The 120,356-nt window shown below is 33.9% G+C and overlaps 3 protein-coding genes, 1 non-coding gene and 2 pseudogenes across 22 annotated transcripts; 5 read left to right on the top strand and 1 right to left on the bottom strand.

Moving 5' to 3' along the window:
* The first annotated feature begins 25,508 nt into the window (after positions 1-25,508).
* Positions 25,509-42,052, top strand: PLK4 (polo like kinase 4). The gene is made up of 16 exons (XM_006212223.3): positions 25,509-25,781; positions 26,418-26,513; positions 27,354-27,449; positions 27,531-27,645; positions 29,955-30,969; positions 31,686-31,786; positions 33,544-33,911; positions 34,762-34,866; positions 35,250-35,352; positions 36,308-36,457; positions 37,780-37,913; positions 38,006-38,097; positions 38,241-38,385; positions 39,180-39,320; positions 40,593-40,699; positions 41,894-42,052. Exons 1-16 carry the CDS (start codon positions 25,752-25,754, stop codon positions 41,994-41,996), a joined length of 2,901 nt encoding a protein of 966 aa, XP_006212285.1. The 5' UTR covers positions 25,509-25,751; the 3' UTR covers positions 41,997-42,052.
* Positions 31,656-81,106, bottom strand: MFSD8 (major facilitator superfamily domain containing 8). 15 transcript variants are annotated; one of them, XR_012058970.1, is made up of 17 exons: positions 80,229-80,440; positions 74,878-74,969; positions 70,319-70,362; positions 65,534-65,774; positions 64,456-64,569; positions 62,462-62,606; positions 61,704-61,759; positions 58,368-58,476; positions 55,935-56,069; positions 53,144-53,247; positions 52,808-53,055; positions 50,354-50,637; positions 48,800-48,855; positions 48,226-48,290; positions 46,942-47,107; positions 44,739-44,851; positions 31,656-31,773 (listed from the first exon to the last, which is right to left on the bottom strand). XR_012058970.1 is itself a non-coding variant. In XM_072937677.1 (13 exons), exons 2-13 carry the CDS (start codon positions 80,291-80,293, stop codon positions 50,431-50,433), a joined length of 1,560 nt encoding a protein of 519 aa, XP_072793778.1. In that variant the 5' UTR covers positions 80,294-80,523; positions 80,984-81,106; the 3' UTR covers positions 49,195-50,430. The 15 variants fall into 15 exon arrangements, 4 of the variants coding, with proteins under 4 accessions (XP_072793778.1, XP_072793789.1, XP_072793810.1 ...); XR_012058981.1 differs by having other exon boundaries at positions 48,800-48,858; positions 50,408-50,637; XR_012058994.1 differs by having other exon boundaries at positions 48,800-48,858; positions 50,543-50,637.
* LOC102539518 (large ribosomal subunit protein P1 pseudogene) lies at positions 37,159-37,610 on the top strand (annotated as a pseudogene).
* Positions 80,623-116,535, top strand: ABHD18 (abhydrolase domain containing 18). Of its 5 annotated transcripts, none has more exons than XM_072937720.1 (13): positions 80,623-80,760; positions 93,026-93,134; positions 93,789-93,873; positions 96,935-97,035; positions 100,710-100,788; positions 100,892-100,978; positions 102,597-102,622; positions 105,623-105,761; positions 107,924-108,013; positions 108,678-108,779; positions 111,866-112,244; positions 112,694-112,856; positions 115,435-116,535. In XM_072937720.1, the coding sequence occupies exons 2-13, from the start codon at positions 93,043-93,045 to the stop codon at positions 115,484-115,486; spliced, it is 1,395 nt and encodes a 464-aa protein (XP_072793821.1). In that variant the 5' UTR covers positions 80,623-80,760; positions 93,026-93,042; the 3' UTR covers positions 115,487-116,535. The 5 variants fall into 5 exon arrangements, with proteins under 5 accessions (XP_072793821.1, XP_072793832.1, XP_072793828.1 ...); XM_072937727.1 differs by lacking the exon at positions 80,623-80,760 and adding an exon at positions 92,279-92,376; XM_072937731.1 differs by lacking the exons at positions 93,789-93,873; positions 96,935-97,035.
* Positions 105,820-105,955, top strand: LOC116276758 (small nucleolar RNA SNORA42/SNORA80 family). The gene has a single exon (XR_004186257.1). It is a non-coding gene; the product is annotated as a small nucleolar RNA SNORA42/SNORA80 family (small nucleolar RNA).
* Positions 116,536-118,796: 2,261 nt separating the features above from the next.
* LOC102542814 (uncharacterized) lies at positions 118,797-119,463 on the top strand (annotated as a pseudogene).
* The last annotated feature ends 893 nt before the right edge of the window (positions 119,464-120,356 follow it).

The following is a 120,356-nucleotide window of genomic DNA, read 5'->3' as shown; positions in this document are numbered from 1 at the left end:
GTATTGGTTACTTTTCATTTGTATGTTGAATATATAGGTTCACTTCAGTAAGAGCATCAAAGTTACGAAAGGGAATATATTAACAGTCAGTACACATAGGAGTTTATAGCTTTTTTTGAGTTAAAATCTCAACCCACTTTGTTAGGAGCCATACCTCCAAAACTAATTGGGCATAAATGTGGCAACAACTCTTTTTGCATCTGAACTGTCTAGTAAATCCTGACATTTTCAGTTCCTTAAGCCAGTTTATGCAGTTCAGTGTTTTGGTCAAAAATGTAACATTCCAGTTCCTACAGTTATGTAACACTTCATTTAATAAGTTAGATACATCCAAAGATAATGTGTATACTTTTCCTGCCCATTTATTTAACTTAAATTTTCAAAAGCTCTTAACATACTTAATGAATATATTAATAAAAAAGAAAATGTTCTCCTTAATACAGTCTTAGGTAGAAGGTAGGGTTCAGTTTATTTTTAATCTGCATGAAATACGCAGTGCTAGACAAAAAAATTAAAGGTTTTTTTCAAAATAAAAAGCTGTAATTTTAGAAGTTAAGAAATACACAGAAAAACAGGATGTTTTCCTGTAGTAAACAAATAAGAACTAACTAGGCAATACCTAGGATGATTAATAAATATAGAGTAATACACTTCGACTCTATGGAAAAGTATAAATTACTTGGTTTCAGGAATCAATGCCTGATAGCCAATTATACTGTGACTTTAAAAACAAAGATTGCTAAATAATATAACAAAAGAAAGTTTTTGATGTTTTAATTCCTTAGCAATGTACAGAATTCTTAAGTTTTAAAACAACTAGAAACAGTACACCAGAGAATTGGGCTACTGGAATAACCATCTCAATTTCAAAAAGGTAATTAAATTAGACTTATTAAGAAGAAATAGATTTCTCAAGACTCTTTGGGGGTCAACTTTTAGTATGTCCATGATTATATTTCTTAGCTAGAAATCTGTTTAAAGTGAATTTGGGGGATTAATTATCAGTATAAAATGATAATGTTAAAACATTTTATCCAAATTAGCAAAAATTACCCATATTGACAGACAGCAACCATTTGAATACAGTGCTCAATTGACCCAAAATAAATATAACCATCCCTCCATTTTCATAAATTTGAATTGTAATAGTAAGCCTACAAACAGTCCCATTAGGAATTTGTTTCGTTCTTAAGAGCTGGTATTTGGTAGTCCACAAAAATTAAAGCCTTGGCATTAATTCTGCATATCATGGGTTTAGAAGAAACAGAAAAGTATAACTTCATCTTTCTTACCTTTTAGAATTTTACAACAAAAAACTTCAATTCTAGGAGAATGGATGTTTGGGTAAGCAAAAAAAAAAACAAAAACAAAAAAAACCCAACACCTTCAATCCTAAAGTAAATGTTATTTTGTGGTTAGACTTTGGACCTTTGAGTTTTAAGTGGAATTTGGTTCTGTGATATTTAATTCCGTAAAACTTAATGAGAAACACATCTTACTGCATTGATATATCAGTATTTAAAATCTGATGGCATTGACTAAAGTTAGCCACTGTTGACTTTTTAGATGACCTAGGGGTAGGGATGCTTGTAACGTCTGATACTAATGTTGTATTATCCTCTTACACAGTGTTTTATAACCATCAGTAATTATCTTTCTTTTTGTCAAGGTTTAATTTAGTCCAAAGTAATTCCCAGGAAGCACGTTATTTTTTTCTTTTGATAAAAAGTACTAAAATTGAATGCAGATCAAGACCAAGTCTTTAACTAAAACAAGTAAACAAAATGAAAACTTTATTTTACTTTCACATCTCAATTTTCAATGAATCAAAAATAATATCCTTCCATACACTCATGTTTCCTAACCAAACAGCTCTGTGTTTATAATATAGCCAGGTATCTTTCTTGCTAAATCCAAGGGTAAATGTTTCATACAATAACATGGCATCTGGAATCTTTAGACTGTTAACAAACTGCTTAGAAGAAAAGAAAAAAACTTACATGTCTGTGGCCAGTTCCTGTAGGTGGTCATGGCTCTTTCACCTTCTGGATCCCTAAGAGTACCTCTAGCATATTGTTAGAGTAATCGTTTTTTTTTAAAAGCATATCTTTTAAAATACATTATTAAATAACTTGGAGCCTTCAAGTCAAAGAAACAAAACTAATAATTGAATCATGAACATATGATTCAGTCTGTCAAGCAGGTAAAAGTCCGTAACAAGAAATATTTAATAGTATGATCTTTGCTTTGGAATCTCTAATTTACTATCATGTCCTAAGTCACAGGATGAATATTAGGGAAATGTATCGATACCTAAAAATTACCCATTCTGTAAAGAGATTAGTCAACTTCAACATGTTTTAGTTTAATTGCATTATAATACATGAACTATAAATGGAAATGGTCTTAGTCTTTCCTGTTATCTTGTTTCATTTTTCTTATTTACTACTAGACTCTTAAATAATCATTATATTTTTCTCATATTTTGCTTTTTTATTTGGATTATTCTTTAGGTCTTTTATTTCACGGATTTAAAAAAAATAGTTCCACTGCTTTATTACCCGTCTTCTTTTTACTTTAAACCAAATCTTACTGTTAAGAATTTTTTGACTCTTAAATTCATACCCGAAAAGTCATGTCATAAGTTTCCATATGTAATATGTCTAAACTTTAATAGTGACTTAACAGACTTTTCATATCCTGGCCTTTGAATAAGTTTTGGATCAAAAGAGGTCAATTTTGTTAATATTGTGTAGTCAGTAACCATGTTCCTCATTTTTAATCCAAATATGAATGTGACAAGGGTCAGAATTGAAAATAGGTGTTAAAGATTAGACAGACACCTTCAGTTTTTTGCTGCCTTCTTATTACATGTGTGTTGGGGTTTTTTTGTGTTTTTTAGAATTTCTTGAATTTTTTGCTTCCAGACATTGAGTTAAATTAAATGCTTTTGAAATCATATGGGCCCACCCAGAATGTAGATGTAAAAATGTAATTAGAAATTGAGATCTAGGTTAAGGAAGCTTTAAAGTGTTGTAGGTTTTTTATCCCCTGAAATAATATTTCTATGGCTTTGTGTCTTGGAAAGAGACTCACATTAAAAGTAAAAAATTTTATATTTGGTAGGATGAAGCCACTGTTTAATATCACAGTATATAGAAGCAGTTTTTTAAAATGAAGTTACGAATTGTTTAGTACTAATATGACATCCGTCATTTTTTTCTCCAATCATTAAAATAATTTATATACAGTGACTTCAACTCCAGTCTTAGTGCAAATTACTTTCTGCCAGTTTTATTAATTCCTACCAGTTAAACTGTTTTAAGGAAACTACTACATTTGATTTCTTAATTTCCTAGTTTGTTTTCAGCACAAAGGGTGACCAGTGCAATGCAGAAAGTAGTAAGCCTGATGTGCCTATAAAAATAATTAACTGAATTTTGCATGTAACAGACCCTTAGTTTCAATGAGCAGATGTGAGAATGGGTTGTGATGTTAAGCTGATAATGTTCTAGGATCTACAGTTCTGGTTCATGAACATATCCATAAAATGTTTACATATGGCAGAATCGAAGTATATAAAACATTTTCTATGTATGTAAAATGGCATCTTCATACTAGTTAACAATTAGCAACTGATAAATGCATTTCACTTTTGGATAGCAAGTGCACACTGTCAAGAAGTTACGTAATTATAATAAATATGTATCTACTACTTGAACCATGAGTTTTGCACACCTGAGGCTTAATTTTCACATATTGAACTTCATTGACTTGATAGTGGTTTGTGGACAGGTCATTAAAGTTATTTACATAAATTTGCTTGGCAATGTGAGGGCTTAGAGAAAACTGGCAAACTTTAAACCTTCAAATGCTATTGATTCTGAAAACTAAAGTAGTAGTTTGCTAATAATGCAAGTGGTGTCAAAGAATAACAGTTTTCCATTGGAAGAGAAAACCTAGGAATAAATGAACCCGAAGACTTAAGAAATTTTCAATATGCAAAGATGAGCTTCCTGCCCCAGAGTTTCTCCTAACCTCTTTTTGAGAATTGCTATTCCAGATGAAAATGTGTCAAACAGCTTAGCATGTTGGGATCAGAAAAGAACTGAGATCCCCAGTCTAGATTACAGCATTTGGTGCTGCATCTTCTAGTGGTTGAACAACTTGTGAGAATAAGAAAGATAATCCTCAATTCAGAAAAATGTTTATACCCCATACACTTTATAAACTTTCCAGTGAAATTCAAATAAATACTTTCAAAGTCTAGAAGACGAAACAGTTGACAGTTCTTTCCTGTTCATCTTATCCTGAGTCTGAGAAAACTAGAGATGATATTTGCTCTCTTCTTTTTTTTTTTTTAAAGAAACTCCTCAATCCCTAGTTATTAAACAAGAGTTAGTTGATAACCTTCAGAGGTGAACAAGGGTTGTCTGTTAACTGTAAGTTCCTCCTAATAGTTTATCCTCAAACTACCTCCCCCTCTTTAAACGTAAAGAAATAGGTTCAGGATGTTCATGTAGTCTGCAAATACCAGAAGGCCATTAGAACCAGCTGTGTTGAGCACAATTACATTTGGTCTCCTGTTTAACCTCACTGAAAAGGATTTGTGTATTGGTTTTAGAGATAATAAGGATCAGGTTCAATTAAGAGCAAATAACTAGGAAAGAAACCATTCGTAGTAAAGAAAACCTTGAAGGCAAAGAGAAGCAAAAAACAAGGAGAAATCATAAAATAACAAGTATAGGTATCAGTAGTTATAGTAATATAATTCAAATACCATAAACTTCCCAGTTTAAGAACTATACTTAATATTTACAAGACACTTAATAAACAATGATGTAGTAGTTGAAAGTAAGTTAATGAAAAATATTAGAAAATGCCAATCAAAAGAAAAACTGTTAAGTCACTCATCAGGTAAAACTGACTTCAAGGTGGAAAGAAAAGGGAGTGTTGGGATGCACAGTGAGTTTTAATAATGACGACAGAGTAATTCAACAGAAACCTAACAATCTGAAACAACAGCCTCTAAATATATAAAGCAATTGACAATAACATACAAGTTTAGGCCCACAAAAACAGTGATAACTGGTAGTATGCAATAAGTATAAAAAAGAATTGAATAGAATTTTAAAACCTAGGTATAATAGAATTACACAATCTGTACTACATAACCTGTACACATGGAGTATTTATAAAAAGTTATACTGTAACCCAAAAGAAATTCCATATGCTAGAACTGAAAAAATGAACTTCTAGAAAAATCAAATCATGCTGAAAATTAGAAAATACTTCTAACTGAATGACAATTTAAACCTATTTTAAGTTGCATCTCCTCTTTCTTTCATTGCAGTACACAAAAATGAAAATAAGCACTCAGCAGCCTTTAAATAAATCTGAATATAACATGCAACTTGGTAACATGCAACTGAAGCACTAATTCAAAAGTTTATACAAGCGTACCTCACTTTATTTGCTTTATAGATACTCCATTTTTTAAAATTGAGGGTTTACGTAACCATGCATTGTCAGATGAGGGTGTTTTTAGCAATAAAGCATTTTTTACTTAAGGCATGTACATGTTTTTTAGACGTGCAAATGCTATTGCACACTTAATAGACTACAGTGTAACATGAATTTAACTTTTATATGCACTGGAAAATCTAAAACTTGGTGCAACTCACTTTATTGTGATACTCACTTTATTACAGTGGTCTGGAACCTGCAGTCGCTCTGAGGTATGCCTGTATGCTTTAATGCATATATTTAAAATGAGGTTGAAAATATAATGACCTGAGAATATCACAAAAAAGGCAGAAAGACAATAGCAAAAAAAAAAAACCTAAATAAATCAGAGGTAAAGAAAGAAGGAAACAAGAGCATAAATCAATAGCAAATGGCATAAAGAATCAACATTGAAACCTCTATCTGAAAAAATATATATATTTTAAAACAGACAAGCCTCTAGCAAAGTTAATTAAGGAAAACAAACATAAGCATTAAAAGAAACTGATTTTGAGTTAACAATCTGTTCATAATTCCATTTATGGCCCATCAAAAAGAATAAAATACCTAGGAATAAAACTAAGGAGGTAAAAATACCTGAACTCAAAACTAAGACCCTGATGATACAAACTGAACACAGCACAAACAGATGGAAAGACCATACTATGCAATCCCTAGATAAATACCAATGGCAATTTTCACAGAACTAGAACAAATAATTTTAAAATTTACATGGAAATACAAAAGACTTCAAATAGTGAAAACAATTTTCAGAAAGAAAAAGCTGGAAAAATGATTCCTGACTTTGGACTATACTACAGAGTTACAATCAAAACAGTATGTTACTAGCACACAAAAAGGACACAGGTCAGTGGAAAAGGACAGACAGCTCAGAAATATAACCCAGACATGTATGGTCAGTCTACAACAAAGAAGGCAAGAATATACAATGGAAAAAAGACAGTCTCTTCAATAAATAGTGGTGGGAAAACTGGACAGCTACATGGGAAAGAGTGAAATTAGAACATTCTCTAATACCATGTACAAAAGTAAATTCAAAATGTATTAAAGATCCAAAACAATAAAACTAGACGAAAACAGGCAAAAGACTCTTTGACAAATCATACCAATATATTTTTGGATCTTTCTCCTAAAGCAAAGGAAAAAAAACAAAAATAAACAAATGGGACCTAAATAAACGTAAGAGCTTCTGCACAGCAAAGGAAACCATCAACAAAATGAAAAGACAACCTATGGAATGTGAAAAAATACTTGCAAGTGATATGACCAATAAGGGGTTAACATCCAAACTATATGAACTCACACAACTCAAAAAACACGTCCGATCAAAAAATGGGCAGAAGATCTGAATGGGTGTCCTTCCAAAGAAGACATATAGATGGCCAACAGGCACATGAAAAGATGCCCAACAGTGCTAATCAGAGAAATGTAAATCAAAACCATCATGAGTTACCACTTAATACCTATCAGAATGTCTATGATCAAAAAGACAAATGTTAGAGATGATGTGCAGAAAGGGAACCCCCTGCACTGTTGGTGGGAACATAAATTGGTGCAGCCACTGTGGAAAACAGTATGAGGTTCCTCAAAAACTAAAAGTAGAACTACCATTATGACCCAACAACTCCACTCCTGAGTATATACCTGAAGAAAATGAAAACAGTAACTCAAAAAGATATGCACCTCAATGTTCATAGCAGATTTACAGTAGCCAAGATACAGAAGAAACCTAAGTGTCCACTGAATGGATAAAGAAGATGTGGGGGGGTGTGTGTATGTTTGGGGGGGGGTGTGTGTATAAAATGAAATATTACTCAACCATAAAAAAGAATGAAATAATGCCATTTGTAGCAACATGGATGGACCTAGAGATTATCATATTAAGTGAAGTCAAGTAAGATAAATACAATATCACTTATATGTGGAATATTAAAAAAATCTTACTTATAAACCAAACATAGATGCACAGACATTAAAAACAAACTATGGTTATTGAAGGGGAAATGGCAGGGGAGTGATAAATTAGGAGTTTGGAAGTAATAGATACACATTACTATACATGAAAAGGGACATTGTATAACAGAGAGAACTATATTCAATTTCTTTTAAATTCTGTTTCTATGTAATAACACAATAGAACAGAAACTGAAAACAATATATATATATATATATATATATATATATATATATATATATATATATATATAAAAAAGTATATGCATAACAATCACTTTTCTGTATACCTGAAGCTAACATTGTAAATCAACTACACTTTAATAAAAAATAATCAATCATTAAAAGATGTGGCACATACATAAAATGGAATACTACTAAGCCATAAAAAATGAAAACTTGCCATTTGCCACAACATGGATGGACTTGTATATTACTTAGTGAAATAAGTCAGACTGAGAAAGATATTGTATGATATAACTTATACGTGGTACCTAAAAAATAAACTAGTAAATATATCAAAAAAAAAAACCACACTCACATAGAATGTTCAAAAATGAAGGCAAAATACTCATACAAAAGCTAACTTTCTCTTAGCAAATTTGCACCAGAAGTAATACCAACAGGGAATTCTTCATGAAAAAAAAAAGCATGGAAAAGAATGCACCAGAAAATATAAGTATGGGGGGGTGGTAACATCAAGAAGCAGACATGGAACTCACTTCCTCCCACAGACACATCAAAAATACATAACAGGTGGAACAATTCTCATGGAAAACTAAGAAACTGGCAGAACTGCTATACAATCAACACTGCAAGAGAGATTTCCAAGTAAATGAGTGGGAAGGAAAAAAAGGCATCAGGTAGGGACCTGCGCCCCTGGGAGGGATCTGAAAGGAAGAGAAGGTCCAACAGGAAGAACCTTGCTGATCAAGCTACAAACTAGGCATTCCAGTCCTGGGGTCCTATGCTGAGGAGTCAAGCCCCTTTGACTCCAGGGAAAAGCAGTGGGAAAGAAAGAAGGACTGGAGAAGCCTAGACTACACTTGCAAGCAACGCCTGGGTGCTAGCTTGCCAAAAGACAGGAATGAGGAGGGCTCTGCACTGGTGGCTGCTGCTCACCACAGTCCCCAACTTGAGCTGGACAAACACTCCAGCCCCAACTCATTCCACACCACAGCTGGGTTCAGGATCTGGGCCAGCTGGCTCCTGGAAAAAGAATCAATCTAGCTAGGCAGAGACAGCCTAAGGGCATGCGTGTGGTCCAGATGGCGTGATGGTGGCCATTGTTGGCACTTAAATGGTGCAACAAGAAACACAGCAGCCAGCACGCCAGGGTCCCCACCGAGCCTAGCAAGCATTCCAGCACTGCCCACTTCCATGCACTAAATCTAGGACAACCATAATGGAAAGCGACCCAACTTTGGGCTGCATCTGAGTGGAGTCACAGAGGCCTACAAAGGCAGTACATCAGACCTCTGTGAGCACACAAGGCTCAATTAATTCAGCACTCCTCTCCTCTGAAACAAAACATGCACTCAAGGGGAACAGAGTCTGCTGAAGCCCGACCCTCAGGGTTTATGTTCCAGCAACTGGGGAGCAAATCCTGCCCCTTAAAACAGTGCAGCAACAACTATAGAGCAGAGAGGAATTACTGCCTCAGACCCTGTTCAGGCATAAGATTCTTCAAGACCAACCACACACACTGTCAAAGTGGTAATGGGCAGGACACCCTGAGAAAAGACATAGCTAGCATCTACATCGAATTCAGCACACTCACAGAAGACACTGGGCACGAGCGGTCAACATAGGAATGCTTCCACATAAAAACACCTTTTTAAGACTACAATAGATAACTGTTTCTCCTAAATTCAGAGAGACAGAAAAAGTTAAGATAAATCCTGTAAGACCCACACCAACACATGCCATAATTAAAATGGCAAAAGTTAAGGAGAGAATTCAAAAGGCAGTAAAAGAAAAACAATGGGAATCCCTATAAGACCATCAGCTGATTTCTCTGCAGAAACTTTGCAGAAAGAAGGGAATGGCATAATATATTCAAAGCCCTGAAAGGGCAAAACCTGCAACCTAAGATACTCTAACTAGCAAGATTATCATTTAGAATAGAAGGACAAATAAGAAATTAATCAGACAAGCAAAAACAAAAAGTATTCAGCAATATTAAATCTACCCTAAAAGAAATGAAGGGTCTTCTCTAAATGGAAAAGAAGCAACATCTAAAACAAAGGGAAAATCCCAAAAGACAAATATATAGTAAGAATTGAAGATCACTTAAATGAGCAAGTACACAGATTAAAAAAACAAAAATTAGTGAAAGTGACTATAAATACAAAAAAAACAGTAATAAAAGAATAAACACAAAGACATAAAATAGGACAGCAAAAATATGAAATGTGGAGAAAGGGAGTAAAAACATAGATCTTTTAGAATAAATCATGAAGATGTCAAAATAGGACATAAAAATCACAAAATCTGGGGTCGAGAGTCAAAAATACCGATCTCAGAAAAGTTTGAACTTGAATAATTATCAGTTTAAAACAAGTAGATATAGTTATGGGTCAACATACTTGAAATCCAGAGTAATCACTAATAAAAATCTTGTAATAGATTCACAAAAAACCAAAAGGAAAGGAACTCAAGCATACTAAAAAAAAAAGAAAAAAAAACACAAAAGGAAAAACAAAAAGAAATGAATTAAAAAAACAACTGGAAAACAAAATTTTAAACAGTAATAAGTACATACCTATCAATAATTACTTTAAATATCAATGGACTAATCAATCAAAAGACACAGAATGGCAGATTGGATAAAAAATGAGAACCTACGATATGCTGCCTACAAGAGACTCACTTCAGGGTGAAAGATACATGCAGACTGAAAGTGAGGGGATGGGAAAAGTTATTTCATTCAAATGGAAATGACAAGAAAGTGGTGGTAACAATACTAATATCAGACGAAATAGACTTTAAAACAAAGTCCATAAAAAAGGCAAAGAATGACATTATATAATGATAAAGGGACCAATGCAAGAAGAGGATATTATACTTGTTAACTTACATGTACCCAATATAGGAGCACCTAAACATATGAAAGAAATACTAGCAGACATAATGGGAGAAACTGACAGGAATACAGTAATAGTAAGAGGCTTTAACACCCCACAGACATCAATGGACAGATCTTCCAGAGAGAAAATCAAGAAGGCAACAAAGGTCCTAAATGACACAATAGACTATCTGGAATTAACTGATATCTTCAGAACACTATAACCAAAAAAAACAAACAAAAACACAAAAAACAAAAAACAAATCAGAATACACATTCTTTTCAAGCACTCACAGAACATTCTCTAGGACAGACCACATAATGAGTCATGAAAGAAGCCTGAAGTTTGTAAGAGAACAAAAAAATATTTCAAGCATCTTTTTTGATCACAATGGTAAGAAAATAAAAATCAACCACAGAAAGAAAAATGAGGAAAGAATGAACCTGTAGATACTAAACAACATGCTACTAAAAAAACAATGGGTCAAAGATGAAATCAAAGAAGGAATCAGAAAATACCTCAACACAAACAAAAATGAAAACAGATGAAATCTATGAGATGCAGCAAAAGCAGTCCTAAGAAGATAGTTCATAGTAATACAGGCCAGCCTCAAGAAACAAGAAAAATCTCGAATAAACTGCCTAACCTACCACCTAAAAGAATCAGAAAAAGGAGAACACATAAAACTCAAAGTCAACAAATAGAAGGAAATAATAAATATCAGAGAGGAAATTACAGATATCAAAACAAAAAGGAAAGATCAATGAAACCAAGAGCTTATTTTTTGAAAAGATAAACAAAACTGACATACCTTTAACTAGGCTCAAGAAGAAGAAAAAGGACTCAAATAAACACAATAAGAAATGGAAGAGGAGAAATAATAACTGATAACACAGAAATATAAGAACTCCTAAGAGAATACTATTAACAGTTATATGCCAATAAATCAGACAACCTAGAAGAAACAGACAAATTTCTAGAAATATACAACCTGTCAATACTGAGTTCAAGAAGAAACCAAAAATTTGAACAGACTGATCACTAGAAGTGAAATAGAATCTGTAATTTAAAAAAAACAAAAACAAAAAATGTCCTAAAAACAAAAGTCCAGGACTGGATGGCTTCACTGGGGGATTCCACCAAACAAAGTAGAACTTATACTTCCACTTCTCAAACTATTCCAAAAAACTAAAGGGGAAGAAACACTCCCAAATTCATGCTTATGGGACCACCATTACCCTGATAGCAAAACCAAACAAAGGCACTACAAAAACAAAAACAAAAAACAAACAAACCCAACCAAGCCAATATCCTTAATGAATATATATGCTATATGTGCAAAATTCCACAACAAAATAGTAGCAAACTGAATTCAACAATACATAAAAAGGATCATACACCATGATCAAGTTGGATTTATTCCAGGATCATGAGGATGTGTTCAACATAAGCAAATCAATCATTGTGATACACCACACTATCAAAAGAAAAGACAAAAACCACATGATCAGCTCAGAAAATGCAAAAAAAGCATTTGACAAAATTCAACATCCATTCATGATAAAAATGCTCATCAAAGTGGGCATACAGGAAGCATCTCTACATAATAAAGGCCATTTATGACAATGACACAGGCAACATAAACTCAACTTTAAAAGCTAGAGCCTTCCTACTAAATTTAGGAATAAGACAAGGATGCCTACTATCACCGCTTCTATTTAACACAGTATTGGAATTCCTAGCCACAGCAATCAGACAAGGAGAAGAAATAAAAGGCATCAAAAATGGAAGAGAAGAGCTAAAACTGTCACTTTCTACAGATGACATGAAACACTAGGTAGAGAACCCTAACGTCTCCACCCAAAAACTATTAGAACTAATAAATGAAGTTGCAGAATACAAGATTAATATACAGAAATCTGCTGTGTTTTATACAGCAATAATGAAATGTCTGAGAAGAAAAAAAATCCTATTTAAAATAGCATTTAAAAAAATAAACTACCTAGGGATACACTTAACCAAGGAAGTGAAAGATCTATTCCCTTTAAACTATAAAACACTGATAAAGGAATTTGAAGATGAGTCAAAGAAATGGAAAAATATCCCATGCTCTTGAAATGCAAGAATCAATACCAACATGGCCATACTATCCAAAGCAATCTACAGTTTTAGTGCAATCCCAATCAAATTACTCAGGACATTTTTCACAGAACTAGAAGAAATAATGCTAAAATGTATATGAAACCAGAAAAGACCCATAACTGCTAAAGCAATCTGGAGACCAAAGAACAAAGCTGGAGGTATAACCCTTCCAAATTTCACCCTATACTACAAAGCTACAGTAATCAACACAGCGTGGTACTGGCACAAAAACAGACATAGAGATCAAGGGAACAGAACAGAGATCCCAGGAATAAACCCATGTATCTGTGATCAATATAGAAAAAAAGAGGCAAGAATACACAAGGGAGAAAATACAGTCTCTTCAAGTGGTGCTGGGAACATTGGAAAGCCGTAAGTAAAACAATGAAATTAGAACATTCTGTAATGCCATACACAAAAATAAACTCAAAATGGTTTAAAGATCTAAATGTAAGACATGATACCATAAAATTCCTAGAAGAGAACATAGGGGAAACACTCTTTGACATAAATCATAGTATTTTGTTAGATTAGTCTCCCAAGGCAAAAGAAATAAAAGCAAAAATAAACAAATGGGACCTAGTTAAATGTAAAAGCTTTTGTACAGAAAAGGAAACCATCAACAAAACAAAAAGACAACCTGTGGACTGTGAGAAAATATTTGCAAATGAGGCAACTAACAAGGAGTTAATATCCAAAATATACAAATAACTCATACAAATTAATATAAAAAAAAGAAACAGATCAAAACAAATTTTAAAAATGGGCAGAAGACCTAAATGGACAATTCTCCAAAGAAAACATACAAATGACCAGTAAGCACATAAAAAGATGCCTAACATCACTAATTATTAGAGAAATGCAAATCAAAACCACTTGAAAAATCACCTTACACCTGTCAGAATGGCTATTATCAAAAAACCAATGCTGGAGAGGATGTGGAGAAAAGAGAACACCTTTATATTGTTGGTGGGAATGTATAATGGTGCAGTCATTACATGGTAAACAGTATGTAGGTTCCTTTAAAAACTGAAAATCAAACTACCATATAATCCAGCTATTCTACTGCCGAGTATATATGTGGGGAAAAAAAATGAAAACATCAATTTGAAATGATATATGTAACCCAATGTTCCTAGCAGTACTATTTACAATATTTATAATAGTAGTAACCCATGTGACCATCAACAGATGAGTGGATTAAGAAGACATGGTGTATTTTGATATATACACACAATGGAATATTACTCAGTCATAAAAAAGAATGAAATATTGCCATTTGTAGCAATGTGAATGGACCTAGAGAATATATATTACGCTTAGTGAAATAAGTCAGACAGAGAAAGACAAATACTATATGTTTTCATTTATATGTGGACTCTAAAAAATAATACAAATGAATGTATATACAAAACAGGAACAGACTCAGAGAGGAAACAAACTTATGGTAACCAAAGAGGAAAGGAAAGTGGGGAGGAGTGAATTAGGGGTATGGGATTAACAGATACAAATCACTACACTTAAAATAGATAAGCAACAAGAATTTACTATGTAGTATATGGAATTATACCCAACACATTCTAATAACCTATAATGGAATATAATCTGCAAAAATACTGAATCACTATTCTGTATACCTGAAAATAACAAAATACTGTAATTTACCTATACTTCAATAAAAAAACATAAATATATGGGTAAATCTAAATATTAAATGTATTAAACAACACTATCTTGATCATTATATGAGTTATGATGTGTGAAAACAGGAATTAGTATTATTAAAAAATACATAACTAAACCAGATTCTAAGTTGAGAATCTTATTTTGTCTCAGAAGCTCTTCTTCCTTGGCAGTAACAAAAATAAAATGCATCTAAGTTTATATTAGACAGCTGCTAAGTGAACTTACATATAGACACAGACATACAGATGCACATGTCTAAAATCAGCTTCCTAGATGTCTAATACATTTGTGTATTTATTTTTTGATACATAGGGGTTTATAACATCTTTTTAATCACCTGTGACATATCCTATAGATCCTTCTTTATGCCCATTATTCCTTTTAACATTAAATTCCTCTTATCTGATAATGAAGAGTCTGGTTCCAGGTTAAAATCCTACGTGTGACCCCTCAGGTTCAACAGGCAATTACATAGGTTTTGCCTAGACAGCCTCATGGGGCCAAACTGCATTCCCCCCATCAGACTTGGAGCACAGCCAGATCACTGCATTCTCTAGGGGAGTGGAAATCAAGGCCTCTGATACCCATTCCCACCCTAGGCCATCATCATTTCTAGCCCAATCACCTCCATTCAGAGGCCCCTTTATAGAGGAACCTCCATCAAGACTTCTTTATCAGGGAACCTTGACTAAGACACTTTCTCCTCTGACAGAGAACTTTTCCACTTCTAGCCATCATGCCTTTTCCTCCTCCCAAACCCCAAGTCCATAAATGATAGTAGCCTTTTGATTGGTGCTCTTCAGCAGTAAGACATTTCCACCTGTCTGCACTGCCTGTCATCTGATGACCCACACCCACTGCCATTCCATGGAGAAAAACCAGAACACTGAGAAGCTAGCACTTTTTTTTCTTTACCTCTCGTGTATAGTAGCACAAAAAATGAATAAAATATTATTACTTTTAGTTTGGCTCATTGTCCTAATTGACCACATTGACACATGACAGCTTAACAGTTAATTCTTCACTTTCCTCTTTTTTGATTTTCACTGACCTGGTATTTCGATTTTTTTTTAATTAAAGTATTATATCCACATTCCAGACAGAAAAAAAGGACAAAAGGGGAAGGGCAAATGAGGTCTACCCATTTGGCAAATTAAATGAAAAAAAAAAAATGGAACCTTTTCTGGAACCCGCACTCAGCAATTTTCACCAAAATGCCATTCACCAGAACTTAATTTTAAGGATACTCCATCACCTTGGTAACCTAGGAAATTTAGTTTTGCAGATTGTACCTTGCTATCTCCAACAAAATTGGAAATCCATTAATAAGGAAGTGAGAACGTATATGGCATGGGCAAAATTAGACGTAGTAAGGACATAGAAGAACAGCACTGTTAACGTGATTCAATTATTCCATCCCTCAAACAGAATTTAGATCTACTTCCACATGTTCATGGGATGTTTACCAAAAAATGATTATATATATATATATATATATATGTATATATATGGCCAAGAGAAGAAAATTTTGGGCCACATCCTCTAATCATAAGCCAATAAATAATCTCAAAATTTGGAAATTCAGAATGAAAGCAGAATATGTATGTACCAGAGAAGAAAATATATAGGAAATTACTGTCCAGAAACCCATGAAAAGGAGAATACATCATACAAAGACCAACAGGATAAATGAAAACAGTACTGAGGAAAATTCACACCTGTATTATTAAAACCTCAGTTTTTCCTCCTATGTCTTTCTTTCCTTTGTGTCTCCTTTATTCTCACACTCACAACAGTTCTGATACCAAATGTATAGGGATTTCCCCCACAAACAAGCAATTCTCCACAACAGCTGGATGTCCTACCATTTAATTCAACTCTGAGACTACATACTTGGACACAGAATCAGATTCCACAGGTTAAGGGCTTACTCTCACAGGGCTACTCCCCACTTCAGATGCCAATCGCAAGTCACAGGTCCCCAGGTTACCAACAACTTCTGTCTGACCTAGTTACGATTGGGAGGTTCCCATGATTAATTTGCTAGAATGGTTCACTGAACTCATGGAAACACTTACATGTGTTTGTCAGTCTATTAAATGATATGATAAAAGATGTAGATGAACAGCCAGATGAGATAAATGGGGCAAAGCCTGGGAGGGTCCAGAGCACAGGAACTTTTGTCCCAGCGGAGCTGGGTGTAATACTCTCCTCATGTGGACGCTTTCACCAACACAAAAGTTCTCCAGAGCCCCTATAACTGGGATTTTATAGAGGCTTCCTCACGTAGTCATGATCAACTATTAACCCCATTTCCAGCGCTTCTCCTCTCTCTTGAGGAAGAGGGAGTGGGACTGAAAGTTCTGAGCTTCTAATCATGGCTGGGTCTTTCTGTCGACCAGCCCACAGCCAGGAGCCATCCAGAAGCCCAACCAGAGTCACCTCAGTAAAACACATAATGCTCCTCGTGCTTTTATCATATAGGAACTTACAAGGGTTTTAGGAGCCTTGTGGCAGGATAGGGGTAAAAGACAAATATTAGAACAAGAGATGCTCTTGTAACATAGGAAATTAAAAGGGTTTGGGGAACTCTGTGCCAGGAACCAGGGGCAGAGACTAATATATACATATATCTTTTTCTATTATCTCACAATAGCCTTAAACAATTTTGTTTTTAGAGGGAAAAAAATGAAAAAAGGCATAAGCACTCATCATTAAAAATAGAAAAAAATGAATCAGGAAGATAAAAAACTAAAAAAGGTAAAACTGAACTTAATAACAATAGCAAAGATAAATTTAAAGCTTTATTACATAAACTAATAAAATAAATACACTCCTTAGTAGACAAAACAAGAAATGAAAAAGGGGACAAATACAGATTTAAGAGAAATTTTAAAAGACAAATTGTTCTAATCAGTAATTGCAAATTTGAAAATCTAAAGAAAAGGAATTCTGGCAAAACATGAACTACTAACACTGACCAAAAAAGAAATGGAAATTTTGAGACACAGGTGACTGAGGCCAAGATGGTGGAATAGGAAGACACTGAGCTCACCTCCCCCCACAGGCACACCAAAATTACAACCATTTATAGAGCAACCAGTGATGAGAATGACCTAAAGCCTAGCATAAAAGACATGCTACAAGTAAAGATATAAAGAAGGAACCCCAATGAGACAGATAGGAGGGGCAGAAATGGATATATTTAAGATCCACAATGGGAGAATAAGTACAATTGCAGAGGTCCTCACCAAGAAGCAAAGGGTAACACGCCCACTGTGGGCTCTGTAGCCCGGGGGACTTGTACTGGAAGATGATCTTTCAGAACACTTAGCTTAGAAGGCCAGTGGGGCCCACTTTTAGTAGAGCCAGAGGGCTGTGGGAAATAGTCTCCACTCTTAAAAGGTATACCCAAAATCTAACACGGTCCAAGATGCAGAAAAGAAGCAGTAATTTGAAAGGAGACTGGGTCAGATCCACTTGAAGATCTTGGCCTCCTGGAGAGACAGAAGGCATTGGGACTCACCCTGAGAACACAGGAGGAAGCAGCCACTCTGGGGAGCTCATCCTATGACAAGGACACTGGTGAAGTCAAGCACAATTTTTGAATCCTTCCCTAGTTTATTAGTGACCGAACTCAGCCCTGCCCACTAGCCTGTTGGCACTAGTCCTGGGATAACCCAGGCCAAGAAGCTAGGTGGGCAGGAATACAGCCCAGACCACCAGAGGGCCCAGGACCCAGCCCAAATAGCCACTGGTCAGCACAAGGCCTGATACTGCCTGACCCCAACCCTGCTCACCAATGGACCAACTCCAGTTCCGGGACTACCAGGGCACTGCAGCCAAGATACTGGGCCCTGGCCCTGCCCATCAGTGGGTGGACAGTAGCCATGACACCACCATGGTCCCACAGAGCCAGCCACATTAAGACCCAGCCCACCCACCAGAAGGCCTGCACCAACTCTGGGAAACCTTGGGTGTCTTAGCCAGCAGCCCTGGGATCTGGTCTCACATATGAGCAAGCCAACACCACGCCCAGGATTTCCCTGGGCCATAGCCCCACACACCACAAGGCCAACACTAGCTCCAGAACACTGGAGCCAGCCATGCCTGGACTGAGCCCTGCCCACCAGTAGCCGGCAGCCTCTGCCCAAGGTAGGGACTGGCAATTAGCCTGTCCTGGGGCCAGCCATGCCGACCAGTGCCCACAGAGAACACAGCCCACATAAAGGGCACCTATAAGGCATGCAGAAGTAAGTGCACTGCCTGGCCCCATAAAATGTCTCCTTCATAAGGCTACTCCTCCAAGATCAGGAAACATAAATAACCAACCAAACACCTAGAAATAAAAACAGAGAATTAGGCAAAATGAGGCAACAGAGGACTATGTTCCCAACAAAGAAATAAGGTAAAACCTCAGAGAAGAAATAAGTGAAGAAGAAATAACCTCAGACGAAGAAATAAGTAATCTAATCAATAAAGAATTCAAGGTAATGATTAAAAGATTCTCAAAAAACTTGGGAGATGAATGGATGAACACAGTGAGAAGTTAGAAGTTTCTAACATAGACTTAGAAAATTAAAAACAAGGAAACAGAGATGAGGAATAAAATGACTGGAATTAAACATACACAGAATGAATCAACAGTAGATTAAATGACACAGGGGAATGGATCAGCAAACTGGAAGACAGAGTAGTGGAAACCACTCAAGTTGAACAGAAAGAAGAAAAAGGAATTTTTTTTAAAGGGGATAGTTTAAGGGACCTCTATGACAACCAAGTATAATAATATTCACATTATAGGAGTCCCAGAAGAAGAACAGAGACAGAAGGAGCAAAGAATATATTTGAAAACATAAGAATTGAAAACTTCTGAAATCTGGAGAGAAAAAAGGCATCGAGATACAGAAAGTATAGAGTCAGAAACAGGATCAACCAAAAGAGGACCACAAGGGATATACAAGGGATCTCCCATAAGGCTATCAGATGACTTTTCAGCAGAAACTCTAAAGGCCAGAAAAGAAGTGGCACAGTATATTTGAAACAATGAAAAGGGAAAACCTAGAACCTAGAATACTCTAGGTAGGGCTATCATTCAGATTTGAAAAGGAGATAAAAAGTTTTACAGATAAGAAAAATCTAAAGGAGTTCAGTACTAGCAAACAAGCTTTACAAGAAATGTTCAAGGGATTTCTCTAAGCAAAACAAAAAAAGCCAAAACTAGAAATATGAAAACTATGAAAGGAAAAAAATCTGATTGGTAAAGGTAAATATAAATGAAAGGTAGCAGATCAACCTCTTATAAAGCTACCGGCAAGTTTAAAAGACAGTAAGATCATCTATACACACAATAAGCAGTTAAGAAATACACAAAACAAAAAGACATAAAATGTGATTTCAAAAACAGTAAACAGGAAAGGTAACAAAAATGCAGCTGTTAAGATGCATTCATACTTTTGGGACTAGCAACTTAGAACAACTGTGTGTATATATATATATACATATACACATATATAAATGTACACATGTGTATACATATAGGTAATATATATATACTTTGCTATGGCTATATGCCTCATGGTAGCCACAACCCCCCCTCCAAAAAAATAGATATACACTTTAAAAGAGAGAAAGTAATCCAAAAATAACACTATAGTCCTCAAATCACAAGGAAAGAGAATGAAAGAAGAACAAAAAAGAACTATAAAAACAACCTCAAAACAATGAATGAAATGGCAATAAGTACATGTGTATCAATAATTTCTTTAAATGTAAATGGACTAAATACTCCAATCAAAAAGCATACAGTGGCTGACTTATATATATGGTCCCTAAAAGAGACTTATACATATGGTCCCTAAAAGAGAGTCAATTCAAATCTGAAGTAATACACATATCAAAGCCAGGAGATGGAAAAAGGTATTCCATGCAAATGGAAACAAAAAGAGCTGAGGTAGCAATACTTATATTAGACAAAATAGAATTTAAAACAAAGACTGTACCAAGAGACAAAGAAGTATATAGATCAGATCAATCCAAGAAGATGTATCAATTTGAAACATATATGAACACAACACGGGACCATCTAAATACATAAAGCAAATATTAACAGACATAAAGAGAGAAACTGACAGTAACAGAATAGTAACGGACTTTTTAATACACACTTTACATCAATGGACATATCATACAGACAGAAAATCAATAAAGAAACTAATGGCCTCAACTGACACATTAGACAAGATAAACTTAAAAGACAGGATATAAAGAGAGCATTCCATCCAAAAGCAGCAGAATACACATTCTTCTCAAGTGCAAATGGAACATTCTCTAGGATACATCATATGCTAGGCCACAAAACAAGACTCAGTAAATTTGAGAAAATGGAAATCATATGAAACAACTTTTTTGACCGTAATACATAAAACTAGAAATCAACTCCAAGAAAAAAACTGCAAAAAACACAAACATGTGGAGGCTAAACAATATGCTACTAAATAAACAATACATTAGTGAAGAAATCAAGAAAGAAATAAAAAAAAAAAAACCTGGAGACAAATTAAAATGCAAACCAATAATCCAAAACCAATGGGATACAGCAAAACCAGGAAGTTTATACAAATAGAAGCATACCTCAAGAAACAAGAAAAATTTCAAACAACCTCACTTTAATATCTTAATAAAGCAGTCTTACCTCTTGCCTCAAGTTACCTTAGAGGGAAATAAACTGTCCTAAGCAATGATATGAGATGAAATATTCTTTTTTTCTCAGTTTTATTAAGAATTAAGTGACTTACAACACTGTATAAGTTTAGGCAGAAATGTTCTTAACATAGCTTCCTCAGAACTATACATCATTATTCTTTAAAAATTGTTCAAAGTACAAGCATTGCTTTGTATTTTTTTAAACTGTAGGGAAAGCCCAAAGTTATGTATATATAAAAAGGAAAAAGAATTCTATGTCTCAGCTAGAAGTGAGTAATATTTACATAATTATAATGTAAACTGAATATTGAGATAAAAATTATGAGGTAACTACATTTGGAGGATGAGATCAGATGAAATGAGGACAGAGAGGGGTGAAATTAAAACAACTAAATACATAATTCCTCATCCACAACAGAAACTTAATAGATTTAAATCTAAAACTGAAAAATGAACAAAGAACATAAGCATGTTATTTAGTAATATGGCAGAATATACAAAAATAAAGTGTTAAATGAATTGAAGATGTCTGCATCTGAGGAGCAGCAATGAGTGTTTTTGTATGTTTCTTGGTTGTTTGTTAGTAACGTGATATAAAACATATGTGTACTTTGTACCAGTATCAGCCTATCAATAACGATGCTATGTGCTAAAAATGCCTGGGGGCACTCACAGGGCCTGCAGTAAGCTCCACACACAGGCTTTTCTCCTTTCAGAACCACTGTTGTGACTGGATCAGCTCTTGCGGTTCTTAAATTGCAAGATCATGATCATTGCCTTAAGCAATAACCATCAGGAAACTTTGGAAAAAGCAACAACAACGAGGTTTATTACCCACAGGTCTTGGAGGGTACACAGCACACCAGGGGCTACACAGTGAGATCACAGGTAGAGAAAGTTTTCTATTATTTTGTAACTTTTCTCTAAGTTTAAAATCATTCAAAATAAAGTTTGAAAAAAATGCCTTGCGAAAAGTGTTAAAAGAAGTTCTTCAGAAGATTTGGTGCCTGGTGAGATCCTGCTTTCTGATACAACTTGTTGTCTTTTCACTGTGTCCTCACGTGGTGGAAGAAGTAAGGGAACTCTTTGGGTTCTCTTTTATAAAGGAACTAGTCTCATTCATGAGGTCTCTATCTTCATAATATAATAATCATCACACAAATGTGCTACCTCCAAATACCATCACACTAGAGATAAGGTTTTAACATATGAATTTGGAGGGACATAAATACTCAGTCTACAGCAAAATGGTATAGAGTTATATGAAAGTGGACTGAAATTGGTTGTCAATGTATATTGCAAACTCGAGGGAAATCACTTAAACAAAGGAAAAAAAATAGAAGTATAACTGATATGCTAAGAAAGGAGAGAAAAAGGGAATCAAATAAAATGCTCAATTAAAACCAAAAAGCCAGAAAAAGAGTGGAAGACAAAAGTAGAAACAAAGAACAAAGGCAAAAAATATGCTAAATATTAATCCAAATGTATCAGTAATTACTTTGAACCCCAATGGTCCAAATGCATCAATTGAAAGACAAGTGATTCTCAGAGTGGAAACCCAACTGTCTAAACTTAGATATAAGAAACCTGCTTTAAGTATAAAGATTCAGATAGATTAAAAGTAAATGGATGGGGAGAAATATATCAACCCTAGTCAAAAGAAAGGAGAAGTTACAGCAATTTCCAACAGAACAGACTTCAAGGCAAGGGAAGTTATCAGGGATAAAGAAGGGCATTACATAATGATAAAAGGGTCAATACTCCAAGAAGACATGATAAATTTTAATGTATATGCACTTACCAATAAAGCATAAACAGTGTGAGACAAAAACTGACAGAACAGCAAGGAGAAATAGATGAATCTACTATTATAGTCGGAGACTTCAAACACCACTCTCAGAAATGAACATACCTAGCAGGCAGAAAATCAGTAAGGACAAAGCTGAACTTAACAATACCATCAATCAACGGATAGAATTGATGTCTCTAGACTACTTCATCCAACAACAGAAGACACGTTTTTCTCAAGCTCACATAGAACATTCAACCAGATAGACCCTGAGCCATTGGACAAACCTTAACAAATGTAAAAGAATAGAAATCATGCAATGTCTGCTCTCAGACTAAAGTGGAATTAACTTGAAATTAACAACAAAATAATAACTGGAAAACTCCAAAACACATGATTAATCAGTGCACTTATAAGTAACATATGGTTCAACTAAATTTCATGAGAAATTCAAAAATATTTTGAACTAAATGAAAATGAAAACACAACTTATCAAAATGTGTGGGATGCAGTGAAACATAGCATTGAATGTATATATTAGAAAAAAAGAATGATTTAAAATCAATCATCTAAGCTTCCACCTGAGGAAATTAGAAAAAAGGAACATTTAAATTAAAAGCAAGCAGAAGAAAAGAACTAATAAGAATTAGAGAAATCAATGAAGTTGAAAACAGTAAATCAATAGAGAAAAATCAATAAAACCAAAAGCTGGTTCTTTGAAATGATCAGTGAAACTCATAAGATGCTAGCCGGGCTAACTAAGAAAAAGGAGAGAAGTTACAGATTACTAACATTAGAAATGATAGAAGGAACATCACTACAGATCCTATGGACATGAAAAGGATAATAAAGGAATACTATGAACAACAAATATGATAACCTAGATGAAATGGACCAATTCCTTGTAACACACAATCTGCCAAAACCCACACAAAAGGAAACAATCTGAATAGGCCTATATCTATTAAAGAAATTGAATCAATAATGAATAACCTTCCAAAAGAGAAAGCATCAGGCCCAGATGGGTTCACTGGTGAATCCTATCAAACTTTAAGGAAGAAATTACACAAATTCTCTGCAATCTCCTTCAGAAGACAGAAGCAGAGGGAATACTTCCTAACTCTCTCTCTCTTGGGTCAGCATTACTATAACACCAAAACCAGGGGAAGACATTACAAGGAAAGAAACTACAGACAAATATCTCATTAACACACATGCAAAAATCCTCAACAAAATATCAGCAAATTGAATCAAAAAATTTATTAAAAGAATTATACACTATGACCAAGTGAGATCTATCTCAGGTGTGCAAAGCTGGTTCAACATTCAAAAATCAATTAATGTAATCCATCACATCAACAGGCAAAGAAGGAAAAATTACATGATTATATCAATAGATGAAGAGAATGTTATTTGACAAAATCCAACCATTCATGATAAAAACTCTCAATAAGCTACAGGTAGAGGGGATGTTCCTTAACTGGATTAAGAACATCTACAAAACTGTTCTAGAATAATTTTTTTAAATCAATACAATACCTGGTATTAACAGAATAAAGAATAAACACTCCGCTGAAATTTAAAAAAAAAAACCCACAATGACAGCGAATTACAGGAACTTCTGAAATTTAACAGCAAAAGCAAGTCTAATTGGAAGACTGGACTCTGGAACCAGCTGCTCAAGCATTATAACATACAACTTTTAAAGAATTTCCAGAAATGGTAAAAGTTGATTTTTCTATGAACAGAGCTTTTATACAGCTCGCAGGTAGACAAACTTAGGTGAACTTGATATAACCAATAATGTAGATGAAAAGAGCTTTCCATTTAGAAACAGACCTAACTTGTGGAGTGGCTCTCAGTTTGTTATATATTCTTACTGAATATCACAATCTTCTATCTGTATAAAGTCTATCATACCAACCTTATAAGTCTTTTTTTTAAATTAGGTTTGTTTCATTATTATTATTATTATTATTATTATTATTATTATTATTATTATTATTATTATTATTATTATTATTTATTTAATGGAGGTACAGGGGATTGAACCCAGGACCTCACGCATGCTAAGCACGTACTCTAACCTCGATCTATATCCTCCCCCCATTAAGTCTTTTTTCAGCATATATATCACGTGTGTGAAATCTCTCAAACGTGAGTTATTATACAAAGAACATTATACTTAATGAAAATGTACCAAAACCATGGAGTTCATTTTCTTAAAGCACCGCACACATTCATTACACTTAGGAAAAACTGGAGTAAGCACACAGGTATAAAGGAGTGTTCAAGCCACCGTAATTTTTTGTTTTCCCTGTGCTGTTCAGTCAAGTTTAAGTAGTTGGAGTTTAAAAATCACTTTAAAACCTTTACAGAATTGGAAGAAGTAGCTTTTCAGACTGTGAAGTGAGGAACTGACCAGGTGAAAATATATCATCTCTCAGGTTACCTTTTTTATCATCCCGCGGAGGCCTGCCAAAGGCAGGACCGACAACACTTGCAGCCAAGCTGTAGACCGCCGAAGCACTTCCGGTCGTCGGCTCGGAGGCGGGGAAACTTGAGCAAGCGGTGCAGATAGTGCCTGTACGCATGCGCACCCGGGCGCAGCCTCTCCGGAGCGAGCTGTCTCATTACGTCACCGGTAGCCTCGCTAGGACGGCAACCGGCGGGAGTTTTTCAAAATGGAAGCGCGGAGGCGCCGCCCAGGCCTCGGAAGGTGCCCGGGAGACCTTTCCGTGGCTGTGCTGTTGTCGCCGGGAGCGGCGGCCTAGACAGCCAAGCCTGATGGGCGCCAACACCCGCTTGCTGCTTGGAGCGCTGTCTCGAAAGGACTGTGTGAAGGGAGCTAATCCGGGGAGCACTGGCCGGTGCCTGGAAATATGGCGACCTGCATCGGGGAGAAGATCGAGGTGAAAAGATTCAGTAGGGCAGGTGGGAGTGGGAGTGGCGGGACTCGACGTGGGCAGGAAGGGGATCGGGCGAAGCTAACAGCTGCTGGGTGGGGGCCGAGGTGCTTTGGGAGGGTCCCAACCGCCGGGGGCTCGGCTGTTTGAGGGCGGAGCGACCCGCCCCTCCGAGCTGCGGTGGCGGTGGGACAGGTGAGTAGCTCGCAGCCCCGCCCTTCTGTCCCTAGACACCACGGCTTCTTGTCAGCGATCCCGCCGGATCTGCCGCGCTAGAGCTGGGGAAGGCTGTCGCCCTCTTTCTCCAAGGGGATGGCGGTTACCTCCGGCGGGAGTTGCGGCGGGATTCTGTTCAGGCCCTTAACTCTCAGGGGTTGGCTAGAGGTGGGAAGAAGGTGCTGAGGCTACACTGAGGTTGAGGAACCAGATCATTAGGGTGCTCCATCTAGAACCCAGCTAGAAGCTCAGGGAGACCCGCAAGGCGTCAACATGCTTTCCACTCCAGACACCTGCTGTATCGAGGTGTAATACCTGCTTGAATTTTGAGTGAAAATTCCCTTCTCTTTTTCCAGCCCCTTTCTGTTTTTCTTCCTTTCTAATTCTGAAAGTCATCACACATATTCTTTAATTTTAACTTTTAAGGATTTTAAAGTTGGAAATCTGCTTGGTAAAGGATCATTTGCTGGTGTCTACAGAGCTGAGTCCATTCACACTGGTTTGGAAGTTGCAATCAAAATGGTAAGAATATATTAATCAACTTCTCACCTCTAATTTGCGAGTAACTAGAGAGGTTTGCTACTTGAGATGTCAGAAACTCCTTACTTGCGAGCCTTTTCTGTATTGTGTAAAATTCCCATTTCTTAGGCAGAAGACAGTAGATCCAGGTTCAACAGTTGAACTTAAGGATAGCTTAGCAGATTCTTAAAAAATAAATGTTTGATCTTCACAATGTTCATTAGACCTGGTATCTGTTCTAATTATGCATGGAATAATTGTTAGAAATCAAAGAACAAATAATTTGTTTATAATCAAAAGAATACACTTGTGCGTAGTTCTGTGTTACACTGTAACAAGTTAAAATACTATTCTTGGGGGGAGGGTATAGCTCAGTGGTAGAGTGCATGCTTAGTATGCATAAGGTACTGGGTTCAATCCCCAGTACCTCCATTAAAAATAAATAAACCTAATTACCCCTACCAAAAAAAAATACTATTCTTGATTGTTAGGAGTCAGTCTAATAGGAGTAACACAAGCAAATTAAGAAGCACTTATCTAAACCAGTAGGAAAAGGGAAGTTTTAACATTTTGCTAAATTTTTGTTGTTGTTATAGCTATGATAGTTGAGCTATTAAATTCTTTAAGTTGGTAGAGTGTATTAGAACGCATTGGGTAAACTTATTGACTGTCTACTCTGCCAAGCACTGTGCTAGGTGCATGGGGAAAACAGACCACAGATCTCAAAAAGTAGATAAAAGGACTTCAGAGTATTTTAAAGTATACTCTCTTTTCAAAGTTGATTTGACAACTTCACATTTGAAAGTTTATCATCAACATTTAAACCTCTCATATTATTTTTAGATAGATAAGAAAGCCATGTGCAAAGCTGGAATGGTACAGAGAGTTCAAAATGAGGTGAAAATACATTGCCAATTGAAACACCCTTCTATCTTGGAGGTAAGATACAAATTTTATTAAAGTGATCAAAGACATTGAATTTTTCTGTATTATACTTTATTATGCCCTTTTACATTTCAGCTGTATAACTATTTTGAAGATAACAATTATGTGTACCTAGTATTAGAAATGTGTCATAATGGAGAAATGAACAGGTATCTGAAAAACAGAAGAAAACCATTCTCAGAAAACGAAGGTAGGCTGTGCTTTTTTTCTTTCTTTTTTCCTTTAAAAATTTTTTTCTTGGTAGATACGAATTCTATTCCTTGTAGTATTGAAGAATATACTATTTTGTAATATTTAGTAAAACTGTTTCAATTATTACTTTGGGTTACAAAAGATTTTTCCCCCCAAACTAAAAAAGCTGTTAATTCATATAAATAATTCAGACATTACAGAAGTGAAAAAGGAGAAATTTGCTATCCATCTTTTCCCAAAACAACATTTTAAATTACATCATTGGTCACAATTTACCAAGTGCTTATCCTTTCAAATCTAGAATAAAACTTTTTAGAATGCTATTAATGTAGTAGTTTCTAAGTCAAACACAAATAACTTATTTAAATCATTTATTACAGAAAATATCAAACATGTAAGTTGAGGGAATAGTATAATGAGCCACCTTCTAAAACTATCAACTCATGGTCAAATTGTTTCATCTGTACTCTTCTTATTCCCCATTTTCCCCAAATATTTTGAAGCAAATCATATACATTTTTTAACTTTGAAAGATACAGACATTAAAAAAAACAGCACAAAGTCACTATCACACCTAATAATTCTTAACTGTCGAATATATTTTCAGTTTCAGCTTCCTCAGTGTCTGTAAGTAACTTTTTATAGTTCAGATCAGAATCAATAAGGTCCATATAGCATCATACAAATGATTGTTTTCAAATTACCTTACCCAGCTATTTGAGATTGCAGGCTAAGATTGAAGGCTAAGAAAGGTAGTTGCTGATAGGCTTTTTGTCCATTTGATTCTGTATTTAACCCATTTGGAAAACAATTTGGTCATATGTATTAAAAGTTATGGAGCGGGGAGGGTATAGCTAAATCAGTAGAGCTTGTGCTTGGCATGCATGAGGTCCTGGGTTCATCCCTGGTACCTCCTCTAAGAATAAATAAAATAAATAGACCTAATTACCTCCCCCCACAAAAAACAAACAAAAAAGTTATGGAAGTGTTCATATCCTTAGACTGAAAATAAAACCATAATACAAATTGAAAGTAAATCCATGCACATATTGATGAGTACTGCATTTTTCATAATACTGTATAATAGGAAGTCCTTAAATAAGGCAGAACTTGCAAAAGATAGGAAATGAATTATCAGTTTGACTTAATTAAAATTAAGAATGTGTTAGACAAAAGATACTGTTAACAAATTTAAAAGTCAAAGATAGGAAGAAAATATTTGTAAAATAAATGGCTGGCAAATTAGTATTTAAAATATAAGGAATGCCTAAAACGAAAAAGATAACTGAATAGGAGAATGGACAGGGGATATAAGTGGACTATTCACAGAAGAATAAGTATAACTGACCAGTGAACATATGAAAAGATGCTCAAAGTCAACAATAATCATAAGAATGCCAACTAAAATAATGAGTACCAGTTTTACCGATTGGATTGAGATTACCAAATGTTAACAAGGATGTGCTTGAAAATAATTGCCTTTTGGAGGGCAATTTGGCAAGGTATTGAATTATTAAATTTTATCTTTCAACCCAGTGACTCTACTTCTTAAATTTACCATAAAGAAGCACCCCATATATATGCACAAGAAAACAAGCATGTACAAGAATGTTTATTGCTATATTTTTTATAATGTTGAAATGTCAGAAATGACCCAAATATTCATCAGTAGGAATTAAATACGATGGAGATCTGTGTGTACTGACACAAATATTTCCAAGAAATAGTGTGAAGTGAGGAAAAAAAGCAATAAATATATTTTTATACCATTTTTATATTTAAAAAGTATTTATTATGATATATTTCTATAGATTTAAATGTATGTTATCACATAGAAGAAAAGTTTAAAAGAATACATATAAACTGAATAGTGATTACTTTTTAGGAAAGTTTTGGAGGATATCAAAGGAACTTTAACTTGCTTTTCTTTTTTTCTCTTTTTAAAATTTGAATCTATTTATGAATTGCTTATTTAATTGTAAATATTCTCTCTTAATTTCTGTGGACTTCTGTTACCCTAGCTAACTCTAGTCTCTCCCAATTCCTAATAAAATTAAGCTTCCCTTAACTATATATAGAAGTCTCATCAGTTGGAAAGGACAAAGATTAAAAGGAGTGCTTAGTTGTATTAAAGGGAATTATTAAAGAATATTATGAAATTATCAGAGTGGTATTTTGGCTGGTAAAACTGAGCCATAAACCAGTTTACTAATTATAATACTGGTGTATGTACTTGGGTTTCAAAATGTATTCTAAATACTGAATTTTCAGATTTTCTGAATTACAAGTTTTTTTGTATTCTAACAGCTCGACACTTCATGCACCAGATCATCACAGGAATGTTGTATCTCCATTCTCATGGTATATTACACCGGGACCTCACACTTTCTAACCTCTTACTTACACGCAATATGAACATCAAGATTGCCGATTTCGGGCTGGCAACTCAGTTGAAAATGCCACATGAGAAGCACTATACTTTATGTGGAACTCCTAATTACATTTCTCCAGAAATTGCAACTCGAAGTGCACATGGACTTGAATCTGATATTTGGTCCTTGGGCTGTATGTTTTATACCCTGCTAATTGGGAGACCACCTTTTGACACCGACACAGTCAAGAACACATTAAATAAAGTAGTATTGGCAGATTATGAAATGCCAACTTTTTTGTCAAGAGAGGCCAAGGACCTTATTCACCAGTTACTTCGTAGAAATCCAGCAGATCGTTTAAGTCTGTCTTCAGTATTAGACCATCCTTTTATGTCCCGAAATGCTTCAACAAAAAGTAAAGATTCAGGAACTGTAGAAGACTCAATTGATAGTGGACATGCCACGATTTCTACTGCGATCACGGCTTCTTCCAGTACCAGTATAAGTGGTAGTTTATTTGACAGAAGACGACTTTTGATTGATCAACCACTCCCAAATAAAATGACTGTATTTCCAAAGAATAAAAATTCAAGTGATTTTTCTCCTTCAGGAGATGGAAGCAGCTTTTATAATCAGTGGGGAAATCAAGAACAAGAAACCAGTAATAGTGGAAGGGGAAGAGTAATCCAAGAGGCAGAAGAGAGGCCGCATTCTCGATACCTTCGTAGAGCCCATTCGTCTGATAGATCTGGTCAGTCTCGAGCAAAAACGTATACAGTGGAACGATGTCACTCAGCGGATATGCTTTCAAAATCCAAAAGATCAAAAGTAGATGAAAATGAAGAAAGATACTTACCCACAAACAGCAATGCTAATATTTTTCACTTCTTTAAAGAAAAGACATCCAATAGTTCTGGATCTTTTGAAAGACCTGATAACAATCAAGCACTGTAAGGATAATTCTATCAAAAGCATTTTACTTTTCCATAAACATGTTATTAGCACAAACATGAAGCTGCATCTATTTAATTAAGGGGGGAGGTGTTACCTTTTTTCTGACAATGTCAGATGTTCTGGAGGCAATTCTTAACTATGATTTTTGTTTCTTAATAGGGAAAGAATCAGAATGATGATTTTGAATTATGGTTAAGAATCTCTTAAAATGTGTGTGTGCTCATGAAAGTATTTATAAATATATGTTTAATACTTGGGAATTTTTAATGTCGTCATATGAAGTAGGTCTCCAGTGTAATCATATATTAAACATGTTTGATCCCTAAAGTACTCTAATAGTAACTATGCTCACACGCACACAGAGAAAGAGAAACTGAGCCTAAGTGATGAGTAATCATATTGACTGCTTCTCACACGAAGGCTAGTTTTTTTAGTGACTTATTTTTTTTTCTTTTTTGATCTTTGATTTTTATGCTTAAATTACAAGAGGACAGTAGCCATATAGAAACATTATCACAGTGTCATGGGCATCTTGGCATGAGAATTTAGCTTCTCAGAGACAATTCAGTTATGTAAATATTGGGTTCTTAAGTTAATCTAAAATTTTTTAGGTATTAGAAGAGATCTCCCTTTTTAAGTATTCTTATCTTACAAAGTTATTACCTGATAAATTTTTTTTTTAGTTCATGAGATTTTTTTTTTCTTTGTTTAGCTCCAGTCATCTTTGTCCAGAAAAAACTCCTTTTCCATTTCCAGACCAGACAGCTCAGACTGAAATGGTGCAACAATGGTTTGGGAATCTGCAAATAAATGGTGAGTTTTTAATGGACTATTTAATAAAAAAATGAACGACTTGGACACTTACCAAGCACTGCAGTTTTCTTTTTGGCTTTTCTTAAGAAAATAATGCATTTTTAATAAACTATATTGCAGTTATAGTAATAATAACTGTTAACACATTTTGAGTACTTACTATGTCAGCCACTGTCCTTAATGCTTAACATATACTATTAACTTACTAAATTCTCACAAAAACCATATGAGGAAGATATTATTGTTAATCCTGTCTTACAGATGAGGAAATTGTGGTGCATAAAGCTTAATCTCCCAAGCTACACTGTCCATAAATAGAAGAGACAGGAGTGTAACCCAAGCAATCTGGCTTTACTCTTAACCCTTCTGCTCTTGCAGCCTCTCTATAATAAGTACCTGCTATCAGTGCCTAAGAAATAATCAAGAGATGGTTGACTTTATTTTTAAGTAGAAGGTGATGTGAATGAACCTGATAATATACCAGTGGGACCTCACATACACTAAAGTACATAGCTACAAAACAAACATTTTTAAACAATTGTCATCTAAGTCATTATTTTATTTATAGATATAGAGTTTGAAAGTTAAACATTTCTCATTAATGAACATGATTCACAGAAGGTGAGTTGGAAAATAATGATGGGAAAAAGAGAGAATAAAAAAGAAACATATGGAAGACACATATGGAGAGGAGGTGATAATTTTTTACTAAGTATCACATTACCTCAGAGTACATATTATGGTTGTAATTTAAGAACACTTGTTATGCAACCTCAAGAGTCTGTTTTTTATGCGTATTATTTTCAAGAGCCCAAAAGAGAATTAATCTTCTCATATGTACTTGTTGAAAATTCAAGTTTCTGTTTTTTAAACTACGAACAGCCATGTTTAATCTTGCACTTAACCTTATATTGTGTTTATAGATACTTTTATTTAGTAACATGGACATGTCTGAAATAACCTCATTTATAACAATCTAGTAGTGCTGCTGCAATTTTAAAATATATTATTTGGTACAGGATATTTTTTGTCATAATGGGAATTGGGGGAATCACTTTAGTCATTTAAGGGAAAAACTGTGATACAGATTTTTTTAGAGTTTAGCATTAGAAAAATTGCCTTCCAAGTTTTATAGTCTAATCATTTTAAAGGCTTTAAAAAAATAATATTCCCACATGAACTCTAAAACTATATAAAATATAAATGGATAAAATTCAACAAGAGCTTTTTTAAAAATGTGGGTGCAAATACATTAATAATGTTAAATATTAGCACTATTAAAGCTATTTCATATATTTTGGTGTTTTTTGGTTTTAATTGCATATTTTATAAGTAAAGATGGAATAGTTCTTAGCTTAAAGAGAGCAAAATTTACACATCATATAGGATGATTACCTGGGAACTCCTCTCAAATCTGTATTTGTTGCAGCATTGGCAGTTGCTTGTTTAGTATTAGTAGGTGACCTAAGTCACTAGTTTGCTTTGATTGAAAAATTAATTTCATATTAATATCCTTTCTTTCTAGTCTTAGACTAAAGGTATTCCTTTGCAGCCTGGCTTAAAATGTCCTTTTAAAGTCACTGTTTTATTATGCCATATCTGAAACTGCCTGTTAAAAAAATTATGAGCTTTTTTTTTTTACTAGATTTCTTTTGTTCCTCAAAAAAAAAATGCTGTTGTAATGAGCATGGCATTGTTTTGTGTAGACTTGACTTTTTAATTATTCACTAAATTGCTTTATTCTATGTACATTACAGCTCATTTAAGAGAAACTACTGAGCATAAAAGCATTAGCCCAAACAGAGATTTCCAGGGCCATCCAGATTTGCAGGACACATCGAGAAATGCCTGGACTGATACAAGAGCCAAAAAGAGCCCTGATATTTCTGATAATGCACATTCTGCAAAACAGCTAAATACCATGAAATATATGACTGCATTTCACAGTAAACCTGAGATAATTCAACAAGAATCTATTTTTGGCTTAGATCCTTTTTCTGAGCAAAACAAGACTAGGGGCGTGGAGCCACCATCGGATTATCAGAAACATACATTACGAAGCATTACATCTCCTTTGACTGCTTACAGGTTAAAACCAATCAGACAGAAAACCAAAAAGGCTGTGGTATGTTGATTATTTTTCTAAATCACTATATTATATTTTCCTTGAGTATATGGTTTCTGCTATTAAACATGGTGTTTTTTCAGTTGCCCCTGTATTTTTGGTATGTATGTGATAAACTCCCTTAAAGAAAAGAGAGTGGGTGTTTATGGAAAAATAGCTCTTATTTCCTTCTGGGTACTTAAAGAATGGTGAATATGGTGAATTGATACTAAGTTTTGAATTTTAAATTATTGATAATGAAAAACATTTAAAAATAATACTGGCTAAATACTGTGTTAAATATTTTATTCACAATCCTAATAACTAAATTAATATTTAATACTAGCTTTTGCTTTTGTTTTTATTATTTCTACATTTAACCTAGTTTCAAATCAAAATGAAACTAGAAAATATAACTTCAACATCTGAAACTTTAAAAAAGGAGTATGCACAAAATTAAGTATAGGATTTTTTTTAATGTCGTGTGTGAAGTGGGAATGGTGATTTTAATTTTTTAATTGACTCTTTATCCTCTCTGTCCCTTGTTTCCCATTTCACCCAGTCTTGCTTTTGTTTGGCATGCTATTGTCTTTTCAAAGTCCTTATTCTCCACCCTACCTTCTGCTATCTTTCTGCTCATTGATTAACATTTCACACTTCATTATACCTTTTTACCGTTGCTCCTTAACACTTCACAGTTGTGGTCAGATACACCTCTGGTCTAGACTGTTGCAGTGGAGCAGCTTTTTGATTTTTACTTTAATTTTTGTTTCTGCCATGGTTAAGTACTTTTAACTAATATATATTTCAGAACTGTTCTGGTAAACAAGAGAGTTATTATTGATTTTAGGGGGTTTGTTTTGTTTTATAGGTGAGCATCCTTGATTCAGAGGAGGTATGTGTGGAGCTTCTAAAGGAGTATGCATCTCAAGAATATGTGAAAGAAGTTCTTCAAATATCTAGTGATGGAAATATGGTAATGTGAATTAACTTTATTATCTTGCAGCTTCATCACTTATGTACTTAGCATTCCATTCATTCTATAATAATATTCTTTAAAAAAAATCTTTTTAATCAGTTTTCCTGACATGATAGTGTCTCTGAATTTCAAAGCTAAAATAGCATACTGTACATATTTAAATAAATTAGCGTGGTTTAAAGAATGATTATAACTAGTAATAAAATCTAAATTTTAGGCTTTAGTTTAAAAAGCAAAAAAATTACTTTTAGAGAATATTTAGCATTTTCAGTAGAATAATATTTACTATCACATGAGAGCTCTTTTTATAATTTTAGTAACAAAATATAATGCTCAGACTTAATGGCATATAATTAAAATTCTTAAAAATTTTCTGGCAGATCACTATTTATTATCCAAATGATGGAAGAGGTTTTCCTCTTGCTGATAGACCGCCCTTACCTACTGACAACATCAGTAGGTACAGTTTTGACAATTTACCAGGTATGTAAATTTACCAAGGAATAAATTTAGATAATGGATATATATATACATAAACTCTATACATGTGGATAGCATAGATTGTAAATATCTTGGCTTCAGTCAGACTGCAGGTCCTGTTTTCATACTTTATATCCAGTGAGATGTACTGTACCTTACTAATCCAATGTTTGTTCATATTCTGTTGTTATAATGGCATTTGATTCTATTTATTTAGTTAGAAACTAACTCTGGAATATTAGTTATGTTACATATTAGTTACATGTACAAATATAATCTGTACACTAGTTATAGTTTGTCTAGAATCATGTTAAAAATTCAACGTGAACTAGTTTTTGACTTTTGGAAATATTACTGTGCTACGTAATGATTATTTATAATTGTGGTTAACCAAATTTGACTCCCAGTTCAGCTTCTGGATATTATGGATTGGGAAATTAAGTACTGAATAGTAAGACTTCACTGAGGTGAAAAGAGACAAATAAGAGAATCTATCTAATCTAACCATATTAGAAATTTAAACAGATAAGACTGTTAAATACTATAAATACCCATAGTTATAGGGAACTGCAAAAATTAATAATATAAAAAGAGCTGCAGTTCTTTTACTGAAAGTCATTTGGTTCTGATATCTCAGGTAGAACTCTTTTGATTTATTAAACTTTTCCTTGAATTATTATCTTACTTTTAATAAAGAGTGATTTTTTTAAATAATCGTGATACTAATCGTTAGATTTTGTTATATGCTTCTTGGAAATTTTATTATACTGTCTTTATTTTTCTTTAAAATAACGGACTTATATCTCTAAAATATTTTTATTTTGGTAATAGGATTATTAACCTATCAACTTGAATTTTTGAGGAAGAGTAAAAATAAATATTAAACTTTTATAGAATTTATGTCAAGCCAGTACTTTATTCCATAACATGAGGTAACTGTTTCCTTTTTTCTCCCTAGAAAAGTACTGGCGAAAATATCAATATGCTTCCAGATTTGTACAGCTTGTAAGATCTAAATCTCCCAAAATCACTTATTTCACAAGATATGCTAAATGTGTTTTGATGGAGAATTCCCCTGGTGCTGATTTTGAGGTTTGGTTTTACGATGGTAAGTACCATTTAGAAATGGTAAGTTTTTCCCTTTATTCTGTAACTTAGTAGTTGTGGGGGTTTTTTTTTAGTTCAACACAGCGAGTTTTATATGTGTGCGCATGTGTGTGTGTATATGTGTATATATGTATATATATATATCTCCATTATATTTGTATTTCCATATGTAAATAATACAGCAGAGTATATTATATGTCAAATGTTAATCAAAATTTATTTATATATACTTCCTTATAAACAATTTATTGTCTAATATGTATATTAATTCTCTTTCCCCATTTGGCTCCAACTTAACAATATCAAGATTGATATAAAAACAACATGAAATAAACTATCCTGTTTCTTATTAGAAAGTTAAATGGACATATACCAAATTATGAGAATAATAAATGTCACAAAAGGATAAGGTTGAACCAGAGACTCTTATTTTTTAAATCTGTTCTATAGAGATGTTTACTTTTTAATCTATAAAGCTTCCTCCTTTAAGGGACATATAGCATGTACACTCACATAGTAGACATAATTATACCTGTCCTCCACTTACATTTTGTATGAGAGCAGTGATTTTTTTTTAAATATAAAAATATTAAACTTCATCCACATATATGCAGAAAAGAAAAATGGATGGCCTATATTTATTGAATACTACTTTGAGAGGTTCATTTTATTAACGGTCATTAAGTGAATATAAATGATACCTTGGAAGGTGCTCGGTCCTTCAGTAAGCTAAAGCTGTGTTGGGGTGAGACACTCACTTTATCTGGCGACTAGCACCATGCCTGGCAGCACCTGCCTAGAACTCTCCTGCACCATGGCCTCGGTCTCCGAGCTCACCTGCATCCACTTGGCCCTTTTCCTTAATGACAATGAGGTGACATTCACAGAGGATAAGATCAATGCCCTCATTAAAGCAGCCAGTGTAAATGCTGAACCTTTTGGCCAGGCTTGTTTGCAAAGGCTTTGGCCAGTTTCAATATCGGGAGCCTCATCTGCAATGTAAGGGCTGGTGGACCTGCCCCAGCAGCTGGTGCTGTACCAGGAAGAAGTCCAGCCCCTCCACCACTGCTGCCCTAGCTGAGGAGAAGAAAGTGGAAGCAAAGGAAGAATCTGAGGAGTCTGATGATGACATGGGCTTTGGTCTTTTTAACTAAACCTCTTTAGTAACAGATTGAATAAAAACCTGAGCTCTTTAAATAAATTAAATGAATACATAAATAATACCTCGATCTAGGAACCATTATGTATACTGTTGTATGATAATGAATATATAAATCTAGGAATATTTAAAGAAATGATAAAAGAGTTTTCTTATTTTTTAAGGAGCAAAGATACATAAAACAGAAGATTCAGTTCAGGTGATCGAAAAAACTGGGAAATCTTATACCTTAAAAGGTGAAAGTGAAGTTAATAGCTTAAAAGAGGAAATGAAAATGTATATGGACCATGCTAATGAGGTATGTACCTACTTGTAGTAGATTTTTCTTACCAATTAATAATATTACAAATGACAGGTGAAGTAATGACAGAAAGCACTCTTTTGAAATAGGGCCACCGTATTTGTTTAGCGTTGGAATGCATCATTTCAGAAGAGGAAAAGAAAAGTGGAAATGCTCCCTTTTTCCCAATAATCATAGGAAGGTAAATTTTTGAAAGTTTATTAAATATGGCTTAAATGTTCAGAAATGTTTTTAAAATTTAATATTTACATTATGAGCATTTTTTTGTTTTCTGTAAATTGACAGCTTTAAGAGAATGTATTTGGACATGTCTTTTCCCTTTAGAAAACCTAGTAGTACTAGTTCACCTAAGACTTTATCGCCTCCTCCTTCTGTGGATCCAAACTACCTGATGAGAGATACACCATCTTCAAATATAATCATTAAGAGTGCTGCTACTCTGAAACAGGCACCCATACTCAATCCTTCTGTAAGTGAATATATGTCACTTCTCTACTTTAAACTCTTCAATGATTGCCTGATGTTGATAGAAAATTAAAACTCCTTACTGTGGCCTATCACCTACTTACTTTCCCAGCCTCATCCTGGGCTACTTTATCCCATACTCTCTGCTTGAGCCTTGGAAGCCTTCTTTTAGTTCCTTGATTAAGCCAAACTCTCAGGGCCTTTTCACATGCTATTCTTATGACCTGGAATTCTATTCCCAAACCCCTTAACAGCTAATTCTCATCCTTCGGGTCTCAGTTTAAATGTTACCTCAGCATGGCCTACCCTGACCCATCTGAGAAAAAGCTAAATATATTAACATATATATGTTTTCTTTTTAGTGGTAAAGTACCATTATCTGCCTTAAAATCCATGATAGAATCATGGTTAAATAAACTTATATTTTTACTCAATGAACTAACATGTCCATGAAGACTATATAGCAATGTAGTAAAATGCAACATTAAAAAATATATCTCTATGTGTATATATGTATATGTGTACTCACACACACAAACATACAAACTAATTGCAGCTATGAAAAAAGTATACCTTGGGGAAAAAAGACAAAAGAAATCTACCAAAACAAAAACACTAACTTTCTGATTTTTGTTTCTGTTCTGTATTTTTCTAATTTTCTATAATATGATTATTTTTTAATATTGTTTTTAAAAAATTAATTTAAGCTAATGAAAATCCACTCATTTTCTACTTTGGCTGGAGTTGGCTTATTAGAATGCTGTGGAATAATATCTTCCTATCTTTTACTGTTTGTAGATGGTTACAAATGAAGGACTTGGCCTTACAGGTGCAGCTTCTGGAACAAACATCTCTTCTAGTAGTCTAAAAGATTGTCTCCCTAAATCAGCACAACTTTTGAAGTCTGTTTTTGTGAAAAACGTTGGTTGGGCTACACAGGTGAGAAATTTTTAGGAAAGTGAATTTTCTCAGTACAAAGTAGTTTCCACAGTGATTAGACAATTACCAAAAAATATAATTATTTTAAAATTTCTCTTTGCAAGAAAGTTTTTATATGTTTTTTGCGTTGGTTACATCATTAATAATTTTAACATATTTTTATTTGTATACAGTTGGAAAACTCTTGATACTGTTGGTAATAGATTCCCTGCTAGGGCCTGGGTGACCTGTTTTTGCCATTTTGTTTTTAAAGTAGAGGTCATGGTAATGGCTAATTGTTAATGAGCTGAGAATGTACAGGGCATTTTACAAGTTTTAGAAACTATTTGTAATCTATATTACTAGAGTAACTTTGATTAGGCAGAAAAGAATTTTTGCATTTAAAAATTAAGTTTACATTGTTTTAAGCTTTTACATTGTTTTACATTTTTACATTGTTTCAGAATTTTATGTAGGTGTAAACTTATTTGTATATTATCTGAAAGCTTGACTCTTACAGACTTTTGAGCATAGGACATGTAATTTTTACTTACAGTGAAGTAAAATACAGTCTAGTCATTTATGAGGGTAGGAAATAAAGGGAAGGGAACTCAACATTTGTTGAGTACCTGCTATGTGGTACTATGTTTTCCACATATATTGTCTCATTTCCCAAAATAAATGTTGATTTATCTTTTTTTATAGATAGTAAAATTATGGTTCATAATGGATGGTTGACTTACATATTCCTATTCATTAGTTGCCAGAGTCTGGATGTAAACCCAGGTCTATTTGATTCTGATATCTGTGTCTTCTCTGTACTGTGTTTGGAGTGGCACATTGTATATATTAGAGACTTGAGGAACAAATTTCCAAAGCAAAGATCTGACAACTCAGGCAGAATAGAAAATCTTATGGCCTAAGAATAAAGAATAGAGAATAGAGTGAAATTCTAATTTAATAAAACATTGCTTGGTTATTTCCTAAATCTCTTCTTGGTTGGATATACTTTGGTGGAGGGTGGGAGGAAACCTGATTAAATATCCTAGTGGGACAGAATGGGAAATGGGATTTATTTAGAATAATTTTTATATTATGATGCCCTATTAAAGGAATAATCTGAAAAGACATGAATATTCTCAGTGTTACTACCATCACAGCCCCAAATTTGTAGTTACCTGAAAGGGTTTTGTTTTTTTTTTTACTATATGAAAAACCTTTTAAACATAAATACCTTTTAAGAACTTCATATCCTCAACTGTATAGTAATTATGATGCTTATTATTTTTCTAGTTAACTAGTGGAGCTGTGTGGGTTCAGTTTAATGATGGGTCCCAGTTGGTCGTGCAGGCAGGAGTGTCTTCTATTAGTTATACATCACCAAATGGTCAGACAACTAGGTAAGTTCTTAAAATACTGGTTGATGTTCAGCTCTTTGCTATAATTTTGTTTTCTGTCTGTTGAAATAAATGACCTAATAAAGTTACTGTTTTCATGTTGACAAAGTTAATACTATTATTTAAATTGTTAAATATTCCTAGTAGTGCATATCATCTTTTTAACATATTTTATAAGTATCTACATGAATGCAGGGTAATTGGTATGGATAATCCACTCCAAATGGTTAGATTCTTTTAGCATTAGTATTCCTTTAGTCTAACTAGGTTGGCCCTTTCAGTAGGTAATGAACTTCCAAGTTCAAAGTAAAGAGAACATAGAAACAGGGAATCTTTCTTTTAATAGATAACCAGATGATTTTTCCCAAATGAAAAGCTATATCCCCTGATCTAATATAAAGTGATTAATGTTTAAAAGACTTCTGAATGTACACATTCATTCTGAATGAGGATGTATGCCAGGCTAATTAATTTGCTAGCAATGAGGAATCTGGCAATAGCAAGAATAAGCAGTAGTTTGGTTTCCACATTTCAAACCATAACTTCCTGAAAAAGAGGAAGGGTGCTGATAATGCCAATACAAACATGCTACTTTATGATAAGTGCTTTTAGTAGAGAAAATACTTGGGCCAAATATAATTTGTGGTTATCTACCAACTGCTTTGGTGTGTATATATGTAGTGCCATCATTTAAAGAACTCATAAAGTGAGGTTTTGTTAAATCAGCTCTTTCAGACGCTCTAGAAAGTAGAAAGATATATATATAAAATGGGTAGAACCCAGGTTCAGGAGATAAAAGTTCAGATTTCACTTGATATGGTTTTTTGGAAATTGTTAACATTTAGTAGAAATGTATTTATAATGTGTTTAGCTTAGTTTTTTTTTTAAATTAGGGCCTTCAATTTAATGAGGAATACAGATTTTCAGCCTGCTTTAGAAATTATAAAGTCAGTTCAAATTTTTTAATCTGATTTTCTTTTTATTATTTAATACATTTAGAAATTGATCTATTTTAAAAGGAAACAAATTGAGCATGCTTAACTTGATTTCACTATCTAATAAATAATTTTGTATAATCTTTCTGAGGTGCCTTTTGCCATTGAAGAATTACTAAAAAATATAACTTTCCTTTTGGTACTCATACAAACCAGGTGACAAAGTTATGATTTTATCTTTTTTTTTGTTTGCTTCATTTAGGTATGGAGAAAATGAAAAATTACCAGAATACATCAAACAGAAATTACAGTGTCTCTCATCCATCCTTTTGATGTTTTCTAATCCAGCTCCTAGTTTTCATTGATTAAAGCTCCTTCTAGATATATAAGTTTAATAAATAACATTTTTGTTGGCTTTCAAGTAAAGTGACTTCTTTTTATTTTAAAAAATTTCTTTAGAAAGCCTTTCCATAAAAGATAATTTTAATCTATACCATATAGATGTATTCTAATGAGAGAACAAAGCAGGAAAAACTTGAGTCACTTAAAAAATGTAGTAGTTATAAGTTAAAATAGGACACCTAACTTTGCTCTTAGAACATATACTCTCAAAATTACTGTGTTCATATATCTGTATTGAATAACCTTTTAAAGCAAAAGTAGAAATAGTTTGTGGTATGTTTTTGCTTTTTTGTTTTCCCTACTTCCTAGACATGTTAAGAATCATGGACAAAACATGCTGGAGTTTTTGAATTTTGAACGTGTAAATGATGTATATTTATGTTATAAGTAACATATGTAAACGTGTATATATGTTTTATATTTATTTTTGTAGCACCAGTTTCTGATGAAACATTTCTGCAAATGCATTTTATAAAAAATAATAAATACAGTGATAAGTTACTTTATCTTTTGATTTATTTAATTAAATACTTAATTTAAAATAAGTTACTCAGTAAACTCATGTTTAAATCTTGCCTGTTTAAAAGGATCCAATTAAATTTTAAAAATTAATTTTGCAAATGGTAAATACATTGGTTCTCTACCTTTATCTGAAAATACTTTTATATTTTAATGATGATAAACATTTTAACACTGAAGAACTTAACAATGCAATTAATTAACATGAGGAAAAAGAATATTTGATAGTGGGACAGCCATTGTTAATGAAATACTCAACATAAAATGGAGAATGAAACTACTTAAATATGATAAACTGTTAAGTCTAATGCTTCCTCTGATTTTTATAATAAGACAAATATTGGAGCCAATTCCATTAAATAGTCAGGAAATACCCAATGTCATAATTATTCAACATTGTTTTGGACGTTTTTGCCTAAGGCAGTGAGAACAAAAATAATAATCTGTAACAAATTCTACAGTTAACATTAATAAGAAAAAGACAAACAACCCATTAGAAAAATGGACAAAAGATTTGAACAAATAATTCACAAAGGAGAAAGTCCATATGATCAACCAAAAGAAAATATGCTCAACCATATTTATAGTTGGAGAAATGCAAAATAAAAACAAAATCATTTCCCTTTATCAAAGAGATTGGAAAAAATAATAGTGCTAAGAAGAGCAAGGCATTCTCAGTTATTATTGATTAGAGTGTAAATGATAAAGCAATTTGGCAATATCTATTAGAATTAACACATTTTAATACACTGGTAATCCAACTTTGGCAAAGAAAATTATGTAAACCCTTCTCTTATGGATACAAATAGGATTAGAAATAAGAATTTCCCCTTAAAAATGGAAATCATTAACGGAACTCCTAGCTAAATGTTGAAGGTTAAGACAAATACATTTTGCTTTGACACAATTTAGGTGTATTTTTCATCATCTTTTTCAGTCTTAATGTGTCTTTATGCTTCAGGAGCTTCTCATACATAACATATAGCTGAATTTTTTTAATCCAATGTAATTTCCTCTGTAGTTTACTTTGTTGACATTTATTATCATTTCTGATTTATTTTACTATGTCATTACAGTTCTGTTGCATTTATGTCCCAGCTTATTCTGTACTTTATACTTACCACATTTGTTTTTTTCCTTTCCTCCCTTCTTTCAAATTGAGTTTCCTCTTCATATACATGTGTGAGTTTTCTTTCAGAAGATGTTTCTTGAATTATACTTTTTAGAATTTGTTCTGTTTTATTGCTTTGGTTGTCTTCTTTAAGGGCTTCTACAATATGTATGTTAAATCATCTGTGCCTAATTTTTGTATCCATCACTTTTTCCAAATCATTTTTATCTGTTTCTGTTATTTTAATTTTCCTCCATCTTCAATCTCCCTTATGAAGTAGTCTGTGGCACCTTATAAGTTTCTTATTCTTTCCTGAACTCTGCCAGCAGTATTTTCATATCTTCCTATTATTTCTCCATTTCAGAAAATTTTTTGCACTTTTCAGTTTTTCAAATTATAATTTGTCATTTTTTTCAATTTTCCATGACTTAAAATGATTTCTTTCAGTTCATTTTATAATGACATTCCAGTTTTATCTGTCTTGTGGGCATATCTGGCATTCCTTTGTTGTCTATAAGAACGTTATTTAGTTCAACTGCACTCTTCCTTTTTCTGCTCAGTATTTAATCCAGTAAATGGCATCTGCATTACTTGCTGCTGTCAGAATCCTGGAAATCATTCTTAACATATTCATTTACCTCATCTAATCACCAACTTATCCTTCCAGGCTACCTCTAAAATGTGTTTTATATGCTTTTAATTCCCAATTTCACTGCCCCAATCCAAGTCACTAGCATACCTCATCTGAACTAGTGCAATAACCTGCTTGTCTCCAAGCATCTACTCTTTCCTCCTTTATCAGTCATGGTTTGTAGTTGCAAACATCAGAATCTAACCTAGGTAGTTTATGCTGAGAATGTATTTATTAAAGGATATTAGCTCATAGACTCTAGGAGGGATAGAGATTCAGACTTTGCAGCTAGGAACAATGGCTGGATCACAATGCAGAAGCTGCCCCAGAAAAGACACCCTACCAACCCTAGCTCAGCACAGATCCCACATCCATGCTGATGAAGCTATGGGACTAGGTTCCAGGAGCTGTGCCACTGCTTTCTCCAAAATTTAAGCCACTGACCTTGCTCCCTCGCCAAAATCAATTTTGCTCATGTTGCTCACTTTTGCTCCACTCCTTAGCAAGTCTCACACTGGAGGCAGGTACTGGCAGAGCCAGAAACACAAATTCATGCCCTGGCAACAAGGGTAGATGAGAGAGAGAGAGTGAATGCATTTTGGCTTCTATCTAAGAGGAGAAGGTCAACATGAGAAGGTCTCAAATGTGGAAGGGTCTTTGGGAAGAGTGGCTACAAACATGATAAATGTCCTCCACATCCATTCCAATTTATACTTCACACTGCGGCCAGCTTATTCTAAAAGACAAAGCTAATTATATTATTAACTTACTTTAAATTAATTGTGGAAATTTAAAAACACAAAAAAGTACAGATATAACAATGTAAGGAGCCTCCACATAGCTCCCACTCAACTTCAGCAAATATTTTGCCAATCTTGTTTCATCTATCCTACTGACATCCTTCCCCCACTGGAGTATTTTGAGGCAAATCCCAGATATCATATAATTTCTATCATAAATTCTTTAATATCTTTAACAGATAAAGACCTAAAAAAGTATAACTATAACACATCTCAGAATTAACAATTCCTTAATATCATCTAATGTTGTCTAGTTTCAAATTTCTCCAATTGCCTCAAAAGTATTCTTACATTTGACTTAAAACAAGATCAAAAATAAGATCTCTATAATGCATTTGATTTACGTATCTCTGAAGTTTCTTTTCACCTATGACTTCTGATCTCTCAACTTTTATTTTTTCTATGCCAATTTTTTGTTTAACTTTAAGAAACTGAACCATTTGTCTATAGAATGTATCACCTTCTGGGCTTAGATGATTACTTACTAGTGGTGGCATTTATCTTTTGTATTTCCTGTAAACTGATAGTTCACATCTATAGGCTTGATTAGATTCTGGTTCTTTTTTTTTTTTTTTTTTTCTGGCAGGAACACTTTGATAGGCCATACTGAGTACTTCCTGCTGCATCAAATCAGGAGGCACATACCACTTACCCATTTTTAATGATGTTAAGAATGAACAGTGGGTTCAAGTGTTGTTAACCTCATCCATTCTTTAGAAAGTTCCTCATTAATCTTCCACTTAGTGTTTTTGCCATTCACTGACGATTCTTGTCCCTATCTTTTATTTCCCTAACGGTTGCTAAATGGGAATTTTTCTAATTCTATTAATCCTTTTGTATTTAGTAGTTTGGATTATGCTATAGAAAATAACTTTACCTCATCAATATTTGACTACCCTGAAATTTAGATAGGCAGAAGAGATGCTTGAGTCTTTATTTTCTGGTTTTTAATGGGTTTTTCTTGTGGGGTAGGGGGAGGTAATTAGGTTTGTTTGTTTAATGAGGGTAATGGGGATTGAACCCAGGACCTCATGCATGCTAAGCACGCACACTACCATAGCTACTGAGCTATATACCCTTCCTCCTTATTTTCTGTTTTTTAGAATAAAGAGCTAAAACCCTAGCAACCTCCAAAGGTGGCCAGTGATCTTATTTTTAGTACATTTTGAACTCATAGATTTTCCACACAGTTGATGTGTTTAAATCAACTGCAGATATTCTTTTCAGTGCTTTAATTGCCCCATCTTTGGCTACTAGAAGTCCCTTTATTTGACTCCTGTGTCCCTTTGGCAAGACTTTTGAAGTCTTTAATAAACTCCCTTGCTTTCTGGCACTAGATGTAGGCTCGTTTTGCCCCACACCTGGAATCAGCCACTTCTACAAGGAGCCCAGGTTTCTTTTTAGAGTCCAAATTATCTTAAATGCTTTCCTATTTCTCTTAAATAAAGTCCAAAATACTTAAGTGCTTATAGTAACATTCTTCCTAACATTGGTATATCACAAATGGGTTACATTTGTAAATGGAAAATTGATCCATTTAGTGCTCCCAGATCACTGGTAGGGACTGTGGGTTGACTGAAAAAGCTGGGTATAAGTAGCTTTATCCATTTTCCACAATATTTTCTATGATTATGATCATGTGAAAACAGTTGAGAGGTGTAGGGTACAGCGGGTAAGTATCTATGTCAACTCAGGAAACCTGCCTTTGGTGGAACCTGCTTTTCTCCACCCAGTTATAAAACTATTTACTCTATGTAACTGAGATGATTCTGACAGAGTTCTTCCCTCACACAACTATATTCCCAGAATAGATATGTGATCCACGCCTGGATCCATCCCCTGCCCACCTGGTAGACTCCGGGATGGGTATGTACGCTAAACTTGGCTACTTGGAGCCTTTTGGAGCCTTTTCTGATACTTCTGCTTGAGCCATTCTTCCCCAGAACTGTGAGCTATAAAGGTATTGCGAGCTTGAGGCTGTCAGCGGCCATCTTGTCACAAAATGAAGAGTGCCTAAAAATAAAGTCAAACAGAGGTATGTTGAACTAAAAGAAAAAACCAGTCCTGATGACATTATCTGGATTCCTAGCTCCAACCATGCATAGAGTTAGAATACCTAACTCTTACTTGCCACCAGAGGAGTCCTAATGCTTGAAGCCTAAAGGTCTTGAACTGTCTCTCCATAGCCTCAACTAACAGAACTTTTTCTCAATCACTATACTCCAGCCACCCTGGACCTATTTTTAGTTCTGGGAAAGCCCCATCATCTTCCCACCTCCAGGGCTTTGCACACATCATGCCTTCTACCTGAAATGCACTTGTCCCACTCCACCAATCTGAACCATTCTCTTCCACCAGGCCTTAGTTAAATCATTACTTTCTTAGAAAAATATTCCCTGACTTTCCCATTCAGCTACATCGCCTTCATTACTCCCTACACTTCTCTTTCATCGCCCTTCCCTTGAGCATTATCGTCTGTGTTATCATTTGACTAATGTCTCACTTTCCTGCCAAAATGTAAGTCTAATGAGGGCAGGGGCTTTGTGTATTGTGTTTACTGTTCCGCTCCCCGCAGTGGCATGGTTATTGGTGCATACTTGGGCCCCTTGAATATATATTTAAAGGATAAATATGAATAAGTAAACTTTTAAGGCTTTAGGAACAAATATATAATAATCTTGTTTATTAGAAAATATACAATCACAATGTAAGATACATTCAATTACAAATAAGTCTGGAATAGTTAAAATGGTACCCCAAATAAGTTAATGTATTCTTAATGATGCATCTCAACAGATGCAGATAAGTAGTATATCTCCTCCAAAACAAAAAATAACATACAGATATACTTCACTCCTCCAATTCACTGCAAGAGAACTGGAGTTTATTTTTCAACGTAGCCAGGCTTAACAAGGTCACATAGAAACACTTTATGAAGTTATAAATCCCTTCAACTATGAAAATCATTTTTTCTTATCAAGTATAAGTTTAGATTTTTAAAAACATGTCTTTTCTTAATAGTAATTTTTAGAAGTTTTTTTATACTTAAGGTCTCCTATCATCTTTTTCAACTTATACTCAACTTGTCAACTCAAGATCTCAACCAGGTGATTTTTCTCCTCAAACTTTACCTCACTGCTCTCTCCTCCACCCCATGTCACTTCCTTTGTGCCAAGATGTATGTTGGTGTAATCCTCTGGAGAAGAAAGTATTCTCAATAAAAAGGAAGGTGGCAGTCATTTTTGCAAGGTTACAGTTTATCTAAATTTTATAAAATTTTATAAATCTTCAGAAGTTGGGAAACTTCTCTCTGTCATATTCTTGCATGGAAACAGTCTAACTATTAAGCTAAGATAAATGCCCCAGTCAATAAGCTTCAAATTATGTATCTCAAATATTTCTGCTAATTGGAGTCACTGGTATAAGTAACTTTAAATTTACCCTACAGTTAGCAATTAATTCACTGCTCCTGCAACTTGATGGGCTAATTCATCACTATGAAAAAAAACAGTAGTTAAGAATGTAGACTTTGTGGGAAGGATATAGCTCAAGTGGTAGAGTGCATGCTTAGCACACACAAGGTCCTGGGTGCAATCCCCAGTACCTCCTCTAAAAATAAATAAATAAATAAATCTAATTACCTCACCCAACCCCCCCCCAAAAAGAATGTAGACTTTGAAGATAGACTGTTACTGAGACAAGTACCTTAATTTCTCTATGCCTCTGTTCCTTCATCTGTAAAACATCTTCACTCTATAAGACTGCTATGAGAATTAAACAGTACATTGCACATTACCTGGAATATGGAAAGAGCTCTCTAATATGGTAATCATTTTGCAATATATAAGTGTATGAAATCAACATGTTGTACACCATAAATTTATCCAATGTTATATGTCAATTATATCTCCATAGAGCTGGAAAAACAAATAAACAAAAAGACACAGAGAATAAATAACCATCTACAAGCCAAGGAGAGAGGCCTCAAACAAAACCAACCTTGCTGACACCTTGATCTCATACTTCTAGCCTCCAGAACTGTAATAAATTTCTGATATTCAAGCTACCCCCCAACAAAAAAAAGTACAGCAAACTTAGTATAAAGTGCAGATTATAGTGTTTACTCTCAGATTTGAAAATATGTATATCTTACAGTAGGAAACATTTAGAAAAGTATTTAGAAATATTTTTACATTTTGGGGTAATATTGATTATCCATATAAATAGTTCTGTACTAGTCTCTATTAGCAGCATTCAGCTTACGCAGAGGTAGAAATGTATACATAGAAAGTGTGATTTAGCCAACTTCTAGTAAACTCAGTAAACTATTAGATTAAAGCCATTTTATCTCAAATACTGATTAGACAGGGACTGTCATGGCCTGCAGTTCTGAGTAGCTATGCTGACACAGATTGAAAACTGTTGTGTCTTCCCAGTACCGAGAGATAGAAAAAGTAAATAAATAACGGTTTTTCTCTAGAATTTAAGGGAATTGAAAAATGCCAATAATTTTAACAGTTTTCTGTTCAACATATGTATACAATAGCACATACCTGGCTTATGTTTCTAAAGTGAATTATTTATTAGGACTTGAAAGAAAAAAAGTAAGTTATCCCTACCTAAGGTAGTGAAATCCGTCCTGATCTCTTAATCCGCTTTATTGCTCATTTATGAACATTACTCACACTCATCCATTAATTTAGGGGTTACTCAATGAGATCCTGAACTAAAAGAAGACAGTAAGTGTAGTATTAAAACTAATGACTTATAGAAGTCAAGGCAGGATGGCAGGAATGGTAAGTGGAAAATATAAGAGTCATAAATTTGCTTCATAAGGAAAACTTGATAATAACAAAATGCATTTTTAAATTAACAAAAAGGAGGTACATTTGAATAAAAGTACCTCTATTTAGGTAAACAATTTCTATAATTTCATTCTATTACAGGTAATTCATACAGAACTGTCCTTATGGTTTTACTGCATAGACGGTCTCTCATTATTTTAATGACACCTCTGCAGTTTGAATTAAGACTACAACCTCACATTCGTAGACCATTGTCTATTCACTCATGAGTTCATGCCACCCAAAGAAAATGTTATATGAAGACTATTTCTTTTTTGAGATAAGAAAACTATGATCCAGAATTTTTACATTATCTTGCTATTCACAATTAAGCACAGAATGCCCTGTGTTATTCAACATATTTTCTGGTTATTCAAAATATATAATATCTGCAACCTGACTTTAGGAAACTGACTCATAGCAATTGTCTAGCTGAGCCTTAGAAGAGAAAGTTTCACACAGCAAGTACATTCCATCCTAGTCTCAGCTAGGTTACTCTTGACTCCTTCCATGCCGTATGGAATATGCGATGAGTCTTTTGTAAACCACACCCAGGAGTGTGATGGTAAGCACCACCATTCCACACACAAGGCTGAAGGCCCACCGTGGGCCCCAGGAAGTGTACACTTGGCTGATGAACACGGGTCCAAGAATCCGTGCTGCACTTCCAGAAGCTGTTAACCAGCCCATGTACACACCCTGTGAGGGGAGAAGCAGATTGATACTTAGGTGTAGTTATTTTTAAAACAAGGATGATGCTCCTATTAGCAAACTATGACAAATTCACAAGAATCGCTTTCTCCATCTGTTATTTTTAAATTAAATATAGAGTGCCTCTCTATAAATATAGCAAATAATGAACAATAAACTTATTTGATAATTCTCAGGTTAGGAATAATAAAAGTAGCGTAAAAGGACAAACATTGTCTGCTGAAGTCCTGGAAACAGTATAATTTATTAATTTACCTTTTAGGGCTAACATTTATTTTCTATTTGTTATCTTCCAGATACTGTGTTAGATGCTTTCCGATATATTATTTCCAACGTTCACAAATTTCTATGATTGGTGTTATCCCCATTTAACAAATGAGGAACTAAAGCTCAGAAAATTCAAGTAACTTATCCAAGAGATTTGAAGCCTTATTTGGCTGAATTTCCACTATACCATAATGTCACTGTTCCAACTACTGTATCCAAAACTATAGCTGATACAATCTACCCAGGAATGTGCAGTGCAGCATTACTTTTAATATCCCCCAACTGAAAACAACCTAACTGTCTGCCAATGGTGGATTAACTAAATAAATTCTGGTACACTTAATAAATGGAATGCTAAGCAGTTGCTTAAAAAGAATAAGGTCTTATACAGAATAAGATCTTATAACAAGAATAACATCTATACGCGTTGACATGGAAAGAAGGCTATGGTATATATTAAGCAAACAAACAAACAAACAAATCCAGGATGCAGAAAATAGTTTATGTATATGAGATGTAATCCATTTTACCTTTTTTAAAAAAGGCATGAGTGTGGATATGTTTGAAAAGGCATAAAAAATGTCTTGAAGGGTACAAATGAAGTAGACAGTGGTTGATTTTAGGATGAAGGTAAGGGGAGCCTTCCTTTTCTGCTATATATACTTCAAATTACTTGAATTACAACCATCATATATTGTTTTTGAAATTAATATGCTTTTATTCTTGATTTTGAAAATCTGAAAACATAACCTTAAAGATTAAGAAACTCAGAAATTACCAAAATGTTTTGCCTATTCTTATAGCTTAAAAACACTGGTATTAGATTTTTTTCTCTTTGCTTTATTTCAACACAGAAACACTAATTCCTACCCTGAAAATATAAAACTATCAGTTTAATTTTTATAAAGAGGAAGATAAATGGAATTTATCTATTTTTATGTTGTTGCCTTTTAAATAACTGGTACTAAAAAGACAAGTCAGAAGTATAGCCTAGAAATAATGTAAATGTACAATAACAGGAACATGACTGAATAAATGATGGTATATACATAGATGAAATGTGACTCCATTAAAAATAATTCTCTAAAAGAAAATGAAATGTCATGGGAGAATACTTATAGTATATTGTTATTTTTTTAAAAAGCAGATTATAAAATAGTATGAATGATATAATCCTATTTTTGTGTTAGACATACATACACATACATAAAAGACTGGAAGTAGAAATATATTTCACCAGAACATTGGTAGTAATTGATATTTTTCTCCATTTTGCTTCTATACTTTTTCTAAATTTTACTTAATGAATATGAAAATTCTTATAATAAAAACTAACTTTAAAATACACATAAGTGCAATGCATTTTTCACACCATTGTGTTTCCATCTCTTAATAACTGTCTTCAGGGCCAGATGAAATTAAGTCTAGATCCAAATCTGCGTATCAGTTTTGGTTTGTTAACTGTTGCCTACTTTAAGAACGAGTTTCTATAATTTGTGCTTGAACTCATAGTCTGAGTTCAAAACACCTTTGAGTTCTAATGTAAAGTACTTTTTGTTAAATTTCAGCATACAAATTCTGTAAGCATTTTTGGTGGTGGAAGGAGAGGTAATTAGGTTTGTTTGTTTGTTTGTTTATTTTAATAGAGGTACTGGGGATTGAACCCATGACCTGGTGTGTGACAAGTATGTACTCTAACACTGAGCTATACCATACCCCGTCAAATCCTATAAGTACTTTATAAAAGTTGTGGGGTTTTTAAATTTAAAATGCTGAGTATGATAAAAAATCCCCTAAATCAGCTTGTGTGAAAATAGAGAATGGTATTAATAAACATGAGTGCTTACAAGTTTTATCTTACACAATTGCAATGTCTGGGTAACTGACTCACCTGAGGTTTTGGTCCCAGAATTTTTGAATATAATGTATAGGACATAACATTGCAGGATGGATAGCCTATTCCAATTAGCACAGCTGATGTGAGGAACTGGGCCAGATGGATCATGGGGGTGTAGAGGCACCAGGCTTGTTCAATTGGGCAACCAGTTGGTCCTTCATTGTGATCTTCTCTTGGAGACTTCCAAAGAGTAATAATTATTTCCCCAAATGTGGTATTAGGGATTGAATTATTATGTAAATCTGTAAAAACAAAATCAGCACAGTGTATTACTTCTTAATTTTAGATGAATAACAGGGGCTAACATTATAGAATTATGTATGGCTATACCTTCCCACTGTATTTTGGGAAACTGATTTCCCCAAGGTAACAGGATGAAGAAGCCAGCCCATACAACGATGAGTCCTCCCAGCAGAATAGCACGCTCGCCAATCCTGTTAAAGAACAGAAACTCTGTAATTTAAAAATGAAACATTATAACACAGTTTAACTACTTTTAGAATTTTTAAAACTATAAATAAAATAATATCATGATGCTTTTAGTGATATACTAATTAATATGAATGTAAAATATAATTTCCCACTAAAAGGAACCAGGACTCCTTTAAAAACTGGCTGATTTCAGATCTGGGACAGAAAATGTGCAAGATGAGCCTGAATGTCTAATCATACCAGAAAGCACAGAAGCTATCAGTGACTACTAGATCATGGTAAAAAGACTCAGAGCCAACCTGATGAAGCTGGCCAAGAATTTGACAACGTGAACACCAAAAAGAATAGTAATGACAATGACTTGAAACACATAAAAATGTTATAATCTATAAATCCATACTATATTAAAATAAAATACTCAGTCCCTTTTAGAGGATGTTAGGGAAACAATTCATTATTTTAAAAATCAGTGAATAAAAGGAAAAAAATCACCCTGTGTCTCCTATAAAAAGTGAACCATCAGGATAACCAAATAGTTGGTGATGGGAAGGCTCTTTTTACTCAAAGTATTTCAACAAATAGATAAAGGAATGACAGAATTAAAATACCAGGATTTTGCAATGCTCTATTAACAAATTAACTGATTTGGGGAATGGTCAAAGGTCACCTACATCATAAAAAGAGATAAACATTTCACCTGATGTAAGCACATAACACCACTTATAAAACATTCTTGCCAAAAAACTGAACTCAAACTTCATCAAGCTTCTAGATCTAAGTGCCAATTTTCGAGAAATTCAGTAAGTACAGGAAAATATTAAACAAAGAAATATTAAACACCACAGGGATTTATTCAGCAAGATCCAAAATGTGGGAAACTATAGGTAAACATCGTGGTCGCTTCAATTTGTAAAGGAGAGAGAGAGAAAGAGATGGAAGAGATGGGAAAGAAACCCACAAATTAAAAGAGATTCAGGAAATATAAGAGCCTGAGTCAAGTGAGTACTGTGAAATAAAACAATATAAAACAAAAAAAATTTAAACAATTTGAGACAATGGAAAAATTTGAATACTCCCTGGATATTTGATGATATTTAGAAATCACTACTAATTTTTTTAGATATGATAATGTTGTAATATAATGTGTTGTAATGTAATTGTAAACTTTTACAGATACATACTGAAATATTTATGACATGAAATGATGTCTAAAATCAGCTTCAGAATAATCCAGGTGTACGGGACGGGGAGTGTGGAGTAGGCGTAGATAGAAATGAATCAAGACTGTCCAAGGGTTTATAATGTTGAAGCTGGGTAACAGACATTAGAGATTCAGTACATGATTCTCTCTACACCTTTGTGTATGTTAGAAATTTTCCATAACAAAAAGTGAAATATACAAACAAGACCAAAGACTTCCTAAAACCCAACACTTCCATCAGCCTCAGAATACCTACAAAGCTTCCTATCTTTTCAACCTGATCTTCTCCCATTGCCATTTCTCTCACTCTGCTCCTGGCCTAAGTGGCTTTCCTGCTTGTCCCTTAAACTCAGTCTTCTGGAGGAAGAGAGTTCCAGGCCACTGCATGGCTAATTCTCTGACTTCACTGAGGTCTCTGCTTGAATGTAGCTTCTGTTTCAGCTGGCTTCCTGGAGCAATCAATCAAAATAATACGTCCCCTCTCTCCCATCCCTTCCCTTGTCCCTTTTTTGTTCTCTTCCTCTGGTCTAGTCTTCATAGTGCTTGTCATGACCTGATTTCACATTTGCATTTATTGGCTTTCCCCCTAGTAGAATACAAGCTCTCTGAATGTATGGAATTGGACAACTTGTAAGGACTCCTATCAGCAGGACCACTCCACTTCTGTAACAAGATGTAATGTATTTACTATTATTGAACTTTGAATATGAATCTATGTCTACGTCTCTATCTGTATCTTGGCCCGTCTACTTGGCACTGTAAGGACAGGAAACTTTGTAGTACTCCCACAGCACCTGGCCCTTAGCACTGATTCAATATTTGTTAATTGACTTTAGAACTTTATACAAAAGTTCTGCAATATTATAGAAATATTTTAGAAATAATTAAATAGTTAGAATTATCTAAATTCATCAACTAATGTCCCTCACTCAGACTATGTGGATGAACTAAATTTTATACAAGCATTTCCCTCATAGTGTGTTCTTTACAGTTGTACTTTTACGAAATGATTCTTGAGAAGAATCTCAAGATCAAAGTTACAATTAACTTTTAGAAATGCTACATACTCTATTTGTCATGCTGGTGATACAGTAAATATATACTGATGATTTAGAAGTTTTCGAGTAAAGAAGTCTGGTAATTTTAACAAGAATTTTCCAGACTTAATCATTAATGCTTTCCTGGTGCATAACATGTATTATCACACAGCAGGAAAATGTTTCATAAAATATAGAAATTATTTAAATAAAGCATAGTATACAAAAGACACATTAAAAGAGAATTACTCACTTTGTAAAATAACTCGCTTTACAAAAGACCTTACTCCATGGTATAGAAATAGGCTCCCTTAATAAATTTTAAATCTGTACATAATAAGAGAAAAGTTTTACAATATTTTATTAACACATTCATTTGCATTGTTAGCTCTGTTTTGTGTTTCACTTTTATAAAAAAGACTTGAAATAAAGCCAAAGACAAATGACTTACTTTTTGGAAAGTAATTTTACCCCCATGAAAATAATAACTGCCTCGACTCCAAGAGCAGCAAGGATTATTCCATCATACAATACAGCTTGTTCTCTGGTCCAGGCATACATGTCCATTGTTAATGGAGTAACGATCCTAAGAAAAACAAATAAATTATTTTTATTTTGTTTAAATCATAGTCATTGTTACCTAAAGGTGAAACAAAAGCTTTAATGATAGCAACACATTTAAGAATTTGCATCCCTTTTAAAAGTGACACCAGATTCACATCTACAAAAATTTTAACACAGTTTAAGAACATTTTGTTGTTACATACACAAGCCACTTAGTTTGGCTGTTCACGTTTCTTAAATATTTATTTTATTTATATAAGTAACATAGGCACATTGGAAAAAGTCTGAAAAACAGGAAAATGAAACCAACCAACCATAATTCCTACCATTCTAATATAATTAAAAAATCATGGTTTCATTTTGGTTTAAATTGGTCTCTTTCCAATGAAATCATGTTACTATTATTTAGTTATTAGAACCTTCTGGTTCTGATTTTTTTTCTCTTTCTCAGTCTCTTTCATACCTATCTTTGAATGTACATATTCTTCTCCCTACCTCTGAATGATATACTTCCTTTATATGACTGTCTCCTTCCTAGCCAACTTCTTTTACTACTTGTTACCTCCTTCTGTTAACTTGCTACAAAAAGGAATTAAAATATTCATTCTTAAAAAAAAAAAAGGAACATCACCATTTTTAACTTTAAAATCAGATAAGCTGCTCTGGAAAATAGTTCAGTGATTCCTCAATAAGCTAACATATAATTATCATATGATCCATCAATTCCACTTCTGGGTATATACCCAAAAGAACTGAAAGTGAAGACTCAGAGACTTGTATACCAATGTTCATAGTAGCACTATTTTCAATAGCAAAAGGTGGAAATAACCCAAATTTCCACTGACAGATGAATGGATAAACAAAATTGGTTTATACATACAATGGAATATTATTCAGCCATAAAAAGGTATGAAATTCTAACACATGCTACAACTTGGATGAACCTTGAAAACATCATGCCAAGTGAAATATGCAAGACACCAAATGACAGAAGTTTGCATGATTCCACTTATGAAGTAGCTAGAACAGGCAAATACATAGAGAGAGAAAGTAGAATAGAGGCAATCAGGGGCTGGGTGAGGGGGGAATGGGGACTTATTAATGGGTGTAGCGCTTCTGTTTGGGATGATGAAAAGGTTCTGGAAATGGGTGGCAGTGGTGGTTGTACAGCATTGTGAATGTATTTAAAGCCACTGAATTGCACAGTTAAAGATAATTAAAATGGTACCCCTGAAATGAATATATTATTATATACCAATTCTATCTCAGTTAAAAAAAAATTAAATATGGCAGAAAAACTCTAAGAATCACAGCAGACTCAAAGTTTAACATATGTCCAACAACACAGTTCAACATGGATTAATGGGAAATAAATACATAAGAGAATAAATCATACCCATAAAATTGAAAAAAAAGTTAAAATGTAAGTTTTATGTTATGTATATTTACCATAATAACATATATGCCCCCCAAAACCAAATGAGCTAAAACTTTCACCTATCTCAATTATTTAAAAAAAAATCCAGTAGATCCTGCACAAAATGTACTTGAATAGGGGGTGGGGCAGGGTGGGGCTGGGGAAAAAAAGTACTGGCATAATAATGTTACATTATCTTGACAAGTGAACAAACCAAGTTATCAAATGATAATATCACATATTCTGTGTTGGTTTAATGGACATACACACCCCCCAATACTTACAGTTACATAGAAAAAATGTTGGAAAAAAATACACACTGAAGTATCAGCAGTGGTAACCACCAGGGAGAGGAGGGGATGTGGAAATACAGTCGTAGTGTTTGGAATATTTATAAGATTGTACTATTTTAATAATATAATGGAAAGGTATTTTAAAAATGAAAAAGCCATATGATAACTAATGGTCAACAAAGCCCACACAAGGCAGATATTTTGTAATATGCTAGCTTTTTTCAGGATCAGGGCTTAAACAGATTTAAAATTTCTAGACTGAACCCAGCATACATAAACAGGGAGCTATTTGGCTTAAAGTTAATTAAATTAATACACAATTAAAGTTTTCTAACTGTTATTTATCATAAAACTCAGAGGAAGGGGAGAAAGACTAGTGAGACAGATTCCTTTATATGGAAGTAATATAAGGAACTAAGATTACAGGCAGAGAATTAAAATTAACTACATTCAAGTTGAAAAGCAAAAAATTTATATATGCTTTTTACATCATGACAAGGAAAATATGCCTTACATAAGGTTTTTGAGAACATCTATATGCTTGATTAATACTGCATTAAGAAAAACAGGTTACACAATACAATTTAGGTAAAAACAAAATAAAACTTACGTTTCAAAAAGGGCAAAGATAAACAGAATCACGAAAAACAGAACATTGCTGGCCACAACAGCAACTTGATCAATACTTCCTTGAGGGACTTGAATTTCATCTGTACTTGCTATAGTAAACAAACAAAAAATTACATTATTTACACATCCAATTTTTCTTACAACATTAAGTGGTGTAAAAATTACATGTAGTGAATTCAACAACTAAACATTCAAAATCATTTTTTACACTTCGAAGCAGTTTAAAAGTAATGGAATTTACATGACAGAAATAATTTTTAAGTGGCATTTAAAAGTAAAGTGAATTTTCTTCCCAGGACATACACTTCAATTCTGCTGCCTACAGGAAATACTCAGATTTTCTACTTGTTGTCTTTCAATGAAAAATAGAACTGTGTTTTTATAGAATTCTATAAAATGATCTCAACTAAATACATGTGCTTTAAAATTCAGTTGCATTTTTGTCTACCTTACCTAAATTTTGAATTTATGAGGACTTCATGAAGACTTCAAATAGTTTATTAAATCACTTCTTAATTCTGTGATTCACTTCAATGGATACATATTTTGAAATGGTATGTGAAATTAGTATTAGTAAATATCCTTATGTTTTTACCACAATTTTAAGTCCTTACATTATCATTTATATTTTTTGCTAAGAACCAACAAGATTTGATGGTGGTTTTATAAATTAGGAAGGCAAAATGTGTATATTCACTTAACTATGTAGTTAAGTAACACACTCAATATAAGCCATATCTGATATAATTGAGTAGTATGAAGCCATATACATGTATTTATATATACCCATCATGCTATTTTATAATTTACCCACTTATTCAGAGTAAACCAGGTAAGTAATACAAGAATGTATTCATTTATACAATCTTTAAGTGTATGTGTAGCAGCAACGGGGACAGGGTGACTTTCCTAAGACACAGTAAGTTTCTGTATTTTTTTTATATGAGTGCCTGCCTTTATATTTCAGGAGAAGTTCCTCCTCCAATAATAAGTGAGGTCCGGAAATAGTCTGCTATACTTGGGGGCAGTTAAGCACCTTGGACACTCGACAATGTTATGACCTCCCTTTCTAATCACACAAAGAAAACTGGTCATCTTTGTCCAGGTATTTTTCTGAGGTAGATTCTGGTCCTTGTGAGCCCTGTGTTATTTGGATAGGCCTCCCTGAATCTCAGTCACCACCTAGAAGCCAGTCTTTACTCCTTTGAATCAAATATCAACAATGCCCCATGTCAGTCTGGAGTTTACTTCTTATGTGGTTAGTTTTCTGCAGCCTCCACCCAGTGCTAGCTTTGGTAGGGAAACTCAGAAATGTTGCATCCTAAACCATGGGGATTGACTAGGTATCCTAATTATAAGAATTTTAAGAAAATATTGCATTAGCATATTGATTAAAATACTATGTAATTGGAAATTCTAGCCTTATCCCATGATAACATCTTTAATAATAGGAATAAACCTGATATATTTTATCTAGACATTGAAATTTAAAAATAATTTTTGTTTTATTAAAATTATTTTGAAGAACCTAGAAATCTTATGAAAGAAAATAGATCTCTCTTTTCTAAATTCTCATTTGTGCTTTAGATCAGGGCTGTCCAAGAGAACTGACATGATGGAAATGTTCTTTCTGTGTACTGTCTAATACAGCTGCTAGTCACATATACCCACTGAGCACTTGAAATGTCGCTAGTGTCAATAAATTTAAATAGCCAAATGTGACTAGTGGCTATAGTACTGAATGGTATAACTGTAAGTCTTTGCTACTCAAAGTGTGGTTCATAGACGAGTAGCATCAGCTCATATGGAAGCTTGTTATAAATGTAGACTCTCTTCACTCAGGCCTCACCCCAGGCCTCCTTACTCAACCAGAGCCTGCATTTTAACAAGGTTCCCAGGCACTATGTAAGCACATTAAAGTCAAAGAAGCAAGGATCTAGATGGTAATCCCCTTCAACTTGTGAAAGATTTTGCTTATTGCCCTTTAACCTCATCCTCTTTAACTAGCTCATTCCCTTTACCTGATAGGTCCTTTAAGTTAGCAGCCTATTTTTCACCTTTTCAAAAAAGCAGCTTATACCCACAGCTGGCACTTCCTCACCATTCATTCTTTCTGTCTTTTTATTTTGAAAAGTTTTAAATATATCGTTATTTATCTATGTCCTAGATTCAATTGTATTTTGCCACACTTGATTTATTAACCCCTTCCTTTCCTCTTTTCCCTCACTCTCTTTGTTGCTGTACTGCTTTCCCCTGGATGATCCCCAAATTTGTATCTCTAGCTTTGATCTCTACTGCTAACATTAAAAACACCTCTGGAATTTTTCAGCTGTTCTAATGTAGCATTACATTTGGCTTAATCCAAATTGAAATCACCTTTTATCTTTTCAGCCAGTATCCCTTCTTAAATTCTTGTTCTCTTTCATACTTTTAATTATCCAAAATCAAAACCTGGCAGATATCTTCAACTCCCTTAGTCCTTATATTCCCTATCCAATCTGTCAAAAACCTTCAAAACCTCATATCTACTCCTTCTCCATTCTCAGTTACTGCCGTAGTTCAAACCTTCACATATCTGGATTAGCCTCACATGGAATCTGACTATTGTCACACTTCTCCTTAGTTCAAAACTTGCTAGAGCTCCTCACCACTCTGCTCTCCACCCTACTACTTTTAACTTTACCTTCCACTAGTTTTGTTGTGAAAATTAAATAAAATAGCTATCAAAAAACTTGGTAAAATAACACTTTTTTTTTCACAACTTCATAAACTCCTTGAGGGCAAGGACTAGATGCATTTTTTTTTACAAGGGGGACACTCCCCAAGAAGAACATAGTTGGTATTTAAATAATGCTTTATTTAGTGAAATATACCTGCTTACCAGATTGGGTACCTATTTATGAGTCAGAGAAAGATCTAAAGGATAAAAATGTGCATTTATAGAGTATACCAAAAGAATAAAAACACAAAAGAGAAACCATACTTATTTCCATGATTAAGGGAACAAAGAAATGCTTGAAACAGAAAGATATAAAGTAATTTTGGTAGCAAAATACTGAAATCATTTCAAAGATCTCAAGGATTTTAGGATATTGGCTCTTTGAAAACAAGATTTAACAATGGTTTTAAGCTTGTCGATTATGAACACCAAATGACTATCTAGAAATCAATTTAGGTAACTTTTAGCTTTGAAGATCTTCCCCAATTATCCATTGTACTGTCCTCAGAAGCAAAATTCAAGTAAATACCAAACAGACAGAATCATTAGAAACACTTTGTAATATTATAGTAATTTAGTCAAACAGGTTAATAGTACCTTCTTCAAAATTAACATTTTTACACTGTCGTCCTGAGTCATCCACACGATGTTCTCTTAAAAGAAAAACATAAATAGTGTATCCATGAAAGGCTTAGTATAATAGATAAATGGTTTTAATTTATTATAAGCTATCTGTCTATCTTTTCATATTCGGATAGTTTCTTCTATTGCCTTCTGAGTAATAAAATTATTACCAATGAGATATAACCAATAAAATTTAAAAGATATGTTACAATTATTATATTATCAGAGAAAATGAAAAAGTACTCAATTCATCCAAAAGCATAAATGATCTATTTTAATCAGTATTTTAAGTTTTTCAATGATTTTTAACATGAGTTATGAATGTTTCTGGACTCTTGGATAAACTCTCTAAAGGAATATAAAGTAGTTTCATAAAATTTCTTCTAATACATAAAAGAGATAAACATTACAAGCAACTTCTGTATTTAAGGTTAATACTAATCATTAATCTACTTAAAATGTAGCTTTCATGCCATTCCCCTACTTAGAAACTTACAGTTAGTAAATCAAGACCAAACCTTGAATCTTCAAAAACCTTATAACGTTTTCTTTCATTGTCTATTATTTTAGTTATGAGTAACACATGCATTAACTGATCAAAAAATAAGAACACAGCTATAGGCATCAAAAATCAAATAAAGACATCATAGAAATAATAATCCTCTAATAATGATAACCCTTATTTAATTTCACAATCTACAAAAGTAGTTTTATCATTTCAATCTAATTACCTTAATATTGTAAGGATCAGAATAATATTTAAAATTCCCAGGAAGGCGCCAAGTAAAACTGGTGCTGTGTACATGTTTATCTGCAGCTTAATGGTATCCCATGTCACGCCCTTTTCTCCAATGAGTGCAAAACAAGTCTGAAAAACTTATTAAAATAAAATGTATACAGATATTATATGGGAGGCACAGGCTAAACTAAATGCGAAAAACATTTACCACAAAATTGGAAGTAACACTATGGAATCATCCATCTGCATCAGGCATCTCAATAGGGATAAGAAAATTGGTTCTTGAGGGGGAGAGGCAAAAAATTCACTCTTTTTCTGTATAAAGCACAGATATGCATACAGTACAGAAAAGACATTTAACACAGATCTGTGGTATTAAAATGTCATGGGACGGAATGATTAGGAAAAAAAGGCCTAAAAAGCCTCCTTAGGGAGATAATAATGAAAAAACTGATCGAGAAGCACTGATGTAAATGCATTCATAAGGGATTATATCTAACCTAACTTGTCTGTACCTTCTTTTTTTTAAATAGCTCCATAGGAAATTTAAAGTATACAACTCCTTCCATAAATAAATTATTAAAGTTTAATCAATTTGATTATAAGAAAATGTCACATTTCAACTCAATATTTTAAAATATTACTATGTATATGGTATTTAAATTATATATATCTAATATCATTTTAAATTTGGATCTGTGGCAAAAATCGCATTACAAAAGTACTGGTTTGCTCTCCTGATTGAGATTCCATATCTGGCTTTGCCAGTACTTTACATGTAACCTTAGGGTGAGGATTAAGTAAAATACTGCACTTAAAGTACTCAGAACAGTCTAGCACACAGTAAGCAGTTAGGAAATGTTAGTACTTATTGATGTGTTTATTGTTGGAAAAGTCATCTAATCTTTTCAGGCCTACATTTAATCATCTTTACTCCAAAATGTTTAAGTGAATAATCTTTAAAATGATTTTTAGATGGCCAAAATATTTACTGAGAACCCAAGCCTATACCAGGTACTATGCTAGATACCAACTGTAGAGTGGTAAATTAAAGAAGACTCAGACTATGCCCTCATGTATTTTATAATAAGGCAGTAGGTTCAATTATTCTAGATTTCTGCTTATATTTTATTCCAGAATGCTAAACTGAAATATTAGATTTTGGTGACTGATGAATTATTCTCTTCTGTGAAAGAGAAGAAGTAACAGAAATAATAGAAACCGCAGTGGGATTGGGGTGTTAACGATGAAGTAAACTGAGTTGGATTCAAATTCATGATATTCATAACTGCGATATTAAAAGCATGGGCCAAATTATGGCTTTTCAATGTTATTCTAGGAACAAAAAGTTAAGTTCTCTACTCATTTAGCAGAAAATTAATTGGCCTTAGGAAAATACTGAATCTCATTAATATATTTTTATACTCAGCTAAAGTATGAAAGCTTGGGAAGAGGACAAGAATAGCAAATCTATTTTAAATTCTCACTTTCTTCTATCATTTTCTTCAACCTTAGAAAAATCTTAATAGTATGGGCAAAATGCAAAAGGCAAAAGGGTAAAGAACTTCCTCAAATTACTTTCCTCAAATCTTTCAGTTAAAAGAATTTTGTTTCTAATAAACAGGAAGAAAAGCAAACTCTTGCTGAGATGTTAAGCTAAATGATTATCTGACAGAACACATACTTTGGAATCAGACAGTTAGGTTTGAACCTCAGATTTTTAATTTACTATCAGGGTGACCCTGGATAATTTATTTATATTCTCTATGCCTTGGTTTCTTAATCAGTACAATGGGACTAACAGCACTTAATTTAAAGAGTAAGAGTTAACACATATAAGAGCCTAGCCTGGCTGCTGGATCAAAAAATACCCGTTTCCCTCCCTTTTCTTCAGCTAAGAGGTTTAATACTTGGATTTCATTTAACATTTGAAACTCAAAAGTTTCCCAATTCAAATTCAAGTAATGACAAGTGAAGAATACTTACCTGGACCTAGAATAAAACCTAATGCTTGACATGCACTTGTGTTTGCCATAGAACTTGTTCTTTCCTGAAGAGAGGTAGCACCAGCAATATATGATCTAATAACTGCTACATTTCCTAAGAAAAGACATGATAACTCAAAGTAAAAGAAAATATTCTTCCATTTATAAAGTTCAATTTAATTTGGCTCTATGCAGAAGAGGAAATATTAATCTACAGTATAGTCACCACTTCCCTTTTATGATTACACAAGGCATATATAGTGAACAAATGCATCAATTAATGGGAAATATTACTTGTAGAAATATGAAAACACAGTTAAAGATTTGAATGAATGAAAAAAATGGCATTTCAGGAATGGTAAACTTTTTTTTCATCATTAAATACCAAGAAAGTATTGAGTGAATGGTATACTTCTAATTACTACACTATTTTAAAAAGAAAGATGATACACACTATTCATGTTGAGACCTGTAACATAAGAAACAGATAATTTAACTCAAAAAAACTTTGTTGAGCACTTATTATGTTGAAGAGAATCTACTAGGGACTACAGAATATTTTTAAAAGTCATAAATTGGTGGTGGGGGGCATATAGCTCAGTGGTAGGGCACATGCTTAGCCTGCACAAGGTCCTGGGTTCAATCCCCAGTACTTCCAATCAATCAATCAATAATTTTTAAAAAAATTATAAATTGTCTTCACTTACAATAAATTTGCTATCTAGTTGGTGATAAAGGATGAAAACAGTGCAAAACAATATATAAGCAAATGCCAGAGACATGTTAGAGAAAGGAAAGATCTGTTAAGGGGTAGGGTAAACCTTCATGGAACATGTGAAACTTGAACTGAATCCTAAAGGATGAAGAATGATGGGAACAGAAGATAGAAACTATAGGTAATGGGAACATCAGGAGAAACATTATGAGTAAAGGCAAAATGACAGGACAGATATTTGTCTATTTGCAATGAGACACCTGTATTTATTGAATGTGGTATATGAAACTGAGAAGGGGTGACACCAAGTGAGAGATACATATAAATGTCAGGATGAACAACCAAACATATACATACAGATTACCTGCTCCAAATCCCACCAATCCTCGAGCAACCAACATGTAGTATTTATTATGAGAAGCTGGAACGTGGACATACGCATAGAGGCAGTTGGCTCCCACCGAAATGAGAGTTGAAACAATAAGAGGTTCTTTTCTTGGTCTATAATTAGACCACAAACCAAATATAGGTGAAGCTACCATTTGGCCAAGACTAAACGAAGCAATAACCCAGCCCAAAAAACTTGCATCGGCTGTCTGATCAATCTGCAGGAAAAAAGATTACAATGCTTTAAAAATTCTTATCCAAGAAGAGTAAAGTTTAAAATCTAAATACATTTTTCTGACCAGTAACATTTCTTATTAAAAGAATTTAAAAAAATAATTCTTGTATATGTAAGTTTTGTAACACCCTTACTTATAGTGAGGAATTCAAACTTCTGACATTACAATTAAATGTGCTAACAATTCACTATACACCTGGAAAAATGCTTAAGAAACTTCATCTTTTAGAGTAATTACAGAAATTCTGTATCATAAAAATCTTGTTTAAAAGATAATCACATTATATACCTTATAATAACATCATAAAAATATGCCAATCTTTAATTCTTGTAAGTACATTTAGGCTTAACACTCTAAGTTAAATAGCCATTAGCACTATGAATCTATCTTTTTAAACTGGGTACAATAATTAAATGCTTAAAGAGGATAATAAAATTTCTCCCATTATACCTATTAATAATTCTTCCTTTTAGCATAGACAATTCAGGATTCTATCAAAGAGGGTCTATATATCATGATGAATGTTGAAGGAAGGACCAAATGATTAAAACTCAGAAAATAAAATACTTTCATAAAATAGAAAATTTTAGCTTACAAAAGGGACTATAGAATAAATCAATAGATTGTGTTTTTTTTTAAAATATGGTAGGCTATATATATACATTCGGAAAAATAAGAACCATTAAATTTTAGGAAGTAAGTTTAAAGATATATAGGTTAAGAGGTACAACAACTTAATAAGGAAAACCATGGCCTTTTCTTCTCTAAAGATATCTAAATAGCTTAAAAGGAAGATATTTAGGTATAATTTTGTTTGTGGGGAATGAGAAATAAGAGTGAACAAGTATAACAACTTTATGTCATAAATTTAAAAATTAATTTTCAAAAAGCAATGAAAATTCAATTTTAATGTTAAATGTCTAGTAGTTAGAAAGCAAAAGGATAAAAGTATCTTTTCAGGATATCAGTTAATAACAGTCAAGTGACCCTTTCACAGACAGAAGTGAGCTGACTCCTGACTCCTGGAGATGACTCTAATAATTTTAACAGTATTTGCTACTGTAATTTGATATTATTCTTTACAGTGAATGACTGGAAAACTGGAATCTGCTAGAGTTTTGCTAGAATTGAAACATGGAAGTTAAATGGTTTGGGAGATATAGGTCTATACTACAACAGAAGGTATCAATTTAGTAACTGAACTGTTATCTGTGCTCCTGTGTGTTTCTCTCTTACAGTAATAACAGAATCTTGTTTCTGGTCCTCTGGCCACCACTAATGATCTCTATCATACTGTTTTCAGGATAAAATCTAAACCACTTGTTATGAAAAACCAGCTCACAAGCTGGCCACTCTAACCTCATCTCTCTGTATGCTCCCTCAACTCAGTCCTAACTTCTAGTCAAACAGAACCGTTTGGTATTTCCAAAATGAGTCAAGCTTTTTGCTTCCAGGCCTTTGCAGAGGTTCCTCTACTGCTTCTTCCATCAGGAATGCCTTTCCAACCTCCCACTCCCCAGCCCGGACCACTCCTTCAGGATCAATTTCTATAGGTCTTCAAACTCAGCTCAGGAATAACTGACTTTGGAAAGATTCCAGGATCTCTTTAGTCTAGATTAGCAACATCTCCCAAGCACTAACATCTGTCTGTGTCTGTCTGTGCATAAGTCTCTTGTGCCTGTGTCTTCTGCCCCTCTCTCTCTGACTCCCTTCCTCCCTCACGCTTGTTTGCTCACACTTGCTCCCCACATGTACACTGCCCCGTACTTTTAGACTTGTACTTTTACACTTATATGATAATTATCTGTAAACTTGTTGGTTTTACACACTTCAGTGGAAGTTAGATCTACATCTTCTCTTAAAAAAAAAAAACAAAACCCAGTACACAGTATTGAATTTCAAAACATTCTTCGCTAAATATGTTAATAATGTTGACAAAGTCAAAGTTCTAGAAATCGTAATGCTTTGCTATGGGAGTTGAGACATTACTATGGGTGTTCCAAGCCTCTTCAACTATTTAATTATAGATTATTATTTATTCATTCAATTAACAGTCACTGAGACCTCTGTGACAAAACCTGTGTAAGGCAATACAGACACAAAAATGAGTAAACACAGTGCCCGCATCAATGAGTTTCCAAATCAGGTTCTACTTATCAGATTCTGAAAAATTTTGCATTTGAGTAGGTCAGGAAAAAAACCAGCATGCTTTAATTCTTTATCTGTCAAATAGGGCTAACTTCACAGAGCTGTTATAAGAATTATTTAAGCCAATATATGTATAACGTCAACATCAGTATAAGGTATGCACTAAATGAATGTTATCTATGCAATTTAAAAGTTAGTATTTCTTAGCATTTTGTTTTTACTGATATGTCAGTTTTATTATAACTCACGCATGACTATTTCCACTATATACCTGAGTCTATAGAATAACCTACCATTCCAATTCAAAATCTGGGCTTAAGAATATGAGTCTTCCTGGAAATCAACCACAACTCTGGACAATATAGCCTAAGGAATCATTGGCTGATAGCTGTCTATCAGGCAGGGCCAGAAGCACAAGTCAGAGATTCATAGTAATGCCAAATTCCTTTCAGAAAGATAGTTGCTTGTTTGTTTGTTTTTTAAGATTTTTTGGCCTAGCTTTTTCTCTTTCTCACAGATGGCTTTTAAGCTAAGTAATATTTGGCAACATGCTATTATAAAAGAGTCAGTAGCCTTAAATTAAGAATGAAAAATTTTAAGGTAGTAGGTAGTTTAAGTTAATTTTCAAAATGGCAATGAAAATGTGGCACTAAATCACTAAAAAGTAAAGTCTGGAATTTTCTTCTTACATTTCTTTTAAAAGACAGCATAAGAAAGTTGCATTTTCAAAAAGTTAAAAATTCATAAAAACCAAAAAAACTAAAGTGAAATAAACATCAATAAATTTCTTATATAATAGCTTATCATTTTTAAACCCTAAGTATTTGCCAAATATGTCTACTATTTTTGTTGAAGCCACCTGATCATTTTAACAATCTAGTAGGGATGTTAGGTGAACTCTCCGTAACACAGTTACAACACTCAATGCTAAATGTTAATGATAAAGGGATATGGAAGCACATAGGAAAACCTTCTAACCCAAATGGGGGTGAGGGGCAGCAAGAGAAGGCTTTTCAGAGGAGGTAACATTGGAGCAACACCTTGGAGAATTAATTAAAAATAGTGAGGAGGAAGGGAATGACAGAGGAAAGGTGAGATGGTAGGAAGGAAAGCATTCCAGAAAAAAAGGAGAAAAATGTGTAAATAACTGAGGACCTTAGGTTCATCCAAGCACATATGTCTAACAAATTACTGGCTTTCGATCTAGTATGGTGAAGGCTTAGGAGTAAGGCTAAAACACACACACACGTCCCTCTGAAGAAAAACAAAGCATAAGGAGCAAGTTGATAAAGAAAAATACACAACAGAATTTTTTTGCTGGGGTGGGGGTGGGGGGTTTGCAGCGGGTAATTAAGTTTATCTATTTTTTTAAAAAAATTTTTTTAATGGAGGTACTGGGGATTGAAGCCAGGACCTCATGCATGCTAAGCATACACTACCACTGAGCTATATATACCCTCCCCACAAAAGAATTTAAGAATAAAGCATTAAGAATAATGTCATGGAAGTAGGAGAGGGTTTCAAGTAGAGAGAGGACAACAATGTCAAACACTACCCAAAAGTCACCTGAAGTAAGGACTGAAAAGTATCTAGTATTTAGTGAGCAATTAAGTCCCTGGAGACCTCATCAAGAGCAGTGTCAGGGGAGCAGAGGAGTTAATCAGAATGTAGCTGGTTAAGGAGTGAGTAAGAGTTAGGAAGTACAGAGGAACTTCTTTAAGAAATTTAACTGAAATATTGTTATCAATTAAGTATGTCTCCAACTTACTGATTTTTAATAAGGTCATTACTGGAGTTTTAAGACAGAATTGACAGATATTTACACAATGTTATAAGCCAATATATATTTTTTAAAGATAGAATTGACAGAACTTGATCACCTGATAACCAAACTTACCTATCTAGTAACCACAGCATCAACATACATATATTATCTATTCTTTTTACAATGTCACCTGATAACCCAAATTAATTCTATATGAAAGCATGTAATTATTCCATAGAAATATTATTTATACATTTTAGGAATTCAGACTATGTCTAGCTTAGTTGCCTTTTAATTAGGGAAGGGGTATTGATGGGCTGGGAAGGTGGCTAATAAGTAGCTGACTATACATCTGCATTTACCTGGGACTGTCTGGGTATATACAACCCTATTCTCCTGCTATAGCACTCCTTTCACTTCAAAAGTGTGCTGGTTTGCACAATAAAGCATATGATCTCCTTATTTACAAGCCCCTTTGAGGAATTATTACCTTAAATTATTCTAATAACAATTAAGTTAGGATACCAAAGAGAGCCTCTAGAAAAGTCTTAGCTACATAAGTGTTACTATTATGACAGCTACTTAAGAGAAGAATAGATTGAAGTGCACAAACCTTTTGGAGATATGGCCATATTGACATCATCACGATAGAAAATCCTGTGAAGATGCAAATTCTGTTATTTATAATAATTTCATCACTACTTTTAGATATAATGTTTTGAACTACACCATGGATTTTAAAATATCATTCTGAATTTACAAATTTATGATCACAAATGTCTAATTTATTAAGCAATGGGGTTTTATCAGAAGGAAAATAAATTTTAAAGGCTTAAAAAATTACATATAATTATAGTCCCTGACCATAATCAACATAATAAAAGCAAAGGATCTATTTCTGCTTATTCACATGCCTTTTTTGTAAATGAAAATTACAATGGCTTTGTTAAGTTTTTATAGCAGAAATGAATGGAGGAAAGGTCACTTTGTTACAGAGGAAGTGCTAGACTTCTAAAATGTTGTTTGGAAGAGATGATGACTACATGGAGGCCTAGGAAGAAGGAAAATTATCTTTAAAAGAGACAGTGGCTATAAAAAACCAGGTTGGGGATATCTTAGAAAATTCATTATCTCTGCTAGCTTTTATTGCTTGAGAACTGTAATGATAAAGTCAAATGCTGCTTGTAAATTTTAAATGGTAGGCACATCCAATCAAAATTCTATAAAGGCAATTAAAAAAACAGCTCTATTAAGACATAATTCACATAGAATTCACCTATTGTAAAGAGTACGATTTAATGGTTTCAAGTTTCCCAGATGAGTGCAACCATCACTACAGTCATTTTTAGAACATTTTAGTTCACTTCAAAAAGAAACCTTGGACCCTTTAGCTATACCCTGCTACCCTCCAATCTTCCCCAAAAAGCCCTTAAGCAACCATTAATCTATTTTCCGTCTCTATAGATTTTCCTATTCTAGACTTTCGTAAAAATAGAATCTTTTTGTGTCTGTCCAGCTTCTTTCTTTGCATACTTCAAGGTTCATCCATGTTGTAGCAGTATCAGTACTTCATTCCTTTTAAAAAGTCTATTTTTATAAATAATTTATTCATTTCATTTTAGTGTATTATGAATTAACACATTGACTCTGATGAAAAAACTGTTCAAAGAGTCAACTAATATTTGAAAATAAGGCTACTATCTCACAATCGAGCATTTCCAAATGCAAGTTTGTGTGCCCAATGCACAGCAAGGCCAAACAAACCAAAATGTGGGCGTTTGGAGCAGAAAAAGGCTTATTGCTGGGCCAAGCAAGGAGTATGGGTGGCTTGTGCTCAAAAACTCTGAACCCCCCAATGGTTTGGGGGGAGAAGTTTTTACAGGCAAAACTTGAGGTGAAGGCTGCAGCGTATGTGACTTTCTTCTGATTGGCTGGTGGTGAGGTAACGGGGCAGTGTTCTAGGAATCCTGTGGTTAGCCTGAAGTTATCATCCTCCACCTGAGTGGAGGCCTCAGTTTCTGCAGAAGAACTCAAAGGTACTGTTATGTAATATTCCATAAGTAGCAACAAGAACCTTGCCCAGTTGCTGCAGTTCTTGACTCCTCCTTCTTAGTTTCTGCATTCCTTCCCTTCCCTGATAAGAAGCTGTTTGAATCTGCCCTTTGGAACTCAGGGAAGGTCAAGGAGGCTGAATGAAACCTATTTGCTACAAACAAACGGGGACACAGAAAGGATCTGTACCTGGGAGGGCCCCACAGGATCCTGCTCCATTTCACAAGAAACTTGTAAACAGGTAAAATGTTTAACATGACAAATAAAATCTAAAGTTAAAGTAATTTTTTGCTGTGAAATTTGAAACTATTACTTATATTTTAGATAATTGAGATAACTGAGTCCTAAAAATTTGAAGTATTTTAAATGAAAAACAATCTATTGCCAAGATTGCTACCTAAACAACATTCATTTGCCCCTTCCTCCTTCCTGATAGAAGCCTGATTGTATTCAGGTATCCATCACTAATCCACAAAGCCTCAGGCTTCAAAGGAAACTGTTTCTACCCCAAATTCCAGAAGGTAGATCCTAATTAGTCTAAAAAATTCAATGGATGTAATCCCACTATTCTAGCTGATGATGGGTTTAGAAATTAACAGGTAACCCAGTTCTGATCAGTGAGAAATGAGGGGAGGTCTACTTTGAGACTACCAGGAAAGGACTCCTCATCTCTTTGGAGATTTAAAAAAAAAAGTTCCTTTCAATCAATAAAAATTATCATGAAAAGATAAGATACCTGGAACTGTTGCTATTAACTTGCTATAGCCTAAGAATGAAGGCAATCTGTAGAAGAGGGCAAAACCAAAAATGTTACACTCAGAAGTACAGTGAGCTTTACCTGGAGTTGTCCCACTAGAGACATTAAAAAAAAAGTAAATTACTATTTAAGCCAATTTGAATCAACATTTTTTTGCTGATATTTGTAGAAGGTATAATAGTAAACATACAATCCAAGATAAAATTATATTACAAATAAATGTTGAAAATATCCTTTATTTTGTACTTTTTCTTAGTTTAAGCTTTATTAAAATCTATTTTTACTCAATGTTGTGTCATGAACAAGACTGGCCAGTGAGAGGGAACAAGATGATGACCTGGGGTAAATAGAAAGGATATGAAAAACAATTTAGTAAAATGACTTTCACTAAATCCATCTCAGAGAAAGAAATCACTTGTAAAATTAGTGCATACAGACTCAGACAGTCTAAACTTAGAAAAAAAATTGATTCCCTAAAACATTCCTTTACAAATCATCACAGTGTTGAGATTTTCTATATAATTTCATTCCTTATCATTTTAACCCAATTACAGCTCTTAATATTAAAAAAATTTTTTCCTCATGAAGCTTTACTTTTTAGTAATTATATTTTCAGAAATAATGTTAATTGGTTAAAATATATCAAGCTACACAGATTAAGATTCTTGCTCTTTACTATTTGTATGCTATGCATCAGTATAAAAGTCAAATGAGGTTCATAGGCAACAAAAGGAAAAACTAGATAAATTGAGCCACACCAAAATTTAAAACTTCTGTGAACCAAAGGACACAATCAGCAGAGAGAAAAGAAGAGTCCTGGAATGGTATCTGCAAATCATATATCTGATAAGGGGTCAACATTCAGAATATATAACAAACTCCTACAACTCAACAACAACAAAAAAACCTGATTAAAAAATGTACAAAGGACTTTCTCCAAAGAAGATATACAGATGGCCAATATGCACATGAAAAGATGCCCAACATCACTAATCATCAAGGAAATATAAATTAAAATCACAACCACCTAATGGCTATTAGAATGATGACTATTAAATAAATATAAAATAAGAGTTGGTGAGGATGTGGAAAATTTGAACACTGACTGTAATGAGAATGTAAAATAATGCAGCAGCTATGGAAAACAGTATAGAAGTTCCTTAAAAAATTAAAAATAGAATTATCATATGATACAGAAATTCCACTTCTGGATGTATACCCAAAAGAACTGAAAGCAGGATGTTAAAGAGACAGTTGCACACCCATGTTCAGAGCAGCTATTTATAAGAAACAAGATGGGGAATGAGCCTAAATGTTTATCAACAGATGAATGGATAAACAAAATGTAGGATATACCGAAGGGGATCAGAACATGCCACCCTAAAATATGCTGCTTTGGCATATTGATTATTTTGAGCTGAAGGCAACTAACAGACAGCAGACAAAGGAAGGGCTCTCGGCCCTCCCCATCTCTGCCGAAAAACAGGGGATATATTTTCCTTGGTGCTCTCCAGTACCAGGAAGGAGAGAACATCCTTATCACTGGAGAAGGAAAGTCAACGCTGAGATGAGTTGGCACAAACAAACCTTACTAGAATAACTCTCATCCTCCGTTAGTTTCCCCCATGTATTTTCTAGTCATTTTTCCACAATTCACCATCCCTAGAAGCCCAAATCCTTTCCTTTATCTAGGCACTTCTCCACAATTACAGCCCTTCATTAAAATAGTATAAATGTCTCTGAGTCTAACCATTTCTTTGGGTTTTCACTTCTTTTGTATGAAGCCTCCTGTGTCATGTAAAAATATTAACATTAAATAAATTTGTATGCTTTTCTCCTGTTGATCTGCCAGTTGTCAGTTTAATTTGCATGCCACAGGTACAGAACCTAAGAAGGCAGAGGAAACGTTTTCTTTTTCCCTACAAATTATACAACATAATATTATTTAGCCTTAAAAAGGAAGGAAATTCTGATACATGCTACAACATAGATAAACCTTGACATTATGCTAAATGAAATAAACTCAAAAATTTAAAAATACTGTATGATTCCATTTGTATAAAGTATCTAATGTAGTCAAATTCATAGAAACAGAAAGCAAAATGGTGGTTGCCAGGGGCTGGGGCAAAGGAGTTGTTGTTTAAAGGAAACAGAGTTTCAGTTTTGCAAGATAAAAAAGTTCTGGAGATTGGTTACACAACTATGTAGATATATTTAACACTACTGATCTTAGAAATGGTTAAATGGTACATTTTATGTGACATGGTTTTTACCACAGTAAAAATAATTTTAAAAAATAAATGAGATTAAAATATGATATTTTATCTAAATTTTTTTAATTATGTATAATTTCTAATACTTACCTACACTGCTGAGAAACATAGTAAGATACAGAATCCTAATAGATCTCCATCGACTCTTATAATGCTCCTCAGTTTCTATAATATCCCATTCCCTAGGTGTAAAGAAGAAAAAAAGTAGTATAAAGTTATCTCATTACATGCAAATCTTTCTGTGGCATAATTTTATTTTCTCTCTCCTGAAGGCATGAAAAGTATGTGATAGAGGTATAATTTACTAATACTGATTTTTATTATACTTCTTCATCTATCTATAAATAAGCACCATTTCTTTTAATTTCCATGGAATGTATTTATGCACCACCGTACACAGAAACTTGGGAGACATGTGGTAACTTGTAAAAGGCAACACATTTTGTGAACCAATTATTTTGCTACTGTTGGCATGGTACAAATTTATGAATCAAGAGTTCTGAAATTTGCTAAACTGACAAAATGTATAAAGCATATCAAAATAACTAAACTAGCTACAACAATTAATCTCCTACAGGTCAGATACATAACTAGTAAGTATTAAAATATAATTATTGTCATCATTATGACATGTCCTACTTGATGACAGCAAAATGACTTTGCTGTAGGAAGATACTTTGGTTGGGTACTTTCAACAAAATTAATATAAAATTGACACCAGGAAGGTTTGATGTGACCTAAGACATTCTTAGTCCTGGGACCTCCTGGAACACTTGCTCCAACACAGGTTACCAGACAAGTTCTATCAGAGGAACAAAGAGAGACCAAGGTCCCTTCAGACTGGATTGATCTGTCCTATAGTCTGTGACCTGTACTAACAGGAAGTGTATTAACCAGATAGCCTCCCTCTGAGAGGTGATACATTATTGTGTGTTCTCATTATATTTTCACATATGCATACAAAGAGAGTTAACAAATTTACCTCAAAATGAGCATGTTTTCAAATAATTAAGCACAATAGAGAAAATGCCTTATGTTCCAAGATTAGTTTCTAAAATAGACTTAGACCTGTTAAATTAGTCTTCAAAAAAGAAACTTTTTCTCCCCAAATATGATGTGATTGGGAATGTTAGAGAGGGAATAAAGAAGAGAAACAGCATTTATTAGATTTACTTTGTGCCAAGTATATTAGTTCCTGATGTAATACATATGAAGTGCTTAACAATGGATATGCCGTTCCATAAAAATAGACTGTAATGTAACATACCTGAAAAATAGCAGAATTCCAGATGCCCTTATTTGGAAATCAATATATTGGAATTTGGAATACATAATGCAGACAATTACATATCAGCAAAAGGTATACACCTGTTTCAGTCCCACAGCACTGGATCCTGGTATAACTTTAAAGTACTGGGTTTCTATTATATTTTTAATGAACTCATTATTATTTTCTGGAGGTCAAAAATTAAACCAATAATCACAAATAAGAACTATCATTAAAACCAGCCTGAAATTTTTCAAATAACTAACTTGCTCAGAACTTATCTACATCAGGAAAGAGAAATAGCAAATAACTTAATTCTGAAAAAAATGTAACAAAATTATTTGTTTGAGTGACTTAGACCTGATTTGAATCTCAGTCAAAAAAAATCTTACCTCTTTTAATGATAGCTATTAAATATTGAAGGGATGATAGAAAATCACCATTTATTCTCCATGTAATAATGGATGAAAGCAAAGATCATTAATGGATCCTAAAACAACTGGTTGAAAGGTCACAGGGCCTCTAAGTATCACTCCACTGTCTATTTACTAATCACAAAACGGAAAGTGAGCCTTTATAATTGAGAAATATAGCAGTCACCCTCTTAACCAAGTGGTCAGGCTTGGCTTCCCCAAAAGTGGGATGGCCTGGCATCCAATGCCTCCTGACAGAATATATTAGGATGTTCTCAACATAAGCCATGGCAAGGATGTTCTTGCCAGGAATATTTGACCAGGATCTATTCTGAAACAGTCCACAAATCCAGAATGTGAGATCTTGTGAAGAAAACAGAAAATTGGCCTAGACTTGCCAAAGGATTCAATGTTGGGAAAAACAGAAAGAAAAGGTCAGGGGATAGTTTAAGGTTGCAGAAATCTAAAAAGACATAAGGATTAATGTATGAACATTAATTGGATCCTGGGTTTGTTTTTTTTTTAGTAGCTATAAAGTACATTTTTGGAACAACTGGAAAAATTTGAGCACAGACTGTATAGTGCATGACATTTTGAATAGTACTGTATTTTTAGCTGTGGTAACAGTGATACAGTTTATAAAAGAATGTCTATGTTTGAGGGAGATGCAGGCTACAGACTAAAATACATAGGATAAAGTGCCATAATGTCTGCAACCTACTTTGGGGTAGTTTGGCAAAAGAGGTGTGTGTGTGTAGAAAGAGAGATTTGAGCAGTGTGAAACGGCTAACAATGACAGGGTAATCACGTGTTCACTGCACTATTTTTCAACTCTTCTATGGATTAAGAATGTTTCAAAATAAAAATTTTTACTTTTCCTTCTTTTTAATTCAAAAAGTTTAACTCTTATAAAGAAATGTATCTTTCTTCCTTGTTGGAGACAGTAGGAACATAAAGAATGTAAAAAATGAAGTTATCATTTTCATTACATTTTCTTAACCTTGTTGATTCAACCAACTGTGTCACATGGCTGACAGTAAGTTTCCAAAGGCTTCTTTCTTGTATCACCAGAGCACAGGAAGGAATGCTGTATTCCAGGGTGATTTGTTTAACTTTTTGATTCTTACTATCATTGCTGTATCTGGTATTAGTTCTCCATTTGAGATTCTCCAAGTAAAACTGCAGTGCTAAAGGATTTTGCCCTGTCCAACATTTTCACTACAAACTATATCTCAAATGATAGCATGCTTACCAAACTTGTGACTTAAAAAAACTAAGAGGAATACATGATAAACTAGAGTAAATTGATAACCAAAATAAGTTAGATAATAATTAATAGGAATAAGTAAAAAGTGCCATAATTAGTTTCAATAGATCAAGATCTAATACAAGGATTCTCGGGTAAACAACAGTACTTTATTTGTAAACAAAGACTCTGGATTTACTGAGGGGAAAAATAAAATTATACTTTTATAAGAGAGAGCATATGTAAACTAATGAAGAGGAGAAAAGAACCCATATTGAAAGAGGAAAGAAAAAGAGTGTGTGGTCACTGATAGAATAGCATATAATTGTGTAAAAGTTATAGAAATTAGAAAACAGAAATAAACTGAGAACATTCTACCAAGATATCTTCTATGTGACCATAAGTTCTAGTAATAATTATTTTAAGGAGACTAGGCTAAGGTTGCAAAGAAAAATTTTAAGAACTGTAATATTTTAGGATATTCTAAGAGAGGGATCAGCAGACTATAGTCTGTAGGCCAAACCCAGCCTACCAACTGTATGGCCCATGAGCTAAGAATGGTTTTTGCAGATGAATATTTGTGATCAATTTGATGATAAGAAAACATTAACTCTGAATTCCAAAACAAACATAATGCCACTCCCCTCAAAGAATTCTACTTCTCTCATTATTAGACTTGTATTAAAAAAAAACTACTCATTAATTAGTACATTTTAAATTACTGCAAAATTTTGTGAAAATTTTTCTTTCTTGGTATCTAAGTACTTACTTAATAATTTTAATTTTGCCTCTTGGCCTGCAAAGCCAAAAATATTTACCATCTGGACCTTTACAAAAAAAAGTCTGTGGACCCCTGTTCTCTTAAACTCTATGGACAGGGTCAGTGGGGATCACTGAGGACTCACCAGTAAATTAGAGCCAATCTTCTTGGTGAGGAAAGGTCAGTAGGTGAACCAGACTCATGTTTCCACAATTTATTCTAAGTGAACAGGGCTTGGCAACTAGTTTTACATATGCTCCCTTTATTAGGGAAACTAATTATGTTTTTAAAAGCAGTATACTTATTGAATTATTCTCAAAATACTCCCTTTTTATTTTAAAAGTGCTAAATTTAGAAAACAAATCAAGTATTGTTTATGGACAGATCATGTGAACTTAGAGGGACCCTAATGAGTATCAATTACTTGGACATAATTGCAACTGAGAGTAAGAAAAAAATTTCCTTTTTTAAGTAGGTTTATTTGGACAAAGCGACAGAATGTACCATTAAGACCACATCTAACCGTAACTCAAGGATCCTGAAATCCACCTGGGAAAAAAACAAAAACTACAAAGAAGCCAAAAGGACACTGAGGAAACCAGAGTCCCAAAGTCCATGTACTCTAGTTTATGCACTTGATTAATACTAGAGATCTTTAGCTTTCAGTTAGACCTTCCATGTTCTAACTACCCACAATTCTATTAAGTTTAGATATATGATTTCCAAATCCACAGTAAAATATAAGTCCCAAAATAAAGTTGGGAGAAGAGAGGTTTGCAGACAGCCATAAAAACAGAGGTTCCCAACAGACAACAAAAACGTGATGAGGAATAGTCTGTAGGCAGAAAAACTAAAAAGCAGACATGGAAAGTAGAGCAGTGTAGAACATATTAGTATAGAAGCAAATAGTCACAAATGCCTTAGGCTGGAGGATGTCACTCTAATACAACATATTTCAGCACTAACACTCATTTTAATGATCTCAACATAAAATATAGATTAAATTGCATTCCATATATTCTGTTTGGTAAATTATGGACCAAAGAAATACATTTTCCAAAGGGTTTCAAACAAAGCGATTTTTTACAAAAGGTTTCTTGCTTAAGGGGGACAAATGAGTAAAAATCAACATGGTCGTAGGCAGCTGAAGTTTACTTGTGAATTTTTTGGTTAAATACTTTAATAAGAAACATACTGTAACAATTCTGAATTATAGTCCATAAACTAGGATAAAAATAATCAGAATAAAAAGGGTCAAAACACACTTCATCCCCTAAATACTTAAAAAATCAGCTTTTGGCATAGGATAAAGGTGAGCTCAGCTTAGGTTTACTTGCTAAAAAAGTATCAGGAAGTTATCATGCACTTAGTTAAGTCAATACTGAGACCGGTATCTTCAAGTATCGATTAAAACCGTATTTTTCGAACTTTTGTGAAAGGTGTAAGGGGATCATTCCTGTAAAGGGCCAAATGCAAAATGAAGTGGCTTGGTTTGTGCATCACTGTTGGAGTAAAAAAAAATCAGTAGGCAGCTTGCGTTTCTCTAACACCTTCACCAGAACCCACCGGTTGAAGGCTCCGGGCAGCCAGACGCCCTTTCTCGGAAGTGGGAGCGCGTCTCCCGGTTTGACGGGACCTACCGCCGGCTCCCGCCTCCCTGGCACCCCTCATTCGGCCCAATAAGGCTGACGCGGGAAAGGGGCGAGTCCCAAAAGCTCAGGAAGGTGAGGGAGACTTCCCCCAACATCCGCTCACCTGCTTCCGGGTAGGCTGTCGCTTAAGAGCGGCTCCTGCTCAGCCTTGGCCTCCAAGCTCGCCATAGTCACTGCTCCCACAAGGCTTGAGGCCAACTCTCGCGACACCTCCTGCTCCCTCTTATTCCCGGCGACCCGAAGCTGTCAAAACAGGCCAGCAAGTGCGCGTGCTTGCCAGGCGACCAGAAGTGGGCGGAGCGCCCCAGGTCAGAGGCGGGGTCACGTAGGAGCAGATGAGGGAGTTAAGGGCGGGGCCTTAAATCCTTTTCCTCCTCTCTGGATCCGCGCCTCTCGGCCTGCAGAAACGTTGGGAAGAGTCAGAGAGAGTTCGGGGGCGTGTCCAAACAACCTCCCGGCCCAGGGCTCGGCTGCCTCTCTACGCTTTCCTGTCAGCTACCGCTCATTCTTCAGTTCCTGGAGAGGCCGCTGTCGCTGCTTTTGGGGCTCAGAAGGAAGGCAAGTCCCGGGTGCCTAGATTGCGGCGGCGCTGGAAGTCTCGGGCAGCTGGACAGCAGGCGTCCGCCGGGCGGCCAGTAAGTAGCCGGTCCAGGCCCCACTTCCCAAGCCTCTTGCTGCGCTGCCTACGTGCCAGAAGGCAGGGACTGAGAGTGCAAGGCTTGGCGGGAGGCGCGGGGGTCTGGAGCCCGGGGCGAGGCGGGGGTCTCTGGTGGCCCGGTTGAGGTGGGCTGGTGGGCTGTCCCTGCCCACTGTGGAAGGTAGAGGTTGCTACGCAGTGTCGTTACAAAGGCACCTTACCCATAGTGCCTTGTTAGGACCTGGACTGAAGATGGGGTCCAGCCCCTTCTAATCTGCTGATCTTCAGACTTGAGCCCCACTGCCGCCTGCGCGGGCTGGAGGCTTCAGCCTTGCAGGATGACACTCAGTGGAGCCTACTCCTGTAACCTGAGGGTTAGAAAAGGCACAGCAGCACTAGATTGACGATGACTCCTTTCATCACAAGGAAAATAACATTTTTAGAAAATATGTTATGGGTTATTTTGTTTGTTTTCAGTAGATCTTGGTACTGTTACTTTCCTGGTACTTACATATAAACATCTTACCCCTACAAGCAGGCTTGTAAGCTAATTGGTAGCAGTAGTCATGTGTGTCACAATCACTGTTTTATTAGCACTAGATACATTCTTAAGTGATTTCATTTGATCACAGCTGTCCTATAAGATTGGTAAACAGACCCATTTCTATTTTACAAAGAACTAAGGCTCAGAAAAGTTAATAACTTACCCAGAGCCATTCAGTGCGAAAGTGGTAGAGTGGGGACCCAAATTCAGTTGTTTCCCACCAATATTTATGAGCACTTATACTATGCCAGGCCCTGTACTAGTTATATGTTGTATGGTATATGCCGTCACTTTTGATCTTTGTCTTGTTTGTGACCTTGTGTATATCCTATCAGACACATACCACTGGTAAACAGCTAAACTTGAAATGTGTTTTCTGTGAGTTCAGAATTATCTTCTGAATCTAGACCTGACGTTATGTACCTGGATTTAGTCTTGCAAATCTGTTTATAACAACTCACAAAAACATATCAGATTCTTATGATTGGTTCCAAGAAGGTACATGGGTAAAATTAGCATTTTTTGCCATAATGTTGCTATACTGTATCTCTGGCTTCTTTTTAATTTTTTTAATTTTTTTAATTTTTAAATTATTTTTTGGTTTAGAAAAGTTTTTACTGAGTTATAGTCAGTTTATAATGTGTGTCAATTTCTGGTGAACAATACAATTTTTCAATCATACATGAATATACATATATTCATTTTCATATTCTTTTTCACTGTGAGCTTGAATATATTTCCCCATGCTATGCAGTATAAACTTGTTTATCTATTCTTTATATACCTGTCAGTATCTACAAATCTCAAATTCCCAGTCTATCCCTCCCCACCCCGTCTCCCCTGGTAACCACAAGTTTGTATTCAATGTCCATGAGTCTGTTTCTGTTTTATATTTAAATTCATTTGTCTTCTTTTTTTTTTTTTTAGATTCCACATATGAGTGATATCATATGGTATTTTTCTTTCTCTTTCTGGCTTACTTCACTTAGAATAACATTCTCCAGGGATATCCATGTTGCTGCAAATGGCATTATGTTATCATTTTTATGGCCAAATAGTATTCCACTGTATAAATATACCACAACTTCTTTATCCAGTCATCTGTCAATAGACATTTAGGTTGTTTCCAAGTGTTGGCTATTGTAAATAGTGCTGCTATGAACATTGGGGTGCAGGTGTCTTTTTGAATTAGGGTTCATTCTGGATATATGCCCAGGAGTTCTGGCTTCTTTTTTAATCTCTGGAGTCTAGCACAGTGTATGGCATATATATATATTCAACAAAGGAGCTTTTAACCAGTATTGCACCAAGCAGAATGGTTGAATGAATACTTTTTGAATTAACTCATTTCATCCCTACAATAATCCTCTGAGGCGGGATTGTCTCCGGCATAAAAGGAAATTGGAAGTATGGAGATTAAGTAATTTGCCAAGGGTCATACAGCTAATAAGCAACAGAGCTAGAATCCAAGAAACAGGACTCCTGACTATAAAGCCTGTGCTTTCCACCTACAGCCTTCCTATGAAAAGAATGTCAAAAAGAATCTTTTCTCATATCTCTCAAAATATTTCAAAACAGATAATCAATTTTTACATAAATGAAGTAATTTCCTATTATATATTCAGCCAGCTATTATTCCCCTTTTATAGGTTAAGATGGCTTACTCAAGGTCACACTGCTAGTAGAGGAACCTAGGCCTTCTGACACTGCTATTTTCCATTGCTGCCTCCAAGTGATGACTTTAGATGGCAAAAGTACATGGACTGAGTACATGTACAACTGGTGAAATCTAAGCTCTGTGTGTTGTACCAATTAAAAAAAAAGCAAGAAAAGAACAAATTTCTTAGGAACATAGACACACAGAATACTCAAAGTAAACACTAAAAAAAGTTTTAAACACTTATTTTTTAAAGCACATGGAAAAGAAGAACTAAATTTGAGATTCAGTTATTTGCTAAATGTTTCACATAAGCATACAAGACAGTCCACCTGTTGGATTTCCTTAGATGACTGCTTAGAATAGATAGCAGATAGACTGCTAGAATAGATACCCCTCTAAACAAATAAAGTTCCAGTTTTCCTACTCTTCTCCAGTGTAAGATTAAAAGGAATTAAATTTGTCAAGGTAGGGTAGTCGGTTTTCATAGTGAATATCTGGGGTATCTAAGCCCTAGTATAACTTGATACTTAAACTTGCCTTGAAAATAAGTGACTTAAAAGTGAAGTTATAAGATAAAAATTAGACCTGCATTTTTGTAGAGTAAAGTTCTTGTACATGGTGGTATTTTTTAAATTTCTTTTATGCCTTTGAGATATGAGGAAAGCAGTCTAGAAAAAATTAGGGTTGCATTATTTAAATGCTTAAGTACCAGAGTGTTAGGAGATAAAAGTACTAGATGGCATAATAGATACTGAGCATGACTTTTAACAATAGAGTTCATTTCTTAAAAAGACTTAATTCCTTGGCACTGAACTAGAATTTCTATTTTTGTTTCACTTTGCTTTTCATTTTTTGCTTTGGCAGTATAAAAGAGTAGATGACAATTTTGTCAGTTTGGCTTGATACACACTTTAAAAGTGGGTCCTTTTCCTGCAGAAGCTAACTGGTGTCAGTCCAGCTTAGTGTGGAGGCTTTAAAAAATACCTGATGTGGCTCCAGATGGTCCCTCTGTAAATTGGAGTTATCTATATGCTGGACTTGGATTATGATCTGTTCATGGTAACTCTGGATAGCAGTTAACTCTGCCTAGAAAGACTGACATGTTTGCAGCGTCCCAGAAAACTGGTCTTTTATATTGTTCTTGGGACTAAAATGGGATTTAAGCAAATCTGTGTAATGCCAAATTCTAGAACCAGAGTTATCATAAGCTATGTGTGTGTTTGATTTGCTTTCTGTTCCTCATTGGTCAGTTGTTTACTGTCAGGTAAATGTAGCAAGTAAATGCTGGAATGCTGACTCTTATGGCCTATATTACATGGAATTAAAGTGGTTTGGAAGCTTTTCTAGTATAGGGTTGAAAATTAAAAATGACTAAACAATTTAGGCACCTAACATACTACTTTACAAAATACTTGAAGAGTTCATTTTTCTCAGGTCCTTTCTTGCTTCTCTGGCAACTTTCTACTTTTCCATGTTCGTGTTACCTTGTTTTTATTTATTATAAACCTAGAAGAATATTGTGTAGAAAAATGAGTTTTCTCATGAACAGTTTTTAGTACTTTTCTTCTTTTTGTAAATGTGAGTGTTGGAATTTTTTTTTACACTAGCCTGGATTCTGCATATTGCTGTTGATGCCATGGATGTTATAAAGGAAAATATTGGACCCTTTCTTTTCCTACCACTGTAGAGAAAATAAGTGGTCTGTAATACTTGCAAAAGATAATGAAGTCCTGTGTTATAATGACATGCCATTGTTCTGCTGCAGTTTAATAAAGGTATACAACAATGTATCAGTGCTATCTTTTGAACAATTCCAGAAAGACCCAAGGAGTAAAATAGTTAAAATTATCATTCATCACTCAGAATTGTCTTTTCCTTATGCTATAGAATGCCCCTGAATAGAGTTGCATATCTAAATATACAGAGTTCATCTCTTATTTGGAATATGGAACACTAATTGAGGATATTGGTAATTTGGTAAAGAATAAACTGTGCCATTTCCACCCCAACTGGGTATACTCAATTCAGCTCTGACATTAATCACCAGCAGATTAACACTACAGGAGTTAGTGCAGATGCCCACCAGTTAAGGGCTCAATCCTCCAGATGCCATTGCTTCCAATGCATGCCACACTTCTGACTGACTTGGCTACAGATGTGGGCATTTCTGTGACCCCTTGGATTAATAATTTGCTAAACAACTCAAAGAACTTAAGAAACCACGTGCTATACTTCTTCTAACTTTATTATAAAGGATACAACTTAGCAACAGCCAAATGAAGAGATGAATGAGGCAAGTTATAAGAGGAAATGTGAAGCTTCCATTCCCTTTTACCCTGGAGTCAGTGTGCATCACCCTCCAACACATCATGTTCATCAACAAAGAGGCTCAACCATGCCTTAGTGTCCATGATTGATTGAGTCATTGCCATGTGATTCGACTCAATCTCCAGCTCCTTTCCCCTCCTGGAGGTCAGGCTGGACCAAAGTCACCCCTCTAATCAAAGGGTTGGTCTTTCTGGTGACCAGACAGAAATTATCCTGAAACTATCTAGAGCCCCACCATGAGTCACCTCTTTGGCATAAAGATACTCCTATCACTCAGGAAATTTCCAAGAGTTTTAGGAGCTCCACACCAGGAAAGGGGGTCAAAGACCAGATACATTCTTTATTATACCACACTGACATTTACCCTTCAAAAACAAAAAAACTGGTCAAGCAGTTTAAATATATACTACATATACTTACTTGATTTTAATAATTGCACTAAATTAGAAAGTGTGTATAATTAGGACAGCATTTCAGAAGCCAGTTTGCCTTTTACCATTTGTTTAATGAATAAAAACCAAAATACTAAAATGCAAGGGTTTTTAACAAAACTATTTTGTTTTGGGGGTTTTTTGGTTTGCTTTTCTGGGCAAGTGTTTTTGAGTGAATGGAAATATATAAACATGATTTAGAAAATTCAGACAAATTTTCACGAACTCACATGCTTATAAACAAATGTTTATTCAGGTCTGTGGAATTTGTTGTTTATTTTCCTATTGGTAGGAAAATTGGAAGAAGGTATTGTCACCTATGACATTGAAAGCCCTGCAGGTATCAGCCCAGACATTCTGCTCAAAGGCTGATTGAAATTCACAGTTGGTTTCTCCCAAGATGGCAGAGAGTCTCTAAGGTGGCCCTTTTGATCCCATCTTCTGATGTTTACTCCTTTGTGTAATCCCCTCCCTTTGAGTGTGGGCAGGACCTGTGATTTGCCTTCTAACCAACAGAGTATGGCAAAGGTGATCAGATATCACTCCCATGATTGTATTATATGATATGGCCAAGTTGATAGGATAATACTCCCATGGTTACATTGTTATGTTAGACTTTATCTTGCTAGCACACTCATTCTCACACTCCTGTTGGCCATGAAGAAGTAAGCTGTTATGTTGTGAACGTCCTGTGAAGAGAGCCATGTGGTAGGGAAATGTGAACAGCCCCTAGGAGCTGAGGCTGGCCTCCGGCTGACAAACATCAAAATAATGATGACTTAAATGACTTAAATTATGCAGTGGTGTTTTTTTGAAGATAGCCTTGAGTTCTGTTCTAGGATTTATAGAATAATGAACTACTGCTTACTGAGAAAGCTGTCAAGAGGGAAAGAAAGTAACAATTTACTTCCTCTGGAAAATTGTGTAGAGAGACTACCAAATTAACTCCAATTTCTAAATTTTTTTCATATTTTTTGTGGTAAAATACACGCCACATAAAATGTACCATCTTAACCATTTTTAAGTGTACAGTTCAGTGGCATTAGATCATACTGTTGTGCAACTGTCCCCACCGTCCATCTGTAGAACTCTTTTCAATTGAAAAACTGAAACTGTATATTCATTAAACAATTACACCCTCCTCCATTTCCTCTTCCCCTGTCCTGCCCCTCAGCCTCTGGTAGCCACCATTCTGCTTTCTGTTTATGAATCTGGCTGCCTCATATAAGACTGAATCATACAATTCTGTCTCTAGGTACCTCATATAAGTAGAATCATATAATATTTGTCTTTTTGTAACTGGCTTGTTTCACTTAGCCTGATGTCCTTAAGGTTCATCCACCTTGTGGCATTTGTTAGAATTTCATTCCATTCAAGTGGTAGAGCACATGCTTAGCATTCATGAGGTCCTGGGTTCAATCCCCAGTACCGCCTCTAAAAATAAATAAATAAATAAATAACCCTAATTACCTCCCCCCAACAAAATAAAAAGAAAGAAAAAATAATTTCATTCCTTTTTAAGGCTGAATAATATTCCATTGTAGTGTTTGTGTGTGTGTGTGTGTGTGTGTGTGTGTACACATGATATTTTGCTTATTCATTAGTCCATTGATAGACACTGGGGTTGCTTCCAGTTTCTAGCTACCAAATTCTAAATTTTAAGAAGGCAGTTAATCCAAAAGGCCTGAAAGAAGGAGTCAGATGTCCGAGGATACATACATTAAAATGCACAGTGGCATTTAGACACAGGCAATGGTCTGGTTAAACAGTATTCTTCTAAGAAAGATGGTCAAAATTAGCATGGATTATCTACTAATTTCTTCAGTTTTACCATCAGAGTATAGGAATAGCTTTTCTTAGAAAAATTAATGGGTGTTTCAAGTAGCTTTTAAAGTTTTCTGCAGATTTAATCATTAATGAAAATATAAAGAACAAAGGTTTTGAGTGAAAAGATAATTCACATTATTTACAAACGGAAGGTGCAAAATAAGGATTTAGCCCACTGTTTCTAAGTGAGAGTAAGCTTTTTGGAGTCTGAGGACAAAAAGTAAGAGATTACAATGGGTGCAGTTCGAGTCTTCCTCTCTTATATCACAGAACCTAAACCATACTGGAAAACCAAACCACATTTAAGAAGTGCAACCTTCCTGGAAAAATCCATCCCTTGTTGGAAGTGAACACATCTTTCCCCATGAGAATAGTCTATGCCAATCCTGTTAGGTAAATGAAATAAAATCATAAAAATAAAAACTTAATAAAAAAATCTTTAGTGAGGCCATAATATGGTATTGATTCAGCAATGATTTAAAAAGAAATGCTTTTTATCATTTATCCTGAAAGCTTCACTGTGTATTGACTTTTTTAGGGTTATTAAAGATTAAATAATGCTGAGAAATCAAAACATTGACAATTTTTTTTAAAATCGGAGTACAGTTGATCTACAATGTTGTGTTACTTTCAGATGTATGGCAAAGTGATTTAGTTATACATATATATCTTTTTTTTTTCAGATTCTTTTCTATTATAAGATATTGAATATAGTTCCCTGTGCAATATAGTAGTTCCTTGTTGTTTTACTTATTTTATGTATAGTAGTGTGTATCTGTTAATCCCAAACTCCTAATTATTGCTAGCCCCTCTCTTTCCCCTTTAATAACCGTAAGTTCATCTTCTAAAAAAAAAAAGGTGTACGGTAGACAGAACATGATTAATTAAATAACTAGTGTTTACTTTAGATAGAACACTAATTTTAAGTCTACCCAGTGACATAATGAATTCTTTTAAAATCAATACCTGCATTTTATTTATGCCATCAGGATTTCGATAATTTATAATTGTAATAAATATAGTGTTTTATAGTTGTGTCTTTGAATTTTAACATTATTGTGACATTTATGACATACCTATGATTAAATTCTTATCATGCTTGGACTTTGACTTTACTAGGCAACAGCAAAAGGTTGTTCAGCAAACTGTGTGTTAACATTAGAATACCACATAGCTGTAAAATACATGGAAATGTGTAATTGAGGAGAGCTTGAGAATAGTATATAATTTCATAGCAAGTCTTTAAAAATTGTTCAGTCAGAGAGAGTCATTTAAGAGCTTGGTGCATTAAGGTAAAGGGATTCTTAGTTTTTTTCCCCCATAAGATTAAGCTGAAAACAAAGGTTGATAGGTTTAAGTAATAACACATAAAGGCTTAAACCATTGGCATAAGAATTAATGAGTCCCCTCTCTGATTAGCAGTGCAAATGAATTGAGTAGGAAGATCATGGAAATCAAATTTTTAAAAATTATCTACATTTCTCCTTTGTTAACCTTAAATTTTGACTATATTTATAATAAAAAAATTTACTATACTTTTGTAAAGTGGTTAAAGTAAGCCAAAAAATATATTTTATCATTTGTAAGTATAAGCTACTTGGAAGCTTACATCATTCAATTCTGGATTAACTTTCCAAGTGAATATTGAAAAATTTTAGAATGTTTTAGGAAAGTTTTAAAAATACTTTTTCAGAGGAAGTGGCAAATAAATAAGTCCATAAGGACTTTTCAAAATGATTTTTGCTTTTGTTATTTTTTTAAACTGGAATTTATTTTACTCCTATAAACTATAATAAAGTCTACAGAAATTTTATATGATTGATTGATATTTGATAGATTGATTCATTCAACACATTGATATATTAACACTTCTACAGTAATATCTTGATACAATAATGCTGACAGAAGCTCTGTGTGTAATCCTAATAGAATTTCTTCATATTTAAAGGTACTGTAGAACTACTCTTAAAAACTTTGAGAAATCATCTTGTGGACTTTTTAATTTAAATTAATAGACTTTATTATGTATAACAGTTTTAGGTTTATAGAAAATTTCAGCAAGATAGTACACAGAGTTCCCATATATCCCTTCTACCCTTCACAGTTTCCCTGTTACCTTCTTGCATTAGTGTGGTATATTTGTTACACTTGATGAACTCAATATTGATATTTACTAAATAAAGTCCATAGTTTACCTTAGCGTACACTCTGTGTTATACAGTTCTGTGGGATTTGACGAATATTTAATATCATATATTTACCATTAAAGTATTATACAGAATAGTTTTCCTACCTTAAAGTCCTCTCTGCTCTTTTGTCCATTTTTCAATTGGCTTGTTTCTTTTCTTTTGAGTTTTGAGAGTTCTTTGTGTATTTTGGATACAAGTCCTTTATCAGATAGATGTTTTGCAAATATTTTCTCATAGTCTGGCTTGTCTTTTCATTTCTTGATGGAGCTCATTTTTAATGAATGTGTGTTGAATCAACCAGTTTCTTTAAGGTCTTGGAATATTTGCTGTATTTTCGCTGACTATGGTCTCTCGTGTATTCGTCTGAAAGTTTACAGTTTCACTTTTTATTCTTAGCTCTCTGATCCAGTCCACGTGGATATTTTTTGTGTGTACTTAGCATGAGGCATTGAGATTTAATTTAATTTTTTCCCACATGGATAACCAATTGCCCTGACATCTATTACTGAACTTAGTAATAACGATACGTTTTAATACTTTGTTGACTCACTTGGGTTTTCTCTGTAATAGTCATACTCTTTGTGTGCAATGGCAGGCTTTCTCCCCCTTTTCTAATCTTTAAACCTTTTCATTATTTATTTTTCAGCTTTAGATATCTTGTTCTGTTTTAGAATGAAAGTGATAATAGTGGGAATTCTTAACCCTCACTTTTAAGGGAATGCTTCTAAAATTTCATCATTAAATATTATACAGTAGATTTTTGTTTTATATCATATCAAATTAATCATGCTTTCCTACATTCCTAGATTTTTTTACTTTATACTTATGTCTGGATGCTGAATTGTATCAGATACTAGGAGTTTTTGTTTGCTTGTTTTCTTTATATCTCTAAGATATGTCTTTCTTTCTTGTTTAGTTAATGTAGTAAGTTATTCTAAACTATTCTTACATTCTAACCATAAACCCATCTGAAATATCTATTAGTGTTCTTAAAGAATTATTTGGGTTCTCATTGTTTTTTATTTTCTATTTTGTTAATTACTACAAAAGGATTGGCAATGATCATTGAATACAACTATCTCTAAGACTAAGAATATGAATATAAACTCTGAAAATATAGAATTGATATAATTTATAAGAGAAGCAGAAAAGAAAGAGAAGGTAGAAAGTAGTGATTTCCTCAGCCATCACAGTCTGTGATAGAGAGATCATTTAAAGACTAGAGATATTAGTATATTTAAAGGTATAAAGATAAGCAGTAAGAAAAAATATGAACTAAAATTGGGTGGTGGGGTGAAGGGAGCAAATATATCTTTCATTATTTATCAGCAGGACTTAATAAATACTATATAAAATATGGAAATACAGGTTTGAGTATTAAATAGAATTATAAAGATAATCAGTAATATTAGTAAGTATAGCACTTAAATTTGCTAAGTGCTGTTTAAGTGCTTCACGTATAGTAACATTTATTTCTCATACCAATCCGAGTTAAGTCCTGTCATCATCCTCATTTTATGGATGAGTTACAGAAAGGGTAAGTGACTTGCTCAAAATCACACAGTAAAGGAACTCCGGGAGTTTGCCTCTAGAGGATGTGCTTTTAACCACTATGGTATATTACATCTTAAATATTTCTCTCTCTCTCAAGAGGAAAGGTACAGCGCAGTGGTAGAGTGCTTAGCACGCATCCTTGTGTTCAATCCCCAGTACCTTCACTTAAGAAATAAGTAAATAAACCTAATTACCTCCCCACTAAATATATATATATATATATATAAAAATAAATAAAATCTCTTTCAAATTTACATACACTCAAATGTAAAGTGATTTAATGTGAATGGTAAAAAAAACTTAAGACTCAATAAAACAAAAAAGAACTAAAACCAAAACATTATCATAATAATAAAAATATAAATGGGCTAAGCTCACTTATTAATAGAAAAAAATGAGGCAGGCCTATACATCCTGAAATTGAAAGAGCTTTGTGGGTATTTTAACTAGGCAGAATGAGGAAGAACCCTCAAAAAATACTAATATATAGTTGGTCTCTTCTGTGTTTAAAAAAACACACCAAAACACCTAAAATCTGTGTATATGTATAAATGGATAGAACAAGTGCTCACAGGTGTACAGCATTAAGAGCAGTTACCTTTTGGGAAGAGAGGAAGCTTAGCAGAAGTGAAGAGAGACTGCTCAGTTTTACTCTGTATATTTTTGTATTGTTTCAATTTTGCCAAAAAGGTGTTACATAACTCAAGTAAAAATTTATAAAGTGTTTACAAGTAAAGAAATAACATCAACAAGAGAAAGGTCAGAAAGAACAGTATCCAAACTGTTAGCACTAAATATCTCTGAAAAGTAGAATTGGAGATAATGGGAAGATTATTTTTCCCTATTTTACTGTATATACTTCTGTATTGTTTGAATTTTAAAATGTTACAGTGAGAATTTTTGAATTAGAAAATAAAGAAGAGAATATATGATCATTTTCTCTTGCCTTTCCCCTGCATAATTTGTCTGTTCCTGTCCTTGAGCTGTGTACCTGGAATTCATCTTAGCTGTGCTTCCCACTTGCTGTGTGACCTTAAGTAAATCACCTATCCGCTCTGTGTCACAGTTTCTTTGTCTTGGGGTAATACATCTTCCTTCATAAAATTGTTGGGAGGCTTAAACAAGAATGTGAGAGAGAGAGAGAGAGAGATCGAGCGAGCGTGTGTGTGCGCGCACGTGGTTTTTAATGGTGCCTGGCAGATGAAATAGTACTACATAAATATTAGCTACTCCTCTTGTTCAGCACATTTTGAGTATTCACTACAGTCACTGTGCTGAGGATGGGAAGATCTTGTCGCAGAGGATTCAGTTTACTGAAGCTCAGGGCTCTACTTCATCTTCTCTACTTTCATCCCAGTTTTTTTTTTTTTCTCTATCTGTATCTTATTTCCAAGAGAATAAATTCAAGGTTCTAGTAGAATCTCATTCTTTAATTTTTTCCCAATTATATTGAGGAATTGTATAATTGATATACAACACTGTATTACTTTAAAGTGTACAACATAATGATTTGATACATGTATCTATTGTGATATGAGTACCACAATAAGTTTAGTTAATAATGTACAGCATGGTAACTATAGTTAACAGTACTGTTTTGTATATTTGAAAGTTGCTAAGAGAGTAGATCAATCTTTAATTTTTTTCCTGATATATAAAGGGGTGGTTAGAAAACTGACCTGTTGGCTAAAATAAAATTTATTAAAGTCATTTAAAATTATCTTTTATAGATGTTTGTTTGCTACTGATGGGTGTGAGCAAGTTAGATATTCTATACCGGAGACTTCTTCTCACCAAACTTTTTATCAGAGGATGGGGAAGGCCAGAGGATCTCAAAAGGTAAGCACTTTTTTTCTGAAGGCTTGTTCTGAATTTGTTGTTTTAGTAAACATTTAAAATTTCATATCAGTTATAAAGTCCTTTACCACAAATATAAAGTGGTGAATTAAGTGTTAAACTGCTATATAAAAAAGAAATTATTTCCTTTTCTCTATTATCTAATTATTTTTCTTAAGTTTTAACCTGTATAAGCATAAATTGAACTATTTTTAAAGTAATTCAGATTTTAAAATAAAGAGGTCTCAGAAATACAAACTAAATTTTTAACTTTGGTAAGTTTTAAGTTGATTAGAATTTCCAGGGACTGAGCTTTCTTGGGTAATTTAATTTATAATGACTATAAAACCGGGATATAATGTAGTTCATGGAAATATCTGGGCTTATGAAAATCAATTTTCAGTATTTGTTTCTTTAATTTTGAGTCTTATGTATGTAATTATTTTCTGAACAATGATATTTCTCACTTTTTGTCTGAGACAAAATGTCAAGCTTGAAAAAAAAACCCAACAGCCTAATCTTTTTCTTTAATGATTAAAATTAAATTTTAATATAGTTTATGTACTAGAGTTGCTAATTCTTAATTACTTTTCATCAGTCTTAATATAATGGGAATAAATACTGAATTTTTTCCTTTCTCCCCCCTTACTATAATAGACTCTTTGAATTTAGAAAGATGATTGGAAATCGAGAAAGATGTCAGAATCTGGTTTCCAGTGATTATCCAGTATACATCGATAAGGTATTCAAATGAAAGAAATGCAATTATAGAAATTCAGTTTAATATAACTATGTGACAAGAGTAGGTTGAATGGTGTAGTGAGATAACAATGAACTCTAAAACATAAGTACAATATAGATTTTTCATTTAATATTTTTTAAATGCTATGTATCCTAACTGAATGCTTATAGTAACTATATATACATTTATATTTGGGAGCATGTATTTAATACTTACCTAGATGTAAGAAAATATTTTGGGCTGGATCTTTTTGAGCCTCATCTTTTATTTTTAGGCTCAGGAGGGTTAAAGTACATTATTAAGTGTTTCAGAAGAATTATAAGTAACACAGGGAAGGGGTCACATAGGCACCTCTCATCTGTATGGCCCACTGTTGTCGATAGCAGGTTACCCCTAATAAACTCTTATACTATTTTCCTCCTTAAAAAAAATTAATATAGGGAAGCACTCTAGTTGGAGAATCAGCACAGGAGAAGCTATTATCAAAACAACTGTTAAATAATACCAGAGATATGTTATGGGATATAGTTAATTGCTGAGAGAAGGATAGAAAGAAAATGCTATAAAATTAGAGAATATGAGAAAATATATTTGAAATAGTTTTTAAGCAACCATATGATTTTCTGTAAAATATTTCTAGGTTTATGTAATTGGATGCTTGAAGTATTATTCAGGGGGGTTGCAAATTGCTGGGCTTCACATCCCACTGCCTTCAGCCAAAATAACTCTACTTTCACCACTTTTATATATTGAATATCTTTAGAAGACTGTGTTCTTCAAGACTTTTCACTGCTAAGAACAAAATTTTATAAATTGGAAATACCTTCTCTATACTATATAGCTGCTCCTTCTGTATCTTCTGGATTTAGGACATTTCCCCCTCAAATTTTGCTAAATATTTCTATTTCCTCTGTTTCTTTTTTTCTATTAAAAAATCATAGGCTTAAAATAAACAAATGTAAAGCACACCAAGTAAAGATCAAAACTCTAATCTGCCACTTTCCACCCCCTAATTTCATTTTCCTACCAAGAAGGAATTACTGTTGGGATTTTAGAATGCTTTCTTATATATATTCTTCCTCTCTTCTTTCCTCTCCCAGCCTTATCTGTCTGTCTCTTCTCTCTGTTTTTAGAATTTGAGATATATTTCACATACATTAAAAAAATCACCTTTTTAAAGTATACAATTCAGTGTTGTTGTTTTTTATTATTACATTCCCAACATGTGCAACTATCACTGCCTAATTCCAGGATATTTTTACTGCACCCCAAAAGAAACCCTGTACCCTTTAGCTCACCCCCACTTCCTCAGCCTTCCACCTGCTGGCAGTCACTAATCTGCTATCTATTTGATTTACCCGTTCTAGACATTTCATCTAAATGGAATCATTCAGCATGTGGCCTTTTGTGTTTGGCTTATTTCACTTAGCAAATTTTCAAGATTCATCCATGTTTTAGGATGTACCAGTACTTCATTCCTTTTTATGGCTAAATAATATTCCATTGTATGGATATGCAACATTTTGTTTACCCATTTATCATTTGATGGGCATTTGAGTTGTTTCTGCTTTTTAACTATTATGAATAATAATGCTGTGCATATTAACATACTAGTGTTTTTGTGGATGTATGTTTTCAGTTGTCTTGGCTATGTGTCTAGGAGTGGAATTACTCAGTCACAGGGTTGCTCTGTTTAACTTTTTGGCAACTTTCCCGAAGTACACCATTTTACTTTCCCACAAGCAGTGCATAATGCTTTCAGTTTATCCACATTCTTATTAATATTTGTACTTGTCCTTGCCATCCTAGTGGGTGTGAAGTGTATTTTATTGTGACTTTGATATGCCTTTCCCTAATGACTATGATGTTGAGCATCTTTTCATGTGCTTATTGGCCATTTGTATGTCTTCTTTTCAGAAATATCTATGAAATCCTTGCCCATTTTTAGTGTTGAGTTGAAGCTTAATTTTTGTATCTATATTATATATGGCTCTAAAAACTTTTTTTTTACAAAATTGCCATTTATCCCAACACTGTTGAATTAATATTCCTTTTCACATTAGTTTGGGCTACTTCCTTTGCCAAATAATTAATTCTTCTAAAACACATAAAAAGAAAACTTTGAAACTATAGGAGGCACAAAGATGACTAAAATGTAAAGACTTCTTGGATTAAAAATTTCATATCATATACATCTTAAGTCTCCTTACCATTTTCAAAACAATGTAATGAAATTCCAACTAAATACTCAACTTAGAATTAAGGTCCATAAAAGAATCCTAAAATTATTTTGGGAAGAATGTATATTTGGGTTTTAAGTCATTTGCCAAAAAATATGGATTATTTAATAAATGATGTTGACACAACTGGTTAGAATTTGTGTTTTTTAAAAGCTGGAGATATTTAGCTTCCAAAGATACAATTTTTTTGTTTTAGGTTTTAATGAAAATATGTGGTGTTTTCCTGCTAATTTAATTTTGACTACTGGTCTGGTAAAGAATTTTTTATTTTAAAAAAACTATTTGAGGTGAAAAAAGTTTAGGTGTTGAGTATTAGTAAATGTCTTTGCTATATATGTAAATATCACATTTCTCCTTTTTAATATGTGACTCATTACTCATTACTCATATGTAATGACATGACTCATTACATCAGTAGATTACCTGAAAATGAGCCATTCTAACATATATGATGTCAACCCTTATTTGATTGTGGTAAATTATTTTTACAATTTGTTGGTAAATTGTTTTTGTATTTTTTTGTATATTGTTGAGTTCTTGTAACTAGTATTTTACTTTGTGATTGCATGTCATTATACAAGTGAGGTTTATTTATACTTTATTTTCCCAACTAGACTGTAGTAAAGGATATAGAAGGAAAATAAATGTGAGTACATAGGAGACATGTCTTTGGAAAGCAGAATGGGGCAAAAGGGTACATAGTAGGCACTGAAAAAAAAGTTTTAATTGAATAGAACTTTTTTTATATATAGGAAAACATCTGTTATAGACTAAGATATCTTAGCCCTGGTGTATACATCTTGGGTTTGCTTTTCTTTTAGATAGAAGAGCAGTCAGACTGTAGGATCCTAGATGGACACTTTGTTTCCCCCATGGCCCACTATGTGCCTGGTATCATGCCAATTGAATCTGTTATTGCAAGGTAAGAATTTTTATTCAGACAGTTAAAGTAGTAGGTTATTTATGTTCATTTAAAATTATAATAGCAATGCCATAGTACTTCAGATTACTTAGTATTAATTACAATAATTATTTAGCATTAATTCCCATTAAATGTGATATCTTGGAGAATAAAAATTTAGAGCTGTAGTATGCATTTGAACCTGTTGTTATCAGTTTAAAATAGACTATTATAAATATGTTTTATATAAGCCTCACGGTAACCACAAAGGTAAAACCTGTAATAAATAGATAAAAGATAAAGATGAAGAAAAGTAAGCATACTATTGCAGAAAATCATCAAATCACAAAGGAAGAGATAAACAGAAGAAAGTAAGAAAAGAATTATAAAACAGCCAGCAAACAGTTAATAGAATCACAACAGTAGGTCCATACCTATCAATAATCACTTTTGATGTAAAGGACTAAATTCTCCAATCAAAAGATATAGAGTGGCTGGAAGGCTAGAAAACAAGGCCCCAAAATGTATGTTGCCTACAAGAAAGTCACATCAGATATAAGGACATACACAGACTGAAAGTGAAGGAATAAGAAAAGATATTCCATGCAAATAGGAACCAAAAGAAAGCAGAGGTAGCTATACTTATTTCATTCAAAATAAACTTTAAGACAAAGATTGGAATAAAGGACAAAGAAGGTCATAATATAATGATAAAGGGGTCAATCCAGTAAGACCATATAACATTTGTATTTATGCACCCAACATAGGAGCTAAATATATAAAGCATATTAACAGATCTGAAAGGAGAAACAGACAGATATAATAATAGTAGGGAACTTCAGTACCCCACTTTAAACAATAAATAGATCATTCAGGCAGAAAATCAGTAAGGAAACTTTGGAATCAAGACACATGTTAGACCAGACAGACTTAAAAGAAATTTACAGAACATTGTATCCAACAGCAGCAGAATTTTTTTTTTCAAGTGCACAAGAAACATTCTCCAAGCTAGATCATATGTTAGGTCACAAAACTAGCCTTAATAAATTTACAAAGATTGAAATTACATCAAGCATCTTTTCCGGTCACGTTGGTATGAAACTAGAAACCAATTAAAAGGAGAAGACTGGAAATTCAAAAATATATGGAAATTAAACAACATGTTACTGAACAACTAATGAGTCACGGAAGAAATCAAAAAATAAATTTAAAAAATACCTTGAGACAAATGAAAATGGAAATACAACATACTAAAACTTACGAGATACAGCAAAAGTGGTTTAAGAGAGAAATCCATAACAATAAACACCTACATTTTAAAAAAAAAAGATCTCAAATAAACAACCTAACTTTACTCCTCAAGGAACTAGAAAAAAACAAACTAAGCCCAGGTTAGTAGAAAGAAGGAAATAACATAGAGAGTGGAAATAAATGAAATAAAGACTATAAAAATAACAGAAAAGATCTATGAAACTAGGAGTTGGGTTTTGCAAAGATAAACAAATAGACAAACTTTCAGCTAGACTCACTATGAAAAACTCAGAGAGGACTCAAATAAATAAAATTAGAAATGAAAGAGGAGCCATTACAACTGATATTACACAAATACAAATGATCATGAGACTACTATGAACAATTATTTGCCAACCACTTGGACAACCTAGAAGAAATGGATAAATTCCTAGAGACATACAACCTACCAAAACTGAATCAAGAATAAACCAAAAATCTGAACAGACCAACTACTGATAAGGATATTGAATCAATAATAAAAAATTTCCCAAAAAAGAAAAGTCTAGGACCAGATGGCTGGTGGGGGGTTGGGTGGGGGGGTGGGTATAGCTCAGTGGTAAAGTGTGTGCCTAGCATGAATGAAGTCCTGGGTTCAATCCCCAGTGCCTCCATGTAAATAAATCAATAAAAACCCAATAATCCACCCCCCCCCAAAACACCACAGATGGCTACACTGGTGAATTCTACATGTAAAGAAACATTTAAAGAAGAATTAATACAGTCTTTCTCGAACTCTTCCAAAATACTGAAGAGGAGGGAACACTTACTAACTTATTTTACCAGGCCAGAATAACCCTGATACCAAAACAGGATGCCCTCCCCCAAAAGAAAATTACACATCAGTATTCCTGATGAATATAGATGCAAAAATCCTCAACAAAATATTGGCAAACTGAATTTAACAATACACTAAAAGGATTATACACCATGATCAAATGGGATTTATCCCAGGGATGCAAAGATGGTCCAATATCTGCAAATCAATCAGTGTCATACACCTCATTTTAAAAATGAAGGATAAAAATAAGATGATGGTCTCACTAGACGAAAAACCATGACAGAATTCAACAGCCATTCATGGTAAAAACTCTCAACAGGCTGGGTACAGAAGGAACATAGCTGAACATAATAAGACTATATATGTCAAGCCCACAGCTAATATCATACTCAAAAATAAAAAGCTGAAAAGTCTTTTCTCTGAGATCAGGAACAAAATAAGGATGCCCATTTTGATGACTTTCATTCAACATATTACCACAAGTAAGTCCCGGAAGAAAACATAGGCAGTAAGCTCCTAGACATAGGTCTTGGCAGTGATTTTTTTGGGTATGACTCGAAAGCAAATGCAACAAAGGCAAAAATAAAACAGTGGATTGGCCCCAGGCAGCCATGCAGACGGAGGGAAGACGCGCGGGGCAAGCAGTTAGAGGTTGTGGGCTCTAGGGTGGGAGGAGGCCGGGTTCACAGGGGCGCTGCGCTGGTGGCGGCTGCAGCTGCTGCTGCTGCTGCAGTGTCAGCGCGCGGGTGCATATGTCTCGGTGCCCACTTGCCAGGGGCGCCCAACGACCCTCTGGCACCTGTGCAGGCTGGAGACGCACAGCCCATTATGGAAGTGCAGGGTTGAACATGGTGTACCTGCAGGTGGTGCTGGCCAGCATTAAAAAAAAAAATGGGACTACATCAAACTAAAAAGCTTCTACATAGCAATGGAAAACAACAAAATGAAAAGGCAACCTGTGAAGTGGGAGAAAATATTTACAAATTATTAATCTAAAGGGTTAATATCCAAAATATACAAAGAACTCATACAACTGAATAGTGAAAAAACAAATAATGGGTTAAAAAATGGGCAGAAGAACTGAACAGATTTTTTTTCAAAGAAGACATATAGTGGCCAATAGGTAAGTCAGATCTTGTCATAGACCCCAAGCTGAAAGACAAAAAAGGTAACATGAACGACTTTAAATCACAGCTTGTACAGCCAAGCATTATTCCTGCAAGGAGATAAAGCAGACTATCTACAGAGTTGTTTTTCTAAGACTTAATCATATACATTGATCTTTACAAAATAAGAACACTTCATTATGCATTTATAAAGTTGTGGTACTGAGTAAGGTAAAAATGATTACAATAAATTATGTGCTTATATTGTAATTGAATATATTAATACCCTAACACAGAGCAAATTTACAATATCTTAGTTGCCTTTGGGCAAACATTACTTTAATGAGTCAATTAGATTTTGGTATGTGTGCTGCTGAAGCAAGCACAGTTAGAATTTGATATCAAAATTCTGAACAATCTTTTCTCTCAAGTAATTTAATTATGAAACTGTTATGAATTGAAAGTTTGTATTAAAAGCTTTTAAAGGAGAATTCACTGATGTGTTTTATTTTAAATAGGTTCCAATTTATTGTGCCTAAAGAATGGAACAGCAAATATAGACCTGTATGCATTCATCTTGCTGGAACAGGAGATCATGTAAGACTTTATCCTAACAGCTTAATCCCTAAGTTATTAACCTACTCTCCTTAACAGATACGGTTATTATATTCTTTAAGCATGTCATCTTTTCTTTCCTCAGCATTACTGGAGACGACGAACACTAATGGCTCGTCCAATGATTAAAGAAGCCCGGATGGCTTCTCTGCTGTTAGAAAACCCTTATTATATCCTTTTGGGATACCTAGAAATCTTTTCACTCACTCACTCACTCACCCACCCTATTTATTTATTTATTTACTTACTTACTTACTTACTTACTTACTTACAGATTTAGTAATCAGAAGGAATGGTAGATAGGAACCAGATTTTCCAAACCAGTTAAATTTAGTCAGTTCAGGAAATACTTAAGAAGCAAGAATGGAAAGAAGTGAAAAATTGTTTCATGCCTATTTTTAAAATCAATTTAAGGATTTTGCTTCTATTGCATAATAAAAGTAAGTTGTACTTCTATTTCTTCTGACACTTATGCTGGATTTTAAAATTAATAAGTCAAGCTTTTGCCATTAAGGAAACCCTCATGTTTTAAATGTGTTTACATTCAAGTATCAGTTGAGGTTTAGAACAGTTCTTAACTTAATTTTCAAGATGACGTCAGACTATTCCCAGAAGAAGAAATGAAACTGATATACAGATATAAAGAAATGTTCAACATTGCTGGTAATAAGAGAAATGTAAAGTTAAAGCAACAATTACAAAAGATTTCACAACAGCCATGAGGCTATTTTGAAATGAGCACTCTCGTTACTGATGACTGAAAATCAGTTCAGTCCTCTGGGAGAGCATTTTTACCATATGCATCAGGAGCTTTAAAAAATCTCATATTCCTTGACAGAGTGATTTTGATTCTGGGAAATTTATTCTAAGGATAAAATATGAAGAAAAAAGAAAATAATAGAAAAGAAAAAAGATATTTTTGTAACATAATAGTAAGACATTAGAAATAGCTTAAATGTATAATAATAGAAAAATAGTTAAGTAAATTGTGGTTCATAACACTGGAATGTTATACAATTGGTTGTTTTATGTTTATTTCTTTATTACTTATTTTACCACTTAGTACTTGTATGACCTTGGACCTGTTAGTTAACCTTTTAGTACCTTAACTTTTTATTGGTAAACGGGAATAATCTATTAGGTTATTCAGAGTATTAAATAGTTAATATTGTCTAGAACAGTGCTTGGTAAATAACAAGCATTCAGTAAATTTTAACAGTTATTATTAAAAAGTTTATAATAATGAATGAAAACTACTTACAGTGCAAAAATAGGATATAAAACTCTACAGTATAGAATAGGTATGCAAAAAAATAAAAACAAAAAATCTATTTTAAAACTGTGCAAAAGGGAAAATGCTGGAAAGAAATACACCAAAATATTAATATGGTTATCTGAAGATAAAGTAGTTTTTCTTATAATGTGCTTTTCTGTATTTTCTAGACTTTCTATAATAAACATAAATGGAAAAAGCCATAAACTTCATTTTAAAATTAAGTTGAAGATTAGACAATCCTGTTAAATATACTAAAAACATTGAATTGTACACTTTAAATGGGTAAATTTCATTGTATATGATTATATCTTAATGAAACTTTTTTAAAAAAGAAAAAGGAAAATAAGTTGAAAAACCTGAGAACTTCTAAACAGCCTATTTGAGATGACTATAAAATAATTATTTCAGCATTAAATTGTCTCGTATTGAACTGTTTTGCCTAAGTCAATGTGTTTTGAGACATAGAATGTACTTAATTACTTTAAAACTTTCTCTTTGACCCACATCCTTAAATGGCTGCAGGAAACCCAAGGACCAAATGTAAGTATGTGTTACCTTTATTTTTCCAGTCTTTATACTGAATTTTCAGCAGTCTTAAGATTTGGTAGTCTTCAGTTTTTAAGTTAAATATTCAAGTGTTACTGGAAGAAAAATTCTATTATAAAACTGTGGTAGGCGTGTTATCTTGAATTTTTATTTTAAGCTTTATGCATTTTAAATATCTGATGAAAAGATAAATAAGAAATTTTAATAGGCTGACTGAACAGGTATTATATTTGTCAAACTGTAACCAAAGAAAGGATAAAATGTTTACCTTTTTAAAGTACATTTACTTACTTTGTGAAATTAAACACTGCTATTTTTATTTTTGCAATGTGTAGTATAGGTAACTTGAAGGTACACTTTCTTTCCTGTCTTTTAAAATGATGAACTTTGAAGTCAGTTTTTTTGCATTTCTGTAATCTATATTGTGTGTGGGTTTGGTTCATTCTATAGATTTTTGACCCTAAACACTGGGAGGACAGCAACAAAAAACGAGGTTCTTGCTTTCATAGAGCTTATAGTCTAGTATGGGAGATAGATAAAAATCAATAAGATAATTTCAAATACTTATCAATGCCATGAGGAAAATGAAATGGGGGTAGGTGCAGGGTGGAGCAGTGTTAGATGTAAAGACATGATAAAATGAGAAGGAGCTACCAAGGAGAAGACTTGGAGGTAATCATTCTCAGAGAAGGAAGAGTAAATGACAAGCCTGGTGTCAGCCCTTGGTGGGAGAGTAGTACAAGATGAGGTCAGAAAGGTAGGCAAGGGTCAGAGTACAAAGAGCCAGTTTGCTTTGAATTTCACTGTAATTGCAGTGGGAAACCTCTTGAGAATTTTAAGCAGAGAAGTGATCTGATTTATGTTTTGAAAGGCTTACTCTGGCTTACTGGGGCAAGAGTAGCAGCAGAGAAATCAAGTAAGAAGCTACTGCAATAACACAAGGGGAAAAGGACAACTTTAATGTGCTGGCAGTGGAGATAGAAAGAAGTTCTAATGGATTTGAGACATAATTTAGAAGTTGAAAGAAGACTTGTTAATAAATTGGATATCATGGATAAGAAATCAGAAGTTCTAACTTGGACATGTTAAATTTGTGATGACTATTAGACCTGTAAGTGGAGAAGTAGGGAGTTGGTAAGTTCTGGAGAGGTAGTTAGAATTCACTTATTGTTTGTGAGGGAAAAAAAGGTTTGGAGGAAAAGCAAGGTGGGGTAGAGGCAAACCTATATCCTGCGAAGGATAGGTTAGAATATACTTTGTGAAACCTTGCGAAAAATCAAAGTCTAGACTTGATAGTTCAAGAATTCTTATTCTGGAACCAAGCAATGAATTCAGAACTAGGTGCATCATTTTTACCCTGTCTACAGGTGGTTAAAAACCAAAGAGTTTATTTAGTTGTAGTGAGAGGCAGCATGGGCTTAATAGAAAAACTCTGACTTTGGAGTCATACAGACATAGGTTGGAATTGTAACTTGCCATTTACTAACTGTATGGCCTTGGCCTCGCTAAATATCAGTTATCTCATTTATAAAGTGAGAAATTTATCTAATTTCTTCCATGCAGAATTGCTGTGAGAATTATGTTTATAAGATATCCCATCAGATATTATGTACCCAAGAAATATAATACTCCAGTGTATTTTATTTTTCTCAAACAACTCATCCTAAGTAAGAAATGGCTTGCAACTTAAATAATAATAAACATTCTCATTCTCTCTCTCTCTCAAGCCTATTTTCATTGAAAGTGGGTGAACAATTTGACTGAGTCCACTGTTAAAAGTAACTGCTGTCCCAGAACCTACATCAGTAACTTCTAAATAAAAGAACCAACTGAAGTGGACTTGAGAATTCAAACTTCCATTCCAGGCCAAAATAAATAATCAGGGAATTATGTGATCATAAATAGACTGGAATGAGGGTTGGAAACAAATATAAGGATAAATGGGCTTTTTTATAATGAAGCATGAATATAATCTGTTTTGACAGAAGATAGCATATTTTCTATAAAAAAAAAGCTACCTTACGGACTTAGAGCTCTAAGAGGATGTGGTAGGACAGTGGACATAAGCTCTTTGGGGGCCAGAATTCCGTTTTTCACAGCTTGGCATTCCTATGGCATCTGGTTCTTTGTACATGATCATAACCATTGATAAAATGAATTTTTGTATACTTTGACAAGGTTTCATCTAGGAGCTAATTATGTATGTCTTTATATGAATTAAATTTTGAAAAAACAGATTATAACTTGGTCACTTTAGTAATAAAATAACATTTTTATCACTATATAAGAATGGTTCTGGATTCTAAAAATATGTATTTAAGTACTTCTTATAAGGATATGTACTTATATGTAAAAATCAGTTTCTAAAACAGAAAATTTCAGTTGAATTGGTATTTATTTAAATTAATCAAAACATGTATTTTTCTAAAAATATATTTTTCTAATATATTCATAAATTAGATAACCTGTGAAAATAAGTAACATTTAAGATTTTGGTAATACAAGAGCCTAGTATTAGGCTAAATTCTTTTACATTGCTTTTTTAAAAAATGTATGCTTTAAGTTCTATTGTAATTTTTTTTTCTAAGAAGGGAAAGTATAAATTTATTTTTCCTTATATCATTAGTGGTAACTTAACTAAAAATTGACAGTATAGAAAAATTATCCTCCTGTAAATATTTTAACAGTTTTAAATTCTGTCAGATAAATAAGATATTCTTTTCTGGACTTCAAAATTGTTAAATATTGAAATTCAATAAAGACTATATGCTGTAAAACTGATAGAACTTTATAAAAATAAGATTTAGGCAATTAGTATGTAGAGTAAATAATGTTAGCACTATTCTAATTTCATCAATTTATTTCATTGTTTTACTTAGCTAACTAAGTCTTTTAAAAGAAAACATGAAGTCTGGCTGCCTGTTGTAAATTTGCATATGTTAAAATATAAATACATAAGAATAAATAATTTTCTTTTTTGTTTTGTGAGGCTAGAAGGTCCAGCTTAAAAAATGTGTCTGACCTTTTTGTGATGGGAGGAGCTCTTGTTTTAGAATCTGCAGCTCTCTTGCACTGGCTAGAGAGGGAGGGTTATGGACCTCTAGGAATGACCGGAATATCCATGGGCGGACACGTAAGCATCTTTATTTCAACTGATATTTATGTTATGTTTACAAGATCTAGGAAATTGAGCATGGTAATGGATTTATGGTGGGTCCTCCACTGTGGGCCTCTCATAGTGTACCCATGCCAGAGCAAACTGAGCCTTGAACCATTGCCCAGTCTCCTTACCTGTGGGCTGTGAGCACTGAAGGGGGTTGTACAGTGTTGGGGGGATAAAAAGATCTAGGGAATCTGGTTGTTTAAAAATTCACTTTAGGTATGGAATTAATTTTAGTTCTGATGAAAGCAGAAACAGACTCTATAAACTTCTGTTCCAATTATGAAGTAATGATATTATTTTTTGTATGATTTATATAGGCATGATTATACTACTTACTCCACAGTTATATCTCAGGTATTAGATTTAATATTTTATTAAAAGTTGATTATAGAACTTAAATCTCAACTATAAATGCCTTATTCTGCTATTAGGTTGGTGAAGATAGCTAATTTGGAAAATACTTTTCATTTTCTCTTCTTTCCATCCCCAGTACCACGAACCTTTTTTTACCTTTGCTTTCTAGAGTGTACTGAAATGGCCTCCTGCTTGCTTTCTCATCTAGTATTTTCTCTCCTTACTCTTTTTCTTAACAGTTTTTTTCCACACCATAACTAGAGTGATCTTCCTAAATCTGACCTCTGCTTTCTCCTGCTTAAAACCTGCCAAAGGCTTGAACTGGGCTCTAGCTCTGTCAGGTGCCAGCATCCATCTAGTGCCCCCTCATTCCCTTTTACATAGCCCAAATAACAGCTTGCCCTTCTGGTTCCAGATTAGAGCTTACTTCCTATGAGAAGCTCTTCCTGATTCCCAGTCTTACTCCAGAATATACTTCATCTTTCAGTAACATGTACTTTTTCATTGTACTGTGATTACTTGTTTAGCAGTCTGTTTTCTCCATAAAGCAGTTGGTTAACTGAGGGCCAGAAATATGCTCTGGTTCATTTCCTGGACACATTAGTCATTCAGTGTATATATATATATATATATATATATATATACACACACACACATACACATATATATATGTATTCTGTAAGTCATTTGAATTATAAAATTAAGTTTAAAAGCTTACTCAAATTTAAAGCAAATACCAAAGAGTGAAGCTGATAAAATTAGCTTCAAAGACTCAAATTTAAAAAAAAAATACAGACAGTGAAACCTAAAGGTGGGAAAAGATTTATTTTCTACCTAATAATGTTTCCATTGTTATGACCTAGGTCAGGGCCTTATAACTCTCAGCTGGACTACTACTTATTAACTAATTTCCCTACCTCAAATAGCACCCTTTCTAATCAATCTTATAAAGAAAGTACTATCAATTTAGCTTCATTGAATCACTTCTTTGACAATGACAGTTCTTTGCTCAGGTCTCTTTAGTAATTCCCCATTATCTACAGAACAGAGGGACCTCAAATCTGATCCTGATCAATCTTTCTAGCCCTCCCTATCTCCCCTACCCCTGACCACATGTGTTCTATTGACCAGCCTAGCTGAAGTATGTTGGCTGTTTCCCTACCAGACTCTGTGTTCCTCACCATCTTGCCTTTGATCATACTGTCTTTATACGGAAGACAAGACCCTAACTTCCCTTTCCCCTAAAAGACTCAAGCCTTTTCATGAAGCTTCTGATTCCTCTAGCCAAAAATAACTTTTCCCTTCTCTAAACACACACATTACATTATTTTATATCAGTTATATAATCTGCTCTATAGTTCACCAAATTCTCCACATCTTTCAGTCAACTTTAAAAGTCTGAGATTTTATAGTTATGATTTTGCTCTACCTGAGCACGTCACTTAGGTAGTGAGTGTGCTTAGCCTGCTGTGCAGCATCTATACCTCAGCATGTTTGCTCTATATTTACCCAATAGAAAATGGCTTTTTGTGAAGGGTCTGGTGGTTACTTAAAATTTCCTAATACATTTTATTGCTGTTTCAGGGGGAAGTTATATGTTGTGGTTGAATTTGTGACTTGGGAATTTGGCGAGGTTGCTAGTCATTCTCACAAGTGTTTAGAGACTTTGAGTTCATGTCTTACCTAACCAACTACTAAACAAAATACTTCTTAATACTAAATATTTTTCATTTGAACGAATGTAAACTCTAAACAGAATCTCTGTTATTATGTTACAGATGGCTTCCTTAGCAGTATCCAACTGGCCTAAGCCCATGCCATTGATTCCGTGTCTGTCTTGGTCTACAGCATCTGGGGTCTTCACTACGGTAATTTAATTGCAGTTAATATTTAGATAGCTATATATAATTAAAGGTAATCGTTTGAGGAGGGTTTCCCAAACCACCCCCAGGTTTGGTGATTCACTGGAAGGAATCACAGGACTTAGTTTATAGTCATACTCACTACTAAAACTTGATTTGCAGCAAAAAGATAAACTACAAAATCAGCCAAGGGAAAAGGCACACAGGCCAAGTCCAGAGGACACCAGGCATAAGCTTCCAATGGAGCCTCTCAAAATGTTTAATTCCTCCAGCAATGAGTTGTAATGATACATGTAAAATGTCCATCAGTGAAGTGCACTTGAGCCTAGGAGTCTAGGGTTTTTATCAGGGGTCAGTCACTTAGGCACCCTCTGCCTAGCATGTACCAGAGTTCTAGAAGGAAATCAGGTGTTCAGAAGAAACTACATTGTTTGTATGAGGAGTTTAGGCACAGTAACCCACTTGATAATTTTTGGAATTTTGTATCAGAACTGTTCACTAGTCAAGTTCCCAGACTCTAGTTAAGGGCCAACCGTACAAGCAGACCTTTCTAAAGATATGAAATCTCAAACCTACTTTGTTAATTCTTTTCTGCACAGTAATAATAATCAAATTATTGGACAAATTGCTTTATGGTATGATTTGATCTTAATTTAGTTTGTTATTTCAGGGTGTACTAAGTAAATCAATTAACTGGAGGGAGCTGGAAAAACAGTATTATACACAGACAGTTTATGAAGAAGAAATTATTCACATGCTCGAATATTGTGGAGTAAGTATTTTTAATTTCTGCATGTCATTTGGGAGAAAGCTTATTTTTAATGATTCAGATTTTTGAAAAGAATTGCAAATTTTTTAAAAGGAGTAGTATTTTTCCTTTTAAAATTCTTCATTTTAAAATAAAATATGGATACAGAAAATCATGAAAAGTAAATATATAGCTTACTACATTTATTAAATGTCAAACATATTTGTAATTGTGTAGAGTAGAACTTGACCACCCAGCTCAGAACTTAACCACCCAACCCAGAAACCACTTTCATGTGTCCAAATCAAAAGGTCCTCCTCCTCCTAATATTTATTATCTGATTTTTATAGTAATTACTTCCTTTGTCTTGAAAATAATTTTATTGTCCAAATGTGCATCCCTAGACACTACTTTTTATATTTGATGTATCTTTTAAGTATCTTTTAATCTATAAATTGCCTTTCATCTCTTTCTTTTCCTTATAATTTATGTGTTGAAGAACTTGGGCTGTTTACCTGTAGAGCTTCTCACAGTCTAGATTTTTCTGTTTGCATTCTCATGGTACAGTTTTAGTGCGTTCGTCCACGCTCTATATTGCCTGTAAATTGGCAACTAGTTCTAGAGGCTTGATTAAACTCAGTTTTTATTTCTTTGGTAAGAGTGTAGGAAGCACATAACGTGGGTTCTCTTTTTTTGTGGTGTAAGCAGCATTTGATGCTTAATGCTTATGTCTTAATTCATTGAGGGTTGCAAAATGCTGATACTCTATGTCATTTCTTTTTCATTTATTAATTTGAATACTTTTATTAAAAGGCACTTTCCTTACCTATTAATTGATTATATCATAGTTCAGTTCATATAAGAAAAGTAGGATAAATGCTTAATTCCTTCCCTTAATTTACCAGTTTTCAGGATAATGAATAGTTCCCTAAGGTGACCAATTGTTTCCATAAATTTTTTTCTATGAATTTTAAAACTTTGCACATTCAGTTTGAAAGTTACCAAGAATCTCAAGAAATCTCAAAAAGAAAAGGAATTTTTCTACTTTCAGTAAGGACTTTGAAAACTTAGCATGCATTTTCTTAAGAGAGGTTCATAAATTTTGGTTGTCTGAAATGGCAATGTATTCTTATCCAGCACTTTTTCTCTGTGCCTCACTCTTGGTGGTTGTATCCAAGAGTCCATTTGTCTCAATTAGAACTAGTTCAGAGTAATGAATATTCAAGAAATGTCAAGATGGCTTCTTTCTTTTTTTTGTTTTAAAAATTGTGTTTTCCCAATCAAAAAAGTTAAGTTTGTTGGGGAACCACTCTGAGTAATTCTAGGATGCTTTGAGCTTACATTTCCTGATAGTACTAAACTTCCTTTCCTTCCTTTTTATGTTCCTGTAATCTGAATGGGTTTAGTGATTTGTTCTGTTAATAAGGTTTTTTTTTTTCCCTTGCTTTCAACCAATTTTTTATTCTTAATTTTGTAAATAGGTTGTTTGGTCATATAGCTCAAGCATCAAAAAGTATAAAAAGATATATAGTGAAACAATTCCTACCTCTTCCCAATTTGCCCTCAACAAATAACCCACTATATCATTTACCATTTCAAGGAATTTTTCAAACGAATAGAAATATGAATTTTTTTCTCTTCCCTTTTTTAATAGTCTATACACAGATGTTTCCTTTTTCTTTTTCACTGCTGCATAACAGCCTATTTTATGGATGGATGTACCATGATTTATTAACCAGTATCATGTTGATGGGCATTTATGTTGTTTTTCATCTTTCACTATTATCAGTGCTGCAATGAGTAGCTTTGTATATACATCATTTCACAAGTGTAAATTCCTGAAATGTTGCTGAGCAGAAGGATATATGCATTTGTAATGTTAGATTTTGTCTAATTCTAGTTGTGTGAATTTACAGCAGGAACTTGTGTGTCTGTTTCAGTGTTATCAGACTTCCATGGTTTTTCAGTCAACCAAATAGTGAAAGTTTTATTTAATTTACTTTTTTAAATTTATTTTTTTAATTTAACTGAAATTGAACATGTTTATTAGTCTAAGGGCAATTTGTATTTCATTTCTTGTAACTTTTATGCATATCCTTTGGTCATTTTTTCTATTGTGGTTTTGGGCCTTTTATTCACTTCTAGCTCTTAATAAATTAAAGCAGTTAGCTCTTTGTCTTGTAAGTTGCAAATATATTCTCCCAGGCTGTCATTCTTTTATTTTGATTTTGCTTGTAGTATCTGGCAAAGTTTATTTTTACTTAAATTATGTTGTATTTATAAGTCCTTAAACTTAGTACATACTTTCAAGATTTTTAACAGTTAATATTTTTTCCGTGATAATTTTTAATTCTTCTTAGTTCAGCCTGAGAAAATGATTTAGGGTGGCTCATATATTACTTCCAGGAAGCACTCATGAGACTTTGGGAAGTTCTAATGTTAAGGGGAATTATGGATTTCAATACTTTGTTAGTAAAAACATGATGCAGGCTAAGTGATAGTCTTTACTGTTTTGTAGGAAACATTTAGCAATAAAGTATAAATTATGTATCTTAGTCCTCAGTTAAATTTTGACATCTCTTTTTAATTGTGGTAAAATATATATAAAATAGAATTTACCATCTTAACTATTTTTAAGCGTACAACTCAGTAGTATTAAGTACATTTACATTGTTGTGTAGCTATCACCTCCATACATTACCACCATCCATCTCCAGAACTTTTTCATCATTCTAAAGTGAAACTGTACCCATTAAACAAAACTCTCTATTCCCCCTCTCCCCAGCCCCTGGCAACCACCATTCTACTTTCTGTCACCATTAATTTGACTACTGTAGATATCTTATAAATCTGTAGAATCATACAGTATTGTCTGTTTGTGTCTGGCTTATTCATTTAGCATAATGTCTTCAAAGTTCATCCACGTTGTAGAATGTGTCAAAATTTCATTCCCTTTTAAGACTGAGTAATAATTATTGTATGTATATGCCACATGTTGTTTATCCATTTTTCATTGATGGACATTTATGTTTTCTCTTTGTTTTAACAAGGTTGTTAAATAAAATCCTATTTTATATTAAATGACATTTTCTTTTATTTCATATATTCAGACAGATTCTTTCAAAATGGGACAAGAGGTCGTGAAACGCTTCCCTAGCAGTGCAGACAAGCTAACTAACCTTAATCTGGTTTCTAGAACTTTAAATTTAGATATGACAGACCAAGTTGTGTCCTCAAAACCTGCTGAGTGCCATAAACCTAGTAAAACATCTGTCAGTGCCACATCAGAAGGACTCTTGTTACAAGGTTCCTCTAAGATGGAGTGCTTCAATCAAACGCTTTCCACCAACAAAAGTAGTTATACAAGTTGTAGTCCTCAATCATACCACCTACTCACTAAAGAACAAAGAAGAAAGAATCTTCAGAAAGAATCTTTAATATTTATGAAAGGAGTCATGGATGAATGTACTCATGTAGCAAATTTCTCAGGTATTAATTTTTATATAAAATTTGCTGATGATATGTGAAAATCATGCTCATAATATGTGAAATATTTTAAGGATGCTTTACAAGATAATTTCATATTTTCATGAGTATATTTATTGTTGGTTCTACAATGTGTTTTCTAAGATAAGTTGGTTATTTAAATGTGTCATATTTAAATTTTATCCATGAAACTCTTAAGACCATTTTATCCACTAAAAACATTGAGTTTGTATCTTCTTTAGAATATTTATCTCATTGTATTAGAGATGAATATTATAATGTTATGGTATAATATAGTTGATTTTCAGCTTAATCAAAAGTTTTAGTTTGGCAAATGTTTTACTTACTGCATTGTATGGTATATTTTTTTAATATGATTACTAGTATTTATATAAAATTCTGAGAGCATCTGAAAAGTATATATGTTGCATCTTTAAAAATCCTGTACCTAGTTCCAGTTGACCCAAGCCTCATCATAGTGGTTCAAGCCAAAGAAGATGCCTACATTCCACGAACAGGAGTTCGAAGTCTACAAGAAATTTGGCCTGGTTGTGAAATCCGATATCTAGAAGGGGGTCATATTAGTGCTTATCTTTTTAAACAAGGACTCTTCAGGTAAGATGATTGTTCTAACAGGTATCTACTTATTTGTGCTTGTTTTGGGGATTTTTTTTTGGCTCAACAAATATAAAAGATTGGATATTTTTATTATATGTTTTAGTTCTCTTATTTCCTCCCTGCCTCTCTCAAGTTCTCACATTGTGATAATGTTTCCTATCTCATCCTTTTATTTTCTTTTTTATTCTAGAGAACTGAGAAATAGCATGTGACAGGCATGCTTTATTGTGTGTCTTTTACCCTCTTCAAATATTAGTGGCCAGGTATTTTACAGTGTAGGGAGGAACACCAGGGTTTATAAAACTGGCTTTGGTTCATCATGATTTTTTCACTCCACTCTGATGGTTTTCTCTCAGAGTGACCTGAACATCTGTGGAATAATCTAGCAGTTTTTCAGTAGCTAAGTGAATACTGAACCTTAAATGAAAAGTGAAATACTGTTATTTTATTGTTAATGACCTTATATGACTCCAACATGTTCGAACTTATAAAAACTTTTATGCTTTTATTCTAGTTTTTTGATATCCTATTTTATTTCTACTTCTATTCAAATTTGATGGTAACAAGTATCACTGGAGGATTTATCATTAATGGTTAAATAAATTAGTTCACATAAAGTACAGAGATCAGAGCCCTGTGCATAAGTGTTCCAGAACTGCCAGCTGGATAGCCATAAATAGAAAAATTGTGTGCTGCATGTTTGACATGTTTTAGCTCTTTTTATCTAAGAAATAATTCTTTGTATGTTTTTGCTTACGAGTTCAGTTTATAGATGTCACCTTTTTGAGGTACAGGCTAATGCTTCAAGTCTGTAATGTCTTTTTACAGTATGATCTTTTAAAAAATACTCATTTAGCATATGAGTTCCCATTAGTTGGTGAGTGAGCAGACTGCTTACCCAATACTCAAGTGACCCTCTGGCACAGCAAAACTAAAACAAAAAACAAACAAAAATTGTGAGTACTTAGGGTTGCTCGGGTTGCTCAAGAGTCTAAAGTTCTGTTATACATGTGAATGCAGAGAGCCCACATGCTTACTTTAGTAAATTTTTATCAAATTTCCTTTATTCTTTTATGTATCTACATGGGCATGTGGCTGAGAGGCGTTAGGAAGAATAGATGTCATCAAAGGCAGCTATAAAAACTCATAAGTGCTCATTTGAAGGCTTCATTTGAGGAAGAGATAAATGTTAGCTATTAATGTGTGCCAAGTACTAGGGCAATTGCTTCATATGTTATTTTTAATATCGTCACAGAAACACAGGGAACAAAAAAGATTGAATAATTTGCTCAGTTGGAGTCACTATATGCTATCTGGCCTCTCCTACTCCCCTCTAGTCAGTTCAAAACCTAACAGAGTTTAGATGGCAGTGGAATAGTAAAATTTTATAAATTCAGTCTTTTCACTCACCAGATGTAAAAGTAAATCAAGCCACTCCTTTATGTGCTGTAATATTCTGTGGTAAGTTACTTCGGATTGATAATACAAGTTGAGTAAGAGGCTATTCAAATAATTAAAAAGGCATATAAAGCGGGGGGGAGGGTAGAGCACGTGCTTAGCATGCACGAGGTCCTGGGTTCAATCCTCAGTACCTTCTTCATTAAACTTTTTTTAAATTAAAATAAATAAACAGATTAAAAGGCATATATATACCTTTACTAACCCTGTACCATGTACACACGTACCAGATTGCAATCTTAGGCCTCATTTTACAAATTTTTGAGCCAAATAAGCATAAGCGTGATAGAAAGCTTTGTCCTCCCAACAAATTGGAAATCACAGTCTATTAGTAGGCACCAGTTTTAAAGATAATATCTTTTTAAGGATGTGGGGAAATGCCTAGTCAAATACAAATAAAATACAGAACTAATATGATCTCATGGTTATTATTTAAACTGGATGAAAATACAGACATAAGCATTAAAAAAAAGAAAAAAGCCTGGAAGACAAGACTAACCACAGATACTTTAGAGTGATGAGATTATGACTTTTTTCCCCTTTTATATTTTTGGATTTTCTGAATATTCTACAATGAAAATGTATTTGACAATAGGAGAAACAGAAACAAAATAAGCCTTAAAAATAATATCTTGTGGACCGAGGCCAGATGAATTAAAGTATCTAGTGAAGTTAATGTAGGAAACTATGGCTTTTAAGTTCAGTTGCTATATCATAATCTATGAAGCAGACTGAATATTGTATCTTGAAAAGTCACAAAGCTAGTTAGTTTTCAACAAATAACAAAATTAAAGAAACAGGTTCCTTTTTCATTTTATCATTTCATATTTCATACATAAATGTATACATATATAAATTTTAAGGCACAAAAAAGTGCTTCATAGAAAAAGATGGTATTTATGAACTAGTCATCAGTTGGAAGTAGATTTGAAATTTTTCTTAGTGGTGAAGTTGCGTGGATCCAAACACCCACCCTGAAGTACCTGCCTCTTTCAAAGCTATTTGGAGAGGTCACACTGCAAGCCACAGGTCATTTGGAAATAACTTATAGTAAAAGCACTGTCTGTCCCCCTTTTTTGCTAATTACTTGTAGTTTTTCTTTCGTATTTAATTTTAGGCGAGCCATCTATGATGCATTTGAACGCTTCCTCCATAAATACGCTAACTAATTGGATCACTGTATGTAATGAGTACAACCATCATGTTTCTTACAAAAGGAGTTTCATCCCTTGATGATGTGAAGAACAAACAGACAGCACTATATTGTCTAATTGCTATCAATGTAGTGTGGAATTCAGTGTTACAGATCAGTCAGCTATAATTTTCAAATACATTTGAATAATTTTAAACCAATATTTGGATGACATAATGTTGAACTATTTTGTTACTGGTTGTGGAAATCCCATATACTCCATGTCTAGTCTGTTGTTACTATTTATGAAAACTGTACATTTTAAATTATGAATAATTTATTAATTTAAAATAAATGTATTCATATAAACCCTATTGGTTTTTAAAGAACTGCTAAATCAAGCTAAATTTGTAATACATCAGCCTGTATTGTACATACACCATGACATGATATTTCTATTATTGACTTGATTTGAGAAACATATTCACTTCTTTTATAGATCCATCATAAATTTATAATCTTATATTCAATTTTAATTTTCTGCCATGGATACTTATGCTGTGTAAAATCAGTGCTAACTTTGAATTCTAAAAAATCCTGATGCTTTGTACTTAAGTGCTTTTAATAATTAATTAAAATTGAATATGAGAATGCAGGTACATAAGACTTGGCTAAACTTTACAACTTTGCCAAACATTAGGTTAGAAAAAGATGCCAAACATACATCTCCTACTTGAAAATTCATGATAAATGGAAATAATGAAAGACCTATTGCATTAACTGCCAAATAACTGTCTTCTAACATTTTCTTGTATACATACTCTGAGTTTGCTAAACATCTAACTTTAAGCCAAGTACTTAACATCTTTGGCTTTTTAATTTTAGAAATTAATGGCCACGCATGAAATTGACTTGTCCCATATAAACTTTATTTTACAGAAAACATACAACTAGTAACTTTTTTAAATGGAAGATTTGGCTACATTTGGTGCTTTCTTTTCATGTTAAACTTCTCAAGCCAAGAGCTAAAATGTTTTTAAAAAGTAGAAACTATTCTAGGTTTGGAATAAATGTATCTGAATTTTATTTGTTTGAATATGTGTTGTCTATGAGTTATTTTAAAATATATATTCCTAGTCCAGTAAGAATATTTGAATTATAAGGTGCCTTTGTAGCCTTTTTAAAGGAGATTTTATTTGTCCCTCTAATGCCTCCATTACCTTAATTTTTAAAAACTATTTTAAAATGATTAATGTGAAGTCATTGATGGCATACAAAGTTGTAAATTCTGTGAAACTGCATTGGCATAATAAACAAACATGGTTACAGCCATTTGAGCTTTAGCAATTTTACATGTTCAGATTAGAACTTCTACTTTTCACTTAAGGTATGAAATCTACTGAAGTTCTTCAACAAAATACCCTTTAAAAAGTTAAAGTAAAACTTGTTAACTGATGTATTTAGTGAAGTGATTGAATGTTTCTAAACAATGGCTTTAGTAAAACCAGTACTTTATTTTTTACATAAATATTTCCTATTAAGCAATAATGTACTAGGGTATGTGGTTTTCTATTGGTTAATGAATGAAATTTCATTTCAGTTTAATTCACTCTTGGGCATAACTAATTTCTCCCAAGTAAATGTGAAAGAAGGTATTTTTACAATTTCTTCTTTTAACCAGATGTTTTAAGAACATATCCACACAACTACCTAAAGAAGTGCTGTCTGCCATTTTAAAGATTGGGTACATATATTGCTAGAAATTCATTTGGGGCAGAATTGCAAACAGGCAGTAAACTCAGAACAGCTTGGCCCACAGTTTTATTTGATGTGCATAATATTTAAAAAAATCTTGAATTTGAACAGTCTTTAGATTGGGCATGCATTCCTCAGTATGACATAGGCTACCAGACTCCCTCTTATATCAGACAACTATTTTGTGTTTCCCACTAGTCTTGAAGACATCTGAGCTTGAAACCCCAATTTAGATTTGTGCTTTAAAAAGTTTCTGAATTTCATGATTTGATAATGTTGTGACTACTATTAAATCATTTTAGCATATGCATTTTACATTATTTCTTATGAATGTAATTTTTCAATGTGGTGCTTTCTCTTGTAAAGATGATTGAATTATTAACTCTGTAACTGAATTTTTAAAATCATTTCCAAATATTTTATATTTCATAATAAAAGTCTCTTTAAAAAATTACTTGTTATGTTCAAGGGGTATTATTCTATGTAAATTCATGCACCCACTATGGAAAATGGTATGAAGGTTCCTTAAGAAACTAAAAATAGAGTTGCCATATGATCCAGTGGTCCCACTCCTGGGCATAGATCCAGAGAAAATTATAATGCAAAAAGTTACATGCACCCCAATGCAGCATTGTTTACAACAGCCAGGACATAGAAACAACCAAAATGTCCATCAACAGACAAATGGATAAAAAAAGATGTGGTATACATACACACACACACACACACACACACACACACACACACAATGAAATACTACTCAGCCATAAAAAAGAACAATGTTTTGCCATTTGCAGCAACATGGATGGACTTAAAGGCCATTACGCTAAGTGAAAAAATTCAGACAAAGACATACACTGTATGATACCACTTATACATGGAATCTAAAAAGTACAACAAACTAGTGAATATAACAAAAAAAGAAGCAGACTTGCAGATATAGAAAACAACTCGTGGTTACCAGTTGCGGGGTGGAGGGGCAACTTAGGGGGTGAGGGAGTGTGAGGTACAAACTATTAGGTTTAAGACAGGCTCAAGAATTTATTGTACAACACCAGAAATATGGCCAATATTTTGTAATAACTATAAATGGAAAGTAACCTTTAAAAATTATAAAAATAATTTTAAATGCTGTTATTTTTTCCTTTTCTTTGAGATTAATGGCTTGTGATAAATTTCTAGGAGTGGGATAATTTAGGCTAAAATACCTAAATATTTCCATGGTGGCAAACCTTGTGACAAACTGATGCTTTGAATGTTACAGATACAGCATATCTTAAAGTGTTTATTGTTTTAGCATAAAGTCTGGAATTCCGACAAACATTACTCCTATAAAAAAGTGGCAAAGCCCTTTTCCACAATTTAGCTTATCTGCCCTGATTTCAGCCACCTGCCTTCTTATGGCAGGTGAAACTCAGATGTACTGGAAAATACATGAAACAGAAATAAATTAATGTACTCATTTCAAAAGCTTCCCGAAAACCATGACAAAGCACTCTATATTTTAAGATTAAGAAAGAATAGCAAGTTGCAGAATTGGTGTAAATTCCAATCTTTCAGGGAAAGTTTTCCAAACTCCAGTTAGAAGTGAGATGTCCAAGGATTGCTCTAAAGATAAAGCAGCCAACAAGGAGTAAAGTAAGAGGCATTATGACAAGGATAAATCTCAAAAGAGGCACAGCATTTCCAAGAGTAGCAGCAGTACCAGTTCTTGGTCTAGGCCCACCTACAGCCCCAGCTCCAGCTCCTCCTCCACGTCAACTGCTAGGAAAGTTCCAGCATGTCCCGCACCTCTGGCTCCAGCAGCTCCTCTGCCGCTCAAGTCCTCCTCAGCACAGACATGACAACAGGCAGTATTCCTGCTCCCAACCCAAACCACCCAGAGATGAAAAAGGAAGGAAAAGGCGGAGACCTTTCCCTAAACCCACCAAAGTGCACACTGGGACGCTCACTGGGAAAGCGACCAAGGATTCTGTCAAGAAGATAGTCTCCACCTGTGGGAAAATTAAAATAATTAACATGCTTGTAGAAAGGAAGCATTCCGATCTATCTGAAGTCCACACATACATAGAGTCTGAGAATCCAGTTGAAGTGGAGGAGACCCTGAAGCATATGAATGCAGCATAAATTGATGGCCAGGGGATCACAGCCACCGCTGTGCCTACGCCACCCCCCAGGCGATTTAGCCCTTCTGGGAGAATGCTGCCACTGACTCCCAGGTGGCACAGGTCACACTCCCCAAGGCTCAAGTCTCTGTGAACCAGAGACCCCTCTTCCCTGGCCACACCCCAGGAGCTGCTCCAACTCCAATTCCTCTCGATAAGCAGGGCCACCAAAGCTCAGTCCCCCTGTGATTTATATCCCACGCAACTCAGTTTTGACACTTTTCTTGCAAAGGGGGACTGATAGGAAAGAAGTCCTCTAGAGGCAGGCTTCTAAGGCAGCAACTGAGACGTTTCCTCTGAAGGGTGAGTTCTGGCTGCAGGAGTGTTGTTGGTTTGGGGTTGGGCCTCCAATTTCCTGGCTAGAAATCACAGGCATTTCCAGCTCCTGTGACAGAGAGGGTTCAGTGGCAAAGCAAGGAGGGACAAACAAGGCTCCAAGTGGCAGTGTTGCCCCAGTGCAGGTGCACATTTTACCTTCCTGTAGATGACCTGGGGCCAGATTGATGGCCTGGTCATACCTTTGCTTGTTACCCTAAGAGATCCTTCAGGAAAAGGGGGCAAGCTTTGGTACAGCTGCCTTTTCTGTTAGGTCTGGCCCCTTGTTCCCCTGCTTGAGTCCTTATCTGATCTCTAGGGTCAAATACCTGGAGAAGAGCCTCTCTCTGTCACCCCATGTTCATTAACATCAGTGGTTCTGTTTTTACATGTACTCATGTGCACATACCCTCACCTCACATCCCCCTTTCTCTCTCTCGAAACCTGTGAGCAGGTTGAGAGCCAGCTCTGCAGAGTCATCATAGACCCCCATATTGTAGCTGATATACATGGTGGTCCTACAGGTTACTTTGGCGGCATGTACACTGTTTTGGCTTTTATTGTATGGTCAGCACAACAGGAGAAAGGGCTGGAGGCTGAATTAATTACCAATGGCCAACGATTTAATCAATCATAGCTAAGTGATGAAACCTCCAGAAAAAGACCCTAAAC

Source organism: Vicugna pacos, chromosome 2, assembly GCF_048564905.1.
Source record: "Vicugna pacos chromosome 2, VicPac4, whole genome shotgun sequence".
NCBI lineage: Eukaryota > Metazoa > Chordata > Mammalia > Artiodactyla > Camelidae > Vicugna > Vicugna pacos.
This window is presented reverse-complemented; position numbering and strand designations above follow the sequence as displayed.

Coding starts and splice junctions, on each gene's coding strand:
- PLK4 (XM_006212223.3), top strand. CDS start 25,752: ATGGCGACCTGCATCGGGGAGAAGATCGAG. Junction 30,970..31,685: donor CCTGATAACAATCAAGCACT/GTAAGGATAATT, acceptor TTCTTTGTTTAG/CTCCAGTCATCTTTGTCCAG. Junction 40,700..41,893: donor CCAAATGGTCAGACAACTAG/GTAAGTTCTTAA, acceptor TGCTTCATTTAG/GTATGGAGAAAATGAAAAAT.
- MFSD8 (XM_072937677.1), bottom strand. CDS start 80,293: ATGGCGAGCTTGGAGGCCAAGGCTGAGCAGGAGCCGCTCTTAAGCGAC. Junction 74,970..80,228: donor GACAGCCTACCCGGAAGCAG/GTGAGCGGATGT, acceptor CTTTACACCTAG/GGAATGGGATATTATAGAAA. Junction 53,056..53,143: donor TCCCAAAATACAGTGGGAAG/GTATAGCCATAC, acceptor TTGTTTTTACAG/ATTTACATAATAATTCAATC.
- ABHD18 (XM_072937720.1), top strand. CDS start 93,043: ATGGGTGTGAGCAAGTTAGATATTCTATACCGGAGACTTCTTCTCACC. Junction 105,762..107,923: donor GAATATCCATGGGCGGACAC/GTAAGCATCTTT, acceptor ATTATGTTACAG/ATGGCTTCCTTAGCAGTATC. Junction 108,014..108,677: donor CATCTGGGGTCTTCACTACG/GTAATTTAATTG, acceptor TTGTTATTTCAG/GGTGTACTAAGTAAATCAAT.